The 144,179-nt window shown below is 41.2% G+C and overlaps 1 protein-coding gene across 1 annotated transcript; it reads left to right on the forward strand.

Annotated features, from left to right (window-relative positions):
* The first annotated feature begins 62,622 nt into the window (after positions 1–62,622).
* CHST15 (carbohydrate sulfotransferase 15) lies at positions 62,623–110,124 on the forward strand. The gene is made up of 8 exons (XM_035547884.2): positions 62,623–62,702; positions 90,140–91,215; positions 91,999–92,338; positions 96,074–96,220; positions 100,127–100,283; positions 104,340–104,496; positions 107,158–107,305; positions 108,563–110,124. The coding sequence occupies exons 2-8, from the start codon at positions 90,673–90,675 to the stop codon at positions 108,751–108,753; spliced, it is 1,683 nt and encodes a 560-aa protein (XP_035403777.1). The 5' UTR covers positions 62,623–62,702; positions 90,140–90,672; the 3' UTR covers positions 108,754–110,124.
* The last annotated feature ends 34,055 nt before the right edge of the window (positions 110,125–144,179 follow it).

Here is a 144,179-nt window from a genome sequence, read left to right on the forward strand (position 1 = left end):
ACTTCTGATGGAAAGGTATAGGAAATAGTAATGAAAACGGAGGGAAAAATGGAGCCATAGGTCAGCAGAGGAGGATGAAAAAAATATCTGTGTGGTTACTTGTATCATCTGATGCTATATTTGCTTTCCATCAGTTCTGCTGACTGCTTGACCCAGAAATAGGGAAATTGTATTTTTCATCAAAGAAAAGGAAAGACAGACATAGGCTGAGTAAGCTTCCAGGTTTTGGGTGTTTTTTCACTCATCTCCAGCAGAGAAAGGAGGACTCAAAAATCTTTTGAATGCTCTCTGAGACCCTGTAAGAGCACCTACAGCACAGCAGGTGCAGCCTTCACTGCATGTGGTGGTGCAGAGGAAGCTTCCAGCTGGCAGCCCGCAGAACTGGAGCCCTCCTCTTTCTGCCCGTAGTCCTGACTCTTTTCAGGGATTCATCTCAGGAGCTTCAGGTCCTGGTGAGCTGAGTTGCTCCATGGTGCCGCTGACTATGGAGGTAACCAAGACCTCCGTTAGGTTCCCAGAGGTGTTCATGCAGATACTCATGTGCTGCTAACCTGATCTGGCTGGGGAAACCTGACGTCACCTGGCACTGACCATGGCCCTGTGTCTCCTGCGCTGCTTAGGACAACACATTAGTGCTGTGCAGCAGCAGAGAGCTGTGAATGGCTTCAGAAACAAGTTTTTAGCCCTGAAATTATTATGTATTCTTCCTGGTTCTCTTTCTTTCTTTCTTTCTTTCTTTTTTTTTTTTTTTTTTTTAATAGAATTCCCTTGGGAATGAGTCCATTCCCAGTGGAAAGGAGGCTGGCTCCTTGCGACTGTTTAAAGCTGAGATTGCTTTTAATATTTCTTCCTCCAGAAGGATTTGAAATTTGAGTGTACTAAAAATGAACGTTTTCTCTTTTTAGAGAAGGGAGCTCTTTTCCTGTTGTCTTCTTGCACAGTAGTCCTTCTAAAATGATTGAAATGCCTCCCTTGGAGTGCTATTTCATCTCTGCTTTGCTTTTGTGCCTCCTGCTTATTTATGGAAGCAGCTTTGTTTCCTCAATAAACAAGGGCTACATTTTTTTTCTTGGTTTCATCAGCCGAACAGCATGAGCTGTTCAGAACCAGGTCTGCTTTGCTGCAGCCTCTACCAGAAATGGTGCTCATGTCAAAGGGATGAGGTGTAGATATAACTGCAATGTGGGCACGGGCATCTGTGAAGAGTTGTTACCAAGTATAAACAATTGTTGAAATATGATAAACTATCTGGGAATAAAAAGAAATGACAGGAAAGATTTTTGAAAGAAATAGAGGTATTTTGTTTTTCTTCCTCCCTGAATCCATCTGACTCTGACATCAACGTACTTCAAGCACAGAAGTATGGCAAACCTGACCACCATTGGGATAACTCTCTGGTTTTATAACAGTCAGGCCTTAATCCAAAAATATGTAGCCAAATATTTAGATTAAGAAACTTGTCCCTTCCCCACAATTGCCCATGCTGGAGAAGATGCTGCAGTTAAGATCTAAGATTGACCCATGGAATGATAATTTTAATCCCATTTGCAAAAGCAGTAGCAAACTCTTCATTCTCAAAGCAGGCTTAGTCACCACTGCGTTCACCAAAATTACAGACAACGTTGTTCTGCCTTTTATTTTTTTCCTGTGTGTTTTCCCAGGGCTGATCCTGTGCAAGTCTTTCCTCCTGATCCATAGCGAATGAACAACTGCAGCTCTCAGGAATGAAACCTGATGGCCAGGTGCAGGTAACCTCAAGTCCTCCTACCTAGAATTTACCTGTAGCTCACTCCTATTCAAAACATAAACCCAGCAGAAAACACACCAGGGATGTGGGTGAATCTTAGGCCACCTGAATTTGAGGTGGCCTTTTTTTTTTTTTTTTCTTTTGCTGCATATCTCCCAGTGCCAATAGAGAGATTTTCAGGAAACTCTAAGGAAAGGTGAAAACCAACACGCCGAGCCATGCTTTGGACTCTACCTTGTTACTTGAAGGGTAATTTTTGGGGACATTTGGCAGAAAATGCCAAATTTGTCCTGTAGAAAGCAGAGAGAAGCTATGAGCTTTTTCCATGTGTACACACTGCCAATCCATGCAAACATGCTGCCTTCAAATTCAAGAGACCATAAATGAATACCATCAGTTCTTTGCAAGCTTGCTCATGCCGTTTATTTCACTCTGCAAAAGAAGATTTACAAATAAGAGAAAGTGCATGTTTCCATGCATTTGTGCAAGCTTTGTCTCTCCCTTGTGCTTTTGGAAGGTGAGGGTGGCTGCAACACAGGGTGGGCTGGGAGAGCTGGTGGCAGGAGGTGCCTGCAGCCTGTCCAGGCAGGACGTGCCCACGCTCTGCCCCTTTGGTCCTGGCTGAGGACTTTGGCCAGGAGGGGACCTGGAGGTCACTTGTCAGAGAGACACGGGCAGTAATTTCCTTTGAATTACCCAATGAATCATACAAGGATCAGAACCCCACAATCCAATTTTTTCCTATACGATCTAAAAGAATTATCTTTCCCATCCTTCCTAGCAGTGGTATTTCACATCAGCCTGACTGTTGGCAGCCCCCCAAGATATGGGGCCAGATCAGCAGAACTCCATTTACTTCAGTGGAAGGATGCCAGGAAGTGCAGCTGAGGACCTGGCTCTTCTATCTGAGCTGTAATTATAATGCTTACCTAAGCTTATCTGCAAATTTTGCCTGAAGATTTTGAGAACCAGTTTTCTCGCATGATTCGGATATTTCTTGTGACAGGGCGGGCTGGAAATACCCCATAGCAGATGTTCTGGTGGCACAAGTTACTCTTGCATTCCAGGTCTGGCCTGACCCTGAAATAGCTGGGCATATGTGGAGAAGAGGAGGAGCAGAGACGCTTGATGGAAAATTCTCCATCTTCTCAATGGCTTGGTTCAGCGTCAGCAATGGCAGAGCCTAAATTTTCAGAAGAAGGAAGAGAGCTTGTTTCTCTGCCTTAGCTCCCTTGCTCTTTCAGGTGGTATTAACTCTCAAACTCTGCTGCTTTGGCTTATTTCCCCCTGCCACCATGGATGTTTGTGATGTCCTGAGATTACAGAGCTCCACTTTCCTTGTTTTCCTCCACATGGTAACGCTCTCCTGTGCTTAGTGATACCCCACATGGAAATCCTCGTTACTCTTGTTAATTACCATTGTCCTATTTAAAATCAGTTTATTTTATTATTATTATTATTTTTCAACCAACCAGAACAGACCTTTGTCATTAGGACTGACTAATTTACATCAAGTGGGTTTGCTGTGCCCGAGGTTCTGCTTGGCTGTGTCTGCTGATGCTTGGAGGAGTTTTGTAATCACAAAAATAATAAAAATAAAAAAGCAACATTTAATTCCAGACGTTAATGCACTTCCCATAATACTTATGTGAAGAGTGCTCCTAGCAATGGCTCTTTAGAGTAGGCATTATTGGGGATTTGGGAAGCGATGCTTGCTGTGGGAAGAATTTCCTTGTACAGATGTAATGTGATGCACGTGTACATTTGGGTCTGCTTATGTTTTAGCAATGTATTACCCAGTAATGGAAAACACACACATTCAACATGCAGTACAAATGATAATCCCACTGCTAAAACCCACAGCCGTGCAGTGGGAAAGGCCTGATTCGCTCTCTGTGCACATTACCCATTTTAATAAGATTTAAGGCTGAAAATGCACAAGGCCAAAGCTCAGCTGTTCCAGGGAGGTTTGTTTTTTACTGCTCAGGTGTTCTGCAATACTTTTCTTATGGACCAGCTTGTCTCTGTTTTACATGAGTTGTAAGTACTTCTTTGCATAATGTAGCAAATAAATGAGACAGATTCCAACAATAATATGACGATCAACTATCTACTTATAAAATATTCACTTTTAGGTATGAAAACACTTTATAAAAGAAAAAAAAAGTTAATTCTACTTTCTATATAGGGAAAGAAGCCGATAAGAGTTTGAATTATTTATGCAAAAGCCATTACCAGGTCACGGCAGCATCAGAAGCTAACTCCAGCTTTTCTGTGCTTCCATCCACGGTGTTTGCCAGCCCTGTGCAATGTTCAGGCTATGGCAGCTGAGGAACCAAAATGATGCACTATTAGTCAGCCCTGAGATTGCAGGGGGAGGAGAATCAGGCTGTTACTGTGAATTTTCTATGGCAGCTGCTGCATAACAGATGCTTTCAGTGAATACCTTGAAGTTTGATGTCCTGTCCTTATCACTGAAGCACAATTTATATAACGAGAAATCTCATGCCATTTGCAAGTAGTCCCTCAAACAATTTTACTCCTAAATTATTGCATTTATCTGTATTTTTTTGGTTGGTGTATTAATGCCTGTTCTCCAATTCTTCCTCTGGACTTGTGTGTGATCAAATAAATGGCCAAATTTGCACATGGTCCTGCCTTAAGCAGCAATGCAGACGCACGTGTGACATGCAGGGGTTGTTCCTGAGGGGGCATGTGCTCAGCAAAGGAAGCTCTGAGCATCTCTGCTGCAGTTAGAAGGGATGTTTTCCACTCCTGCCATCGGTATGTGTTCTTTACATTGCATGCAGCAACTCCTAGCTCGTAATTACAGGCAAGGAGTTATTTCAGGCAGTTCAGCCCATTTCTTGTTACCTAAAATAACTTCAAAGTGCATTTATGCTCTCAAAATGGGTGTGAGTGTGTTACAAGTATAGCTCTGAATAATCCCACTGCAAAGCATGCTATAGCAGTGCTGGGCCACTGTAATCGAAGAATAAAGTCTGTAACCCTCCCCTGTGACACCTCCCATGGTGGGTGCATGCTGTGACACACCAAGCCTGCTCTTTGCTCGTAGCCTCCATATAAAAGGAGAAAACCATTTGTGGCAATTTCATGCCACTGCAGTTATGAAAGGGCAGCAAATTTTGAATCTTGGTCATGGTTATTGCAACAAAGCAGTTGTTTCCACCACACCCATGATTGATTTTTTTTTTTTTTTTTAAAGTACAAATCCATGCCCTGGGTAATTCCAACCACATGCGAGTTTCTCCGTACAGCAATCTCTGCAAACATCCCTTGAAACACCCACAATGAGATTCATACCCACTTCTGAACTGGAAACTTAAAGCTTACAAAATGCCACTTTCATTTGCTTTAATGCCTGGAATTTGATTTGTGGCTAGAACATGAATCTCACATATGCATGTCTGGCCTGAAAACGATGGCATGTTTTTTCCTTGGGTTAATGTCAGGGAGCAAAGCCTTCCAGAGACCAACGTGGGAGGGAAGAAAAGAGAAGTATCTTATCTGTGCTCTTCTTTTGCACTTCTCCGGGACTCCCCACCACAGAGATGCGGTGGTTGGCCACTCTGCAAGTCCTTATCTTCCACAAATCCACAAGAATTCCCTTTATGGGCTGTGAAATCCTCCCACAGAGAATAAATTGCGAAGGCTGAGAAAATAAGCTTGGGTGGAAGGAAAAAACCCATGGTGCTGGCAGGGGGCAGGATCACCGCTGGCTTTCTGGGGCTGGAAGAGGATCTTTATGCAGATAGTGGAGCAGAGGGACTGTTGTGCCATGTGTGGATCATGCTGAGCTTTGTGGTGGTTCATCATTTTTCCTGAGTTCTGCCTTGCTGCATTTTGCCTTCTCGGTGAAGATTTTACAGCGCTCTGCTGGCTCGCCACCAGCTCCCGAAGGCCACCGAGAAGGCTGCTTTCCTCCTTCAGGATTTTCCACCTTGCTGCGGTGTGGGCAAGGAGGACAAATTGGCCATTTCACGCCGTGGTGCACCTCAAAGGCTGCTCAGCTGGGCACTCAGGTGTGCCAAAATGACTTGGCGAGCACCTCTGGCATCCTGTCCGCCAGGCTGTGCCTGTCCCGCGTGCCTTCAGGGATGCTGCAGGGCTGGAGGCCAGAAACCAGAGGAATGACACATTCCCAGAGGTGTCCTGGGACTGTGGGAGGACGCTAATAGAAAAATCCACCAATTCTGCCTCTTACTGTGCAGTCACTTGAGGTTAATTTTAGTCTGACTGACTCTAATCTCTAATAGAGTTTGTTTTTTTTTTTTCTCCCCCTGTAATTAAGATTTTACTTCTCCTTGATATGGACATAGATGGAAAAGTAGCAAAAAAAAAAAAAAATTAAATTCCCGTTATTTTTGTGTAATCCTTGCAAACCATCAGGATGGTGAGGACTTTGAGGACACGTCTCTGCTGTGAGTCTCACTGCATTTCAGTGCCCCAGCTGCACATGTCCTTCCTGCTAAGGCGGCTTCTTGCTCCTAGGGTATTATTTTAGCTCATTCAGTTGCAAAGTAGTGTGTTAAAAGAAAGGACTGCTGCATTGTCTTAGCTCATTTATGGCAGGTAACACAAAATTTGGAAGGGAAGTAAGGAAACAGTCAATTATAAAACCTTTTGCAATGGCACTTGTCATTCTGCAGGGTTAAATAGGCCAGGGATCACAGGGTGTTTCTTTTCTTAGCCAGCAGAAAAGCACCGGAAAGGAAAACCAAGCTCTTAGAAACTCTATTTTCATAACAGGGTATTCTGACTGCCACGTGAACTGTGCTGCTAAAAACAGGTTTTTTTTTAGAGGACACAAGCTAATGTGACACTGGATCTGGGCTTAAGGATATATAAGAATAACTTATTTAAGAATAACTTTTCTCCTTAGTAAAAGGAGATTTGTGACTCAAGACGTGTTCCCACAGAAACCAAAGGCCAGATCTTGCTAAATAGCAGCTCTGGGTTTTGCATCACCTACTTGGCCACAGAAGATAGCTTTGTTCAGTTGAGCAATATTTTGCAAGACCTAATCTTATAGGTGATAGGGTCAGAAGATAAAAGTGTAAGAAAAAGAGGAGGAACTCGTAGGGTATTTTTATCTGTGTGAGTAAGTTTGCATGTAAATAGTCCCAGTGAGCAATTAAAAAATAAGATTTGCAAGAGTGAGAATGAAGTTCAAGATTGGGCTCCCCTCTGTCCACCTTTGGACTCTATAAATTTTGTTGAATGGATTTATGAGGTGGTGGTCTTGTTGGAGCGGCCTGTTTGCTCACTTTATTTCAGCACTAAAGCTGTTGTAGCATTGGTCTTGGCAAAGAACATCACAGATTCGGATCATTTTGCAATTTTAAATAGTTGAAGGAGTCTGTGCAGCCAGATAATCAATGATCTGTGTAAATGCCAACACTAAAATTAAATGGTTAATTAAGTTTATTTTCCCTGGGCTGTTCCTTCTGCATTCTCCCAATGTGCTGCTGCAGGACAGACAACTGTTCTTCCAGGAACAAAGGGAGTTTTCGAGGTATAAAACGAAGCCAAGAGACAGCAGACTAGCATGAAAGCCATTAAAATGACTGGGAGCTGTTCCATGCTATTTAACGGGCTTTAGCTCATCCCTTTTATGAGCACTATGAAAGCAGTTGTTAGCCATTTCTGGAGAGGCCCCTCTCCGGGGTCAGCGTTGGCCAACCCCACTGGCAGAGCCTGAAGCTGGTGGGCAGCCCCATCTCACCCTAAATGCCTCACATGGGGGTGGTGAGGCACCTTCAGAAAGAATTACAGCATCCCCATCCAGCCAGGTGATTGTGTGCCTCCCGAGAGGCGTGTGTCAGGGAACTCTGATTTATTGCAAAAGAAGTTGGCACCGCATACAAAACACCCAACAATGTGTTAAAACAATTCTCCAAGTCTCTCTTAGGCAGTGTTGCTGTTTGCTGGCAGCTCGGGGTAATTCAGATGAAAAATTATCATGCACTCTACATGCTGAAATCTCCCCATACTCTGGCACAGCCTAGGGATAGCTGAGAAATACTAAAGTGTCCCGTGAGTAGAAGCAGCCCTGTCGGGAGCAGTGATTTATCACAAATCGCTGTAGCTCTAGAGGTGGAGGAAAGCTGCAGCGATGAGACTTCAGTGTAGGGATGTGATAGTAGTGTGTGATGCTTGTGCCCAGGGGTGCTTGGGGTTGGGACTTACCTGGAGGCTACTCCTGGAACCGGTGCCCTGAGGGGCAGAGGACATCACCCCCTGATAGAGGTGATGGTGGGGAGGTATAGCTATGGAGGCTGTGGATTTGGTGTTGCTAGTTCATTTGAACTTTTTCTACGTTTGCTTCCTTTTTGGACTTCACGTTTTGGGTAGTGGAGATTCCCACCTGGTTAGAAGTAATCTAAGCATTGTCTTTCCTTGCCCTTGCTTCCTCCATGGAGCTTTGCCTGTTCAATGGGTTTGAGGAGGAAAAACATCTCATCGTAAGAGCAGCAAGCCACGTCCAGGTCCTTCTTTGGCTTCTGTGTCCTCAGCTGCTTGTTCCCTCGCTGTTTCTGGTCACTCTGGTGATCCACATGCCACACTTCCCATCTCATTCACACGCTCTCTCTGTCTTTCTCTTCCTCACCCCTTCCCAGCCTCATTGGCTATCCATCACCACACTCACCCCAAACCCTTGGCTCCCTGGCAGTCATATAGCTTTGGTTATGGTTTCTCTCCTCTCTCAGACTGGCTTTTTGAAGTAGCCTCTTACATCAGGCTTGTAGTCAAAGAAAAACCCATTGCTTCACAATGATGTTGGGCTTCCAGGTCTACATGGACGTATTCAGATCTGGATTTCAATGATTCCCCAGCATCTGCACACTCCTCACAGCCCTGGGACATCTTTGTCATGCACGACATCCCCCAGCAGCACAGACCAATTAATAACATGTCTTCTGCTCCCTTCCCAGGTCTGTGTGAGTTTTGGTTGCTCTGAGAAAAGGCACGTCATCTCCATCCCCACGGCTGCTGCTGATGGCTCCTTCCAATTTAATTCAGGTGCTCTCGCTGCAGGTTGCACCCCCTGGTTCCCCTTCCAGAAGGGATGAGCTGTAATTGCTCCAGGTTCTTTGGAGATTCAGTATCTCAAAAGGCTGACCTGCAGCTTCGGCAGCCGTGAGCTCTCCATGGCTATCATGTATGCAAAATGCATTTCCTTTTGCTAGAGGCTTGAAAACTCCCATGCACCTGTTACAATATGACTCTGGTGCATCTTTTGTGGTGTTTTATGTAAGATCAGAGCTTTTCTACCCTATTTTTGCCTGAACTAGGAGGCTTAGTTCTCATTTTCTTCTTATATAAAATTTAACTTGATGATGTTTTGTGCTTTGAAAAGTTTCTCTGAAGATGCTAAGATAAAGTCTATTATTTAGGTGCTATTTGAAAAGTCTTTAAACTGTCTTGGCTCCATTTTCTTCCAGACTGGATGAGATTATCTGGGATCAGTCTTCTGTGCTGAAATCCAAAAAGCCCAAAGTTTTGCCTGGAGAAGTTACGACCAGGGGTGGACAGAGCAGTTTCCAGGATGCTGTGTCTGGGAGAAACAGACTGTATGTGACCTGTTTTAAGGTGGAACTGTGAAAAAAAGTACAATTGCAGGGTACATTATTTTTAAAGAAGCATTCTAATGCAGCATTTGTTTTGGTGTAACAGCAGCTGCACCGCAGCCCCAGTATGTGGGGATCCCTCAATATGGCTCTTTTCTAGCCTGCATCGTTTGGCAAATTTCGGGTATTTCAACAGTTCTATTCTGTTTCATAGAATCATATCATACAATCATCGAATGGCTTGGGTTGGAAGACCAGGCTGCCCAAAGGCTGGCCTTGGGCACTTCCAGGGGTGGGGCAGCCATGGCTTCTCTGGGCAGCCTGGGCCTGGGCCTCACGACCCACTGAGTGAAGAATTTCCTCCTTACATCTAATATAAATCTCCCCTCTTTTAGTTTAAAACCATTCCCCTTGTCCTGTCATTGTCTGCCTGAGTAAGAAGTTGCGCTCCATCTTTTTTATAAGCCCCCTTTAAGTATTGAAAAGTTGCAGTGAGGGAGTCTTCTCTTTGTACATTCATCTGAGAATGAGTCAGGCCAAGCTGACTGCTCTTATCACAAGGTCTGATCTGTTACCTCCTTGAGTGGCCTGACAGAAGATCTGGTAACCAATTTTCTATGCTTCAGCTTGCATTTCATTGCATGTCTTACAAAGAAAGTCCTCTGTAGGCTTTGTTTGAAACAGAGCACTTTTCATGCTAAATTTTCTATTTGGAGCCAGCTGGAAGTTACCATTCATTTCTCTGCTAAAATTAATTGAACTATTTTGGTGGAAAAAGCTGCACTGTGCAGGAGCCACCACTCCACGGCACATTGCATTGGTTTGAAAAATTGTTGTGTAAAGCCACGCGGATAATGGATGGTGCGTCATGTAGCTAAGTCTCTAACTCCAAGGTGCAACCTGTTTTGTATAAAACGCTCATACTCACATGCTGCTCTTATTTGTAATTTGTATTTATTCCGACTTCTAATGTGGAAGCTGCATTCTTCCACTGGGAGATGGATGCAACTGGAGCCCTGTGGTGTGTTAATAGAGTGAAGGCAATCTTCTCACCTCTCTTTGTTGATTCAAACTGCAAGCCTTTTCCACTTCGAAGAGTTACTATTAGTTTGGTTTTCCAGCCTTGCTAGGAAACGTCTTGTGTCCTTTGAAAACAGAAACATTTGAGTTGCAGTTGGCATGGGCTGAGGAAGCCTTTGTTAAGGCACCGTCCTGGGGTCCAGCAGTAACCTTCATGCCCTCGGAGCACGAGGCACTCGTGGGCATCACCCGGCCCATGCAGGGCTGAGGTGGAGCTCAGCTCCTCTAATACAGCCACCCTAATTCAAACCATCTGGCCACCAATGACATGACCATCGTGCCTAGCTGTGGCAAGACTGGGAGCCTGGAGCTCCAGCTAGTTTGTTTATTGATAGTGAGAATTGCTGTAAATTTGCCTCGGGGTTATTTTTTTTAATAAAGACGCATTTGTTCCGATAAGACACACTTCACTTCATGCAGCTGAAGCCAGAAGTAAAAAGGAATGGTGGAATTTGGTGCATGATGTTATTTACACAAATGTCTTTCACATTTCTGTGGTTTCTTTAACCTGGAAAAGCAAATTTGCCTGTGTTTTCGTTTCCTAAGAGGAGATAAGAACTCCCTGGAAAAAGCCCACTGAACTGCTGAGCCTTGATGTGTGCTAGCTTATAAAGCATGGCTATATGTAAACCACATAACTGGGATGTAATTGCCAGCTTCTGCTCCATCCTATATATACAGTGACCAGACAGTCTGCTCAGCTCTGGCCAAGCAGAGGGTTTGTCCTAGGGATGTGTAGCTGTCTGGGAGTCTGGTCACCTCTCTTTGCCCCTGCTCTGCCCATTCCCTGCCTCCTTCCTTAGCCGTGCCCCATGGTTAGGGTAGCCCTGGTGCCTTGGAAGGGGACGACAGCTGGGTGAGGGGTGGAGGCACAGAGGGTTTACTCTGCAAAACTGCTATTGTATTTTTGTTGCAGCCTTTCTCAGTCTAGCACTTGTGGGGTATCTGCAGACCGAGGGATGTGTGTGCTCGGGGTCTAGGGGAGCAGAAGAACCCTCCCTGTGTTTCACTCCCCCCCCCCCAGCCCTCCAGCTTTCTTCATGTTTCTCCACTCTGAATCTGAGTCCTCTTCCCCACACCAAATACTTGGTGGTGATCCTGGGCTTTGCCTTGAGGTCTCACCTTAGATCCCAGTTCCTCCATCACTGTTCCCAAACATTTTGAAGGTGTTAAAATGCTTACCTGGTCACTGTGCCCTGCACTTTGCACCAAGCCCCCGTGATGCTTCGTCTTCCTGTATTGCTTTGCCTTGCAATTGTTTGGCTTGTGATTATCAGGAGTTAACTCTTTCTTCTTTTTCTTTTTTTTTTTTCTTTGCCAAGTACAGATTTAGCTTTCTCTTTTGTCTCTGCTTGCAGCTTGCTGGAACGGCAATTTTGGAGAGCCCTGGCCCCTGCAGGAGCGTGGATTTAGCTGCCCTGCACAGCATGGCCGTGGCACTGCCAGGCCAACCTGAGGACGGAGCTGCAGCCGCCCCATTCCCGTGTTAAACCACATCCTCAGCTTTGTGTTTATTTAAACTTTGCAAACAGCACCTCGAGCTAAAACCTCGGGGAGGTGAAGCATGGTCAGGGTTTTGCGTTGTCGGCCCCTTCTCGCTCCCTCCCTGCCAGCCCCTGCCCATGGTGGCATTTGTGGGCTGGCAGTTCATGGAGTGGGCTGAGCTCATGCAGGCCGCAGCAAAAACCCTGGCTTTTAGCTCCTGAACTGGATTTGAACTGGGAAAGATCTATAAATAAAAGACCCTCCAGTCCATTACCAGTCCTCCGCAATCCAAGCCTCCCAGTCTAACTGTATTTATGAGGTAGCTACTTAAATAAACTGTGTTTTATGGACATGTACACTCAGACTTCCACGTCAACCATTTAGGATCATGTGAGCCTTTAAAAGCTTTCACAGGCTCAAGCTGCCCGAGCTGATTACACAAATCTGATTTGGGTGCTGGCTCCCACTCCTGATTGCTGCCATCCAGCCGTGTTTCAGCCCAGTCCCTTCCAGGTTAGAGAAACCAGATTAAAAGGGCTTTGCCAGGACACCCAAGAAAACCTGCCTTGCCGAAGCTATTAGCCATCTCCATATGAAATCTGATTCACAATAGTGATTAATCTTTCCAGCAGAGCTTCTTGCGTAAAAGTTGATCTTTCACTTCACCCAGCTGTCAATGTACATCTCGGTCACCTCAGTCCTTTCCTGCCCTGCTTTGTGCATGTCTTACAACATTGAAAATAACATCTGCTTCTGTATGCAAAAAAATAACAACTATATTTTACAACACAAGAGCACACAGTTCTAGCTGTATTTCAGTAAAAGAGACAAATAGAAGTTAATTTACATTTGGCAAACAGAGATAATGAAAGCGCAGAGATTTGCAGGACTATGAAAATCAGGTAGTGAATTTTAGGTTGTCAAGTAATGAATGTTTAATGGCAGAGGCTTTTTTAATGGGAGAAAATTTGCATATATTCCTTATATATACTGTACACCAGCTAGAGCTGTCAAAGTGTGGAAAAAAAGTGTTGGGTAAGCATTTTTTCCCCTTATCGACAAAAGACTGCTTACTCTTCCATTTTGTTTTAACTTCTAAATCTACCATAATCCCCAATTCGACACCACTCTTAGGATCATTTCTGAGCGGGATTTCTCCTGTCCTTTATTTTACCCACTTTCAGCCTCCCTTGTGCTCTGGTTTTGGGGACACAGTTGGGATGTTCTGGTGGGGTCCCCCCAGACCCAAGGATGGGAGAGCCACAGTCAGGCCTCCCCCACACCACGGCACCACGAGGCCATCTTCTGAAGGATGGTACATAAAGGAGCAGTAAAGGATGTAAACTTTATTTTATTTTTTTTCTCTGTAAACCTAGGGAGGTTTTAAAGTCATTGGGAAAATGTCCAAAAAGAAATGAAGTGTTTAATGGTGTTATTTTTGTCCTGGGCTCTCTGCAGTCCTCATGTCTTCTCCTCTCCTCCCTTCTTTTCTGCTGATTTGAACTTTGGGATTAATAAACTGATTCAAGTGCAGATTTTGAACCCAAATATTCTTTCTTTCAGATGTAAGAGCTCTGCTCCTGACTTTATAGCCTGAAGTCTTGTTGGTAGGAACTGCTGGGATGGTTCTTTTTGATGGGGATGAGACCAAGGCTGGCCTCCCTGCTTCCTTTCCTCCCTCTTGCCGAGCTACCGGGTCTTTCCCTGCACACCTCCTAACAGCCTTGCCATGGCTGATGGAGAAAGATTTTTCCTTCCTTCATCTCTTCTCATCTGGAACAACTTTTTAGTGTTTTCCTGCTTCACTGGTTCTTACATTTCAGATTTCAGCCACATGCATGTTTTCTCCTTTGTGCCGATACCATGTGTGTTAAACCCTTTCCCTTCCTGAGGGTATTAATTAAAAATATTAAAACTAAAAATATGAACTATGCTAATCTTACAATGAGTGATTTATTTATTTATTTATTTATTTATTTCCAATTGTCTGTGTGATCACTTTGGAGACAGAGCAAATCTGCAGACTGACCCTGAGATCTGCCTTGCCTGCTTTGCATTCAGGTTCTGCTGTGAAAAAAGCCTCTGCAGGCTGGGTACATCCCGCTCAGAAAAGGGGTGCATCCAGCCCCCAGACTGGGATGAGGAGGACGTGCTTCCTGCAGCCCAGCTCTTCCAGTTCTCCAGAGACAGCCCAGCCCTGGCTGCAGTCAGGTCCCTGCTTGTTTTATGCATTGCTCACATTGCTCAGCAAGTTCCTACCAACAAAAGCGGCTCAGTCACAAGCAGATTACATGGCTGTCATGGGCATGACTGGAAGCTCTCCTCTTGCCTGGCTTGTAGGGCCTGGCTAGGGTGAGAAAGTACAACTACTTTACACACGGATACTGGTAAAGGTACCTGGAGCATCCTGGTGTGCAAATTGTCACAGCGAGCTGGTTTTCATGGCAGAACACCTCTATTGCATTCCTTGGCGGAATTACCAACACGATTCCAGAGAGACAAAGAAAGGGTACCATAGTCCAGGAAGAGAAAGTTTCTCTTATTTAAATGAATCTCAAGGGATTCTGGGGATTTTATTTTCCTGAGGTCCCTCTTTCCCAAATGCCTGCTTTATGGCTGTTGCAGGCTCTGCCAGCAAACACGTCAGCATCCTATGTCCTCAGGACAAATCCAGGGCTCACAGTTATTTGTTCTGGCTCGTGGACAAGAGCCAGAACCTTTCTGCCACAGAGACCCCATGGAGCTGCACAAGAATATGAGGTTCTGCTTGTCCTTGGGGTCATTTGTGAGCTTGGACGATTAAAATAGCCCTCAGTGGGCATACCACCAGCTGCAAATGAACACTAATCCAGAGAGTACCTATGGGTGCTGGTCTCGGGGTGTTCATCCCATGCATGTGCCTGCTTGTTTGCTGCCAGTACTTTGCCCGTGCAACTACTCAAGAGCCAGTCTTCTGAGAGAAAAATGGAAGTAAATGGAAGTAAATTGAAGTAAATCCAGCAACAGCTCTGTTCATGGCACGAAGTAAGGAGCTGTTTTTCCCCTCTAAGCTTTCTATTTTTAAGGACTTTTCAAATAAATGTTTACAAATCCTATCACCTTTTGTCAGGAGGTTAGCGTGGGAAAACACAGAGCTCGTTTAGAGGCTGCAGCCTGATTTTGCTGTAAGTTACGCTATAGCTGGCATCAATTTCAAAGCCTTGCTGTAGCATTAAAGCTTCTAAAGGACCTAGGTAGATTTCTGATATATTTATAGCTGAGTATACTTTGTAAATTTGGAGTTTCGTCCTTTGCTTTTTACAGGTTAGACAAGAAGTCAATAAAGTAATTCCTTCAGTCCGCTTTTCTGCAGATGTGAGTATACAAGCTGATACAAATCAGCAGCTCATTCTTCATGTGAAGCTCATACTTCACATTCTGCTTAGAGCTAATTTGGGCTAGATTAAGATTCAGGATAAAGCTTAATGCAATGTAAGAAATTACAGAGTTAGGAGACATGGCGATGAGTATCCTGTCTTTGCGACTTTATTATGATCTACAGTACACTTCAAAATATTTCCATGACACCACTTTAACTGATGGATTTTCCAGCATTTATATTTAGAGATAATTTTCTAGTCTGGCACTGAGATTACCTGGATAGTTAAGTGTTTGGGAGAGGAATAAAAGTGTTTTAGATTCAGGGTAAAAACAGCATCCTCAAGTAATGCAGGTACTTTTTGCCAAGCTTGTTGCAAATTGCCTCAGGTGTTGAATATTTGAATATTCCTCTTTGAATATCGTTAGGAAACTAATTAACTCTCAAAGACACAAGTAGAGGTATAAAATATGCATGGAAAATCATGTTCTGAGCCAAAGTTTTAACAGGAGTTGCACAGTGTGTCACCATTCCAGTTTGTTATTGTCCCATGGAGCATTTTCTGTTGGCATCTCTTGGCCTTATCTTCACTTGGCTTCAGTTTTGAACTAGAAAACCCAAAGAAAATGTCTCCATGTTTGGGTAATGTTTTGAAACTTACTTATCTTAATGCCACAAAAATCAAATACATTTTCTCTGATTTTTTTTATATAACGTGGTGAAAAAAAGAGAAAAGGATATTCACTGCAGAGATATCGAATAACATCTATGTGACATTATTTATCCTTCCCTAAAATATGCTTTGGAGATTGAATGGATAGAAACCATGTTACAGCTCATCATGTGTGACAGTGGCTGTACCAGGGAGCCCTGAGGGACCGGTGGCTTCCTCTCTTCACCTCAGTGATGGTCGTGGGGGATCCAGCATCTCGCCTCGGCTGTCACAGCCTCAGAAGTCCTCCAAAACCTGCCAGCTACCATCCTGTGAGTCCTGCTAGCTGGGACATCTCTGGGGTTGAGGTCACATTTTCCCGTGTGGCCCATGCTTTGATCTCGTGCTTATTGTGGTCCGGAGCAGAATGGGAAAGCGAGAAATCCTGCAAAGCCTTCAGAGCTGAGAGCCCAGGAGGACAGTGTTGCACCACCAGGGCTGTTAACTTTGTTTTCTGCCTAAATGAGCTCTGATTTTTCTGAAACACGGTCTGTGGTGGATGGAGCAGGGTGAGGATGCCTTACAAGGTGCTTTCTTCTGTCCTTAAAGCAACATCTGATCTCCGGGGGTCACGTAGCTAAATAATCAGGATTTCCTGTATAGCTCGGGATCAAAGTCACTGGTGCTCTCCAGCTGCTTGGCACTGTGCTGGTAATGCAAAGCAGCCATAAAGTTGGCTTAACGCTGAGACGTTAGGTGTGCATGTGGCTTTGTATCGCTGGTGAGAGCGCGCCAGCGAAGCTGGCGCCATGGAGCACTCAGCGGGCTCGCATTGCCAAGAGAAAGAGTTGCCAAAACCACGTGAAGGTTTTCATTGCCCTGAGCAAAGCTCAGCACAAAGAATGATCATCATGATCTGATGTCTTCTGAGCTTTCTGAAACACAATGCAGGATACAAGGCCTGGGGAGTGAAAGCTCCTGTGGTAGGAGTCAAATACTGAAAACTCATTTAAATTTAGGCACGAGCACTGTACTTGAAGTGCGACCCCAGTGTGCATTTTTTGAAACAACTCACTTTGGCTCAGGTGTCTACGTGAATTGCATAGTTTACATTAATTCAGGTGACAATAAGAGCATTTAGGTGGTCAGCATCCACTTAAAATATCAGTTGTAATGACACATGATTCTTTTTTTTTTTTCAGATTAAATCATAAATCTAAATATATTTATTTTCTTTCCCAAATAAGTAAAATATAACATGTAGCATTTCTCAAGAAGTTGGGAGGAATTTGTTACATTTCACAGAGGAAGATTTATGTCATGAACAAAGTGGTTTCCAGTGAAATATGAATCAGTTATTTTCAGTTCTCTACATACAGCTTGGAAAAGCTTTAATTATATAAGTGAGGTACACTTATAGACTACATATGTGTTTTCAATGCTTGAACAATTTTTCTACCTTCAATGCAGCTGTAGATGTGGGACTGGGGTCCTCACGCTCTGGCCTGTGGAGCATTTGCAGCAGCACATGTTTGCACAAGTCTCGAGAAAACAGTTGCATAATGAGTTATTGAGTTTTCCTATAAAGAGAGGTTTTCCTCTCTGAGAAAAAAGTTTTTCATTGCTAAAGGTCCAAGTAAATACAATTGTGTTTTCAGAATTTATTACTTCTCAGGGAAAACATTTTATTAGGACTTCTAGTCTGTTACTTATGTTGAATGGGGATTCTAAAAGAGTTGTGTTTGTTTTCTGAAGCGTGCTTAATTTCAGCTTAACCATTGGCCACGACTTCTTCAGTACCATTCTCAGTAATGGGCTTGCATATATTAACATTCATTTCTACATCCCAAAGAAGATTTTCAGAAAAAAAATTAACATTGCATTAAATACCCCATTTTCTACAAGAAGAAAAAGTTATAGCCAATTAAGCACACAAGCTCCCTGTTCCCAGTGATGTCAGAGGGCTGGGGGAAAGGGAAAATGCTTTATTTGACATAAGTAACTTGCCATTTCTCAGTTTTGTTTCTCTCTGTGAATAACCTGAAAGTGCCTTAATTTTTTTAATTCAATTTGCAGTCAGCTAATTACCTCTGCAGAACAGCTAATGAATGTAAAGGAAGAGGTTTTGAAGCCTCTTGTGGGAAAGTTCAAGTATTACTGGTGAACTCTGGAGTGTGGAGCTCTGCTCTGTGCTGCAGCTGGGGTAAGCAACACTCACAGCTCTCCTTCCTCAAGAAAGCTTGGACACCAACGTAGAGTCATTGCCAAACCTGTATACATGTATGCAGAGCACACAGGACCACTGCAAGAGATTTTAGAGAATTTCTCTTTTAAGTAAGCATGTGCTACTATCTGGTGTGTGCTGATGCCCATACGAAGTGTCAAGGGTGAGCGTGAGCTGCGTGCAAGGTCCTGGACTCTGGAGAAGAGTTGGCCAAACCCCATCCTGTATGCCAAGGGGTACTTTCCTTGGAAACGGGAACAGGGCTTTTCCTATGTAAAAATGGAAGCCTGTATCTAGTGTAAATCAACATTGCTTCTATGACTTTTAATGGAAGTCCTGATTAACCCTGCTAGATGAGCCTCAAAACCTGGACACATAAATAGTCCTTGAGCTGTGTGCAGGGTGAGCTAGGGAGGAAGCTGTAAGACACACGAAAACATGGGGCTTTCAGTTCACCAGAGAAATTCACCCATGGGACTAATCTCACAGAATTTCATGGTCTCCTCCTACATCAATTCCTGGGGTTTTTCTACACCCAGCTAAAACATTCACCAGTTTGCAGTGTGCTTATCTGAGAGTGACGGCACCCTGATGTACCTCACAGGAGATGTGCTCTTCTTGGCATTATCTACTTGGAAAACATTCAGTTTTGCCATAAACGAGATTTTCCATCTTCCAGTTCAGTAGTCTTTGTTAACAAGAGTTAGAGAGCATTTAAGCAGAGAAAAAAGGCAAATTTTGATAGGCTCATTGTGACTCTGGTCGATGAGACTGGGATAGGGAACAGGGAATGGAAGAACAATGCTTTATTTCCACTTCCCCATTGATTCGATCTCACCGTGAGGTCTCAGCGTCTCATTTTCTTGACTTGTAAGATATGGGTCTGCTACATTGCAGGGTGCTTTGGCTTACAGGAGGCAAAAGTGAGTTTTCTGCTTGAAGCTGCATGGAAAACAGCCACACACATCAATAATGTACCTCCTGAGGTGTACCTCCCCTGTTGTCATCTGTATGCACATAAAGCTATACTAAAGCCAATGGGGAGGGCTGAGGAGGTGGATTTGCTTCAGAATTATGTTGTTCACACACATTTCACAGTGTTTAATTCTCTTTGTTTGTTTTCTTACCTGGGGTTACTATACCTCAAGTAGGCTGAGTCAAATAATCTCATCTGCAAGGGATGAAAGTCTATCAGGCTTCAGTAAAATAAGCTAGGAGATAATCAGCCTTTGGAAGAGAGCTTCAGCCTTCAGAGCCACCTGCAGGAGAGAGCATGGGGGTTCGTATGAGGGAATCCGATGTTGGGAGGCAAAATCACTGCTCAGCACAGAGAGCACTGAAGGGAGAGCAGGAGCAGGAGCTGCTGCTTTGGAGAGATTCAGAACCTCATTTGGAGTGGGGAGAGAGTGGAAACTCCATGTGTAAGGAGAACAGAAGGAGAAAATCATTGAATCTGATGCAAAGAGAGCAGGAGAGTGTGATGAAACCCCTGCGAGCTGCTCGCAGTCTCTTTCTGTACATGGTGGCAGAGCTGCGGGGTGGAGGGAGCGCTTTCCTGAGGACGGTGGGACATGTGGGAAGGGGAGAAAAGATGAATGTAAGAAATGCACTTGACATGAAGGAGAAAGCTTTGTTCAGTAGCTGAGAGGAGGGAAAAGGCTTAGATTACATGGACTCCTGCCTGGCTCAGTCATGCTGCGGAGCAGCCTCTGGTCCGTGAAGCTGCCGTCACATCCAAAATCCCTCTCCTCTTGAGCGACGCAGCAGAAAGCTGTCATCCGAGTTGTTTCCCAGAGAAGAGGCCAGTAAGGATACTCTCAGATTAAAAGTCCTTCTGTTGGAAGCCAGCAGTTTTCCAAAGTCTTGTAAGGCGCCTGCAGGAGCAGCGGGGAAAGGCCCAGCTGCTGCTGGGCGCATTTGGCACTAAACCCAGTGAATGTGTCCTCTTGAGTTTCTGGCTCAGCCCTGCAGATGCAAGGTGCTGCTGGGCTGGGGCTCGTGCACCGGTTCCAAAGCACTTCAATTTTTTAAGCTTTCTTATTGCTGCTCTTAAAACATGAAGAGCTGTTTTTGTTTTGTTCTGTTTTGTTTTGAATTTCAAATAAAACATGTCTGTAACATGCCCGGCCAGAGACAGCAAGCATCTGGCTCTCTTCAACACCTCAGACTTTTCTGAAGGGGAATTATACTCCACAAAGTGGGTCCTCATGTTACTAAAAGCACATAGATTTTGCTTTGAGTGCACATAGAAATAAAATGGATTGAGTAAAAAGATCCCCATGCCTGGGACCCCTGCGGCCATACAGCCTCCTCCAACATGGACACACCTGAATGGAGGTGGAAAGTCAGTCTGTGCTGGGGTTCCCTGTGCAAGCAGGCACAAGCTGAAGCCCAAAGTCTTAATGCAAGTTAATTTCTGAGCAGTGCTGCAATATCTGCGGTGCACATCTGGTTATGACAAACAGTTCTAACTCACTAGACAAGCAAAATAACTTGTCAGCTCTGTTTTCCTCTGGGGCAGCTTTTATTTAAGAGACATCATTTTTCTGTAATTAAAGTTCTACAGAGAGTTTTAGAGTGGCACGCTCGCAATTCACAAGAAGAGCTGAGGACACAGTCCTGCATGGGGAGCCACATCGTGCTTGCATGGCCGGGAGCTGCAACCAGCCCTGGGGAGCGAGGAAGGAGCAGGGAGGACAGAGGTAAAACATTTATGCACCTGGAGGTCACAAGAGCACTTCGAGGAAAACGGACAGACACTAGTGGTGTCTGGGAAATGTTGAGTTTGTCAGAAGAGGAATATTAAAGCAGTTTCCTCCATCTGTTACAGCACAGGAAACAGCAGCATTGGAGACTAGGCACCCACGAGGAGGGCAGCCAGAAGAAGGGCCATGATGTGATGGTTGGCATGCCAGAGCTGGGAGGTTCTGCTACAGCTCCACATGGCAGTTGTTCCCATCGTCCCAGTCACAGCAGCCCAGAAAGAGGTGCGAGTCTCTGCAAGCCCAGCGACTCCTGGTGCAGTGCCTTGTCCTGCCCTGCCTGGCCACATGGTTTTCCCAAGGGCACTTTTTCCGGTTTGTATGTGAATGATGCACTAGATTTTGCTCTCCCTTTTTCACAAAAATCACCCCAAATAGTAGAAATGTTCAGCTTCAAGATGATGAAGGTTTCATTTCATGACACGTGAATAACTGGGCTGCAATGAAACCTTAACTCATGCATGTTGTCCTGCAGAGTAATAAAGAATCATGTTAATCTTTATAAACCCGAACGAGAACTCTTCTAAGCATGACTTACAATCTGTTCTCTTTAAAGACAGCATGAAGTAACCTTTAGACATTTAAATTTTGTCTAAATCATACAGAAGCTGCAGCATGGCTTAGACATACGGCCACAGGTGATAAATTAAAGGTATTAAAATCTGACAGAATAGAAAGGCTTCCAGCTTTACTTTACTATCATGGATTTATTGGAAGAGGAAGGCTTTCCAACTCAGCTGAAAATAAGATTAAATAAAAATCCCCAGATGGAATGTGGAAGTCATTAGGAAATTAGCCTTCCATCTTTAAGTTGGTGTTTGCTCTCTTTCAGGCAGAGGAGGAAGATCCTCCATTGCCAGCCCCTCACAGGTGCTGGTGCTGGGAGCCATCCAAATCTTCTTGATGAAGGTGGTCCCAGCAACAACAGCCACCAGCAGCTCCTAGCCTGGTCCTTGATGTTATGATGCCGAGCACTGGTGGTAAAGCTGCATCAGCAGTGGTAACACTGCATCTTTCACAAATGAACTACAGGAGTTGTTAAGGATATAATCCCACAGTCTTGCCCAAATAATAACGTGGACCCACCAACAGTTTTGTAGTGCCTTAAATGAAATGCCAAGAGCTTTTGGGGTTTGGTCTGCGAAGATATCCGAATGAGTATCAGTTCCCCACTCTGTGTATCAGGCACTAACTCCAGCAAAGAGACACGTGCAGAAATAAATGTCAGGACAAAATCTGTAGCTCTGTGATATAAAACTTGGGAAAAAAGAAAAAAGAAAAAAAAAAAAAGAATGCATCTGATACAAGAAGGGAAACAGAGGATGGTATCTGAATCTGAGTGTTACTCCAGACCTCAGCCAAAGGCTAGTGTTTCTCATCCTCTTTGTGCTGCTTCTTGCAGGCACAAAACATTGCATTTTAAGCACTGATGTACACAAGGCTTTAGTCTATATAAGATCAGACTTGAGGCCAAAGTCACTGCCTGACTGCAGATTGCTTGCCCACATAAAAGTATTTCTGATCAAAATGTTACGTTTATTCCTGGCAGAATTTAAGTCAAATTTACTGAGCTGTTTGTTCGGAAACAAAACTGAGCCGATTTCAAAAACAAACAAAATGTGTTCATGTTTCAGCAAAAATTCTTGGTGTTTTTTTCTTCTGGAAGAATTTTCTTTTTATATATATAAAAAAAGAAGCCTGCATTGTTATTGAAAATAAACAAGAGAAACGTTTACAAGTGTTTGAAGTCCATATGCAGTTCTGGTTTGAACTGAACATTTCCATTCCACCCATCACAACAAAACCCAACTACAAAATCCGTTATTCTTCCACTCCTCTCTTTTAATGGCAGTAGAATTGAGTCAGAAGATTCTAGCCTGGCAACTGAAAAATAAAATGTAGGATAAAATTATATCCTTATATACATACACATAACAGTACTCAACTCCATCAGCATCCTAAGGTGTACATCAAAATGAAAATAATAATTTAATATTCACTAAGTCTGAGGACAAGATTTACACACAGCAGGAGAAGTGGAGAAATATTTCACATGCAGTCCACATTTCATTGAACTTGCAGGAACTACGTACTTAGGGAAGCAAGGTCAATATTTCCACTGCTGCCATCCCTCTCCAGTGCAAACTGGGTAGCTGCAACTCTTTTCTCAATGAGAAAAGCATGTTTCTGGAAAAATAATGGCATGGCAATTGAACGTTGTGTAGTGTTTGCCCATGGCATTGCAGTATTCTTCTGTGCATCGCTGTGGTGCGTGGTTAGTCCAAGCTGAGACACAAAGTGGTCCTTTCCAAGAAGGGCCAGCAGATCTAAGGTGGAAATTAATGAGTTTTCCTAATGAGTCTATGGGCTCACAGCTCCAAGCCTGAATTTCAGCCTTATGGTCTCCACTGTCTGGGTCCATGCATTGTTTTAGGGACATACTATTGTTCCCTAACGATGCTGAAGTTCTCCCTTGGTGAAGCACTTCATCTGCTGCCAGACTCATTAGATGATGCACATTCACCTGCGGTTGAACCTGTGTGGCTCCTTAAAGCTCAGCCTTTGCAGTGGGTTAACATTCCCCGAAGCTCAGGGAGAAACAGGAGAGCACGGGTGAGAGTGGAAGCTCTTCCCTCTACATCCTCCTCTGGCTGAGTAGTGCAGTGGGAGTCTCTGTTACCTTCCACACATCTCCAATATTCCACAGCAGGCATTTATTTTAATGTCTGAGGTAAACATATTGGAAGGAAAAAGAGAAATTTTGCCAATGTTTAGCCTTACTGACTGATATCCTGCAACTATTGTACAGGGATTTGCATTATGTGCCAAGACTTGATGAGAAAGATGTTTCACGAGCAACTCAGAGAGTGGGTGGATCCTGCCCCAAGACATACTTTTTTTTTCCTTCCTTGAACTAGAATTTACTTACTGGAAAGTCTCCTTGCATTGCTAGTAAATTTTGTGCTCTGAGGACAAGGTTAAAATAAAGGTTGTGAGGACTGCAAATGTGCCCAGATAACCACTTTAGTAACAGTGACATTTCTGGTGCAACTTTGGGGTAGATCAGAGCAATAAATAACTTCCTATCATTTATGCTAAAACCAAATATTTGTTGTGAGCACAACATGTAAGGCAGTTATGACTGGCAGCCTTCTGTTATCACAAGCTGAAAAAATATTTGTAAAGTCGTCAAGCATGAGATACTCAGTGTGCTGGATTTGTCAAGCTGATGTTGTCAGATACTGCTGATGTGTATTCAAATAACTGGGATTTGATGATTTTTTGTCATACAAAAGCCCTTTGGAAGCTCTTCTCCAGCCTGCAGGATAAGCTGAGTGCTGGTGGCTCAGTGCTGGCTGTTCCAGGGCAGCCTGCCTGTCCTGTGAGCTCTGGGGGAGCTGATCCCAAATTGGGATGGAGGAGCACAGGTAAATGCTGAGCCTTCTCCTGAACAGGATCCAGGCCCACTGAATTGAAACTCACTTTAAAAATACAACTCATGTTATGAATGTCTCAGTGACATTTTAATTAACTTGAAGATGTCCAGGGAGCAGAAAACATGCTGCAAAATTCCCATCCTTCTACCACATCTGTGATGAGTTAATGCCATGTGGTGTATGCATCATGCGTTCAGTCACAGCTTAGTTCTGCCGAGGTCAACCCACGACACAGCAGTTAGTTTTTGGAACTCATTCAACCATTTTAACTATTTGCCGAGGAGCCACCACAACCCCACCTACGTGGGTGAGCTCGGCAGCTGCACAGCTCTCATGTGGTGATGTAAGGGGGCACCCATGGCATGGGGTCTTCATGGGATTAGGAAGCCCCACTCTCAGTCATCCTACCCTGGCTACTGTCTCCTCTAGGGTTGGGAAAAAAGTCACAAGACTTTCTTTTTGGGTGCAGGATGAATGGACGTTCTATCCAGCACCTTTTCTGTGCTTGACATGCATGGATAAGAGTAATGGGAAAGTGGGAACCCACCCTGATAGAAACAATTGTTCTGGTGTGATTGTAAGTGATTGCTTTAAAAGCTGCGCACAATTTGTCTTTCCTTCTCCGGCAACTCCCCTGAGGTTAATTAGTGCAATATTTTTTGTTAATCTTGTGGCAGGGAGGAAATTTGGAAGAGATAGCCAGTAGTGACCTCAAGTTCATAGGTTCTCAAAAAAAAAATAAATAAAAAGAAAGAAACTGAAGAAAATAACTTCCTTTAAACCAAAACATACCGTTTTCCTCATTCTTTTTGCCTGAGTTGGAAAGTAACATTTGACAACTGTTGATCAAGACGACAAATCTTGGAAATAGTTTGTCATAAATATCACATTGAACCTGAAAAAAAGCCACCTTAGGATATCGATGCTAAAACATTTACATGGGAGGAGAACACAGACTGAATGAAGTGAGATTTTTCACGATTTCAAGGCTGATAAATAAGGAAAACACAGCACAATGAAGTATCTCCCAGCTAGCATCTGAGAAAAACAGGTTAAAAATAAATCATATGCAGATAAATACAGAGATGCTAACTACAGGAGGCTGTTACTGGGCCTTTGTAGCTGTTGGCTGCAACAGGAAAAATCACAACGTAGGGGCAACGTTTTAGCACCATGCTGTTTCAGCCCAACTACTGAAATTATCAAGTATTTTTAGAAGGTATTTTGCACCACAAGTAGCCCATTAGAAGTAAGGTATTTGCAGTGATGCCAGCTAACAAAGCCAGACTTGAGCCTATTCTTAGGGAGCTAAGTTATCAGATGTGCATCCAAGGGATGCTTTTGGGGAATGCCCTGGCTGAAGTTTGGGCAATGAGAAGTTGCGATGGTCACCTCTGATTCTAGACCCATATGCTCCACTTACCACAAAAGCTCATAAGAAACTATAAAATCTATAGAAATGACCCTCAAAGCATTTCAGAATGTCAGAGTTAAATGCTGAATTTTAACATCTTTGACTTAACCAGAATTGGATCTTTTCTCCCCAAAGAGCCTCTCTTGATATCTATCCCCATGCAGTTTTCATACAGATGGTGGGGAACTGTGCTGGCTCTGTCTATGGCTGGGGAGAAACCAAGACAAGAGATGCCCAGCATCTTGTTTAATGCAGCTTTTTTCACACCGGTGGTACCAGCAGTCTGGTAGCTCTGTTCATTTTCAGAAAAAAAAAAAAACAACACATTTTTTGCAGTGTTCCTTTTCTTGTTTTTCTACTGTCTGCAAATACATTTGTGTCTCAGTAGGGGTTAGTTCATACGCACTCACAACGTCGGGGTCTGCAGAGCCTACTCGGCTGATGATCAAAGGATGCAGTTTTGGAGACCAGCCACTCTTCTGCCTGTGGGCTTGTCCTCTCCAAGTCTTGCTGGTCATTTAAAGGCAATCATCCAAATTCACCACCTTTTTGTGATGAATTATGCACTTATTTATGCATAGACTGCTGCAAAGGTAAGACTGTGTGATAACACTTTAGTAAAATCTATTAGCTTGCTGGGATCCTACTGCAGACAGTAAGGGGTGATCATATGGGATGTTGTGAGTTAAAATCGGCAATTCTCTTGAAAATATCCTGTAGAAAACAGTCCTTCAGTCCCTGCAGAGGCAAGGAAAACCCCACTACTTCCAGCATATCACAAAAGACTTTCTGGTTATTACCAAAGATGCAAGAATTTTTAAATAGGTCAGCATGGTTCACATTCACAATGCCAAGTGATGGAGGCATGTAATTGACCTGAAGATTAAAGCTGAAAACCCGCATTCCCCCAGTGCCCAGAAGGTTACAGAGGGAGCACAAGAGTGCTTTCACCATTGGGAAGGCCAAGAGGGAATATTGAAAGTATTTGTTTTCCTCCATTGGTAACTACTGCCCTTGGAGTTTCCATTTAAGAAGGCAATTTCAGAATGGAGGATTTTGAATAGCACGTGGAACCATAACACTGGGTAACATTATTTAATTGCAGAGCTGTAACAATGCCCGGTGTTTCAGCAGCCTTAAAATGTAAGTCTTAGTTCAGTAACCTTTAAGATTTGTTATTCTTTGCCTTATCACTGAGTCGTAACATTGTTGAGGTGGTTATCTCTAAGAGGTTTAAATTTCTAATCTATTAAAGTAATTTTAACAATTTATTATTTCTAGGCCATTGAGGAAAGGTTAAAATGAAAATTACACTGGAGGGAATAAGTTCTGTTCCAAGTAGAGGTTGAAAACATCTCAGCTGTAGAAAGCAGTAAGGTTTCAGGGGAAGAAGCACTTATCAAGGGAAATGAAATGACTGATAACTATTGATTAAAGCAGCTTGAGTGAGGCAATGTGAAAGGATTTTTTCCCCCAGTAATGTAACAGGGAATTTGCAATGCATGATTTAGACAGCTTCTACCTTGGAGGTGCTTTTGCACATCCGAGTTAGACTTTTAGCACTATATTACAAGAACGGAAAATTTCATTTTCGGGAGTACACAGAAAGACCAGCATCCATCTCTGCACAGCCATCCACCCAATTTAAATAAATCTACATGGTGCAGGAGAAGCTATGAATACTGATGTTTGGGAGCAGGAGCGAGCCCAGAGATTCTCACATCCTAAGACCTTGTGGGTGTCAGCTGGACAAATCACCTTCACAATTTAAATTTGTGATGGGCAGAAGAGACAATGCTCTACCTTGGCCAAGTTGAGTGTCATTTGGTCATGGCTTAATGACTGCTCAATGCCTGTTGCAGCACTAGCATTTTGGTCATCGCTCATGTGTTTCTCTCCTCCTGCCTCACAGCCCATGGCCTTGCTCACTGCTGAGCTTTGAGGGATCCAAGTGCATCTGGGTTTCTGCCATGCCCTGCAAGTGAGACCAACTTGAGGGAACAAAAATCATTTGTCTCTATGTGCAGAAACAGCAGCAGCAGGAAAACCTTTAAAAAAAACCCTAGCCCTTAATGCTAGATGTGTTTGTTTTATTTTATTTTTGTACAATATTAGCAGTTGATTTTATTAATTTTTACAGCACTGTTGGGAAATTTAATAGTGCTATAAAATCTAGTATAAAAACCCTGTAATTGTCTTATCTCTTCAAATTAAATGCATACTCTGGGAATTTTAAAAATAGGGACTATCAACTGGATAGGCCCATTACTATGAATAATTTCCCTCTTAAACAAATACTGAGTCCTGACACAATAGACAATAGCCCTCCTGATTTGTTTGGGGGTGAATATGCCAAGGCTCGCTAAAAGGGGTGTTTTGTTCATTGACCCCCGTCTGCTGAGGGCTTCTTTTGAGCTGCCACGTGTGCAGAGCAAATTGCAAAGCACCATGGACTCTTGTCCGCTGTATGATTGCACAGCGAGTTGTTTGAAAACAAATAATTCAGCCATTTAATGTATTTTCACATAGTAAAACTGTGTAGTCCTTGGTACGGATGAATGGCACGTTCAGTAAAAGGAACAACCTGCCTGGGGCCACTGGAGGTAAGTCTCCAGGAGATGGTGGCACGGCAGGTTTTATGGGAGGGCACAGACTTTTAAGGCACAGAGTCACAATTTAAGCAGAGGAAAGAGGAAAATTGATGCTTTCCGTCAGCCCAGGACCAAACACTCAAAACTATGCTTTTCCCGATGGCTTCTAGAAAGTCATTGCTCTCCCCATCAGTTGGGCCCAGCTTTATCCCAGTGTGCCCCCAGCCCAATGCCCCAGCTCAGGGCTTGCAGCCACCATGGCATCCAGCTTCTTCAGCTCACCGAGGCTGGGTTTTCCTTGTTGATCATGTCCCCATTAAGGTCTTCTTACTCTTGATAATTTTTTTATTTTTTTTTTGGTAAGGAGAATGAGACTTTGCAGGCAGTGACTATAATGAGTTTTTGCCTCCAGGGATCATCTCTACCACTGACAGAAATTGCAGGATGGATATGTTTTATACTCCTCTGCATAAAGAAGAATGTAAAAAAGAATGAGAGCACCGAATCTGGCACGGAGTTTCCGCCTTCCTTCCTTGATCAGATGGCTTCCCAGGCTTCCCATGCAGGGCTGGTGCCAGGGTGCTGTGCTGTGGGCAGGAACTGCAATCCCTGTTCAAGGACGTGGAGCCAACAGGTGACACGTTGTGTATTCAAAGAGGACATCCAACACTCATCCCGTAGTCTCCAGGCATCATTCTAAAGCCCCTGCAAAATACCTTCTCCCAAACAAGCACCAGATGGAAATGGATTTTTTTTTTAACCTAATTGTGTGAATGGCAGGGGTGCTACTCATCGTCCTCCATCCCACCCGCGTGCTGAGGACCCGATGGCAGGCACACGCTGCATGTTTTATTTCCAGAACGAAAGACGCCATCTGCAGCGTATCCCCCTGTTTATGTCTGCTGTATCTCTGCAGACTGAAAACTGTTGTGTGTGTCAAAGCAGAGCCTCTCCAGTTGATGAACTTTTTCTTTTTATTTTTTTTTCTTATAGGGATGACTCACATAATAGTGCAGAGAGAAAGTCATTTCCAATCACAGGGCTATTTCTGAAAGTGTGCTTGGCACCACTGTGGAAATCTTGGCTAAAGGTGGTTGGTTGTAGTGGCATACACAATACCCAAAGGCAGAAGTCCTGATGAATTTCTGACAGAGGAGGCTGGGAGATAATTCATCCGGCAGCTTGAGAAGGACTCTGCACCTCTCTTCCAGATAATTGAACTTTAATTTATTTAAATTTAATGGGAAACCATATGGAGAGGAACAGAAAGCTAATTTAAAGCAGTGCTCAAAGCAATCAATATGTTAACAGATTCCTTCAACTTTTCACACTTGGTTGCTGAAAAATGCTTAAAATGTATGTTTTTTTATCTGGTATTATGAAAACACAGGGTTTCTGGCATGTTGTAATCAAAACTCAAGAGCCAAAATGAGCCTCTGTTGTGAAAATGAAAATAATTTGAAAGCACAGATCTTATTAGAAGTGAAAATAACAACTAAGATATCTTTTATCAAAAACCACACATCTCTGAAGTCTCCTAAGAAGACAAGTATAAATCCTAGAGGGTTCAAATTGCTGGCCTTCATATGACACAGAATAAAAGCAATAAAATAGTGTGAATTGCATTAACATACTGAAATTGGCAGCAAAAACCCAGCAAAGAACACTTGAATGTAAATGGAGTAAATACAGATTATGGCAGGAGAACACAAAATTACCAAGTATGCACAGTAAGGACGAAAGAAAAACTTTTATCAATTTTCATATTTTCCTTATACTTTTGGTCCACCTCAAGATCAATTCTTTTCATACTGAGTTTTGAAAAGCAACTTTCAACAGATTTTCAGGGGCAGGATATCTAATACTGTGCTTCTGCTCTTAGATGTTGATCTTGTAACACTGATCCTCTTGCGTCCCATGTTCAAATGATTATATTTTTTTGCTCACAGCAAGGTACTAATTGATTTAATTTTGTTATATATTAAACAAACTGTAGACATCTTAATATCTGAGAAAATAAGTAACATTCTCAGATTTTATCTAATAAAAATATAATGGTTTAGTAATGTCAGTGAGCTGTCAGTTTATATATGTAGTTTGTAATTTATGTTATGGCTTCATCTACGCAAGGCTTGAAGAGTACAAGCTGTACAGAGAAGCGAAGTCTGTACTTTCCTAAAGTTTATTAACTTGGGATTGTTAAGAAGGCTGGAAGCTGAAAAGAGCAGATACTCCCTGCAATGAACTTTCAGCAACCCTTACAAAGTCTTATGGAAATTCTATAAATAGTCTTCAGTCTAACCTCACTCAGGGCAGGTCTGACTTCTCTGTGGCTTTTAAAAAAAATATAAAAAAATCTAAGCAGCATTTTGGACATTACTTTTTGTAAGCAAATGTTCCTGCAGCCTTTTTCATTATCTGAGGCCTGGAATTCATTTCAGATTTGCCAAGTCCTCTCCCAGAAACTTAGTGAAGTGGTACAGCTCCGCAGAGATTAATAGCTCCAAAGGAAAAGGAGAAAATAATGTCTACAGTAGGTTTTTATTTTTATTTCTTAGATTTTATTTTATTTTTTATATTTTAATAATGTAAGACTATGTTCCTTCTATTTCTTTGCACCTTTTCTCCTTGGATTTTTTCTATGCTGGGATAGTCTTGACTATAGGGCAATGGATAATTAAAGTTCCTGAGTCCTGTAAATACTGTTTATTTCTTGCAAGATCAACATAATAGTAAAACTCCTGAATACCAAGTGAAAATGAAAGACTCTTTTAAATAAAATACATCATAAAACTGATGTAATTAAGATGTTTGTCTTCCAGTGGCTAGTCTGCTGGAAGCAATTCACCTACAGTGGAATGCAGAGGAGCTGGAAATTACACTTGCTGTGAGCTTCTTAAGGCTTTATGAAAAAAAAATTGTTATGATCAGTAAAAATTGTTATGGCCAGGCCTTAAAGCCAGCATCCTGAAGGAAGAGGATGAAGCCCGTGTCTGCGTCCCAGGATGCCCGCAGTAGTTGTGCAGTTGGGGTGTGAGATGCCCATTTGACAACCAGCATGGACCTCCCTCCCTCCCTGGCAGGGCTCTAGGGCAGTGCTGGAGGGGTGCACATTCCTGAGCTCAGGTCTGGTGGCTGGGATGACTTTGATCTTCTGCAAACTGCACCTTCTGCTTCCTGAAGAGATTTCTGAATACAAGTGGGGGTGGCATCTCACCACTCCCAGCATCCCAGCTCAAAGTGTGAGCAGCCTCTGCTGATTTGGAAGAAGTCAAGAAAAACCCCTCAAGTCAAAAAGTTCTTGTGGTCTGTCAGGCAATCACTGGGAGGTCAGAAGAACAGCATTAATTAATAGCATAAATATGGTGCAATCAAATTCATTAACAGTTACTCAGCAAATCTCCTTTCAACCTCTCACAGGGAAAACCACCCTTCAGGGCCTTTAATTACTAACTTGAGGATTCTTTCTGTTCTGCTACCAGCTGCCACCCAGAGAGCTGCCAAGATCCATCTTTAAACAGTTTAGGTTCCTTCCTCAACTATGGGGTCTGATGGAGGGTTTCAGAATTTCAGCACAGTGGTTAGAAACCCAATTCCACCCTCAAATGTATTCAAGACCTATATATATATCCATTTCATCTTGTCATACCCTTCCACTTAAAGAATTCTGGTTATCCCTAGACGATTTTTATAGAAAATTATTCTAGCCTTCTCAGTCTTTAATCTCCTGACTTTCTCTGTGATACCTGAGCAGATAAATTGGTTAAGCAACTGGCTTTGGCTGCAAGCTATAAACCACGCTGCTGATTTTCCTTTACACTCTTCCTTCCAGAAAGCGGTTCTGTTAGGCCAATGCCCACTTACACTACCCTCCTAAACTAGCTGGGATTATGGTTTCTGGGGAAAATGAAGGTAAGTGGTAAGGGATAATCGGTGAGAGGACATTGCTTTATTTGCTAGGCAGAAGCTCCATGGCAGTAATGGTGATGATTTCATTAAATTAATGTTGTAACTAGCTTAAATTATGAAATGCAGAGCTACAGAAAGGAGCAGGCAATAAGAGGATTTTAAACAATTAACATGGGATGTCCAGGGCTTGCTCATAGGGTAAATTGGTATTTGTATTTTTAATTGGTGAGTAGTGAGGTTGTTTCTTTTATTGACTTGAGGCTTTCTATTAGAGGCCTACATCCAAACAGTGGCCTGTCCAGTAATTTAAGACACTCATCTTTGGAAATTGTTTCACAGCAGGAACATCATTAAACATAATTTGTGATTGTCACTGAAGTGTTTTGAAATACTATAGGTCTCCTGCCTGTTATTTTTAGCCCTCCTCTCAGCTCAGCTTTGTAAGTGTGCCAGTGGCTGTGGCACTTGGCATGGAGAAAGTACCAGGGTAGGGCAGATGTGGAGCCACACATTGTCCTGAAGGCTAAACTCCCCTGGGAGATTCCTGCTTTCCTGTGAAGCAGCAGCTCCTGCGGGTGAGATGGGACTCAGCTGGAGATGGGCCACGTGTTACATCTCTGCTCTTCCCACCTTTCTTTCGAGCATCATGTTTGTGGGGGCTTGTGCTCCCTGCAGCCAGGGAAATAGCTGCCAGGCAACCCTCCTCACCCTCCTCTTCATCCTTGTCCTCATCCTCTGCAGGTGGGGTTTGATCACCCCTGCACTCCATTAAAGCAGGATTTGTTTTATCTGCAAAGCAAGATCACGTAATGACATGCAGACACTGCTATTTTGTACTTGAGACCTGATGAAGACAGCTTCTGGTTTAAAATATAATTTAGCAACTTCTCTCTAAAGATGAGCCCAAAAGATCATTGAAAAGAAAATCCCAAACCTCTAGTCCAAAGTATCATGGGGCTTGTCTATAATTACGTAGCTTAAAAGAAAATGCTAAACATAGCAATGTTAAACCACACACAGTATGGGATCTCCTTTCCCAAAATCACAACCAGGACTGTGGTTAGCTCTCCAGGCATTTGTTCAGAGGCAGGGCTAGCAGGATAGCCTGCATCTTGTACGTGTGATCATAGCATCATGATGTGAGCCCAAGGGAAGGATGTCCGAGACTGAAGCGATGTTTTGTGCAAACAGGAGGATGCCTGGGGATTCTGGGGGGACATGCTGGAGAGAGGAAGGGATAAAGAAGCTTTGACTCCTGCTTGCAGGCTGTGTGCAGCACCTGAGAACCACGCACCTAGAGGTATGGAGTTGTAGCGAAGCAGTCTGACCTGCCTGAGTGTCTCCAGCGGGGCCCCAAAATACTCTAAGTTTAGTAAAAACACTAAAGTCTCTCCAGACTCACTCAAAAGGTATGGATGACATCATGTAATGCTGCTAGTGACTTCCTTAAACCACACACGGGATTAGAAAAAGTTTATGTGTATGTACTCCTGCGTTATGTATCAGAAGTAGAGCATGTGCAAATCTCATTTACAAACTGAAAGCAACACGATGCCCTGACACACCAGGTCTCACCAGGGCTGTGCCATTTCTTTATGCTCAGGTCTGCTTTCCCATAAAGTACGTCTGACACAGGCTCTTTAATATCCTAAAGACCAGTGGTGCACATTATTAACGTATTGAAGATATGATACCAGAAATTTCCATTTATACAGCAGTGTCTGTAATTTACTTAATTAAAACAAAGAATGCAACATAAGAAGTATCACTAATGAATGGCTCCTCTCACCTTTTACAGCCAAGAACCATCCATCACTTACAGAGGAAGCTGGTTTTTCAGCTGACTTCACCCTTTATTAGAATTTATTATTTTTTCTTTCCATGGCAGAAAGTCTTTTCTGGTTCCCAAGACACAGTTCAGGATGTACAAATCAAGCAGTACAGAAAAACGTTAGTTGTCTGTTGACTGGAATAAGGAGTGTTGCTGCCATGTGCCTTCGCCTGAGAAATGCACTTATCTGGAAAATATTGCTGCAGTTTTGCAGAGCACAACACCTGGAAATCCCAGCCCTGACTGACCCTCCATCTACGACATTGGTTGGATTGCCTGCAAGGAGCAAATCCTTTTCTCCTGCAGGATTTCCCTCCCGTCTTCTGAACCTTCAGTCTCACCTGGTCCTCATCCACACCCCCCCCCCCCCCCCCCACCGTCTGCACTCCTTACCGAGCTGTCTGGAAATAGAAATAACAGCAGTCCCTCTAGACTTCTCCAATCTCTATGGAAAGATTGGTTGGTTCACTGTGATTCACTGTTGTTATTTTCTTTCTTTCTTTTTTTTTTTTTTTTCCTTCCTCAGCGTGGGTGTATGTGTTAGACATTACCTGGCACAGAGACAGGCGAGGAAGGAGAAGGGGTTGGGCTGTGGGTGTGAAGCTGGAGCAGGCTGGAACTCACTGTACGTGGTATAGGGACAGTGTCCGTTCCTGGGGCTTGCCCTACAGATACTTCTGGTCCTATGGGAGAAAAGTGAGAAAAAATAAAAAGCCTGTTGTCTCAGACTGACATGTTTTCAAACCATTCTCATTGAATTTTCTGGGGATAACCTTGCCAAGCAGAGCATCTGTCCTCAAAACAGGCAGCCAAAGTGAAGCAACGCTCTCTAACAAAGATGATAGGAGTGATGGGTTCATCGGCAGAGGAAACTGGAGATCATGGCATCCCCCTCCCTGTTTAACAAAGAAACCTCCTTCTACCTCCTTTTGTTAAACAGGGAGGGGGATCCCGTCACATAGCTCCTAGCCCTTGTTTTATGGATGGGGAGTGAATCACAGAGAGACAGAGATCCATCCTGTGAGACCTGTGGGGATCGCGCGTTGCAGACCTGGATGTGGGTGACATACTAAAGACAGAGAGCAGGGAATCAGACCTGGGCTTTCAAAGTCCCTGTGACTACTGCCACAGACGTGGCAGATCAGAAATATTCCATTCATCACGGGGCAGACTTTTACAGAATAAACATTCAGCTGCAGCTTTCTGCAGCACCAGGAGCTCCACGTCTCTCTGCTAGCATCTGCGTAACATTTTAATCTTTTTTCCATCGTCCATTGTGTATTTTGTTCCTACACCCTTTTGATCCTAAGTGTTAAAAATGGGCTGACACGGGTAGTCCTGTATCCCTTGCCTGTGTGGACTGGCTGCTTCCAAAGGTCTCCCTATGAGTGTAACTTTTCCATCGCTCTTCAAAATACCAGAGTCCTTCACAGCCCTTGGTTTCTGCAGAAAGAGGCTGGTTCTTGTAATACACAGCAAGAAATTCCTGTGGTGGTGTTTCAAAGTGCCAGCACATGTGGACTGCTCTCTGGGTACATATTTTTACTGTTTCCATTTCAGCATTATTTAAGGCTATGGGGAAAATAGTTACAAAGGGGCTAAAAACAAAACCCCAAGCTCTCCGAGATGGCTGAGGTCGGGCAGCTTAATTTTGTACTTAGCAATCACGATCTGCAGTGAGATAATTAGACTCAAAAGTCAAAAGAAAAGAGACAGATGTTTTCAAACCTGTTCAGCCGAGATTCTGCCTTTGATTATGACAATTTAGCATATGAAATAAAACTATCTATAGTTGGAACTGGAGTTTAATTTTTGAGGAAAAAAAAATCTGCTTCCTCAGAGGAAGCTATCTTGGAAAGGAACAAATAGCTTGTGAAAACTAGCAAGATAAAAGGCACAGTTAAGTCAAAAATTAATGAGTTTTGCCCTTTGTAGAGCTTAAGCCCCGGCTACAACAGAAAGGCCATTGGAGTATATGATAAACTATTACTGCACACAAAGATAAGAATAAAAACTGTCCTTTTGATCTGTTTCCATTACAGTAACTTTGAGAAACAAAAGAAGTGCATAGGACATCCCTGTCTACCAAAGACTTTAAAAGACTACATATGGAAAAATCATGATACTTGCAGTTTTTGAGTTGAATTTTCCAAATTTTTGTTTTAATACTGGGCTAGAATGAAGTTGACAATGACAGTTCAAGTTACATTGGCTGAAGATTTTCTCCCATTTGATTTTTTTTTTGTGGACCTCAGCTCTAGATTTCAGAAAGCAACCAAAAAGATTGCAGGAGGATCGAGGAAGAAAAAAGAAAATTATGAGAGAAGAAGCTAATTAGGATTCTAGAGTATTGGAAAGACCAAGTGCACACAGACTGTGAAAGGTCAGGTAACTAAGAAACAGTCCAATTACATTTACTTTCCCCTTCAGCTTTCCAAGGAAACCTCCACAGCCACAGAACATTTCAGACCCAAAGGAAAATGGAAATATTAGATTCATTTTAGAGAAAGTTTTTTTAAGTGTTTTCTCAAGAGCACTGGTATATGGCTGTAAACTACACATAACTTTGAACTGCAAGAGTAGAAATCAGTAGAAAAGCAGCACACATAGTAATTATCTGATTACCCATCCTTATGTGGACATGTAACAAAAACAGAGCTGCTCAGAGTCCACTCTGTGGCTGACCTTTCATACTGCAGAGCTGTAATCCAATAACTTCCAATATTTAATGTGAAACGTGTGGTCATGAATAAAATCTCTCTGGACTGGTCAGGAAGAGGAATGACTGTAACTCTGCCAAGAGGAAAGAAGTTACCATGTTCAGAAATCTTCACTACATTATCAGGCTGGCTCTGAGCAAACTGCTGAGGGAACCAGACGTGCCACAAGTGGTGGCTGTTGGTGTCAGAGCTCACCCTCTGGCCACCAGGCACTGGTGTGAATGATCTCCATGCATGTGAGCTGTATTAATCTCTTCCCAGTTGGGGTCATTGGCTGGGGAAACTTAATCCATTGGTTCACGGTAGAATCACATATTATGATATGATTTCCCTTCTAATAACATCTGTATTTCAGAGACAATTCATATTCAATATCTTTTTTTTCTTGATAAAATATTCTACTGAGCAGTTTCTGCATATGTTCAAAGTTACATAGAAGGATTTTTGTAATAAACTGTTGCACAATAACAGAAAAATTTATTAGAGCTACAATTAACCTGGATAGTTCAAAGTCCTCAAGCAATTGTTCCCAAATGGTTCATATTCTCCAGCTTCCCTTTCATAAAGTAACTGATTTCTATGTACAGGCTAGCAAAGTCCGTCTGAGGGCCAACTCATTCCCTAAGCAAAACTGATCCAAATCTTAATCTATATGCTTCTGTATATGTTATACTGCTGAAATTTGTCTTTTTGTGTATGTTTGTACCATCAAGGCTTTCAGTCACTCTTCTCATCTTTTTGTTCCTTTCTTCTCATGGTTTCCTACCAGCCACAACAATCTCCCTTGTGAATGTTCAGTGCACCCATGGTCTCATTGCCTGTGTACTCTCAGTTTCATCACTCTCAATGCCCCTTCTCATGAGCAGGCACAGGTGTCTTACCCTTGCCTTGGAATGTCTTTATTAGGAAATTGGCCTCAGTGCTTGGACAAGCTAAAAGTATTAACCTTTTGCTAATGTTATCTTGTTTAATGATAAACCCCCAGATCCCTAGCAAAACTGAGCATTGTTCCTACTACAGCGGAATGTAGGTGGCACACCCTATGGATCACTGCAGCTCCCAGATCAAAGATGGCCAAAAAAGATTGGTGGATGATAATTCTTTCTTCATATATAGCTGAATGAAACCATGCAAATAGAGCAAAGTTGTTCTTTAAGGCTTGCAAATAAGCCTTTTACAATGTGAATCATAGAACAAAACAAAACAAAACAAAAAAATCTGCAGAGGATGTTCTCTTTAGATCTTTGAAAAAAAGCATTTTATGAAAATATATTGCTACTGATGTTTATGCAGTTCTCTGCTTTTACAAACAAATTTCCCTTCTGCTTTTCTTGGATATTGAGATCAATACTGATTTTTTTCCAGAGTCTGAGGGATTGAATTTGGTCTTTTAAGGGTATTTCTTTGCTGTTCTTCAAACTGATATCTGCTCACCCTATTTGGTTGGAGGTTGTAACTGACCTGTGAGGTAGGAGGGAATTATCCTCATTTTTCAAGGAGGATGTCTGAGTTTCAGAGATTGACTTACCTAAGGTCACTCAGTGTGACAGAAACAGGCACAGAAGCAGATTCAGACCACTTGTTGTCCAAACCTATATTGAAACTGTTAGATGTCTTTCCTGGGAGCAGCAACTGGATTATATCTGCAGGATATCCTGCTTTATTATGGGCTAATTGACACAGAAAAATATTTTCAGAGAAAATTAATGTTTAATGACTTAGTAAAATGAAAAGTTGAATTAAAAAATGCTTCTGACTCTAATCATAGTAGGAGATGAAGAAGACACACTGGCTTCTTCTGAAAAATCTTGTTTTCCTGTAGTTCAAACCACAACAGAATTCAGATCTTGCAGGAATACAGCAAGAGATTAAGTATGTCTTATTTATATGTCATTTATTATAATAAATACTTTTTAAATGCTTGCAAAGTCCTGTCTTCCTAACCATCTGCTTTCAAACAGAATCCACACAGAATGCTACTTCAGTTATTTAGATAAATGTATGTAGGTGCTTTCTAGCCTTCGCTGGTCTTACAGGCAAAAAATAATTAGATGAAAAAGTGTCCCAATTTGATTAGGATGAAAATAAAATCTCTATATATTCTGTTATTTGGAAGAATGCATTGAAACGTGGCTCACCATCAGACACAGGAGAGTGTCATTTCTGATCGTCTGAATCTTTCAGTGAAATATAATAAATTTGCATTTACTTAATGCAAGGCTATACAGAAATATTCTTAGTAATACTACTGGGATGAAAGTTCTGATATTCCAAACTCTAGGGGACAAAGACATCCTTAACGTACACTTTGAGGCTTTGGTGTGTAGGGACAAAGCAAACACAATGGGTTGCACACAAGTGAAAACAACCCATGTCTAATTTAGCTTCGGATATGAAATATTTATTTGTATTTAAACTCATGCTTTAAGCTCTCCATACAATTGAAGGAGAGAAATTTCTCCCCTGGGCTATTTCCACCATCCTTATCTCCCACTGAAGCCTAAACCTGAACTCTTCGGTGAGTGTTGGTCACCTGAAGGAGGAGAGACATTTGTCCTTGCCAGGGGCAGAAGAGCATGAAGAGAGGCTGGACAGCCAGCACCAGGACCGTCTGGCCCAGTTTTTAATTTCCTGACCATTGACGCCATGGAATGTCACCGTGCTGTAGCAGGTGGCCTGGATGAGATCTCAAGGATTCACTAAGAACAAAAGCTGGCCCACTGGGGCATCGTGTATATAGAAAACGCAGAAGAGCAGAGGTGCTGAAAGCCTCAGGATCCCTGATACTGTCCTGTGAGGGCTCTGGTTTAGTGACAGAGAGCTGCAAGGAGGCCATCTCACCTCAGGCATGACTCACTTGGTGGGGATGGTGCCAGCAGTACCTTTGCTCAAAGTGGGGCCAGTGACTGCAGTGGCGGAGGTTGTGTGGGCGGTGGGTGCGTAGTCGATAAGATCCCCGGGTCACACGCAGCCAGGAGCGAGCAGCTGGACAAAAATGGCTTTTCCAGGGACTGGGTTACGCAATTTGTTCTTGTGATGATAAGAGTTCGGCTGTGACGTGGGGAAGCAGATGCAAGAGAAGGCTCATCACAGGAAGTCTGCGCAGTCCCCAGGGGATAAGCTATTACCGGGGGGGTTGTTATCGTGAGAGACGAACAAAAAGCCACAAATCCAAACCAATGCTCCTACGCTGCCTGGGTGCAGGGGGATATGTTGTGCTCATCTGCTTGGAGAACAGCAATCCCAAAGTTTAGCTCCTCTAGCACTCACCGCCTAGCAGGCAAACGAGAAGGAGCAGCATGAAATGTGAGCAGCCTCGCTCCTCTGCCCGTCTGTGTCTTCTCCTTTTTACGCTCATGCATATTAGCATCTAACATCTCTGAACTTAATTCTCACTGTACTTCTTCTCCAGCCCAGATTTGACCTCTTCTTGCATGGCAACAGTTTGTTCATAAAAATTGCTCTTCCTAGCCATCTAGCCAGTTCCTTATTCAGGCAGCTGCTCTTCTCTTTTCTTCTCCCCCCGCCCCCCCCCCCCCCCCAAAAAAAAAAAAAAAAACTCTCAGACTGTGTGTAATGGCAGAAAACTTTTCAGTTCCACATTTTACTTTCATATATATCAGTGCCTTCTCTAGGAAAAGGGGACATGGGGGACACTGCAGAGCCTCTAACCTTCATGGGATCACCCAGTCTATCCAACAGATAAGTGGGCTATCCAGTCCTTCCATTTGGAATTCAAACTGGACTCCTATTTTGAGAAACTTTGGTTCCTTCCTCCCCAGAATGATCCCCACATGGGGTCCCCAGTTTTGGGTACTACATTGCAAAGACACCACAGATCAGAGGCTGTGATTGCCTCTGGAGGTTGCAAATACCACAGGAGAGGCATAGCTGAAATGGGGTGTCGATTCAGGCAAGCAGGAAAGAAAAAAAAAAAAAGAAAACCAGTTAAAAACATAAAGTCCCTGGAAAACAGCTCAGATTTTTAGACATCATTGATTTGATTTTTTAATCTCTTTTTCCAGTCTGAAAAATCCCCCAAATGAGAAGTGTGTCTCAGGCAAACGCAGACATCACATAGCCCTCACAACCACTGTGCAGCAAGGTGCAGGACAGCTGAAGGCTGTGGACATGTGAGCTGTGCTTTGGCCAGGAATCACTCTCAGTCTCTTTCCAAATACCCTTTGCTACACCACAGACACCATGATCAGTGCAAACAGCATGTGTTTTGGCAAAAGTGGAGTAATTCCTGCAAAACAGATATTAAATATACTTCTCAGCTAACACAGAGTGCTGTCAGCACCCATCAAGGTAATGAGGAGGGAAGACGTAAGGAGATGGCACTGGGCTCCATAACATTATTCGCAGTTAATTGGGTAGCAGGAGTCCAAGCTCAAGGCTGGATCCTTAGTTTTTAAGAGGTGCATGGAGAATTAAGCATTAATAGGGATGGGAGTCATCACGAAGCAAAACAAAAAGCCTCGTGTCCCGCTATGAAAATGTAAGTTTAAGTACAGCAGCTGCCAGCAGAGAGATAATTGGGTGCACTCCTGGCCTTCTCTGAAGAGCCTACCCTGCAGCCAGCCCTTAAAAGCCATCTCCCAGTGAAGAAGAGTGCCTGCCTCATATCAAGCTGTTTAAATGGTGCACTGCAATTATGCTTACAGATGTTTTAAGAGTAGGTAAGTAGGAAACTGCAGGTCTTTAATTATAGGTCAGCCTGCAGACAGTGTGCTTGGCTCGACTGAAAGCAAAGCCTCTGCTGCCTGGGGTGACCTTGGAAAGTGCCTGGGCAGGAGCTGGAGCTGGTTCCCTCCTGGCTTTCAGCTTCCCATGGCAAACACAGCTTCCCACGGGCACATCCAGCTCCCAGAGCTTCCCACAGCAAACACAGGACACAACAGCAGTCCCTGCCTGATTGGGGGAGAGGCACTGAAATAAGGCTGGGTTTTCCCAGCCCAGCCCCAGAGCTCCCTGAACTGGGTGCCCCTCTTTTTGCATGCCGTGGGATGTGGCCACCTCATGCAGGTGCTGCTGATGGGTGCTGGGTCACAGTGGGTCTGAGCTGGACCCTGCCTGCCCTTTCCTTCCCCACTCTTGCTTTCCCACCTGCTGGACAAACCCAGGCTGCAGAACCGATGAGCACACCCAAGCGAGACGGAGCGCTGCTAATTACAGGGTACATGACATTACTGCTGTTTGCCTGATTCCACAAGGAAACACTTTCTCCGGCTCCTTGTCACCATCTTGCCTTCTTGCATCCTTTCCTGTGATGAGCACCACAGGGCAGTGTCCCTGTGTATGCGCGAACGTGCAAAACATTACAAGTGGAACTGAAATGCACTGGCAATAACAACAGTGCCAGCATGCTTGAAAAGCTGGTTAACCAGAAGCAGCAGCCGTGTAAGAGGTGGCAACCCTTTCTGCAGAGTGATGCGCCTCGTAAACATTCAGTGGCAGCTCAGCCATCAAATATCCCGCTGCCCTTTAATTAATTTTTACTTCTGTTAGCCTGGCAGGGCAGTGTTACCTGAGAAAGAAAACCAAGCTGAATGCCTCCTGGCGTGCTGCCTGGCAGCTTGTTCGTGAGCTGGGCACACTGCTGACCAGCGCTGTGCCAGCTGCGGTGATGGGAGCTCGGCTGCCCCTCGGTGCCTGGTAGTACCCCGCTTACATGCCTGCAGCATGGGAGGGGACAGGACAAGACTTTCTCTTCACTATCTTCTTGTTTTCCAGTTGTAAACTTAGGGTCTCAGCAAGTAATGACTTCATTAAGAAGATTAAGCACTTTTGTATTAAAAGGTTTAAAGACTGCAAATACCAGTCAAGCGTCAAAAATGTACTGCTCATATTAAAATATTTTTTTTCACTTGGGAAGTGCTCTGAAATCATTCCCTCTCCTGGGTTAGCTGTGTGTCTCACAGATGTACCAGCTCCTCTTTTATTTTACCCGTACTCGGGTACCTCTCTTGATCTTACCGCTGGTTTCCCCATCAACACTGCAGGGAGAAATCTGCGATTATTGGGGTGTTTTTAGAATCATGCTCACCATTGCTGTGATGCTGCAAAGCAGGAGAGGAAAAACCATTTCAGGGCATTTCAGAGAAATGGGCAAACAGAGCAGACAGGTTGAAGGTGGCGTTGGCACCGCTGGGTGTAGGGACACCCTGGGGACCTGCCAGTGCTCGTCACCTCTGTCCCACTGCAGACCTGTCCCCTGCCCTGGAGGATCAATACTGCTCTAAAAACAGCTTCCTTCCCCACTTTTAAGGCTGGAATTGAAATTGCATGAGGGACCAAAAGCTGAGACTTTATGAAGGCTTTATGAAGACAGAAGGTTTTGTCAGTTTTGTGTTTTTATTGTTCTGAGGCAATAGGAGTCCTGGTCGAGGCTGCGCAGGGAGAGAGGAGGCAAAGAGAGGATCCTGCTCCCGGGGCAGCAGGTATAGGCAATAAGCAATAACTAATATAGGCAGTAAGCGTGACATGAGAGGATTTCACACCTACTGAGAAATGTGTAACAGGTTCCCATGTCAATAGGAGCAGTACCAGTGGCAGCTAGCAGCGATGTGCTCGTGCTCATAGCAAATCCTTTATCAAGTGACTGAGGCCGGGGGAAGGCATCACAGCCATCCCCGACTTTTATTAAAAGAAAGAAAACCAATAAACAGGAAGGAGTTGCATGTGGAGAGACCACAGTCGATGGAATGAAATGGGAATAAAGGTTAAAGGATGGTTAGCAAATTTAAATGTGAGTGTTTCCAGACTCTCTTGGAAGCGGATGAAAGACTCTGATCTCCTCCAGGCTATTCTGAGAGGTTTTGGTTCAGGGCTGAGAAAAGCATTATGTAAAATATGCTTTCCTGCAACAGTTCCACTGTTTCACCATTTCCTGACCTTGAAAATCAGAATAATTTAACTATTTCAATTGGTTTGCTGTAGTGATGTCTACTGATAACTTGGAGCTAAGAGCTTGCCCACACTTAAAGCTTTTCAGCATGGCTCTCTCACTAGTAATTCTAGCTTTTACCAGCAAATGCTTTTAATGGCAGAGATATGTCAGACATGTAGTAGTACATCGAGTCATTTGACATGTAGTAGTACATCGAGTCATTTGTGTGAACAGAACTGCTGTCTCAGTGCTTGAGGTATTGCAGAGGAAGGTACGCTCGTACAGGACAGAGAAAAATCCCATGCCTCTGTTCCTCATACACTCAGAAATACAATATCAGTGTCTAAACACCTGTGATCCAGGCCTTTTTTTTTTTTGTTGTTGTTGTTCATGTTGCCAAAATTTCAATCTTTTTTCTTTTTAAATACTTGACTTGAGAGAAAGACGTCGCTGTCGTGTGACTCCAGCACCAGAACACACCTTTCTGTGTGAAACTTCTGTATTCTGTGTCACCTCAATCCACCACGAGTGTCAAGTTTTACCAGTCAGTGATGGAGAATGTGCCTACAGAGGATGGTGAGGAGCAAGTCTAAATGGCAAAGCCATTGATGGGAGACAGAAGTGCTTGGATTAGGCACAGGACTCAGATCTCAAACTGGCTTTTATATTCTTACTCATCCTAGTCTATTGTACATGGATAAGAGATTTCCACTTAGTACAGACTTTACTTACAGCTCATTTTAACCTGAGAAAAGTTAACTCCTTTAACCTGACAGTTCTTATTTCCCCCAACTGCAGCTGACATCAGAAAATTATACATGTGAATCGTGGAAGTGATTGTGGGATGAGCCTTGTGTATGCTCTCCTGCTATTGCAGAAATCAGTGACTACCACAGAAAACAAGTTCAAGGACAATAGCTATGAAACCTTCCTTCCTGGCTTCTGGGGAGTGATTCTTTGGGATATCACAGAACTCACGAGTGAGACTGTGTTGCATATGAAATCAAATAAATAGACGGACATTTTACCTACCATACCTTGTCTTTTAAGATATTTTCTCTTGTAAGTACAGATATCCTGTGGGCTACAGATTTCCTGAGAGCTAGAAATAGTTCTCTCTCTCCCCTCTTTGTCTCCCTGTTTTAGTTTTGACTACAAGAATTTATAGATAACTCAGGAGTATTTCATCTAGTGTTACAGTGAGCCATAACAGTTTTTTCCTCTGTTTTTCCTTTTTTTTTTTTTTTCCCTGTAGCTGGACAATAGAGATTTGGAAAAGAACAAAACAAAACAAAACAAAAACAAACAAGCAAAACAAAAACAAACAAAAACAAAACAACACATCATTACATGCCTACAGACTTTTCTATGCAGGAGGATGCAGTAATGCCAACTCTCCTCATTAAAATATCTATTGATTTATTTAACAGATATACTAAAAGCACTGGCTATAACAGAGCATCTACAGATTCCTTGGCAGACAGTGCTCCCAAGCATTTACCTTCCTTGGCACCAGAAGGCATGTTCAGAAACTCCCTATGTTCAAGATTTCATGATCACAAAACCCTCTGCAGATATCTCTAAGAGTGATGAACTGCTTGCATGTATCTCCTGTACAAAAGCATGCTTTTAAATGTAATGGTAAGCTGGAGAACTGTCCAAGCCATACACTGCATACTCAGGAGCCCCACTTAGAAGATATTTTTGCTTTATTGGAGACTTCTCCTTGGCCTGCTGATGTGTACAAGAAAGTAGTTCTCCTGCTTGGGAAAATAGGTAGTTCTTTGGCAGTTCACCCTTTGTATAGCTTTCCAAATTTTAGATTAGAGTGTAACTAAACATTAGCTTGAAATGGAAAGTCTCATCTGGGCTCATACTTCATCAAAAACAAGGAGCTAGTCCAATGGGATTTTTAATTTCAACTCCACCTGTAATTTTATCTGCAAATCTAAAGCTCATGAGTAATGAAATGGGAAAATCATAAAATGCCTACAGCTTTTCAAGCTTCAGCCTGTGATTTTCCAGCACCATCTGACTTTCATTTATTCTCACATCACTTTTCATGAGAGCTACTTGAACCCTCACTTAAAGAATTTCCAGAAGCATCAGAAAAAGCCTTGTGCCTATGAGTGAAGGTTCATATTGAATGAGATACAAGGGCTAGAGCTCTAATGGAAACTTCAAAGTTGAGACAACTCCTACAGATACCACCTCCAACTGGACTTTTCCTGTAGCTTCTGTCCCTCTACCACTTGAATGCAGGCTGCAGCCAACTGGAAATGAAGACTACAGCCGGGTTATATGATAGAGCTATGGCATTTCTCATCATTCTGTATAAAGTTAGTCCTCTTCAGTTAAACACATTCCCTTCTTGTCTTGGTCATCAACTTTGCAGTTAGCTATGGTATTTTATAACCATGATCATCTAGGGTTTAAGTGAGGCAATAGCTTTTAGAAGGAGAAAGTTTATCTCCTATTGGATCACTGTAAAAGAACAGATAAGCACCCAGGCACGCAAGGCCAAATGTTCAGAAAGGAATTGCTCATTTGAAAGCTTGTCTTTTCTCTCCAGCTTGGTCAATTTGTCTAAGGAAAGTACTTTTCCTTGCCAGACTTGCCTTAGCCACCCCTGAAATGCTACACAGAAGTCAGGGAACAGCAGTTTGGATTCCCTGTCAGGAAGTGCTCATAGACAATTTTTGAAGAGCTGGAATGCCAGCCATAAACATGAATTATCTGTAGGTCTTGTGGACTTAGATGGGAGCTGGTCTGGGTTTTTTGGCTGCAGATGCTCAAGGCCATTCCTTGGCAGTGTTACAGCAAAAATATTTATACAACGATGAAGCACAACTTTGTCAAAGCATTTGCACAAATTAAAAACTTTGTTTTTCCTTGCTCTTATTTATAATAGTACTCTAAAACAAAACAGAACAAAAACAAACAAACAAACAAACAAAAAAAACAAAGCAAAGCCACAACAACCCAAAGTTGTTTTCCCAATGAAGGAATTTTAATTGGTTTTCATGACAGGACTCGGTGACACTGTAGGTCCTTTCTCATGAGCACTGGGCCTGCGTTTCCTTCATCTTTAGACCCAGGGGAAGTAACCTGTTGCAAGTTTTATCAGAGGAAAAGCAGCACTAAAGAGAGGTCAATCTTGAGACCTAGAATACTTCATTGCCTTGCTCTAGCTACTTAGACAGACAGCTTCCTTTTCATCTCGGTGTTAGTGCAGTCCCTTGTACAATTTTTCAGACCCATGGCTGAAGATACTCCATGGATATATACCAATGATAAGCTCTTTGGCATCACCCTCTCAGTGGCTAGGTCAACTCACTGAAGATCTTACTCAAATATTTATACAGCTCTGATGGGCAGGATGTGAATCTATCCAAGTGTAATTAAGCAGAGCGGTTCTAGTTCAGCCTTTTCACCACTACAGAAACCTGCTGCAATAGCTATTCATTTAATCTTTCCTTTTGAATATTGAAATAGAAATGCTTTTAAATGCTTAGGCATCATCTCGTGTGAAATGTGGGAATGAGGAGGAAGAGGAAAGAATATTTTCCTCTTATTGAGAATTCTGTACCAGTAGCAAGAAACAGAGGCTTTAATATAGGGAATTTATGCTGAGCAATCTGTCTTAGCTGAGCTGTAGAACAAGCAGTTTTTCACCCATAATATGAAACAAATTCATTTTTGGCTTCAGGCTGCTTCTTGAATGCATGATAATGCAGACAAGGGTTTCTTGAATTTTAACTTCAACTTTAAAAGAAAAAGGAAATGTCTGTATTTAAAATCTGTGGTCACATATGGACCCCGGTAAGGTCTGTTGATGTTGAATACTTCGCTGGCAGCTGCGCAATACCTGGGAGATACACTCTATGCACCGAAGAACAGAAGGATAACAATGAACTGCTAAGTTAACTCTCGTGATTGTGCTAGGTATAAGCACAAGAGAGAGATATTACATAACCTCTCTGAAATGAATGATCTCAAAGATCTCTCACTCTGAGAAATGGATTTGTGTACCTGCATAGACTCACAATGGGTGAAAATAAGATTTTATTTTCAGATGTCTTGGTAGCCAATTAGAGCTATTCAGAAAATAGCAGTTTCATTTTTTAGGCAAATATTGGAATTCCTTTATTTTTTCTCACTTCAAACTGGAATAAAAAGTTAACATTTGCTGATGCAATAATCATCAAGAAAACTGTACTATAGTACTGTAGTAAAAAAAAAAAAAAAAAAAAAAAAGAAACAATGAGGCTAACGTCTTATTAAAATAAAATATTGAAATATTGACAGTTTCATTAGGAAACTAGCAAGTATAGTAAAAATTGATATGCCATCTCAGCTTGCTGCTGCAAAACTGCAGTTCTCCAGGTCCTGCTCCATGCCTGTCTTAGCAAGGGCTGTAATAACTGCATTACACACAGCTGTGACTGTGTCCTGCAGCTTGCTTTTCTCATGCATTAACAGCATTTTAAGAGAATTTTCTATGAATACTGTTGGGTCTGCTGGTATTTAAAGCCCTTGTGCCACGGTATCCCGTGCAAGAACAAGCTGTTTGGTAGAGCAGGCAGAGGTTCCTTGTTTCTGCCCCAGCAGTGTCTGCGGGATATGATACACAGTCAGCTTCATGCTGATGTTCTATTAGAGAAAAAGCATATTTCTGGGAGCCTAGGGTGTCTACTTTCTAATCTAGCCTCACTCCGTTGTTCAAAATACAGCTCTCTCTGCATTGGCAAGCAAGTGATCTCGCCGCTTAAATTCTACCTTGCTCTTGCAATGAAGCAGTAGTAGAAATGGCGAGAAACATTAGGGAATAATGTCTGATAAAGACAAGGGTGAAACAGGTCCCAGAAAGCCCATTTTGCTTCGGAGCTCTTTTACGTGAAAGCTTCATGCATTTGTTCTTGCTGACAGAGTTAGAAATGTATGAGGCTGTCAAAAACAAACTCAGAAGCAATGTTATGTCTGTCACCATGTTGGTGGAGTTTAGATATGACTGAGAAAAAGAATTTGTTTCCTTGGTAGCAGAAAATTGCTTATTTTACAAGGTGCCATGGAGAGTGTTATCTACTTGGGATTTATGGAGGTAGAGGCTTTAATAATGCATTTCAGCAGGAAAGGAATATTTGTTTTAGGACATACTTTCCAGTGTGGTGGTTGGCTTTTAGACACACTGTGTCTTGAAAATTGATAATGCACATATCAGAGAGCTTGGAAGTCACTTGCCACAAGGGCAGGCAGGATTCGTGGAGCTGAAGCTCAAACTGACTGGGTAGATCCCAAGGCTCAGGGCACCCTGGCTGGCGGACATCCTGGTGGGACAACATCAGAAGAGGAGCATGAGCACATGCATCAAATGAAGTTCATTATTTTGGACAGCGTCTCCTGGTGTGGAAATGCCATTAGCAAGAGCGGTGGTGTTTAAGCCATTAAAAGCTATTCCTATATGGTAGTATCGGGATTTGGTCCTGTGGAACATTGCTTGTTGACATCTGAAAATAATGATGAGATAGCACAAGACTTTGAACCAAATTCAACGAGGATAAGAACAGTGCTGTTGCTTTCATATTAAAGTCAGAGGATTGGAAAACATGATATAATTTACAGTTATTTGGCACGCAGCAGCTCTGTCAGCTGAGTGGAACTGACACACCAGGCTGGGTAGGGAGGAAGGCACATCGCGTGACAAACAGCTAACAGGAGGATAATATCAAGTGGGTGCCGAGAGTTATTTGTTGCTTAATGAAGAGCCTCTTGAGATTGAAAATTTACAGTCCTTTCACAGTTCAATTTTGTCGGAGTACAGAATAAAAATAACCATTGACTAGACCGTGGAGATGTTTCAATGCACAGAGGAAGTAGCGCAGACCTTGCAGACCCAAGGCACAAAATTATATTGACAAGGGAAGGCAGACCCAGAGAACGAGCCAGCAAAGGCCAGCTAGGGCATAAAATGGGGGTGGTAATTAGGCCACTAATTAGATTCTTAAGGAAGGAAGGATGCTTTCGAGTAGAAAAAGGAAGAAAAAATTCCCAGCACACTGTCAGACAGGCATGCCGTTTTCCCCCCGGACCAATCTGCCTCATGATTTCTACCACAAGCCAAGTGCTGGTGGAGATGAGAAGAGGTCTGAGCAGCTGGCGCTGAGATGTGAGGACCTTGTGCCAGAAATAGGCACATATTCGCTGCAGAAAAAATGAAGTTCAGATCAGAAACTGCCGTGACTCCTCCACCCACCTTGAGGGAAGGGGCCTGGTCAAAAAGTTGGGAACAAAACTGGGTTTTGGTGAGCAACGGCTATGGATGGAGGTGTTCAAGGCAGGAATTGCCCTTTGCAAGCCAGAATGCAGTGCCATCTTGTAGGTGATCTCAGTGAGGTAAATTACAAATGCTGAGAATGTTCCCTGTAGAAAAACATGTCTCCAGTGAGTTCAAGAAGCTGAATTTATGTCCTACAAATGCCTGAACTTGATTTTCTGAGATGGTTGGAGTCCCTGCAGAATCACATACATTTTTGACCTGTGCTTGGCGTCATCCTGACCCCCCTTCCACTTGGTCAAGTTTATAAATCACACTCATTTCATTATATTTTTCGTTTTCTAGGCTGGGAGTTCAATAGTCTAGTCACACACAAATATAATCCAAATCCTCTCTCCATACCATTTTAGTTCTTATCACAAAAATGGCTCACTCTGAAAAGAACTTTTACAAAAAATTGTTGATTCTGCCAGAATGGATGAAAGCTAAATCTGTAATATGAAGAGAAGAGAGAATTCAAATAGTAAGGAAAAAGTGAAGGCACCTGGGACACAAAATAAATGTGTCATTTTAGCTGTGGCTCTTTCACCTCTGTTTTATTGTGTTCATGTTCTTATTATTTGAAATAACATCTCAGATTTAAAATAAGCATAATACCTGAAATGGCAAAAAGGCCAGAAAAGCTATTCAGAACCTTAAAAGTACAGTTAATATAATTTAGAAAATATTTAGTGGAGCAACGTTTTCAAGGTACATATGCAAATGGTGTGGATGGCAGTGCTGGAAATGCAGTTATGATCAACCGGTTGGGCTGAGCCTCTCCCTGTGTCTGGGACCATCTCATTGTGTGCCATATCAAGTGCAGCCTTAGGAGTGTTTACCGTCCCATCTCCTCCCAGCTCTATATCCCACCCACGAGGTGTCACTGGGGACTGCTCGTCTCAGGGCAGGAAGTGGCAGAAAGGAGTATTTTGGTGAACACTTGCCAAAATACCCTCTGTGAACAATGGGAGCAATGATATTATGGATGTCCACTGGAGAGTGGACACAGCCTTCAACTCCACTGAAAAAGGTTCCCTACAGAAAAGTTATGCTCCAAAAAAGTTGAAGACTGGTCAGTGGAGCTTGCATCTTCCTGACAATTCAGCTACTTTGGTCAGAGATTGTATCCAAATAATCTAAGATCATATTAAGGCCAAGTAGGGCCACTAATACTTGTCCTCATGCTTTTTTTTTTATTTTTTATTTTTTTTAATTTTTAAATTTTTTTATTTATTTTTTTATTTTTTCTAGCATTGGGCCAGAAAAGGGGAGACTTTGAGAGAGAGAGGTGACATCTGGAGCAGCTAATAACCAAGCTGCGTCCCCCAGCTGCATCCCCCAGTTGCAGCATGTGTAAGACGGTGTTGGCCCCAAAAGTTGACCAGAGGTCACCTTTATATCTTTCCTACAGCAGAAAGCACCAGGAGCCGTGGCTCAGCCGGTGGCCAGTTGGAGATGAAACCAGCTCACCGCGTGTCCTGCAGCAGCAGCTGCTGGGGCCGGCGGCAGCCCGGTGGTGGGAAGTCTCCAGCCATGCCGTGGGGACACGGTGTGCGCTCACTGCTGTGGACAGTCCCGGCGGAAAGGACAGGACAGCTCTTTGTGTTCCTTTGTGTTGGCAACGCCGTGCTTTTGTATGGCTGCAGGCTCTGGAGGCTGGGTAAACAGCTGAGCACACAGCTAGCCACTTCTGAGAAAAAAAAAAAACAAACAGGGATAAACCCAGATTTTGCTGCAAAACTGGAAATGAGGAAGAGGAGCGTCTGATCTTGGCAGGACATGCCCGGGGCGCTGCTCCAGCCGTGGGTGGAAGTCCCCATCGCCGGCAGCCCAGTGCAAGCAGGAAGCATCCTGCTGCAGCCCCGGAGGAAGCCCTCGCTATGACAACAGGAAACGGCTGACAAACATGAAATGTTGGAGAGGAAAGCAAATATTGCAACTCGGGACGGAAATGGCGATATTTCAATCAATGTTGTCACATCAGCTACGGATCGTTATTGTTTCCTTGAAAGAAGTGGAAGATGGAGAGGAGCAGAGAGTTTTATCTTGCAGCACAACTCCTACCTTCAATAAATGTGCACAGAGTGCAGAGCGAATTCGCAATGCCCTGGTGACTGCAGAGTGCCCCGCGAAGTTCAGCATCAATACTTCTCCGCTACTTGCAGGTCGTAATTGACAGTGGCAGTTTAATTAAACAAAAACAGCGAGGCACTTTCTTGCTAAAAGGGCAGACCATAATCATTTTCTAGAAATGGACTCCTCAAGCTCTCGATGAGGATAAACAGTTGCAGCATAAACAGTTGCAGCACTTGCAAATTCTGCTAAGTGAGTTCAAGCCTTCATTGTTATCTTGCCTTTTTTATACTGCAGAATTGTTGGGAGGAATAAAAAGATTCAGAATATTTATTACTCTTCTTAAGGGATTCATTGCATTCTACTTTGCAGTGCTTTTTCATATTACCAGTTGTCACTGTACACACATTTAAAAAATACTTAGTGTTATAAAGATAACACTCTCATCACTTTAATGACTTTGCACTAGTGCAAATGAAAATGAATATTAATAAAGTTAGCAGTAACCATGGTACAGTAAAAAAATGGTTATTTTCTTTTACAGATCAGCGTAGTCTGTTTTACTAAAAATGTCTACTCAGCCCCAATTCTTCCCTGAGGTGGTTCTGCTGCCTATCAGCACTGCCGTGACTGAATGAAGACACCATATGTGCATTTCTCTGCCAGCAGGTATACAGGTCTTTGGGGGTTCTGCAGGAATCCCAGCATACGGGTCAGACTGACATTTCTTTTTCGATCCAGAAGAGAAATAGCAATGGTGCTACAGCAGCCTTTCTAGACAGTTCTGCATTGTCTCATCCAAGCAGCTTTCCATATCCTTTCTGATCGTTCTTCCCTACCGTTTGTATGCCAGCAGAGCTGCCTTACCTACCTGAGCTGCTGCCAGGACGTGCCAGAGCAGCTTCATCACGGCTTGGCCAGGGCTGCACACGATTTCGGTCTTGCACTGTAAGATAGAGCAAAGCCGGGGTCATGTCTGGGGACAGCCCCACACCCAGGGAGCCGCGAGCTTCCAGGAAGGCTCAGACATCCTGTCTGTGGGTGATCTGCGAGAGCGCAGCCGGTTCAGGCGGCGTGGGATGTGTCCGACTGGTCACAAGTCTCCGGCCCAGCTGCACAAGGCATGAGCAGTTGGTCTGGCATGGCCCAGAGGCACTGGGCTGGCTCTAAAGGGTCTGTTCATTTGATCTCTGTTACTGCAGGAGACATAGCTATGGTTTTTAGAGGCCTCCTTGCTTGGTATGAATCACTGGAAGTTGTGGACAAGGGGAAAAAATCCTGCAGTTGCAACCTACCAGAAAAGAAATCTTTGTGGAAGCAAATGCGTTGTAGTATTCATTTATTAAATGAGTCAAATGAAAGTTTGCTCCCTCTTACATTAGGTCATTTCACTTTTATTTTTATTTTTTAATAGTCACCACCAAACGATCAAATACAGAGATTTTTCCATCCCTGTACATTTCCTAAACATTTTTCTTTGTTTATATGAAGGTTGAATTTGAGATTCAGAGCACATGGAACTGAGAACCAAATCTTTTTGCATGATTTTTCTCCAGTATACTCTGTGCTGACCTAAAAACAGCTATAGAAGCAATTAATACCAAGTAGTAGTATCTTCCACAACAGAGAGAATAATCTATTCTGAACAACGAGCTCTCAAACACATGGTGCTTTCTTAGTCTAAAATGAGAGTTAAGCCAAAGTTCTGAAAGTGCAGTCAGAAGAAATAAAGATATTGCAAGATTTCAAATACTAAGCATGAATATCTTAAATTCAAAAACCAAGAGTTTATGTAAGTTTAAGCCTTGAGATTTTTACGTCTACAAAATCTGATAATTTTAAAGTTATTGTCCTTACTACACAGAACTCTCACATTGCTCATTTGCTTTTATGGTTGGTGGACATTTTTACACACTAAGGCATAAATTTAATAGAGTAAACAGTAGTGTAAAATACTACAGATAGCAACTGTACAGCAGCCAAGCACTGGATCTTATAGTGAACTTAACATTAGGGTTTCCTGGTTGAACAGATGGCAAATGTCAAGCCTGATGATGCATTAATGTAGCTCTCTTCAGTGCAATCTTTTGATGGAAGGAAGCTTGAGGTCAAATTCACAGAAAATCTGCATTAACTGCACCAGTACATTATCCAAAACACTCACTGTGATGATAATACCTTGACAAAGACTATATTCATGTGGATATGCAAGTCATCTCAGATATTTGCGCTTGGCTTTCCAGTTTGGTGAAGGTATCTGGGATTTACAATGGGATGGAGACCATCAGCAAACCGCTGGTGGCAGAAGTTATGAGAGATTCAAAATGAAGGAGAATTGATTCAATCCGATAGCCTAGAATAATATATTTCTCTATTTTTGACTCATAGATATAAAGAATTTAGTAAGAAAATGCGGTGTGTCATTGTGGGATCTTGTGCTAATTCAATGACCTCTGAAGCACTTAATGAATAGTGCAGGAGTTTGACCTAGCTCTAAACATAGCCCTGTTTTCTGCACCATTATGACAGTGTTACTAGCCTTGGGTATAAAGGAAATGTAGTTGTATTTTACAGGACAATGTAGGTTCCAGAATGTTCGTTCACCTCTCTACATTGGCATTACTAATCTGTCTTTCTGCACCACTCTGATTTACCACAGTCCATAAAATGCACACTAAGACCTCTCACTACTATTTATGTCACTGTCATTTTTCTTTATTTTGTCCTGCTGTTATGCTTTCAAGCAGTGAGAAGCTGGCAGCCACTGTCTTAAGGATAAAAATGAATTGACTAAATTAATAATGGCCACAGGGTACTGAGACAACCAGAGGTGTGGAGAAAGGTGGCCAGGTTCCCAAACAGTGTTATTAAATATAGCAATATAACCTTGGTGAGTCAATACAACATCAATTGCCCACAACTAACACAATAATTTTACCATCCAGAAACACTCCAGGGAAATAAACATATCTCAAGATTGCCAGGAAAGCCAAATCATTAATGAACAGAATGATGATGAAATGCAGAAAGTCTTGGTTCTTGAGCAAAGAACATTAGTTTCAGGGACATGAAGCTCATTTGTAATGTGAATTTAATTCATATAATCAACACAAAGACTCTGAACAGCAAAGAGGAGATTTTCTGAAATGAAGATTGATTTCTTTGCCAGTACTTTTATGTGAAACACACTCACAAATTGTATTTCTGTGGCCAGGAGTGGATATTTAGATGCCTAAATATCCATTTGTGTATACCAATGGGCAGTTTGCCTCCGCAACTAGAAGAATAGCAGTAGAGCTGCAGGTTTTCCAAGTCTGAGTTCCCAGTGGTACTTCTCGACTCTCACTTTGAGGAGAACTGGCTCGCTGTGCTTTTCTGCCCTCAGTACTTCTGGATAAGATTCAGAGGACATTGAAGTGCTCCATAGCACTGGTCCTAGCTCTTTGTACAGGGGTGAGACTGTCCCTCGGTCTCATCTGCTGTGTAGTTATGCTTCCCATTAATATTTCACTTCTCACTAGAAGTTCTCAAAGCTCTTTTCAAACCTAATTAAGGTTCACGTTACGTTTAAGAATGAGGCAGATATCCTTATGACAGGAAAAGTGAGGACAAGAGAAATGAAGTGACTTATTCAATATCACACAGTTGCAGTCTTGAGACTGAAACACAAAGATCTCGATTCTTGTTAGTTTGCTCTAACCACTAATGAATAATAATGACTGACCATATTGAAAATTAATAGCACTTTCACCGTGCTTAGCACGTTTAAAGTGCTGTTGAAATACTAATTCATTCATCCTCGCTGATCACTGGGGGTTATGCAAGAGTTTCTTCCTGCAACTTGATCAGCTTTGCACTCGTGGAAAACCACTGAGTTAATCAGATTGCTCACCAGTGGAAAGCAGAGCATGGAGAGGATTGCAGGATGAGGAATGAGAGAGGATGCTCACACTGTCTGGCTTTGTGTGTAAAACTGAAGTGTCTGATGTAGGGGTGCTTGAGCTGAGAACTTGTCTCCCTTACCATCAGCAAAGAGAAGCAGGCTCCATTAGAAGGCATTCAAAGCATCTGAGTTAGAAGCTATTTCTCTGTGCTGAGCCTCTGGAGAGCCTAACATTAGAGGTCTCAAGCTAGACATGTGAATCCTCTCCCTTAAGTGCTTATTATTATTCCCATTTTGCAGGTGGGTGAACTGGAAAAGACAGGACTGTGCTAAATTAGGTGAGCTGCCTGCAGAGGAAAGGCTCCCTCCCTGCTCCGCCCCCCCCCCCCCCCCCCCCCCCGTAAAACCTAAAACCCCCTGAAGTGTGTATGTGAAAAGGAATGTAAATATGAATAAATCTCTGGAGAATATGTTTAGGCTGTAAAATACAGAGACAGTATCAAGATATCTGAAAGTGCTCTTAGAATATATGGTGAGTCACGGGCATGGCACTGTGTATTAAATGGTCAACACTTATTCAACAAAAGTAATTTCTCATGCGAGACCACAGGAGTCACAGAAATTGGCTTTGCACCAAAGTGCCTGATTCAGCAAGATATTACCAGTGTGCAGAAGCTCTGCTGCTATGTTTCAGCTTTTAGGCACTGGGAGACAAGAAGTAACCAGTGTGAGGAGAAACCAAGAGACTCCTTACAGATTTGAGCATGGCAGTGTTTTAACTATGTGAATAGAAACTTATCGTTGAAAAATATGTAATAAGAATAGATAATATATGTATGAAATTCAGCCCTCCCATGCTATTTCTTTAGCTTGTATGAGGCAGATTGAATTTTACTTCTCTGTCTTCTGCTACCTCTACCATTCCTCTTGAAGTCAGAATTCAGTTGCAACTATGGCAGACATTAAAAATGATAACATAAGAAAGTGTTTACCAGTTCTACCACTGCAGGTGTCCTGGAAGAATGACTACAAATTGAAATGACTCCATTACAAAGCCTGACAAAGGGTAAAAAAAAAAAAAAAAAAAAAAAAAACAATATTCATTTTTTCCCCTGAAATTAACATAAAGACTAGCACTTGAAGAAAACATTTATCAGTATGTCAGCAAGGAGGTATGTGATTTATCTTTGTAATAATGGTTTTTGTAACTTAGAAGGTAAAGAGTTGATCCAGCTTGTTATTTTTCATATGACATCTAGGAAGTTTAATGACTTTATTTGTGTTTCTAAAATGAAAGCTAATCTAGCATAAGTGTGCCTGGCAATGCATCACCCACAGCTGGACAGGGTCAGGGCCCATCGTCTGGTCCTGAGGGAAAGAAGCCTGGCAAGAGCCATCATTGCACAACTAAACTCTCTTCTCCTAAAGAGGGCTGATCTCATGTGTTGACCTCATCAGTGACTTCATGCCTATGGGAACAGCCCCTGACCATGCTGTTCCCTGAAGCAGGCACCCTCTGGGAATGCTAGCTGCCCGAGGCTAAAAGCAGAGCCTGCAAAAGCTTGAGTGCAAGTCTGGCTTCAGATTTTGGCCCCTCTACCCTCAGAGTGGCCAGGTAACAACTCCTCACCAGGTCAGAAGGACCCCTGGAGAACCCCTTGGATCCTCTCTTATACAGGTATGTGGTTTTCTCCTCATACGTAGGATTTCTGTTGCAGCAAAAGGCCAGTCCACACAGAGAACATTCACCCCATGTACTTTATATTAACAAACCAGCATTGGTAATTCAAATATTTACACATTATGGCTAAAAGAAACAGCCCTTCCCTTCCCTTCCCTTCCCTTCCCTTCCCTTCCCTTCCCTTCCCTTCCCTTCCCTTCCCTTCCCTTCCCTTCCCTTCCCTTCCCTTCCCTTCCCTTCCCTGTGCTTGTTAGAACACATTCTTGATCAATTTTTAAATGCTTCTTTTTGAATTTAAAAGCTAAAGGAAGAAGAATAAATGACATGAAAAAAGAAACCCTGGGCAGGGGAGTGCACACAAAATGTCCCAGTGACCTACAATTCCTTACCACAGGCACAGTGGTGAAATATGCGACCATACAGCATATATCTGGAGAGTGACATTTTAAATGTATGACACAGAGGGGTAAAGATTGCTCAGTAGCAGAAATTAAAAACCTCCAAGGGCAACACTCTTCCCTCCTCCTTCACAGGAGCAGAGCTGCCATTAACTTCAGAGGCAGCAGTGTGTGCTTTGAACCAGGAGCTACATGCAACTGGTGCCAGAGAAGCCACTGGAGAGTTTTAGCAGAGATCTGTGGCATCTTGGAGCATCTTTTCCTATTTAGTCTGCCTTAACCACCCAAACTCCTTCTATAATCAAAGCTCATGATGTGTTACAGATTACCAAAGACTTTTTTTCTGCGTTAATACAAATAATTCAAATAAGAGACTGAACTAACCTAACGCCAAGCCCCTTGGTTGCTGGCTCACATAGTTGTTCCACAGCTGCAAAGAGCCCTTGGTTGGTGTCGAGAGTTACTGGAAACCAGTGTGAAACCCCCTGGCCGTCAGCACATGTGAGCTATTTCTGCTGCCAGTCTGAACCCATCTTCATGTGTCTTCTAAATCATAACCCCTCATTCAGATTCCTTTAGGGAATCGCAGAGCTGTGCATGCACCAGGCTGAAAAGTGTTGCCTGCCCTAGGAGTTAAACACACATTTTTCCAAAAGCAGCAGGCTTCAGTCGGCTCCGAGCCTTCTTGTTGCATGTGGTGCCACAAAAGCATTATGGTAATTCTGAGCACTGAACCATTTAAAATCTATTTTAATCGATTCCTGGCTATTTTGTGATTCCAGCATATTGTTAAATGGGTGGTAGATAAAAGTAGCAGGAGGTAACATCTTCTTTTGTATTGCTGCAGGGAGATCATGCCTAAAATACAGCATTAAATTCTGGGTACCTCATTGCCAGAGAGATGCAGACAAATTGGAAGGAATTCATAGAAGAGCAATAAAAGTGATTAAGGGTCTGAAGAGACTGAGTTACGAGCGAAGATTAAAGGGACTTAATATGTATCACTTGGCTAAATGATGACTAAGAGGGAAATGATACCCTTCAACAAGTACTTGGAGGGCATAAATATCACAAATAAAAAGGAATAATTTAGGGTGCTGAAGGACATACAACTTGGGATAAAAGGATGGTGTTAGGCAAAGGGAAACTGGCTCTGAGTACACATCATTAAATCTAACAGACCATTTGTGGGAAAACGAATCCTGACACATTTATCTAATCCTGTTTCAGTATCAATTATTGCCTGTTCTTGGAAAAATCCTGTTGTCTTCAATTAAAGACTGAGAAAGGACTCCCAGATGCAATCCAGGGATTTATGAGCCAAGAAGCAGTGGCAAATTGGGAAAAGTGCAAGAAAAAAAATGTTTGGAGTATTTGAAGGTTGATATACCCTTTTCCCAGCACCAAAGGATGTATAAAGACATGAAATCAGTGATCTGAATTTTAAGAATGTGTCTGTTGCCAGGATACCACAGGGAAAATAAAAGTAATAATGCATTTCTTTACAACGTACACATTCCATTAATTCCAGTGAGAACTGTACCAACACTTTAATGGGAAAACAGTCCATGAAGAAGAATAAATCTTCCTCTAATTTTCTCATAGCACCACTTAGAGCTACGAACCCGGCCTCAGAGCTGGAAGAAGTGCTGAAATGTTCTCCACAAGCCTGACAGCGCTGCAGCCCTAACCCCAGTCTGTCTTAGAAAGCAGCCGTGCATTCAACAGGATTGAATGTCTGCGTGAAATTAGGTTTTGCCGTGCCTGTGCCCAGCAAAGCGGATCAGCGGCATAGCAGTGTAATGCCTAAAACTGCTACACACGCCGTATGTAGCACCTTGTGGTTTTTTGGACCTACTGCATGGAAACTCCCTGACACCATTCAGAAGTCCCCACGCAGGACATGATTTTGCTCCCAGCTCCAGCTCCCCCTTTGCTTCCGTGTGCTGAACCTGCTGCCTCGGGGGGAGTTGGCTTTTCTGTTTGCTCCTCGCAGCTCACAGCACAAGGGGGACAGAAGCTCTTTGGGGACGTTATTCGCTTTTCCTGTCATAACCCACATCAGGTTCTGGTGAGATAAGAATTTAATGTGAGGGCATGAGTTTATGCTGGTACCCTGTGGAAAAATCCCTTGAGAAAGCCTTTGGAAAGCTGGGCCTGGGGATGGGAGGTCGTTGGAGAAGAGCACCCCAAAAGCAGCAGGAGTGGGAAGCAAAAGTCTCCGGGGTTGTTGTGGGGAATGGACTTCCTCCAGTGTTTGAGGGTGGGAGAGAGCAAGCGCCAAGCAGACACATCAGCATTCCTGCCCTCTTTGTGAGAATAGCCTAAAGATGCTGATGCTGTAGCAGGCACACAGAGGAAGAGCAGTCCATTTCCCCGGATTAGCATCCCATTACAGCTGTGCTCTGAGGACACAATCTGATTTGTTTATCCCGGAGTTAACTCTGGCTGTAAATGTGCAGTTCTGCTCCTGTCAAACCCAGCCACCAGACCTCTTCACCAGGGGTCTGCCCCTAACTGCGATCAGTAGCAATGAGGTAGGAATCTCCTGCATTAAAAAATCACCTTTTATATTCATGCATCTGTGCTCCCAGCTTTCTTTTTTTTCTTTTTTTTTTTTTTTCCACTTGATGACTTGATAAGCCTGCTTAGAGCTTGCAAATATGTTCAAACATGTTTTAAAAGCGAGATGATCCTTTCTACGTTGCACAGTGAGCATGACAAGCAAGAGAAATCATATCTACAGAATTGGGGGTCAGGAGCTTTTGTTTTCTGAAAGCCAGTATAGTCAGGAACAGTTTTCCTATGATTTCTCTGTTTAATCTCTTCATTTCTTCCCTCTTTAAACATCTTGAATCATGAGAATTAAAGCCCAACCTTAGTTTTAAAGATTATTTATTTTGACTGCTCTTTTTTTCTGACTATAATTGTCCGCGATAACACAATTCATTGCTGGAGAGTGATTTAATACGTCAAAACATTTTGGATTTCCCTCCCCATCTCACTGGGTAATGTTGAAGATAGTCTGCAAGTGCCCATGAGATGGGTAGACAGAAACTTTATGGACTGTCTGGAAGCTGCTGCTTGTGGGTACTGCATGAAGGTATTTGCTCCAGCTGATGGTTGGTGGGGAGTGGGGTGAGCAGATCATTTCCCAGGGAATGAAGATCGTGTTTTCATGACAGTTTCTTTGATTTTTTTCTTAAATATATAGAAAGGAAGGAAGGGAGTGCAGAAATCTGGCTAAGCGTAATTGCTATTCAGAGCATCCCATGAGGCCTAAAAAGGCTTTGGAGGGCAGCATATTTAACCCAGAGCAGAAACACTGAATATGTGTGAATATTTCAGAAGTACCAGGTTTTACCCAGTCAGCTGTTTTATTCCGAGGGGATTTTAAGGTGAGAAATTGGTGAGACTCATATATGACCTTAGCTGAGACTCTCTGATCCATCCAGAGCTCACATATACCATGAAGTAGGAAACTTGTGGATGTGTGTTTTTAAGTCAGTCTCTTAGTTATCTGTATGTGATCTTACAGGTGTATTTGAATTCTGTTTGGCTCCCACTCACAGCTGTAGTTTGGAAGCTGTTTTGCAGTCTACTTTTAAGTTATATATGGTTTCACTTCAAAGGGGATTCCTGTGATTTTTTTTTCTTTGAGATGTTTCTGATTGCTATAACCAAAGTTGGATTTAGGAATGGAAAATCTCCTAAAACCCAGTATTTTCATACTTAGCTCATGCTTTGTTACCTCGACATGTTAGCAATGAAGTCGCTGAGCACTACCCATGCAGATTGAAACCCGACAGTGGCTTCCCTTAGTGGTAGGAGACGGGTACAGAGAGCTTTCCTCCTGCGGTGTGCTAACACCCAGACCTTGGCCAGGGCAGGCACAGCTGCACAACTTCAGATAAGGCAAGCCCTGTGAGCGTGGCACACAGCCCTGCCGTGACACCGCACGCTGAGCACCGCAGGAGCGTGCAGACGTTGTGTGGACGGTTTAATGAGCAGACTGCACGTTCAGATAAACACATCTACTTATGTCTACACGGTGGGGTCCTCTTGACGGAGGATGAACCGTGCGCTTTCGGAGCAGTGGATTGTGCCTCCCTAGCCAGCGTTTGTGCTGTTGCTGATACAAACCTGAAGCAGGGCTGTGGGACCCGCTCGGGATCTTCGGGTCTCCCTCCTCCTGCCCCCACTCGGCGACTGGGGCCGCCGCCTTCCTCCGGCACCGTCCCGGTGGGACAGCCGGGATCCCCGCAGCATCCCTCGGGAGAGGCCTTGCCGGGAGCACCCAGCGAGCCGAGGCTGCAGCCGATGCTGCGCCGCTCCCGGCGGGGGCGATGCCCGGCGGGACCCGGAGCCGGCTGGGTGCGGGTGCGTGCGGGTGTGTACGGGTGTGTGCGGTGTTTCTGGGGGGGGTGTGCGCTGGGGGGGGGCGCACGGCGGGAGTCCCCCCCACCCCAGCGGAGCCGAGCACGCCTCCTCCCGGGCTGCGCAGCGCGGCCGGGGAGCGGCGCGGGGCTGCTCCCTCCCTCCCTTCCCCTTCCTCCTCCTCCTCCTCCTCCTCCTCCTCCTCCTTCCCCTCGCAGGGGCGCGGATGGGAGGACGAGCAGAGCGGCGGGCGCGCCTCCCGGCGCGGTGCGGAGCCGAGGTAAGCCTGAGCCGGCTCTGGGGGGGCTCCCGAGCCGCCTGCTCCCCAAGTTTGGAGGCTGCAGCACTTTGCGGGAAGTTGGGCGGCACCGCGGGGCTTCCACGGGGACACCTCGGGCTGCCCCGCTTTGCTCCGAGGGGAAGGCTGGCGAGCCCCCACCCTCCCGGGTTTTTTTTGGAGGGACGAGGGGCTGCACCCCCGCGGCTCGGCCGGTGGGGAGAGGTGTCCCCCCTAAGCGTGTCCCCGCGGTGACAAAGAGAGAGCCGCTCGCTGTCACCCCGCAGGGAGCTGCGCCCTGGAGAGGGAGCAGGCGCCCGGCGAGCGGCTCGCCCGGGAAGCTGCACCCAATTCCCGCACCGCATCCTCCCTAGAATTAAGCCCCGGAGGGATGTTGCCACTCACCGCTGCTTATTTTTCGGTGAAAAGGGGTATTTCTTCAACGCGAGCCGTTGGCCGGTAAAAATAGCTTCGTGGCATGCGTTTGCTGAGAATGCAGTCAAGGTTCAGTGGCGGGTTATTATGGTTAGGCTCTTAAGCAACAGTCCCCTCTCTGAACTTTGGTGGTGTCGTACATGGTGAGTTGGTGGCTTTTTGTTGTTGTTGTTTCTTCCTGTGCTGCTTCATTGTGACACTACAGCCGTACCCTGAGGTGAAGTCCCTTACTTGGTCACAGCCAGGTTTGCAGGTTAACGGGATAGACGGCAACATTGCTAGGGTGCTGCATCTCAACACTCACCAAACTGTCCGATATGGAAATGTATTTCTGTCTTATTCCATGGTTTTGGGCCTAAGGACGTCTTTGTATTGATTTGCTTGCATATGACATAAGAAAGGTTTCATTTTTTGAATTGCGTTAGCTGGAAAAAACACCCAGAAAACATTCTCATCTGAAGAACAAACATGTGCCTTTTGTGTTTGGTGACCAAGGAAAGAGCAGAGCAGTCAGCTGAGCAGATTACAGGTTAAACCCCAAAGTTTGCTGGAGCTAGTCATGAAGGGTAAATATTTTTAAGGTTTGAACGAAAATTACATGCGCTCATTTGTGTAAACAAATGCTTTATTGAACAGCATCATACTTGATACTAACTGGGGACTACTAGGTCTCTGGCAAAAAGGAAGCTTATCTTAATGAGAGGTCACAGCATCTATAGGATTTATATGTATTCTATAGGATTTATACGTATATACTTATGCTATTTATATAAAGTGATGTAAGTATTTGATTTATAAAGAAACACACACACACACACATATATATATATATATACTCATAAACAGTAAATAGTAATGGAATAGATATCTTAAGGTTTTCTTTGTCACTGATCACTTTGTCACTGATATGTTGTCACATATCTCTTGGCCTGAGAGCTTCTCTGCTGCTGGTGCCATTTCACTCTTGGGCATTGAGTCAAAGTATTCATCTGGCTCTTCACATGCCAAAAGGAAGAAAATCAGTTTGAATGCAGAAAAGAAGAAACTACTTCTATGAAGACTTAGTAGTGAAACTAATCTTTTTCTTATTTTATTTTTTTTCTTTTAAATGGCATTTATATCCTATGTCTGTAAGTGCAGTCAACATACAGTTCTGAAATCAATAACAAAATAGTTTCATGGTTCAAATTTTGTAACAGGAAGCCTAATCTCAAATTCAGAGTGCTTTATTTGAGGGTTTGGAACAGGAACATGATGAAACAGCGGAGATTTGCATGACAAAACACTTAATTCCACTAATGCAGTGGAAGACAGTAATGGATTTTATCTTCTTTGCTAAACAAAAAGTAGTTATCTGGAAACTACAAATGAGCAGGTTGAAGCAGACTCTCATATTTGGGTTATTTCATGTAGTTGAAGTGGAAGGATAAGTTATATAATCCACTAGCAGTATTAGTAAGGATGGGATTATAAAGGCATAATCAAAGAGAGGTAAATGAGATACTGCTTATATTTTAACACTATATTAACAGCACAGCCATTGAGCTATTTGTGTCCAGAAGTAACATAAGTTTGGAGTTGTCTTCTTTTTTTTTTTTTTTTTTTTAATACAAAATATTGCTATATAGTTACTGTCTAGAATTGATGTATTTGTTAGAAGCAGACTGGTAACTATAAAATTAAAATAGTCTGAAATACATAGAAAATTTTTATGGTGAGAAAAACAATGAAAGTAGTTAGAAATCATAGACCTTCTGGACGAACTAAATACACTTGTGCAAAAATAATCATGAACTGTGATGAACAATTTTAATAATAGAGATTGACAAGTCATTCTTTTGCTATTTATCTTCTGTGCTAAAGTCCTCTGAGTGCGTACAAGCACCTGATACCAGTCTTGAAACTTGAAGTGTCACCGAGAGTGTTTTTTTCTTTTTGTGGCCTGATAACATGCAACCCATGGCAGGAGCTCTATGAGAACTGGGACTTCCAGTGGACAGAGATGATGTTTGTAGCCCAGGTGATTTCAGTGGGTATTGTATGTGTTCTTAAACATGGACTGTGTACTAAAATCTCCAAGTGTTTATTTATACTTAAGGTCAAGTTGCTAGGTGGTTGACAGCAAACTTCCAAAGTTCATGGGGCTATTGTTAAACATGATGCTACACCTCCCATCACCCAATAGGGATCTTTTTCTCAAAATTCCTCTGCTGCCTGGCAAGGGGATCCTTCACATTATTAAATACTTTTCCACTGCTGAGTACTTCCCCACATGCTCAAAGGAACAAAATTTTAAGAAACTGTAGCTCAGCATTGTGTTACTTTTACATTTTGTGTTCTAAAAGTTGTTCAGATGCTTTCTCTAGAGATAAACAAGCAGCAGCAGGCCAATCTTGCCTAAATTACAACAATTTAGGAAGTTGGAACATCCAGCTGTGCTCTTTCAGTACAGATACATCATTCAGGTGAAGAGAGACATGACTTAAATAGGTATCAATATACTCCCTCTGTCTCCGAAGTTTTAAATACTCTTGCAGTTACTATGTCCTTAAAGGCTGTGTATCCTGCCATTAGAAACTGCAAGGAGATGTGCTGTTAAATCATTCAGTGCTGCTCTGGAAACTCAGGTGATGTGAATTGCTCTGTTTCCAACATCTTGGAGAGCTTTTAGGAGCCTCCCCTGGTTTGAGCTGAGCTCCTTAATTGCTTTCTTGAGGCTTCAGCTCCTCCCCTGCCCCACCTATTTTTCTCCTTACCTCGCACAGGGAGGGATAACTGAGTTTCCACCACGCTCCTTGGCTGGACTTATTTTGCTCAGCTGGAAGAACCCAAAGTGCGGTGGAAAAACAAGGTAGATTTCCAATAAGAGAGCTTTTTTTTTAGTGCTTTTCCCCACAAATTAGTTTTTCTTATTTATTTATGTTTCTAGCAGAAGGCACTGTTTTTCTTACTGAAGAACTGCGGAGCCAGATTTGAGTCTAAATACAGCTATTCACATGAGGGGATGGGATCTGTGAGTTCCTACAAGCTCTTATCTCAGAGCAGCCTGAATTACACTGATCTTTCCACTTTTACTGAAATTTCACTAAAATTGACTGGCTATGTATAGCATTGTTGACCCACTCTCTTAAAGATAGGTTGGGCTGTACGTGTATTTAACAGAAAGTGTGTTGTACAGTCGGTCACACTGGCTGTTTGTCTGTACGACCTTTTCATTTGTGCTTCCCTGTCCGAAGGACACGATTACAATTCTGCCCCGGTTGCTCGATTTAGTTTTTACATGCGAGGGAGACAGGAAAGCTACCGAGGAGCTGGAGTGCAGCAGACGCGCTGCAAAGGGAGCTCTGTAATCCTTTGATTACACAGCTGTGCCCGACATGCCACTAAACAGCACTTTAGGGGCAAGCAGTTAATGTAGCTTTTCCATGGAATATTTATTAATTTATGTTACACCTGGCTTCCAGCAGCTGTTGGACGTGGCTTGCAAGCACTGGTTTTAAGGATCGTGGAACCCTCCCTAAGAGGATGTAACCAGGTGAAGTGCTTGATGCCTAGCGAGAAGAAACAAAATAAACCCAAGTCCAGTTGGGTAGCGGTGGCTGATGGCAATGATGGGGCAGCTGTGACTGTGATGAGAGACGAGATGTGATGGTGGATGTGAACAGGAGCCCGTGTCAGGCTCTGGCTGAATGACCTCTCTGTGTCCTCCCATGGCAGTGCACTGAGGTCATGGACTTGCCAACGCCAACCCACTGCCCTGCTGCTTCCCATTCCCAGATCCAGCTTCTCAGTGTTCCCACAGTGGCTTGGATTACCTGAAATGCATGCGCTCCAAGACTCTGAAGTGGCAAGTCTGCTGGTTTCCTAGCGAGCTTGCTAGAACTCAGGTAGTACCCATAAGCTAACCCAGATCCAGAAGATTTTTTGGAGCTCCTGGTGCAGCAGCCCTTCCTCGCTTGGGCTCCAGAAAGTGACTAAGGCCACCACAGTGCTACAGAGGGTGGGAGGAACTTGGCTGCCAAGGTGCCTGCTCCCTTTGTAATAGGTTTCCTTTTAAATGAAGTCATTCACGTGATGAAATGTGGTTTTGGGTAGTAGGGAAATGACAAAGGCCTTGGAATTTCACCCTAAGATGGAAGTGAAAGATAGAAAGGCATCATATCTAATAGGATGTCCACAGTTGGATTTAAAACAAGGCCCTTGCCCTTCTCCAGGCTGAAATTGCTCCACAGAGATTGCTTTTGACAGTCCTGATCCTAGTGCAGCTTTGGGCTTTCAATCCAACCCCTACAAGCAATCTAAAATGCAGGAGCCAGTGTATGTCCTAGATTACAGACCCCTAAACTGTGCATTTTGAGTGTAATTCTTGCTGTTTTTTTATACAGCAGTAAATCCATTTTGGGGCTTTACTTGATAGGATTGAAGAATAGGTAGTACTGAATCATGAGATCCCTAAAATTTAGTTATAAATGTTCTTTTTTATACCAAGAACTACTAAATTCACACTTTTTAATTTATAACTTAATGTGCTATTATTTAGACTCACCAAATATGCATGTCACTTTATATATGCTTGTGTTTTGTGATGCCAACTTTATATCTAGGGTAGCTGTTCCTTACTCTGAGGTGCACAGTGTACAAAACAGATCTGTACTTAAATAGTAAAATATTAAAACTGACTGCTTTTCATTTGCTTCATGTCTTCCAGGATGGAGAAATGTGCTTCATAAGGAGATATTTTTCCTGTATAAAACAGTGTTCAGTGTGGGTGAAGGTATCTTGTTATCTTACCATAAAATTAGAAAAGCTGATGAGATTGAAAAAGACTTCTGCATTATTATTTTTTAGTATGAATGCAAGTAAAGCTTAAACCTGCCTGGTTTAAGTCGGGCATGTCAACTTCTCATGGAATATCAGGAAGTGCTTTCCTTTCATATAATGGCAGTCATAGTTCTACAAATGGCTTTTAACTGGGAAGAACCATGATATCAAAAAAAAGGGAAAAGAAAAAATGAAAGGTTTCTAGAAGTACGAAGAAAACAAAATAAGACTGCTTTGAAAAATGGCAAACTTCTGTAAGATACATAGAAAAAATAATGATTTATATGCAATGTGTCCGTATAAGGGATGGAAGAAGCCTGGTAAACTGTAGTGTCAAATGAGTGCTACAAAAGTGAGCAGCCCAATAGATGCGAGTTTGAAACACTGGATGACTTCAGATGAAGATGACAATGTCCTTATGTGCTCTATGTGTCCAGTTAAAATTCAGATCTTGGAGCTAGATGGAAAAAAGTGCTTAATTAAAGTGCTTTAGATCTGGCATGAAATTAGTTGTGAGATACCAAGAAATGGGAGAGACATTTTGAAAAAAAGTAATAGAAATCAGGACCCTGGAAGGTTTTGCACATGATTTGAAGAAAATGTGAGCTCAGTGTAGTGCCTAAGATTGGATATAATGGCCTATGGACAGTAGAATTTATTAATTAATTTATTAATCCAAAAAAGGAGGAGGAGTATGTTTGGTACAGCCAGGAGGTTTAACATTAAAAAGCTGGAAATAGGAGAAAATCAAGAAGGATAGTTTAAAAGGTTATTTAATAGGTTTATCATGCAGTGAGATGGGTTTGCCTGTGAGTCCAGCTCTTTCTTTGGAAGCTTCATCCCTTGAGAATTCTATATCTAATTTTTATCTAATACTCCTTTCCAAACTCTTGTATTTTGGCTACTTGTTAGATCAGAAATTTGTCTTCTAACTGAGCTGTGTAGATATTAAATAGATAATGTTAAGTAGACATTGTTAATATTAAATAAGTTAAATTGAAATCTGAAATTTGTAGTACTTCCCAGGAACATTGAAAGCTCAGTAGTTCATAGACCTGTTTCACAGTGTGATGCCAAAGGTTGTGCTCTTCTTCCTTCTGTGATCATGATTAGTGCATCTGTAGGGCTACGGCCATAGAGTTCATCCTTCTGGCTTGATTGCCAGGGCCTGAGAAAATTGCCTGGATCCATTCCTCTAAAGGATTTTGGATGCTATTTTGTTGAAGTGGAAGAGGGGCAGGTTGCACGTGTACATCAGGTCTGATAGGAGGTCAGCTTCATGAAGGCATATGGGTTCATGCTGTGCAATTGTGCTTCAGGATTAGGTATTCTTCACTTGTTTTGTGGCTCTCTGGATTTCTAACCACGGTATCTAGATCATAGTTTTGCATCTATTGTGAGTGCAAAAGTCATATAAAGTGACTGAATTTTGCTGGGTGAAAGCTCCACTGTGTGAAAGGCTACCAATAACAGTTACTGCATTAGTTAGTTACTACATTACTGCTAAAATTGTGGTCTCTTCATTTAAAAAGACAAAAACTCATTCTTGAACGTTTTGGCATTGAGTATTACAGCTTTAGGCTGTGAGCAACTTGTTGGACTCATTCATAAAGTAAATAATTTAGATGAAAAAAATCATAAATTATAGTGCTATAAAAACAGTATCTCAGGTTGAGGATTAACTTGCCTGAGGAACAGATAAGGATAGATCATAATGAAACCAGTATTGCTTTTGACATTCAGTATTAGAATTACTTTGCAAAGCTATTTATGCCAGCTTTAAAACAGTTTCAACAAGAAATGAGATGTGAGAGGTGAACATAAGGGAACAGTGGAACCTAAGCTCATCACTCCCGTTATAGGAAGGAGGAAGAATTGATTTCTTTAATATCAGGCTATTTAAATACTGAAGCATTTAACTCTTCAGAGTAGGTTTTTAAACACTGCTAACGAAAGCAGTCAAATTAAAAATACACAACATAGTAAAATGCAATATATATTGGTAACCACAGAAATCCCACGTGGATTTCTCTTCCATTAGGGTAGGTCAGGAGCAGCCCAGCTCTCGGTTTTCACTGATGTAAGGGGGACAAGAATTTGGCACCTCAAACATGTGAGCACAGAAAATGTTCTCCAGTTGTTTTGGAGAATTTCAGCATTGACTATGTGTGTGTAAGGAGTCATGTCCCAGCTGTGCACTCCTTTCTGCAAGGGAGGGCACCTTGCTGGGAGCCTGCATCAGGGAGCGCGTTGGCCAGACAAGCTTTTGCCTTGTGTCCTCACTAGAAGGCAATGCCACCCTCTACTTCCCTGCATCACAGGTGGGAAAACTCCATCTTGTTGGACACATCGTTCTGCTTGCACTGGGACAGACCACACAGCTGAGTTGTCCCATTGGATGAAAGCTGTCTCTCTTGCTGATGACTGGAGCTGATCACTGTTTACATGCTGTACCTGGTCCAGCAGTAGAATCATAGAACCCTAGAACCATTAAGGTTGGAAAAGTCCCCCAAGCTCATCTGGTCCAACCATCCCCCTACTACCAATGTCACCCACTGAACCATGTCCCTAAGCACTATGTCCAACCTTTCCTTGAACACCCCCAGGGATGGCGATGCCACCACCTCCCTGGGCAACCCGTCCCAATGCCTGACTGCTCTGTCCCTACGTGTCCTCTCCTGCCCCTGCCCTGCAGAGCAAGTGTCCTGGGGCACGTGGGGAGTTTCTTTGTACCCTTCCTGAACCTTGAAGGGATGGATTGGGGGGTTCTCTGGTGCCTTTAACACTGCAATATCATGACAATGAGGAGCTTTTAGCTTAAGTCTCCACTGCTTTTTTTTTTTTTTTTTTTTTTTGTAAACAGGTTTCAGTAACTCTGGGTAAAACGCACTTCATAGATGGTTTCAAGTCATCTGATGCTTATTTCTGCATGCAGCTTTAAGAATTTAGTATTCTTGTTGTTTGATATCATGGTTACAATGTTGCAATAACTCATTTTGGTTTAATACTGCAGAATGCATAAAAAGCTTCTGCTGAGATTTAATAGCTTTGTCTTTTAATGGTACCCATTATGTGGGTGTAATCTCTCCAGTTGTCTAGGTTTTCATCTCACTATACTAGTACACTGGATAATAATTGACAAAGGCAGTAAAAAAAACTACTGTGAAAATACATGTAACAATGTAAATACCAACAAGGTTTTTTGTTGGACTATTATAATTCTAGATATTTTGTCAATATACTTTTCTAAGGCTTTTCACTATTAGAAAATAAAGTGAAACTTTATGACAATATATAATAGTGCATTAAAAATATGCGCTTGCTACTAAAACAAGATTCTCCCAAACATAATCACTAAAAATGTTACATTGCAGTATTTTAACTTTCTTTGTGTATCTTTAAAGATAACAAATAATTCTGAAATAACAAGTATCATTCAGTCGCATTTAACAACAAATTTCAGGGTTTCAAATTAGGTAGTATAAATGCTGCACTCATTCCAAACAGCAATTCTCAGGATGAACTTCTGGCTTCATTGAAGTCAATGAAAACTCTTCCTGCTGACTTAAGCATGCCAGGAGTTAAAAAAAAAAAAAAAAATAAAAAATAAATTGAAAGGGGATTTTAAAAAGTTTTCTTCTTAATGGTTGCTGGAGTTATTCAGATGTAGTTTTATGTCCTTTAGCTCAGCTGGGAAATTCTAAGGTGAAGATGATGTCTGGTGGGGAAGAGAGCATATGAAAAGAAAATAACATTTCCAGTTGAAATAATATAGCAGTGGTTGTGTTATCCCATAGAATCATAGAATATTCTGAGTTGGAAGGGACCCCCAGGGATCACTGAGTCCAACTCCTGGCTCCACACAGGCCTACCCAAAAATCAGACCAGGTGTCTGAGCGTTGTCCAAATGCTCCTTGGACTCCAGCAGGCTTGGTGCCATGACCACTGCCCTGGGCAGCCTGTCCCAGTGCCTGACCACTTCTGGGTGCAGAACCTTTTTCTAACACTCAGTCTGAACCGCCCTTGTTGCAGCTTCGTGCCAGAGGTCCCCTTTCTGGGGACCCGCTTTGGTGCTAAGGAAAGCTGAGCGTGCAGGTGGATGTTCCTGTTGCAGATATTTTGTCCTTTAAAGTGATGGAAACCCCCAAAGCCCAACTCTTAGAGTATTGCATTGTTGCATTGTGTGGATAGGAGTTATGGCAGGTGATTTTTTAATTTTTAATTTTTATTTATTTTTTATTTTTTTTTCATCAAGCACAGTATTCAGGAATAGTGTTAGGGACATTTTTAGCGTTGTTCTTCTGGCACCAAGGATTTTTAAGTAGCAATTGAATAGGAGGAAGGAATTAATGTGATTTAGTGTTGTCAAACTGAAAATGAAGTTCCTCCTAACACATCCTTCGAAGAACACTCAATGGCTCTGGATTTAGCCTGCCATCCGCTTTATTTCCCAGCGATATTTTTGAACTTCCTCTGCTGATAAATATTTAGAGTCTGTTTATATTTCATCTTATTTTTTGCTAGATAGCGCTTACAGATTCTTTCTGTAAACACTTATTACTGAAGAAATTGGTATCACAGGCCTTGAAATTGCAGTGATGGCAATTTTGTAATTTTAACTGTAGCTGACCATATATTTGTTAATTATCCAAGAGAGGCTTATTGTTTATAAAAGGGAACTTTATTTCTGGCTGCAGAAGCTAGAAAGGTAGCTGTAATTGCTTTGCCTGGAGTGCAGGTTTAGTTGCAGAGGACTTGGATTAGATGTGACCGTCACTGAGGATCAAGAAGGGATGAAAAGAGGAAAGACTTTCGTGTTTGTTAAAGTTTTAGTCACCAGCATGTTGTTAAACTCAGAATAAAAATCACATTTTTTTTTTTTTTTAAAGTTAAAATCTAATGAAAAACAATTTGGAGAAAGCCAAACCTATGTTAATTTATTTGAGTCCTTGAAGGATTTCCTTCTCAAAATTTTGTGTAGTCTTTCCTTACAGCATGGCTCTGCAATTTTAACTGGGGTTGCCTGGCTATATCTTAGTGCTGTTTTGCTATGCCTTGCTAATTCCTTTTTGGAGTAATGTTTTTTCCTGATGTGAATATGACAACCCCGCTTTAATTAGCTAACAGCAGTTGCCAGGGATCACAGTGCCTGAGAGTCTCAGAAGTGTCTGTGTCAAAATAAATAAATAAAACATCTAAAAAGCTTTACAGCTTTACTAAGAAGCAATAAACTTAATTGAAATGGTTAACAGCATTGAAATGACTTGCCTACTTATATTACAGCATGTAGCCACCAGATGTCACTTATTTTGTGCACTGTGCTGGGAGAAATATGCCCTTGTGTATAAAAGATTTTTTTTTTAAAAAAAAAGCAACTTGCTCTGAATGGGTTTGTTTCTGTTTGTATTCCTAATTGGCAAGTTCCTTCCTTTATAAATATTTTCATCTTAAAATAGGTTGTATAGATTTGTTTCTCACAGACAAGATAGACTTGCATTTTATATGAGCCTTAAATGTCAGCAGTGACATTCTGAGATTCAGTCTTTAAAAATATAATTAATAGTCTTACTTAATTTTCAGAAGGATGAATGTACATTTCTGTACAAAGGACAGTCTTTTTATTATGAACTGTACGATCATTAAAGATACTTTAACCTGTGATTTACATATACATGCATCTCCAGCCAAGCTAAAAGCAGTGAGATGAGTCAAAAACTCATGCAGGACTGAAATCATGGTGGAAGGATGTTCAGACAGGAGAAGGACCGCTTCTAAAAGTAGAAAACGGCATCCACTCACAAAACTCCACAATTAATCGTCAGGTTTTAAAGTCTTCAAAGCAAAGTGTAAATATGGATAGATACATGGGGATATCTCTCTGAACTGGAAAAGGAACACTTGGTGCCCAGTGTAAAACTCTTTCTCCAGAATCGAATGAGCACAAGCCGTCTTGATGAGCAAAACATAATGGCTAATTGCTCAGCAGTGAGAGCAAGCAGAGAGCTCATGATCAGGGTTGTGGTATTTAGCAGTGTTTCTTCTCTCCATCACCAGAGATGCTCAACTGACTGATGCACGCTTTTTGGTCTGTATGTAAAAGCAATGCTGTTAAAAAATAGAAACTGAATTTTCTGTACTTGAGATAGAAAGACTGAGTTGTGTTGGTGTCATAGTATCTCTGTGGGTCTTATGCAGATTGGAGGGCATAAATCCATATCTTGGAGTGAATGATGTGGTGGTTGTTCTCCCAAGTCTTTTTAGTTTGGATCCTCAGGAGCAGCAGTTTTGAAAGACTACTTACCTTCATTTTTCATCTGTGGTGAAAAATGTGCTGTAGCATGGCATTCAGTAAATGGAGGCAGAGTATAAGACACTGTTTTTACTTCCCTTTTCTGTGCTTGAGCAAAACCAGAGGCAAAGCGTTGTTTAACTGCTAGAAATGGTGCTGACTAATAAACGGAGCAAATTGGCGTTTTAGCAGTTAATACGAAACCAATCATATGAATGAGGGTCTTAACTGAGCATTGTTTATGAGCCTGAGAGTTTCACTTCCTCACTCCAGGTCTCGCAGCAGCGCTTCCGAAAACGCCACCTGGGGCTGCTGCTGTGGCAGGGGCTGGCTCAGCCCTGCCGAGGACCCCATTGCACAACCTGTCCGTCATCTTCCAGAAATGAGCTGCTCCACCCTGCGAGCTCGTGGAGAGGCTGACATTTGTCTGGTTTAATGCAGTTACTGGGGAGAATTGAGATTCAGTGCTGCCTGTCTTCGGTTGTTTCTCTAGAGATTGGATTGCCAGTGGCATTGCATCCTGTGCAACACATATCTGAATTTTGGCCAAAGTCCATCAATCCCCAACTCATGGAATTCGAGGTGGTGAGTTAGACCTGAGTTGTTCTTGGCCTTCTACCATTTTATGCCATGGTATCACAGGTAACACACATCAGGATGCACATTGCTTTGTCAGTCACAGACTGCAAAGCACGCTGACATCTGCCACTGGGAGTTACTCCAAGAAAGGGAATGGTGTCCATGCCCTGAGGGGCTGATCCCCATGGACCTTTACAAAGCTCTGAGTACCTTTGAATGCACTGCAGCATCCTCCCAAGTCTGCTGCATGTACGTGGTATTTGCAACAGAGACTAATGCCTTTGCTCATTTAATATTTTTATTTTTTTCAGGTTGGACAGAAACTTCTATGTAAAAGATTAATAAAATAATTCATGTGTCTTATTTAAATGTTCATGTTTGGACAATAACTTATTGTCTGTTCTACGTCAGTCTGGCTGGCCTAGCTTAGCCCTGAGCAAGCATTCTTTATGAGAAAAAGGTAAGGATAACTTCAAAGCCCAGTTTCCACATGTAAAGGAAGAAAAAACCACAATTGTATGGCTTTATTCTGATTTGCTTTTATTACTGAAGTCTAATTTCAATAATGAGCCATGCAATAAGGAAATTAAAATATATTATCACTGTATAATTCATTTTTTCACTTAGTGAGAAGAACTGTGAAATTGTCTGGGTTTATAGATTATTTAGAACCTGTGAGGGCACTTACTTTGATTATAAACATTTTGGATACTGAAGGCATTTTTCAGGATTTAAACAAGTGAGAAAGTTATAAATTGTATTGAACAGAGTAGTGAGGCTGTCATTTCTCCTATAATCCTAGGATGGCTGGTTTTCTAGCTTGCCTAATTTCTACATACACTGGTGAAGAAAGTGTTGTAAAAGCAGCAGGTGAGTGACTTAGAGTGGTTTACACAGTAGGCTTCATTTTTGCCCTCTAGAAAGACTTTGTCCATTAGAGCCACCACCAATGACAGTACCAAAAGGTGGAGGGTTCATGGGGAGAGCACCAAAGCAATTAATGATTAAAAATAATAATCAATCAGTCAATTCGGCTGACAACCTCACAGCCTGGATTCACAGAGACCCCCATGTGTGGATTACAAGGCTGCTGGCTGTCCCGGTGTTGGAGGCGTCTGCTGGAGCCAGGCACAGAGGGCAGCGGGAGTGGCTTTGCTCTTCTGTCCCCTCTGCTACAGAGGCAGTGCCATGGGGCTACGGTGTCTGAGACTGTTCCTGCCAGCTGCTGAGTCACGATCCTGAGGCTGTGATGAAAGATGTGGCATTTAGTGGCACTTGATTACATGTTGCTGGCTTTGGATGTGGGCGTGGAGTGATCTTTGCAGAAGACAATGATTGATACGGCCTTCTGCAGCACACGCTGTGTTTTGTTAACAGCGTTCTTGAGGGTGGAAAGCATAAAGGAAACTGAGCACAGACTGAATTGTACAATGCTGTATTTTTGAAACCATAAAACTCTTTCGATACCCTTAAGAAAAAAAAAAAAAGTAGGCATAACTCAATAGCATTATTTATACAGCAGGTCAGTATGGAGCCCATTTCTCCCATTTCTCTGGACTTGAGGCATTGAAACAAGTGCCATCTCTGGAGCTGCAGTTTGATCCATCAGCTGCACCTCATGCTCCCACTGACAAGTGCACCATAACTGAAGTGTATTTCTACACCTTTATCTGCACAACACTTATGTATTCTATTTATCCTTGTTTTGTAGTAATTGGGTGTCACTTTTGAGAAATGAACTCTGCTTTCATAGAATTCTTGTGTTGTCACTTACTGACAGTGTTTTATTTTTTTCATGGTGATATTATTTATATAATGTAGTAGTGCTTAGAAACCATAAATGGGCTTGGAAGCCATTTCTTCTAGTCCTAAGACACCCTAATAAGCTCTTATTTTGGTGTAGTCTCTGCAGCAGACATATATTAAGGAATTCATTGTTTACTTCACATTACAATATCTGCTCCTAAACGCATCTGTATGCTCTTGATGCCATTTGAGTCTCCTGGGTGTCTGAAGGCCTTGAATGCATTAACAGCCTGAATCAAGTTATTGCATTAAGCTCATGAAATTAAAGAACCATATCCTTGACTCTAGGTAGAGTAAACACTAGTGTAAAAAGAGAAACCTAACAGATGGAAATGCATTTCAATACTTGGGAGGTATTTTTTGCTGGAGATGGTTTTAATTAGATATGTTAATTTGGCTAAAGTTGGGGTTTATAGTTCCTCACAAAGCTTTTAGTGGTGTGTATTCCGGAGGTGCTTCTCGTTCTTTATGGAGTTTTATAATGTCAATACCCTATCTTTTTTTTTCTGCCATTAGAAACTAAGTTTTTTGGGTTCTCATTAACAGTCATGAATCTTTTTGAAAAGCTGAATGCCCAACTGTAGTTGTTTGAATTTGTGTTGCTTTAGATTTATCTTTGAATTGCTTCAGTAAATGATTCATTTCAAGAAGTGTAACCAGCATTCCAGAACTTCTGTGGGTCTGATTTCAGCTGGGATTTCCTAAAGAGAGACTGTGGTCTTCTGTTTTGAGATAATGTTGCAGAAAAGGTTGGGGAGAGGGGGGGGAGAGTATATACCAGGTTCTTCTTGGTACATTCATCTTTATGCAGAGTTCCTCCCCTCAGTTTCTTTCTGTTGAAAATCAGTAAAGAAAGTTCTCAGATTTGTATCTTGTTTGTTTACAATCTACAGTCTGGCTAAGTGCAACATAAAGAATGCAAAGATGCCTGTGATTGTGTTATTTCCAAGTGGAAAGCAAGTACCCTGAAACCAAACACAGGCAAAATTTGTAGGAATACATGGCCACGTCCAGGGAGCCAGTGACCTAGGGGATGAAGAACAGGCTTCTATTAGCCTGGATTATGTATATCTGGATACTACAGCATTTACTTACTGGGAATTGGTCAGTCCCATACACAGCATGACTTTATCTTCACTGTTTCTGTTACAAACTAGGGTTTTTGTGCAGTTACTAGGCTAGAGTTTACTGGGTTATGAAAACTGTATCAAGAGCTGGGATTTTTTTGGGAGGATGGTGAAAGAATGAAACGTTTTCCTTCTTTTAAGTGGAAATCAGCAAATGAAGATATTTGAATTTCTTCTTAAGTTTATGGTTTAAGTAATAACCTAAAGATATGAGAGGATGATAACACGTGTTTAAGCCATGATCAAATGGCATTAGGTTTCACATCAAGCATGTGCTATGCCTACAAAGATAAGTGTTACTATCAGCAGAAAACAGAGTGTAGTGGTGCAGTAATGTCTTCAGAAAGATGGTATCTTGTAAGCTGATTAGTAAAAATTTGTTTCACTTTTGTGTAGTTAAAGAGCACGTGATATGGGTGAGCAGTACAGGCTAAGCCCTTGAAATGCTTATGAATAGCATTAGAAGACTTTGGAAGTGAGTACTGCTTGAGTAAATAATAAGTAAAAGTAAATAAATAATAAGGTGTTTATTCTTACGTAAGATGCAGTAAGTTATTGCTTAATTAGCTGTAGCCAGAAGTTACCTGTACGAATGTCATCTAGTGATACCATGTTATGCTTAGAGTTTATTTAATTAGCAATTACTTGAGAATATTTAGGCTTAGTGGGGTTCTGCTCTCGGACTGTGAGCTCTGAATTGACTTCACTTTGGAAAAAGTGTGTACCTTCTTGGTACTTTAATAGGCTGAGATTTATCTGCTGTGTTGTCACTTAAAGAATGCAAGTTGTTGAACATTTATAAAAGTTATTGCTATGCTTTTTTTTTTGTACTGAAACAAAGTCGCAGTTGTGATTTGGTTTCAATGAATAATATTTGTTAACTAATTTTTGTTTGAATTTACAAGACACTTTAATGACAAACTCCAATACTTAGTTTGTCTCTTCAGGATGCAGCTGTGTATGTTTCCTTTCACCCACTCAGTTCTAGATGAAAGATGAAATGCCCTATTCATGAAAAAGTACTTACACAGTAGTTATGTACAGATGAGATATGTTTTTCCATCCATTTTAATGTATGTCTCATGGAGAAGGTACCATATATGAGTCATAATGGTAAATTTCAGATGACAGGGTTAAGATAACAAAGCTTACAGAGAAAATTTAGTTTGGAGGTGGAGGAAAATCCCTTTCCAGTCATTAAAAATCAGAGGAAAGGCTGCTAGCATATACTCTAAAATTGTCAAAACAACACTGTTTAAAGCAATATTAAGTTTCACATCAACAAATTCCCTTCAGAAAGACTGCTTATTTATTGAAGTGTGAGGTGTGAACAAATGAATTCTAGTGGATGCCATTTTGTTGTGTCATTGCAAACAAAAATATTTTACCAAACCATAAGATAAACAGGCACTGGAGGCGTTATATTATGCATATTCTATTTATTCCATATAATAATATTCATCCCTCAAAAGCATCCTTAAATTAGCAGCTGATCTCTTACAACCCACGAGATTTAGCAATTCATACTGTATACCATTTGCAAAGTGGCAGAAAGTATTAGGGAAAGAAAGTATTTCAGCTGGTGGGAAGAATATGTTTCTCACTTTAAATCAACTTGAGGTAGCAGCTGCTAAAATTAAGTAAAATCAAACGTGTAAAAAGAACAAGACGGTAATCAGAGTAACATAGCTGTGAATGCCCACTATTTTGCAGCATGTCGAGGCTGAAAATGCTTGGCAAGACTGTTGGAAATACTCTCAGAACATTTTTCTCCCATGTGTTGGTCCTGGCCCAGTAATCAATACAAGAGACAAAGACCCATGCTGAAAATAACTCTACATCACTGAAAGATCTCTTCTTGCAGAGTCAGCTGTGCTACATTCACCCTGCATCTCTTTCTTTAATAAGAGCTATCTGGCGCTCTGAATAGGAAGATATATTTGTCTTCAACACAGTGAAGCTTTGGTGTTCATCTCACCTTAGAGGTGTGCAGATGTCTAAGTCTGAAGCAAGTCACTCAAAGCTCACGTTGCAGCCAAGTAAACATATAGGATCTCCAAGGACATGGGTCATATTTAGACTGCTTCCTCTGGATGATTTCTCTCCAGTGTCCAATGTGATCATATTGTGTGTAGATCTCTGGCATCTACTTTTCTTCTGATGAATTTCATCTCTTCTGACTTGTGCTTTTCTGAAGCGGATCGTTATGCATGAGTTTCAGCCGAAGGGCAGCATTGTTTTTTTGAGGAAGACAGAACTGGGGAATTGCCAAATGGATACTCAATAATAATCTTCCTCCCAATATAAATTTATAAAACTGCTAGATTAAATTTAGATTGATTAAACACACCTAGGAAGGTGAATTCTCCAAGAACCTGCACTTCAAAGATCTTATTTTTACAAGAGCTTTGAGAACATACTTTTTACTTGCTTTACTACGTTAATTGTACTCTTGTTTATAAGCAAAGTCTGGTAAATGGCATGAGACTTGTACTGTAATCTATATTTATATTTTTATATCTCTGCTCTTATATTTAACTTGTTAAACCCTGAAAAGAATTAGCAGTGTTTAGTTGACATAGGTACACAATTACACGGTGATCTGAGGACAAGAATAGGCTTACCAATCAGCTCCTAATAAAATAATAGAAATCAAAGGGGAAATCACATTTTCTTGTCTCAGGAATGGCAGTGTTTGGTAAATAATGTCTTCTCTTTCCAGGTTATTTTTGTAGTCGTTTCTGTGTATTGCTGTTTTAGGATCAGTACTTGGCCAAGGTATAAGTGTGTGAACACAAACAGGAGAGCTGTGCTGTCTGCTCAGGCTCTTGCTGCATGCTGTCTGACTGCCTTGAGAGCTGGACAACCTTGCAGTCTGCTTCTCTTAATGCAAGAAAGTGCTCGAGCCAAGCTCAGCTTGCTGAACTTCCCCCCACCCCCCACCCCCTCCATTGTTAATGGCTTGGTAGCACTCACTACTGCAGTATCTGCTAGTACTGTACTTGCTACATCAGGACTGTTTGGTGTCCTGATGTGAGCTTGGAGAGGACCCATGGTCTCTAAATCCGTTTGATCTCCATGGCTGGGCAGGCTGCTTTGCTGCAGAGCTGGGCAGCTTGAGCACACAGAGGATTTCTCTGTGTTCAGATAAGGTGATGGAAACAAGCATGCTGTCCTCACCAAACCCAGTTTTACATGAAAGGAAAAGCTGTATCTCCACTGAGCAAGTTGCTTCAGAAGAGCTATTTGAGTAAATTATGGCAGTGTCAGTCCAGAGACTCAACCAAGGAAGCGGGCTTGGAAGGCTGAAACTAAAGTGGGATGGGCAGCTGTCAGAAAGAAGTGCATAATGAAAAATAGCCTGCCTTTGATAAGTGAACTCTGTCAATACTGGAGCAATTCTTTGCCTCCAGAGTTTTCTAAAGATAAGTACTTATTTGTTTTTTGATTACAGCCTGCCTGTGGGGCGTGTGGGAGCTGTTTTCCCACCTGCCAATCCCTCAACCCCCTGCATTTTGTTGATTAGAAAAACTACCTGGAGTGGAAGAGCTCCATCACAGATTCACCCTTCACGTTACGTGTTTCCCTGTTGCATTAGTTCTTTTAATGGGAATGTTACCAATTTGCAGAGTGATAGTGTGGTTTTTTGCTTGAAAGTGCCTGTAAGCAAGAATTTTCATTGTTGTAAAGTATTGTGATATCCTGTGTTGAAAATGAAACTTCAACATATGTTTGAACCTATTTAATACCTAATAAAATAATTTGTGCAAGGCCAGACTAATTGCTTCTACTGTACCTGATGCTGTATTTCAGGTGGTCCCTTAATCTTTACCAGGAGCTCTTTCTTTCATTTGTTTCATAACAAAAAGAAAATAAATATAGGTAATTCAACCTGAAGAATTTTCAGTGACATTAAATCACCGAACGAGTGATTTAACCTCCTATGTCTGTTTTGATCACATTGTTGACGATGGGTGTCTTTCTGGAGATTTAAGAGTGTTTTTTTTTTTTTAGCAGGGGATAAAAGTTAACTGCCATTAACATCAATATTTTATATCTGTTCTGGCTTTTAGTGATTCAGTTGTTTTCAGTGAGGGCCTGACTGTTTTGATAGCCATTAAATAGATGTGATTTCTGCTTGCATTCTGAATACCACAACTTTCAAATCTGGTTCCAGATTTGTGGGAAAGGAATCTGTGAGCCACACAGAGTGGACACATCAATTTATCTCTGTTTTTGTGGGATGACCTCAGTGACTGTGTAGGATACGTTGGGAGATTGCTCATGGTAACTATGTGAGTAATAATAATCATAATAATAAAATAAAGATACTGAACTTTGACCCTGCATAATGCTTTTTGACTCTGGCTTAAAATGGCTTTTCTGTGAGAAGACAGACACTAGTATAATTTAGGTAAAGGTGAAGTTTTTCTACAGTGTGCTTTTTTTTTTTAATGTTCAGTATAAATCTGTCAGTACTTCTCTAGCAAGCCGCTATGTGAGATGAATAGAAACTAAGTGAAGCAAAAAGATGAATTACTGGAGATGTTGCACACTGTAATCAACAAGCTTTGATCAAGAGTTGAGAAGCTAGTTGAGTCCTAGCAAAATTCTGCTCTGAGTTACCCTTATCAATATGTGAGAACAATGTTTTGTTCCATGGTTGGAGAGGAGGAATGCCTTAAAAATATCAGTGTGAGCTCCATCCTGATGCAAGGTGAAGGATTCACCATGCCTGGGGTGCCTGGTGTCACAGGTCAGGTGGCTGGCAGCGGTGGTTTTTCTTTCAGGGCTTTTGGAACTGCTTTTCTGGAGAAGTCATTGCAGTAATGATGCTCCAGGTCCCTAAGCTTCGCTTCTGCTCTCATCTTTGACATAAATCTTGCACTGGAATTGTTTTGGAAAATGACTTTGTGTGGATCTGAGGCAGGTATCACTATGGAGGAATTACTGGCTAGACCTCATCCCCTATGTTAAATGCAGAACTACCAGCCCATTGCCTTCTAAACCTTTATGCTAGTTTAGATCTAACAGGGTCACCATGTTATGCTTTGGTATTTATCAGTAAGATGGAGGCTGGCTCTCTTTGGTTCTGTTTTATTTTCCTGTCTGGACATTTTATTCTGCATTTAACATGGAGAAATGATGGGTCTGATTCTAGATCAATTTAAGTCAGGTGAAATGCAAAGATAAAAATAACTCAGAAGTGATTAAATTTATTTATTTATTTATTTTTCACATTGAAAAATAACTTAATCTAAAAATGGACAATATCAGGCTTAATTAGCATTTTCACATTTTCAAGGTAAAACAAAAAATAACACATCAGAACATGCTGACATACAAGCAAGAAGCTATGCCTAGATCATTTCTAGGAACACACATGGACTTCAGACATAACAGGCTCCTGGGGAAGGCATTGCCCTGCTGCAGCTGGTCTAGGACAGTCTGTTGCTCCCTTTCCCACCTCCCCTCCTTTTTCCTTGCTTCTGATAATCTGTTTATTCAGGCAGTGTTCATGCCCTAATTAAGTGGTGATTCAAGCTCAGTAACTATTTCCTGAGCTCTTCAGGACAAATAAGAAGAGTAGCTCCTTATTTGATTGAAAATACTGCTGTCAATCTGATTTTAGGGGAGTTTGCTGATTTTTGCAAATAGAGGCTATCATTTGTCCCATTTTTGCATTTTCTCTGGAAGTATAGTATATTGATGAGTAAGGAATAGAGTGTGTTTGGATTAACTCTTGAGAAAGAAACCAGCTGTGTTAAGGAATGAGCCACAGTTAGTATTTGGGCAAGACTGGTGATTCAGTGGTGATTCAGGAGGTTTGTTTTGGCTTTAAAAGGCTTCAGAACTGGGTTCTTTAAAGAATATTGTATGCTTGAAAAGTCTTCAGCTGTTGTTCAACAGGTTGAATGTATGACCATGGGTTATGACCACATATTCTGGATTTTAAAATGAAACTGTTTCTCAAGTGATTGCCTTACATATGTTTGTGGTGGCTTAATATCACTTCTTGGGAGTTGCACTTTTCTTTTTTTTTTTTTTATTAGCATTTTCAAGCAAGTAGAAGAGCTATACTACAGTCTGTGATTTTCATTTATTTTCACTTTATTTATTTATCTTGCAAGGAGGTTGCAGAGAGCAATGAATCATGATTCTCATTTTTTTTGGCAGCTCTTTGATTTCTTTGAGGTAAGTAGATGTGAATTCAGGCAAAGTTTATTTCCTAAAGCGCTAACTTGAGCGGCCAAATGAGTACAATAAGCAGGATAGAGCAAATATACAATTATTCCTTTCTTTTCATGAGCAGTTTTTTTATGTCCAGTTTTTATGGCTTCCACTGTTTTGTTTATTGAACCAGTACTGCCTACTCACCAGCAGGATGAACTTCCTCACGTTGCTTGAACAAATACCTTGGCTTGCTCTGAAAACACCATGTTCGAGAGCAAAACCTTTGTGCAGCCTGCAATCTTGCTCAGTCCTTATCCTGTCCAGTAAGGATAGAACAGGGAAGCAACAGAGCAAGAACATGAACTTCTCTTGTGTTTCTGTATATTAATAGTTCTAGGTTTTGGCTTTTATTGAGAACTATGAAGATTTCTTGTGAAAAAAATGCCCTTCTTTCTCAGGTGTAATAAACGCATCAGCAGACAAAACCTTAATGGGATGCCAGACATGGGTGGCAACAGGAAAATGGACAGAGAAAAAAAAGAAAGTGTCATTTTGTGAGACTGGAGAGCCTGTCTGTGGGAACTATATCTGAGAGATGTGCTTTGGCTGGGCTTCACCACTTCCACCCTGAGACTCTGTGGATTATTTTGTAACTTGTCCTAGACATTCACATTTTCAGGCTGTGACCTTCCCAACAGGACAATCTTCCTGGGTCAGATCTTCAAATGGCACATACATCTCTGTCCCTGTCTCTGGTCATGACCAGTAATAAATGCCCAGTGAAAGAGTGTAAAGCAGGTATTTATAGATTTCTCCCAGCCCCATATTTCTATCTTGTGGGAACTGGAAAAAGCAACCGCTGATAGATTTATTCTCCATTAATTGTCTAATGTCTTTTAAATGCATTCAAACTTTTGGCCCTGATGAGTTCCACATTTTAATTATATTGTGTGAAGAGAGGAAACAAAGTGATGTAGCTCCACTGACATCAAACAGAGAAACACTGTTATACATCAAGCTGGGAAGCGTGTTACCGGTCTACCTGAAGTGTGTTTATAATAGGTTCACAGCATGCCACTCTTTCATGTGGTAGCAGGAAAAGCTGAGCATGTCTAAAAGTAACAAGGCTAGTATAAAATTTAGACTTAAGCGTACTACCAAAAGTTCACTTTGTCTTCATTTTAAAGAATTATGGAAAAAGGAAAGCACATTAAAAATTGAAGCTTGTGACCTGAAAAATAGAAGTCATATGCTGAGACGTCCAGAAGATGTGTGCGCACCTGTAAAATCTATTCCATCTGGTTTATCTTATTCATTGAGGAGGAGAATTTTAGTTATACGACTGAGCATATGAAAGTAATGTATTTTCATAGTCATTTTGATTACAGTATTCCCTTACAGTTCTTTAAGAGAACGTAGAAGGATTATATTAAATCTTTATTTAAAAGAAATATAACAAATTTTGAATTATGTAGGTATGTATGAAAATATGTGAGCAATAAAAAATATTGCATGTTTTATTCTTCATGGGATTTATCTTTTTAGCTGTCCTTAGGACAATAAATAAGGCATAGTGGGTACTCCATTTTCAGTAGGTTTATTGCTAGGCTGTAGTGGGCAGCTCTGCCTTGTGCTGATTTTGATGTACCTGTAGGTGTACCTGTCAGTACTCTGGTCTTCTGCAGCCTGCACGGGGCAAGCAGGAGTCCTCTGACCATTCAGCCTGGGCAATACTGGGCAGTTTTATGTGAAGTGGGAGTTGCACAGGGAAACTAGAAAGGAAAAAGTCGTTTTTTTGCCTGTTAAAAACTTTATTTGCCTATTAAATCCTCTGTTGTCTGTAAATATATTTGTTAGGTTAAGTCTTCCTCAGTTGAAATCTGTAGTGTAGGTCCTGTTGGCTTCAGTGGGAGTTTGCTGAAATCTGAGGTAGCTATTTGAAGAGTTTTTGTTTGTTTTTTTTCCCCCCTCCTCATTCTGATGTGTCATCTCTTATGTTCATTCTTATGTCCCCGTTTCCTACTTAGGAGATTCCCCCAAACCCTCATTTTTATGAGGAGGATTACTTTTGGCCAAGGTGCTTGAAAAGGTTTATGTTGATTCCTGCTTTGTAAGCTGGTATATATTTATGTACAGCAGAAAAATACCGCATAGACATGATCATAAATAATTCACCATTCATCTCAACAAGAGGAAATTACATGCTACATTATTCAAGAATGTACAAAGATACTGCTTGTTGTGTAAAGAGAGTAATATTCTGCCAGTGAGCTGACAGCAGTTTTGCAACTAAAATAAAAAGACATAAATGGTTTTATTACCAACTCAAGTCTCACAGCTTTTCTTCTGTCTGCAATTCACTTTCTTCTACTGTCAGTATTGAAATACAAAAAAGGTAAAGTATATCTGTGATTATGACTGCTGGAAATGCTGAGTGGAAGAAACAACGAAGAGATACTTTAGATTGCTTGATTTTGTGGGATGAATGAGGAAAACATGGGCTTCTTGCACTGAGGAAGATCCTGGCCTTCTGGGTGTGCATTCTTCATTGCACAGTGAAAGACTGGGGAATGTATTTAATTAAAACTTCTTGGTAAAGAGAAGGGAGTGGCTGTAGGGAATTATATCCTGGCTTTTGTGTGTTTATTACAGTAGTTTTTTAGTTTTTTTTTTAATTTTTATATTGCATGACCATGACAGTGGGAAGTCATATAGAATGGTACGTCTGCAACTAACAGTTTTTTTTAAAAAAAAAAAAAATCAACAAAACAAAAGCCCTCTCTCTATTCTATTAGCTGAGTAATATATCATATTGCCCAGTGATAGATCTTCAAAGAGATCATCTAATAAAACAACCTGTTGTAGTGCATATGCATAAGCTGGCAGAATTATGGTTACTTGTGGAACTTTAAATTTTTTCTCCTGACTGGTGTGATTAAGATCTCAGTTTTACTGGGGCCTAAGCATATTTTTTTTTCCTTCCCTTGTATCACCTTCCCAATAAAGCATTTTCCTCAGCTTTCAAAAGTGCAGTTAGTAAGATTTTTCCTTGACTTTGTAATATGTATACTGCAGTTTCATGAGAAGTGTCTGCACCTATTAAGAGTTCAATAAATTTTGGTCCATTTTATTAACATGCAAATGGACAGAATAAGACTGAGAAGCTTATGCAATGTTTCTAAGATCCTGTGATCTGAATCCATCAATGTATCTCTGATAGTTCTTTTTAAAAATTTGAGAAATAATGTCAAATACACAAGTTTTGAATTGATTCTGCAAGAGTGTATGGGATAAATTTGTTCAATCCATAACACTGTGAAAGTTTCAGGTGTTTGTTAGAAGAGGACTGGAAAATAAAATGGATTTTCTGTTAATAGTGCACAGTAACTGGTCCCTCTAAAAATACATAGCATGGGGCTGGGAGGAGACTGAGATACTCGTTGGGTATCGTTGACTTTGGGGTGGAAGGACTGCACAAAGATATAAAAGTAGCACCTAAAATGCTTAATTGTACTGATGCTGTAGAGTTCCTTTTGGTTACCCAGGTTTTTTTATAGTTACCGCTGTAACCTGCTGCTTGTTCTTTGTGCATCTTTCTAAAAAGGTGCCTCTTTCAGCTCCCTTTTCTTTTCAGGGCCCTTGTTTCCATCCCGTCTTTTTGCAGTCTTTTCTGGGGGAAGGAACTCTCTCGGAAACTCTGTTCTAGCCCCAATGGATAATACCCAACTCTGCCCTTCCTGAGTCTCCTCCTGACTCCATTTCTTTCCCAGTGAAAATCTTTGCTCAGGTGCCTTATTACCTTGCATTTTGACTTGCAAAGTGGAAACTTTTTCACTTGTCAGAACCTCCCTTTCTCATCCTCCCTTTCTCTGGCAATTTTGACTGTCCATGTCATTTGGAGAACTGCTGAGCTCTTCTTACTTTAAATCTTGGATCCTTCTCTCCCCATTATGGTGCTGTCGAGGAAGTGGAGGCGTTGGGGGGAGTGGATCGCTGCTCTCACGGAGTCCACGTGAGGATGGACAAGGAGTATCACAGAGACAGAGCCTCACAGCACCTTCATTCCCAGGGACTAAAGGGAAGTTGTGTCTTTACTGGGTGACAGAAGCCAAAATAAATGTTGACCTTCAGAGGCATAACTGCTTCTTTATTTTTCAGCATCTTTTTCTTTACCTTCTCATTCTGTCCAAGTTTACTGCTTTGTTTCTGACTTTTCAAAATTGTTTTAAAATATTTCCTGTCGTAGAATGGCTCGGTTTGGAAGGGACCTTAAAGATCATCCAACTCCAACTCCCCTGCCCCCATAGGCAGGGGTGCCACCCACTAGAGCAGGTTGGCCAAGGCCCCTCCAGCCTGGCCTTGAACACCTCCAGGGATGGGCCATCCACAGCTTCTCTGGGCAGCCTGTTCCAGTGCCTCACTACCCTTACAGTGAAGAATTTCTTGTAATGTCTAATCTATATCTATGTTCTTTTAATTTAATGCTGTTTCCCACTTCATCATTATCTATCTGAGTAAACAGTCCCTCTCCATCCTTTTTATAAGACCCCTTCAAGTATTGAAAGGCTACAAAGAAGTCTCCCCAGAGCCTTCTCTTCTCAAGGCTGAACATCCCCAACTCTCTTAGCCTTTCTTCATAGGAGAGGTGCTCCAGCCCTCTGATCATCTTTGTGGCCCTTCTCTAGACTCACTGTAACAGATTCACATCTTTCTTGTGATGGGGGCCACAAACCTGGATGCACTATTCTAGGTGGGGCCTCACAAGGGCAGAGTAGAGGGGGACAATCAGCTCCCTCGACCTAGTGATCACGACTCTTTTGATGCAGCCTTAGGATGAGTTGGGCTTCTGGGCTGTCATTAGTTCCCAAACGAAAGTAATTCTTGGAATTTTTAAAAATAGGTAATATAAGTATTATCTAGTATATGGAAGCACATGTATTATCTGTGAATTTTGTATTTGATAATCTCTGTTTTGAGAAACTGGATTTGTTTTTGACTTTAAAATGTGGGTAGTTCCAGGAAGTTATTTAATAAGCTACAAAAACAGAAAGTCTAGAGGAACTATGCATAAATATGCTGTAATTCAGACCATCCTTTTGAAAGCTGATGACTTGTTTGTGAATTTGTACATCTCTGCTCTGAATTCTGTCTGGAAAGCCAGGCATGAATGCTGTCAAAGGCAGACACAAATACTTCTAACCAACTCTAGTCACTTTTTGGCTATGAGCGAGCAACTGTGCTAATGAAGTGGTTAGAGGAGGATAGCACATGTCCTGTGCAGCAGGGTCCTTTAACCTGCGTGGATGTGGAGGCCTCCGTGAGACCCATGAGTGCTCAAGTCCTTGGAGCAAGGGGGCATCCACTCATGTGGTCGTTTCTGCACAACCTCTCCTGTACTGAAGTGCAATCATTTAAGAGGATTTTCTGGATCAGGGCCTTGTCTTGAAATTGCAGTACTGATTGTACATTTCATTTAACTAACACATCTTGCCATTTTTATTGAGTGATATCTTGTCAAAATGTATTTGAAAGGTAATGCTGAAAGCATCTTAGTGCCTTTGCAGTGCATCGCTGGTGGTTGCTCTTGTCCCAGAACCACTTGTTCCAGAAAACAAAGATCCTGATAGGAGTTTTTGCTTATGTCTATTATTTAATCTCTTAAATTTACTGAATGTTTTATTTGTGGCTTTTTTTATTTGTTGTTTGGCTGTCTTCCCAACGTGCTTGAAAGCATACTGTTGTCTTATCTCTACCTTGTCCTCTTACCTGGGTTCCTGCCCCACTTCAGGAAAGTTAATTTAAGGTCCCTGTGCACAGATACAGGGTGAACATTTAAACCTGTGTTATTGGCTACTGTCCAAAAATGCTTTCAGACTTAAAGAGCAGATTAAAAGCTGTTATAGAGGTTAGTGAGCAGGTGATGTAGGTAGAGTAGTGTTACCTGTGTCAACAACTGTTTGCTGATGTGAGTAGGTGGGTGACTGAAAATAAATGGCAACTCACTGCGGGCTTGAAGCCAAGCGTTTCCTGGGCTTAATATCATGAGTGCTGCAATTAATATACTTAACAAACAGAAGGCATCTTTCAAACGGTAGTGTGAAATTACTTGTGATGGATTGCAGTTTTGCTATGACCTTGAATGAAGGTGAATATAGATATTACTCAGTTTGCTCTTCTGTGTGTGTCAACACACTTTTTTTTTTCTTTAGGTTGCACAATGCACATCTTTGAGAACATCTCTGGGACAATGATGCTTCCAGGAGCAGAAGTCTGATTTGGAACCTGCTTGTTTTAAGAATATCTGGGAATTTCTATGCATATTTGCTTATTCCAACGTAAATCAGAGGACAATGAATTCTTTTTATTTTTTGCATATTTTCATGCCAAGTAACAAATTTTCTTCTTTCCCGTTCTGTTCAATGGGAAAAACTTGAGCCAGTTGTGTAGCTGATTTTTATTTTGCCACATTCCTCCTCCTGAGCCAAATTCTTGGAAAACGCGTCTACAATACATCTATTTTTGTAGTTGGATTTATTTTTTTTTCCTCCTGTATATGTCATATTTCGTTTCTGGAGTTCTTTTAACTGTTCTGGTTTGAACCTGCCCTTTTGTGTCACTGAGAATTCATAGAATCACTCAAGGAATTAAATAATTTCAGACTTGCAGAAGATGACTCATATGCTTCAGAAACATTTTTGTGGCTGTGCTTGGCTCATTAATACAGGAGTTTAACAGTACTAATATGAAGCATTGCATTAATTGTTGCATACATTTATTACCAAATGACTTGCACAGACAGTGTTTCAGATGCCGTGGACCTAGCCATAATAACCAGAAGTGTCCCGTTTGCAAAGGAGAAAATAAAAACCATTTGTACGCTGATAGCAAGCAGATGAAGTTGCTTGCAGTTTTGGAAGTAAGGACTGATCACAGTGAAAGCTGGCATGGATTTCCCTGCTTGAAGAAGGGGAAGCTATGCAGCTTAATATTTGGGTTGATTATAATGACTCTAGTGATGGCATCCTATGTACTGACTGGAGCCAAACATGGCCTGTTGTTAATACCGTCTCCCTTCCATTACGGAGCTTTTACTAGCAATCCGAGCTTAATGGACAATGAAAGCCTTAGTGACATGAAAGACCATTACCAGTCTTCTAAAATTAATATTTCATATGTAAAGGATTATCCAAGCATTAAATTAATTATTGACACTATTTCTTCAAAGATAGAGTTTATAACAAGACAGCGCCCTGATTTAGAAGAGCTGAGGAAACAAGAGCCACATGTAAGTATGAGTTAAAGTGTGTCTGAAATTAATGCGTGCTGGTTTATTTCAAGAATTTGGCGTCAATCTTTTGCTAAGATAAAAACAGTGCAGATGCTCTGATGTTCGTATTGTGATTTATACCACCTGGAGCCTCCTTATTTATACCAGTTGAAGAGCTGATGTTATAGATCAAGTCCTTCAGAGTCAGAGGCAAAATGGATGGGCTATATAAATGGTCTTGACACCTGAAACAAAAAATCAGGCAGTCTTCCGGCAGCTGTACACTCTCATTGAATTGAGAACCTTGTCTCACCCAAAATCATTCTGAGTTAGTCAGATTTGCCAGTCACCTAAAGTGATAAATAAGAAGGGAGACTTTCTAACTACCTGTGTGCATTCCTGAAAAACTGGTTATTGCAAACCTTGTGTTTCAGAATTAACAACTGGAAGTTAATTTGTATATTACAACTTTGACTTTAAAAATTAATTCCTGGGGTGGTGGGGGATGTTGGGTTTTGTTAATCTGCCTTCTGGCCTTAAATTCAAAGGATTTTTAAACGTGCTTCTCTCCCAGTCCAACTGTTTGCACTGGAGTTTTTTCCAGTGCCATCAGAAGTAAGTTAAGTCAATTTCTTAGTTTAAATACTTTTTTTTTTTTTTAAATATATGTAAAACAAGGTGGGGGGGCAGGGGATGTTAATGATAATGTTTCTATTGTGTTGTATCATTGTGCTAAGTTAGAAAAATATAACTGCCACTTTTTTTCTGCCTTGACTGAAATTATTGTTCTTTATGTTGCAGATGTTTTCTGTAATTCCTAATAAATTCCTTCCAAATAGCAAGAACCCTTGTTGGTATGAAGAGTACAGAGGAAACACAACCACAGATCCTTATACAACGAACTCCTATGCACTGTATTCAAAGCGTTTTCGAACCATATTTGATTACCTCAGGAAGGTATTTTGGAACCACTTGTACCATTACAAGGACAAGCACTACCGGCTGCGCTGCCTCCCCCACTTCTACATCATCGGCCAGCCCAAATGTGGGACAACAGACTTGTACGATAGGCTCAGACTGCACCCTGACGTTCGGTTCTCAGCAATCAAAGAGCCACACTGGTGGACAAGAAAGCGGTTTGGTGAGTAAACGTGCCCTCTGGTATTCAGGAGGGTGGTCTATGAAGCTTTGATGTTACTTGTATGTATCTGGGGTGAATTATATGGATTTGGTCCATATTGGTTTACCTTGAAACAACTGAAGGTGATGGATATTCAATAGGTTCTAGCCTGCTTCTGCTTAATATTGTTTTGGGTTAAACCTTTCAAGATGATGCACATTAAATTTGGTTTCATTGCAGTGGATTGGAAAAGTCTAGAAAAATATAAAAACACTGGATAAAACCAACTATGTTTTGTAAAAGCAAGAAAAGGAACAGTTAGGTTGTGATAAGAGGTTTAAAGAATAGTGGTAATAATTTTACCATGCAAAATTTTTCTGTGAAGCATGAATAAACGATGGGTCATTATTTGATACATGAGTGTCTTCTGTCCTTGTGATTCAGTAAATACAACTGTGTATTATAGTCGCAGCTTCACTAGTGTTACAGTTCTAGTCAAATGCTCTGTGTGAGACATCTCGCTCCCACGGAGGAACGTGGATGTATTCCTAATGCTCTTTTCCTGAGTGACATCAGTATTTTAGGAAATGGTTCTTCATCTCTGAAGGCAGAATGGAACAGCTGAGGTTGTGGCTGCTTCTTCAAAGCGTGTCTGAAAACCATGGGCCTGAATGCATTGTTTTATCCAACTGAAGTGTTTATATCTTTCTTGTTCTCTCTTCTGTGGGTACCAAGGCAGGTCAATCTTGTGGCTAAAGACTGGATGAGACTCAGAAGGTCCAAGTTCAGTTCTTGACTTTACTGTGTGCTTACTGCTTTCCTCTAAATGCAGGCATATATAGTACTTGCTTTATTTCACCCAGGCTTTGTGTTTTCTCACAGTAATGGTGGTTGGGTCTAGCTGCTAAGTTCTAGGATGTTGATATCAAAGTTCACAGGCTTTTCAGTGGTATTATTGTTTCCCAGAAGATGCTGGTTATTTTACGACGTTATCTTTCCTTCCGTATGTGATTTGCTGTGCTTTAATGCAGCCATTGCCTTTGGAGCAAGGGAAAACCTAGCATTGTAGGGTAGATCAGTTGATGAAGCCTTTACATCACTACTTCCCTGTGGTGCTTTTCCTGAGCTTCCTTGAAATCAGAAACTCTCTCTCCTAATGAACTGCCATGGCTAACATTAGGCTGATTTCTGAGGGACTGGGACACCTGCAGTGCTGCCTCTGTGCTTTATTTTGGGGTTGTACCTTCAATTCATTCCCATACACATGGTGTTACCATTTCCATCTCCCTTCTTTTTGTCTTGAAGCCCTGAAAAACCCTTGAGCTCCTGCAGATGGGGGGGTTTGATCGTTGCTGTTTGGCTCAGTCACAGATCTGGGATTCTTAATTTCTTATACAGAAATGGCTTAGCTGTGTTCTTGGGGTTTGTTTTCTTCCTTTGAAAGTGCCGTGAGAAAGTGGCTCGTACCAAACCCACAGTGGTGTTTCATATGTAGTGCACCACAAAGCTAGTGCAGAAACAGCGAGCTTGGCTTCTTTTGTCTCTAATACAATTAACCCTCTTCAATGTATTGTAGACATTTAGAAAATGTTTCATATAAATTAAGAGTTAAAGCAATATGATGAAATACAGTTTTGCTTTCAAGATAATTGTCTCCAGTACTGGAGATACAGGAGGTACTAGTGTGAATGAAAGAGCTGGGCTAGTTGCAAAGTCAAAGAAAAGAAGCATTGTGGTGCCTCCTGAAGTCCCCTGAGAAGGAGTTCATTCATCACAGTCAGTGGCTGACTGAAAATGAATGATAAGAATTGCCTCATGACCTGCAGGTGGAAAGTCAGATCAATGAGGAAAGTGGATTTGAGACTTGGACACCTTCCAGTGCGAATGCCGTGCTGCTTGTTTCTGGGTGTCTGGATGCAGGGACCATCAGCAAAACCATCTGTGGAAGATTGTCTTCCAGAAGAGTGCTGGCAGGAAAGGCAGAAGCAAACTCTCAAGTGATACACTAAGCTAAAATCCTTGATGCTAAATGTGTATCTACACTTACTGTAGTCTTAACAGCAATGTTTGCAATTCATGGTGGAGGAGGCTGTGCACTCAGTCTCACTAAAGCTAAGACAGTTGCTCAGAAGTGGACCAACTGAACAGGCAACCATAAGAAGTCAGTTTGGAATGAGTGTAATTTGAGAACAAGGATGAATTCCAGACTCAGTGCTGGCACTCACAAACCTTCCACATGCATGACCTTGTGGACAGTCACTGGGGGGCCTGCAGCAGATCCACAAAGAGAATTTTCTTTCCATAATCACTTTGTTTGTTTGTTTGTTTGTTTTTAAAGCTGAAGAATGAGGAAAGTTTGCAGAGCTTGGCATCTTATGGAAGTAAGATCTATAGAGATGACCTTCCAGCCATCTCAGGCAGTCTGCCATACAGAAAAAATAAATTTTAATTCTTTCTGCCCCCAAAGTACTTTAGATAATGGTTGCTATTCAGCAAAATGAGAAAAAAAAAAAAAAAAAAAAAAAAAAAAAACAAGTAGGCTAACGAATGAAATTGAGACAGCCCTCTTTAAAAGCCAGCTTGTGGATATGACTTCTATGCTGCTGGTTATTATCTTGTTTAGTTTGTAACACTTATCTGGAGAAGAAAGTCTTTGTTCTATGGCATTCCCTGATTCAGGGATTTTTATAAGACAGACTAGTTTCAGCTGAAGCTAAACAACCCTCCTGGGAAGGTCCCTTTTCACAAATCACAACTTTCCCGTTCTGCTGGGATGGTTGATGCTCTACAGGACTTTGTCCCAGCTTGACTGTCTCTCTTTCCTGGCTCTTAGCCACAGCTGCTGCTCGCATGAGCGGGGTGGCAACAAATCAAGGCAGTCTGTAGCACCATGCATTTTTGAGCCTTTTTTTTTTTTTTTCCTCCTTTAAAAACAAAACAAAATACACTGCTAAGCTTTTCTCCAACTTTGTTAAATCTAACTTTCCTAAAGGGGAAAATCAGAGGAAATAAGCAAAAGGACCCTCTTGTTGAGCTTTTCTCTCACATAAATGATAATTACCTGCCTTGCAGGAACAGAAAATGAGAGCCAAGGAGTCCTGCTCTATGCCCTTAGTTTTGTTCCCACTTGGTTGTTTTCCTTGACCTCTGTCTGGCTGAGAAATGTGGCTCACAATGTTGAGAAATGCAGGGAAAAGGCTGATGATATTGAATGCACCCTACAGCACATGGAGGGATAGGAAAAAAAGTTACTGTCGTGGAGCCTTGCTTTCTTACTTCTGAAAGATAAAGACATGAATAATTTCCCTGTTTTCTGACTTTGATAAGTGCACATCAATTTACATATTTGGCATCAGAGTCTGTTCTTAGTCTCAATACAGTAAATCTAGTTGGAGTCCATATTACTCCAGTTTATACCAGTGAAAATGAAAGCAGAATTTTGTCTTTTATATTCATTCATTCTAAATGCTAAATTTTGAAGAAAATAAATGCAAGCTATTCATGCAGAAACAATAAAAAAAATACTTAAGATATTCATATCACTATGAATTTATGGCTTAATCGTGTAATATCTTGAATCTCAGTTACTCCATTATTGACTCTTTTATCTGAGTGCTACATTTCATGGCTCTAATTCTGTGCCAATGTTAGCTGGCTCAGATCCAGCAATGTCAAGGAAGCTGTCTTGATGTACACCAACAGTTAATCTTGCTTTGCTATTATTTTTTTAAACTTCTCTCTTTTCACTGTTTTTAGGAATCATTCGTCTGAGGGATGGATTTCACGATCGCTACCCAGTGGAAGATTACCTTGATCTGTTTGACTTAGCAGCACATCAAATTCAGGGCGTACTCCAGAGTGAAGCAGCAAAAGAGCACAGCAAGACGAATAACATCATAATTGGTAGGGCAAATACAGCTTCTGAAATGTGTTTTCATCTCTGTGTTTGTAGCATCCGTACTGTAGGCATGAAAAGGGCATTTTCTCAGGGGTGACTGGTTCACTGCATGGGGCCACTGATGCCTGTTTCCCCTGCTGTGCATGGATAGTGCAGAAGTTCTTATCTTGAGAAAGATGCCTGAGAAAGCAAGAAATGCCTGATGAACATCAGCATTTAATTAAATAATAAAATAAAAAGAAAGCGAGGGAACTTGGTTACTCCTTCAAATGTTTTAATTTTGTTTTCATTACAAAGGGTTTGTCTGTACCCACAGGATTGTAGCTTCAGGTTCAAATGCTGTAATATTGTGAGTTTCTTCCCAGGCATAGCAAACAAATTGTGGTATTACTACTTACAAAATGACACTGTAGAAATCCTGTAGCTGACTGGAGACAGTTTCCATTATAGTGACACAAGAGGCTCTTCTCAAGCTCCATCATAAGACACACATAGGAAGAAAGACCACCATGTTTTGTGTCATCATCCTTATGTAGCCATTCTGGCTTCAGCTGGGCTACAACAGTAGCCTGTGGTGGACTGACATAAACACGATGAAACCCTGAGCTGCTTCATTAACAGCAAAGATAACACAAGTTCAAGAGCAGGAGTATACAGAGTCAAGCTGAAGCTATCTTGCACTGCATTATTTTTCAGGTGTGGAACTGAGAGGCATAGTACAGGATCAAATTTGAAGACAATTTTATGGTTCCGCTTGATATTAAGTTACTCAATTAGCATTAAAAATAGAAATATCCAGTTTAGAAAAGCTGTTGTGTTGCACATTATGGAGGCCTATGATCAGGTCCAGGCTCCACGGAAGGATGCGTGGGTTGCTTTCCATGACACATGGTATTCAGTAGACCATGCTCATCCACCATGGTGCAAACGGATTGCAGTGCCTGTGAAGAACATCAGCAGAAATTCTTAGATTCTGTTTTTGCTTTCTGCTAGAAGCAGAAAGCCAAGGGGAAGAAACTTTTGCTGATCTTACTCTGTCACCTCCAAATCTTCCAGGGAAACCTGACACCACCATGAAAATATTAGTTGGGCAAGAGGTAGTTCCTTGTTGAAAAGAGGCTTTTGAAATAAGCCAAGGTTATTATCCTACAGAAATTACAGACAAGGGTTTTGCTGCCTGCTCATGAAGAGAATACCCTCAGAATCCTCTTTTTCATTTAATTTTAACCAAAAATAAATTAACCTATTGTTGGCTTGATGGAATGGTGACATTGTGTTACATTTCTTAAGCCAGAGACTTGGCTATAGTCACATTTGTTCAATACTTCCTTAGCCTTTAATTCTACCATATGGTTTATTAAATATTCAGTGCTGAGCAAAAGTTGCAAGACTGGGTCTTTAGAAATGTTGCCATAAAGGACATCTGCAGATTTTCCTCCTACTTACAATAGTATCTCCTGTCCTTTCATGGGTGAATTGTTTATACTAATTAAATACACTAATCTAATTGGCTGTGTACATCTTTGATTACTTACCTCCTGTTACAGCTTTTTCTAGAGTTCAGTTTGTGTTTCTTTTTCCTGTAGTCTCATTTCTTGTTTCATTAAGGTTCTGTTCACTTTTCTTATTAAGTTTACAGGAAAAGTCCTGAATGATTATGCTCATTAACTTTTTTTTATTACCTTGGTGAAACAAAACAAAGCTAGCTACGATAAAATGAATCTGTATGAATGTCAGGTTTGCTTAGAATCCTGCGTTTTCCTCTTTCAGGTTATTAGAAAGAAAAATCTAATTAAACCTGTAAACATTTCAGTAGTTCATCATGCTATGTTATTTTGAAAACGTAAACTTCATTGGGTATTATACTTAGTGGGTAATAATTGCATTTTTCCAAATAAAATTATGTCTGCTTAGAGAGAATTAAAGTGGACAATGCTGAACTAGCTTGAGGCAGCTTGAGCAGGACTTGTTTATCTATGATCATTAATATCATTAATTCACAAGAATGTCTTTTGAAAGCACAATATGATTATAATCCATTAATGACTGAATATAGAAGTTATACATTTATTCTTTGAGCAGCTTAGAAATTCATATGTTCTTTAAGTCCTTGAGAAAAAAATAATACGTTTTTGGTTGCACTGCAGTGATTTCATAGAATTACTATAGCAGCGATTAATTTCTCTCATGTTTGGTATGGCTGACTCTCTTTGCAGATATTAAATCTGTATTATAACTCAGAAAAGAGCACTATCAAATTATCAGAAGTTTTTTGGGCTACTTCAGGAAATTAAAATTATAATTAGCAGGGACCAGAATGATTTTTTTTTTTTTTCCTTTTTAATTCTTGATGGCCATCTTGTTTGAGACTTGCCTTCTGGAACCCAACCTAACCTGGACTATTAGAACATTTATCTGCATTAGATGGTGTGACATTGGTCTTCCCTTGCTCCTGCACTGCCTGAAGATTTTGGTGGTGGCAGCTGATCCAGTTGAAGTGATTTCTATGGAGTATTTTGATCTGTGGTATTAAGAAAATCTGCCCATTTATGTCTAAATGTATTGACTTTGTTTAGTTCAAATAGCACGTTTGTATGCAGATGTTCTTATGTTCAGGTTTAGTCACCCTATGTGAGCTAATTAGGGAAATGCTCCGTCCAATAGAGAGCATGAAATAAAATCAGAAGTCTGTGGAGCACAGGTGTATGAAAGAAGATCAGAAGAACTGTATTGAGAGAGGAAGAGGCTGTGTATAAAACAGCATGGAGTTGAAGAGCTTACACTGCAGTAAGAAATATAGGAAAATGTGCCATCTTCTGCTAGCGCTGGAATAGCTGCGTGACGCTTCTGTGGCCCAGCTATCTCACCACTTGTCCCATATTTAGTCTTTTGTGCTTCTGCTTCAACCATCACGGGAGCCAGGCTAAGTGAGTTTTAATTGACAAGTCAAAGCCCACCAATGATTAGGCAGTGCCTTGGTTGATTAATTTAGAATGAAAAAACAGAGCTGTTGTGGACACCCAGCTTTAACCAATGGACCTGATCCCCTCCTTTTGAAATGAGGCAAAATGAACATGACAGAAGATTAATATGTTTTCTAATAACTCCCAGACTTTATTAATGAATCACATTATATTAAGCTAGAGTTTGGAGCAAATAACTATTTCATGTTGTGTTTTGGCAGTCTTTTAAAATCTTTATTGGTCTTTCCCAAGAGAGAAAACAAAAACAGAAAATCATGTGCAGGTCTACAAGCCTGCAAGTGTTATTTTTTTCATCTCATTCCTTTTGATTCAAAAAAACTCATTAACGAGAGTTAGCTCTCATTAGGCTGTCAAAGAGTAGAAGTTTCCAAAAGACTTCTATATCACATATGCTTTATTAAGCAGCAGTGTGCCACATAAATGCCACTATTAGTTAAAAATACAGGGAAGACTGAGCAATTCAAAACATCATATCAGATCATATATTTAGCAGCTGAAGCATCATATACCTTGTTCTGGTGGAGGTGTTACCTATTGTGTTTCTCCCTGTAGCATTGCCTTAAGAGTATGCCTCTTCAGAATCTAAGTATGTAAGAATTTGACATTTAATGAAATGTTAATCTTTAGTAAATACTTACATTTCACTTGTTCTATAATAATTGCAGTTATATATTAAAAAAAAAAAAGGCAGTGGGGACATTAATAGTTCATGTCTAATTGCATAAAACCTGCCATAGCCATCACCAGCTTCATAAAGGTTGAGCCAGCGTGACTGCTCTAGCTCTGGCGTGCATCAGCCAGATCCATCTGGAAGAACCCACAAGGTGTGTTGAAGTCAGCTTTTAAATGGTCTACGCCAGCTATTGTATTTCCACACTGATACAAAGAATGAAATGAGTTACTAGCAGCGATGTTTTTCATTTCCAGGGGAGGCCAGTGCCTCGACAATGTGGGACAACAACGCATGGATTTTCTTTTATGACAACAGTACTGAAGGAGAACCTCCTTTCTTAATCCAGGACTTTATCCATGCCTTCCAACCGAATGCCAAACTTATCATCATGCTGAGAGATCCTGTTGAAAGGTGAGCAAAAATTGCATTGCAAAAGCATGCAAGAACATTTTCTTACTATAACAACTTGATTCAGTCTTGCTCTGGGGCACAAATAAATGCTCGTGTGGTATTTGGTCAGTTACTTAGTTTATCATATCATGTTCTTGGTCTGTAATTTTTGGAATATGTAATTGTGATAGTGTTTTAAAGAGAGGTGTGTGAGTGTAATGCCACAGTGAGTGCCATGCACAGACACCAGAGCTACTCAGAACAAAGTAATTTGTACGTTGCCCAGTACAATGGAAGTCTATTACCTGAGCTGACATGCCCTGGTTCTCAGCAGGGCTCACTAGACTGAGCATGGCATGGCATTTACATGTCTCAGCATAAGTGGCCCTGAGAAGGGCTTCCATCCATATTAAATAATAAGCTTTATGTCTTCAAGGGCATACGGTTCCAAATAATCAAAAGATTGTAAAGAGCTCCAGAGTCAATAAACATTACTTTTTTTTTTTTTTAATATGAAAAATGCTTGGTGCAACACCCATAAAACTTCTTAATGCAATTTTAGCTTGCAGAGCTAACAGCTACTTAGGAGTTCACCCTTTGTCTTCCTGACTTTGTCTGCAAAGGAAGGGCTCTACTTGTGCAAAAGTATGAGCTGCTTTTGATAGGTTTTCCACTGTTTTAGCCACAAATGTCCTTCTTTCCATCTGCATTTCAATCTCTCTCTCTCCAGTTTTGTTTGAGAGTTTTAGGGGATTTCTTTCCAGTGTCCTCTGAAGGAGGAGGGTAATGGGGGTGTGGGGGTGAAGGAGACAAAGGCAGAGACCTTTTCAGGTACCTATTCAGGTTACGTGGGGCTGGGTCAGAGCTCAGGGGCACCCAGGAGCACCCAGGAAAGAGGAGAGAAGGATGCAGATGTTGATGGGGACCTACTCATGAAGCGCAGAGCTGTGTGAGCCTCCCATCTCCCATGTCAGCAAATACAGCTCTCAACCTTTAACGGCTTCTCCTGACCTCAGGATTTAACAGATGGTAATTTTATGAGAAAGAGCTGGCCGATGTGAATTCCTCATGTAAACTACCAACAAATTCCCTGATTGCTTTAACCACCCTCTGTAATGTGGGTGTAGCTCTTTGCCAGCTGCAATGAGGGTGAGATGAAAAGTGAGTTTCTCCTCCCTTACTGTATGTATGGTAAATTGGTTTCTTGTTTGTGATGCCCTTGCAGCTTTACAGCTCCTCTGAATGGAGGAAGGGGCACCAGGGGACAGTTGCCTTACAGTAGCAAGGAAGGTGAGGGGGCAGTGTGCAGGTGCTGCACGGGGTCTGAGAGCAACTGCCCAGTGCCCCCCAGTGAGAGGCCCCCCCCAAAATGGGGTGTGTTTGAAGGACATCAAGGTTGGTGACAGCGGGTATTGATGGTGTCCTTATTTCATTGTAATGGATGGGGTTTGAGGGTAATGACTTCAAGTAGCTCGAACAGCTGAAATCCTAATCAGCAAAGGTTTTATTTCCACACAGATGTCCCCAGAATTAAAAACAGATGGGAAGAAATATAGAAAATCTCAGCTGCCCTGCAGAGAGAGAAAGCTTGTCTTCAAGATCATAGTTTTCCATAAGATGTCAGCAAGTCTTTAAAACTATGGGTTTATTTTAATGCATGATTAGAAATACTAAGCGCTCGTATTAAGCCTTTTAAACAAACAGCAGCCAGCCCATGCTGTACGTGATGCCTGCTGGCTGATTTCCTCAGGCAGGAACCTTTCCACCTCTAGGAGCAGCTGGCTGTGCCCTACCCAGGATGAGTCTTGTTCATGTTGTTGTTTGCTCGCTGTTAAGCGGCACTCTTCACAGGCACACACTTTTCTGCACGCAGGAGAGGCTGTTGTGTGTCTAATGTAGCTGAAGTTGGCTGGCTCTGCCCCATAGCTTTGCTTCATCTCATCCTTGTCCTCTTTGGTGGGTCCAGCAGAAGGACTCCCAGAGGAAAAGGACGGGCATGGTGCTGTGGTCATAGTCCTCAAGCACAATTGGGCATTGCTGTCCTCAAGTACTGGTTAGTCTGGTCCATGCCTGGTACCCTTCCTCCTTTCCTGTGCTCTGAGACGGAGCTTTTTCATTTAAATATATATATATTTATACATATATTGCTTCCAAATTGTTCATAAAACAGGACTGAGATGAATTCTTCTTAACTTTCATGGTAATTTTTCCAAAATGAAAAACAAGTCACCAGTAATATATTTAATTTTATTTTTTTTAAAGTCTATCAGCACTAAATTAATAACTATGGGACATAACTAATACAGACACCCTCTGCTGAGATTTGTATTTTTTAAGCAGTTTTCAAAGCACCTAGATCAAATACATTTACAGTGGGCAGTGCGTAGTATGGCAGAATATTGTTAAATTAGTAAATTGAGCAACCTTGGCAAAATTCTCTGCTTTCACTACAAAGAGCAAGGGAAGGACACAGCAGCTGGGGCTGCGTGCTGCCTGTGCAGCTGGGTCTCCTGTGGACATGGGAAGTGATGCCAGGCAGCAGCACGTCAGCATTTGCCAGACTGGAAAGAACTGGGCAAAAGTAATGATTTTCAATCTTTCTTAATGGATGATGCATTGGTTGCTGCTGCCTCATTTTCTATGCTTTGCTGTGATTTCTATTTTAAAGGGTGTAAAAACTGAATTAAAAACAGTCTGCAACATACGCATCCCTTCTCTTCCTTTTTAAATGAACAGGGAATTTTTGTCTGTCATATGGGAATAAAAATCTTGTTCTTGCAAAACACTAACATAAATAATGAGTGCAGAGGGGCTATTCCTGGGCTTAAGTGCTTTGCTGGATTAGGGCCTAAACTTTCCAAATTAAATGATGAATTTTAAAGTACCTGTGGCAACCTAGGGAAGTAAAAATATAAAACGAGTGCAATACAAAAGACTACCGCAGCAATAAAATGAGCCCTTTTTTTTTTTTTTTTTGAAAGAGGCTGAAAGATACCTTGTGTTGGGAGGTGGTGCCATGGAGTCGTAATATGGGTAATACGAGAACACTGGGAAAGCAAATCCCTCTCAAGTGTTACAAAACTGGCTAAATAAGAAAGAAAATTAAAATACCATGTTCAGCAGATGATTCACAAATTAATATTTGTCATGCTACAGCATCTCCTTTGTCTCTTTGGACCATGCATTGTTGCAGAGTTTAATCAAGGTCTTCAGGATTAATGCAAAGGTAGATTTGTTACTTGCTTCTAGGTTTGGGGCTGTTTTCCCACCACCACCCCCCAAAGGGACTTGATTTTAGATAATCTTTCTTGAGAGATGTTAAGCAACTGTAAAACTTGTGCTAAAAATGTGCAATGAGGGGAAACCTCCTGTGCAGCAGCTTAGAGGAATTCCTGCTGCTGGTGGTTAGTGCAAGGCTCTGCTCTCCTGCAAACACAGGGAAGAAAAGTGGAATGATGTAAATTGGGGAGTTTTCAACGGGCAGTTGACATAGAAACAATTTTGGATTTGGAGGTGGAGCTTCCTGGAAAAACTAGGAAATCTGGATTTTATTTTTTTATTATTTCTGATGATGACCAGCTTGGTAATCAGAGAAAAAATGTTGTTTCTAACTCATCCCATTCCTCTGTTGGTTTTGGTTTCAACTGTAAGTTGTTGAAATAAGGACTGTTTCTATCTTTTCTACCTATGGCAGCGTGGAGCACCTAGTACAGGGGGGTACCAATATCTGCCCAGACCAGTTCTACCATTTACAGATAACACAATTTTAAAGTATATATGTTCAAAAAGTTTGCCTTTATGATAAATTACTGGCTCATGCGATTACTAGGGTCTAGATCTCACAAGATGCTGACCTAGCAAGTGGAGAAGATTTTGAGCAGCTCCGTGGAGTAGCTGTCATTCTGAGCCAAAGCCCATCAAATTGAACAGAAAATGTGTCATGGCTGAATAGGGCTGGTGGGGCAATGTTACACACGCGTGCCACTGCTCTCAATTCATGTAAGTGATTGCCGTTGTCATGTAAATAGATCCTCTTTCATTTCCTCTGTCATTTACTTGCACGTATTTCATCCACAGATTGTACTCTGATTATCTGTACTTTGCAAGTGCTAATAAATCTGCAGAAGATTTTCATGAGAAAGTGGCAGAATCACTGCAGCTGTTTGAGAATTGCATGCTGGATTACTCACTGAGAGCCTGCGTCTACAACAACACCCTTAACAATGCCATGCCCGTACGTATTTCCAATAACGTTGGATTCCTCGCTTGGGTAATGACACACTGTGTCAAGGTTGTTAAAATGCCAAAATGCTGTGCCTATAAACGTCAAGAAATAAAACTTTCTTCCTTTTCATTTGTAAAGCGGATGACATAAATATATATGTAAGCATGTAAAAGCTGATGTACTGGCTCAGCTGTCTCCTCAGTCTGTTCCCTGATGAATGCCAACAGCAATAATACAGTCTTTCTATTGTGCAGGCGTATGGAGAGCACATTTAGGGAAGATTACAGTTTAATGTGTAAGCTTTTTGCAGATCTCTCCAAAAAGTAGCTCTGGCAAGGACCTTTGTGGTAGGAAATTGCCTCAAAATCAGAATAAATTATGTATTCTTTCACAAGAGAAGTCTACCAATAACTAGATAAATCCTCCTTTTTAAAAATTGTACACATCTAAAAAAGATAAAGAGAAATACAGAAACTGCTGGCAGAGGATTGATGTTACAGGCTCAGTATTCCAAAATTCACATTTTTAGTGTAGAACTGACTTTGAATTTTCCTTGAGAGGGAGATGAAAGCCTATGCAGAATAATATCGAGGAGACTGACTTGAAGTATCAAGTCTGGCCAATTTGCCATCCAATCCTATTTTATTTGCTAAGGCTTTAACGGCCTCAGAGGGAATACTTCCCTTCTTTGTCCCCAGGGTGAAGTTATTGTCTCCTTCAGTCAATAAAATGCCCATAAATGAGTGCATCACACAGGCCTGAGCCCCATAGCAGCAGGGAAAATGGGATATTCCTCTTCCTTACCTTGGCAGTAGAATGGAGCCATAAGGCTTGGATGGTAGCCTCCAGGACCTCCAAGGACACGAGTTGCTGCCAGGTGGTGCTACAATACTTCCCAGGCATCTGCTTGCATAAACGGATTTCTTCCAGTGTGGGGAGAGAAAGGCAGGGAGAGAACCAGAAGGAAAGATTTTTTTCCTCTCTATTCTTCCTCAGGGTGCAGAAACACTCTTCATTTGTTGTCTTAGGCAGCCCTCAGAAGATGCAAACCCAAGCAGATGTTCATAAGAAAACACAGATGCTAACTGTGTTCCTCTGGATTTCTTCAGCCCCTTCTTCAGACAAGTTGATAATCTCTGTTATGTACATGGTTTGCTATAGATTGAAAAAGTTGGGATCATTTTCCCCTGTGAGCTTATTAGATTGCCAATTATGTTTTGCTATTAGTTAGCATGTTCCTGAAAGAAGAGAGGTGAATGTCATAGGTGTTGTCACTGCTGCTGGATGCCAACCTGTAAGGAATGAAGCGTTTGTCAGTTTATCCTCGTTGAGAATCAGTGAAAAACATTATCTAGATGTAGGCATGCTAAGCCAAGGGAATCAAACCAAGCCTGCAGATGTGGACGTTATGGAAGGGAGAATATCTTGGGAAACCCCACTGGTGCCCTTTGATGTGCAGGACAAAGCACTGAATCTTATGGAAGATGATGATGTGTTTTGGAAGTACAACATGCTATGTAGGGTAGGAAATCAAGGTTGCTCTTGATATAAAGAAAACTGAAAATTAATGGGACAGATTAGTTAAAATTCCTGTTTCTGGTGAAAAGCTTTAAAAAAAGATTCTAGGCCTGTGTGAGGAAAGCACTGCACTGCCAACATGTACTGTGCAGCCGAGACTGGACTTTCACTCGCCTTTATCTGTCAGAAGAAAAAAGTGAAACCCAGTGCTGAGCTACGTGTTTCCCCAGAGTTCAGTGAAACAGGATACTAGCTAAGATTGATAAGGTTAATCAAATGTTTTAATCAAATAAGAGTTCAAATTCTTGTGCAGCATATATATAAAAAGTCTGCTAAATATGGAGGCTTATTGTAAAAAGTAGCCAAAGACACATCAGAATCGCACATTGTGATAACAATCACTTAGCAATAATCCAAAATTTGGCTTATTTGGGGGGAATTTAGGTAGTTTAGGTACATGAGTCTGAGTAAGAAACGAAAGACTCATTATGTGTCTTCATCAGCTCTGTGGTAATGAGACTAAAGTTGTTAAGTCTCTTTTATGAAAGACGCTTATGACTTGGGATTCGTGTTTCTGTCTTTTGAGCCTGAACAGTTTTAGAAAAATAATTATAAGCACAGTCAAAGGCTGGACTTTTAATTTTTGTATTGCAACTTATCTAAAATTGGGAGGGTTGGAGGGAAACAGATTAGGTCAGGACAAGCTTTTCCCACCCATCCTCCTCCTCTCTGGTTTGCACAACCTGATGCTTTCAGCGTGTGCTCAGCCGACACACCACAAATGCTGACTAGCAGCCACTGTTGCAGCCTAGATCTAGATCTGGAGATCATAATCAGAAGCCACCAAGCTCCTAGGAGGCAACGTTGTTACGCAGAGCTGCGGCTGATGCAGCAAGTGCTGCAGGCAGGAGTGCGAGGTCAGGTCCTTCATAAAACGTTTCCTCTCATAGATAGGCCATTCAAAAAGATTTCCATAAGCTTCACTGAAAGCAAGACTAAGATTAATTTTTTTTTCATACATTGTCTTTTCATGGTCCTTCCAGAGAACATATCTGGGATTTGTGCCCAGAAGACATAAATGAATGTTGGTTTGTTTTTGCTCAAAGTGATGTAAATTAATTAGTTTTTCATATTTTTTTTTTATGCTTATAGGTAAGGTTGCAGGTTGGGCTTTATGTTGTCTATCTTTTGGACTGGCTGACTGTTTTTGACAAAGATCAGATACTTGTTCTTCGCTTAGAGGATCATGCATCAAATGTGAAATACACCATGCACATGGTGTTCCAGTTTCTGGATCTGGGTAGGTGTCCTCTGGCTGTTCTGAGATAAGTACAAAAAATCATTTTTATCCTTCTTAGGTCATTTTTGCTTTATTAGCAGACAAAACAATAGCATGTGAATCAGTCTTGAAGGATTCATTAATCTTGTTGCCTTGAGTCAAGCAAAATTAAAATTCCCTAATTCCCATAGAAGGGTTGGTGTTAGAAGAACTTAATAAAACTACATTAAAAAAAAAATATTAAACCCTTTCACATTGTAGGGATATATCTTATCAGACAGAAGCCGGTCCTGCTTCTGAAGGCAGTCAGGGCTTGTTTGTCATGGGCTTACATAGGTGCAAGAGCTATCCCACGCAATTTAAACAGCTTCAAGTGTTACCAGGTTGTGAATGCTGTTGCCAGCTAAAACTGATCCAGCATCTAAATGCGGGTATGTTGAAAGGTTGTGTTTTTAGCTGGGGAGAAGGGGAAAATTGTGTTTTTGCTGTGTTGACTGAGACATCTGTTGCTAATCCTCGGAGAAATGCTGGCAGACAAACTGTTGCCCAATGTTGATTTGACAGTAGCAAGAGGATGAAAACGTGGCTGCAAAATAGTCTGACTGGTCCAAACACTGGTCTAGATGATGAGAAAGTTTGAATGTGGCAGATTGAACAGATGAAGAGCTTGGCATCTTCTTCTTGAAGATGGTTTATGCTGGAGAAGTCTGTGGGTTATTATCTTTCTGAAGTACATTGTCAAGGGCTAAGATTTACTCCTGCGATATCTGTATTATGTGTATATATATTACTATACCTGTGCATCACTTTGATCCCACTGACAACCTTAGAAACAGCAATAAAAAATAAAAGGGGGGGGGGCTTTTACAATCCATGAGTGAGTCTAATGGAGTTTCTACTACGGATTAGACAGCTCACATCATAAAATGAAATAACAGTTTAAAAAATAAATAAATATGAATTTTGATTCCAAAAAGGACAGGGAGTATATTCAGTGTCAGAGTTATTTTCTGAAAACAAATCTTTCCCTCTAGAAGTGAATTACGCTGCTTGTTTTACAGATGATTAATTAATATGAGAGAAAAACATATTTCCATATTTACTAAAAATGATTCATTTTACTAATCTAAACCTGTATTCAATATTCTGAAACACTGTCTCTGCTAACACAAATTCCATTTGTCTTCACTTGGCAAACCTTCCGACTTAGTCATTTTTCTTCTTTAGCAAGGGCATTTTTGGGGAAGAATACTAAGATAATATTCTATTTTACCACAGGACCTCTGAGTGAGAAACAAGAAGCTCTGATTACAAAGAGTCCTGCATCAAACACTAGACGACCTGAAGACAGAAGCCTGGGACCTATGCTACCAACAACAAAGGCAATTTTAAGAGATTTCTACAGGCCTTTTAATACAAAACTGGCACAAGTTCTTTTTGACGATGCTTTTTTATGGAAAAGGACATAATATGTAAATTTAGTGCCACAAATACAGTGCTTAAAGGAGTTTTTATTTTTTTAAATTCTATTTTTGTGCGTGGATATTTACATTTTTCCCATTCCAAAGAGAAGCCGATTGATGAGATGAGACTCTCACCTTCAGTCAGCACACTTCATGACAGTTATATCACATTTTCCTTGTGAGAATGTAAAGCATCTTGCTTATGAGTTTCTTGCAACTTCTTTTACCCCAGCAGAAGTGTAGGATGGAAAAGCGTTAGGCAATGTCTTACACTCTCGGCTGGGATGCAGAAGTTTAACCTTCTCTAAGATGCTGCAACACGGAATTAGCATCGATTTCTTACAATTACACTTATAATCTCATTTTCAATATATATTATTCATTCATTTTTTCAAACTATCAATGTCATGTAGTCATTAAATTTTTTAAGTGAATTCAACCAAAAATTTTGTTTCTTTTTGTCAGCATGTTCACAAATAGTCTTCTCTCACACTAAGGTTTCTATGTCTCCTTAATTCTGAAAGTAACTTTAATAGATAATTGCATTTACATAAATTTCCAAGTCTAATTTATATCTTCAGTATAAATAGGCTTTCCTAGCCCCAAAATTAAAAGAAATTTTACATTCACATAAGAATGGATGACTGAAATTTAAACAACAGTCCACATTCAATGCTTAGTGTAACAAATCCGTTTGCCTTCCATATTTTGTTCATGTAAACACAAACATGTATCATCTATTCATATCATTCACATTTTCCTAGGAAACCACTATTGGGCTTGATGTAAAGTCAATGCTGGCCATGGAGAGCTTTTATGGAGTTTTCTCTTAGGTCCTACACAAGTGCTCTACTCCATTGCAAAGAAGTATGCATTTTTAAAATCATTATGAAATCTGGTCATTAAATGCATTAATGGACAGGATACACCACATCATGCATCGTTATAGAAAGGATATGTTAACTAATGAATGAGTTGTACACTATGTACATCTAGTTTAAAAAAGGCTTGAAAATAAAGACTTGAGGAAAAGCTATTTTAAGGGTGGTGGAGAAACTTTGGATTCAGTTTGTAGTCTGGAATGCCTAAAATAAGAAATTTAGGTAAGCTGTTCTGGACAACCAGAACTGTTTAGCTCTGGTTCAGAAATGTTTATAGATCAAAAATTCTTAGAGGAGTGAGAATGGATTTTTTTTACCTGTCTAAAAAAAGTAGTATGGCAGCATGGATCAGAAAGTCAGAACGAATTCAGCGCTAAAATTTTCACTCAGTATTTTATTTACACTACACATTTCTGCTAGCTGTTCTCTGAATTAGAATCAACATTGTATGGCCAGGAAAACTATATGGAAATTTTATTAAACATAACTGCCATGGACACATTTCTGTATTTCTGTTTAGTTGCCAGCTACAGCCATGATCTGATACTATCTTACCAACCCTAAATGCTAATGAGTGTCATTTTCATTTAGTGTGAACATCAATTCCCTGAACAAATCATATGCACTAGTTTGGGCGTGGTGCTGAACTTTAATTTCACCAATGGCCAGAGAGACTCTCAATGACCATTGCCTACTTGTACAATCTAAATTAGAACATGCTTCAAGGCCAAAATTTCTGCCCCAGGTTGAATCAGCCTCAGCACACTGTTAGATCACAATCTTGCCTAGTTATGACTCACAGGAAGGGAAAGGTTGAGGGTTCCCTGTGCAAAGGAGAACAGTGATGGCCTCTCAAGTGTGGGTAAGTTCAACATAGAGCCACTGGTGCTCTGAGTGTCACCACAGTGTGTATAGAACAGTAACACGGGGGAAGCAGATATAGTTATTGATAATCTGTAAGGAGCCTATGGTTCTTCCAAAAGTGAAGTTTCCAGTGAGGTTGCTTTTATGTCTTCATCTCTTTCATAAGCTTCAGCACATGATCTTGTGATTTAAGGAACCACAACCTTATGACACTGTGTTATTGAAAGACTAAATATTTAAAAAGTAGAAAATTAAAGAGGGCATCTCTTGGGAAGTTTAGGGGGTGGGGATAGGGGTGGTGGTGGTAATTTGCTCTCTAGTACAGACTGTAAAAAAATATTGAACTGGTGACTCAGAATAAAATAACATTTGATTTTCTTGAGTAATGGTGGGTGTCAGACCCCTCCTCTGCAGCAAGAGCAAAGTACCACTGCCATTCCGTGGCTTCACTCTGGCCTCACAGCAAATCTCTACATATGACAAGGCTCATCCAAAATTTTTCCAGTGTCTTTACCTTCTTGTTGACAGTTCTAGATGTGAAAGAATATGATATTGTTATGCACTGTAGCCCTGACTTGTCCTACATCCCAAGAGCAGTAATTTGCCGAGAAATTGGACTTACCATCAAGACAATACGTTTTCATGTTTGCCAAAGTGTAGTAGTGGCTCTTTGCACAGAGCTCAGAAAATGTGTGCTTCGTTCCCTATTTACTCTTATCTCTGCTGAACTAAAGTAATCAGGCGAGGATGCAGCTTTCCTGAGCCCAAAGGCACTGAGGAAAGGGTCGTTTCCAAATGTTCTTGCTGCTACTGCAGAAGAATGCGAAATGTGCTTTCTGTAAGACCTTGCATGCTCGGGCCAAGCACGTTGGCTGGCTGGAAGACGCGCAGTGAAAACAAAGGCTCTCCTGCTAAGAAAAACAGGCACTGATTTACAAAGAAAATGATACGCTGTTATCTCCTGAGCCCAGTGCACAGGCTTGTATGCTTCAGCTAAACAAACTGAAGCGAAGCAATGGGGTTGTCACCCTTCTGAATACAACTTTCTGCTAAGAAATTAATCCATCTTCCAACCAACGCTCTTTTATTATAGACGAGGCACAAATGTGGAGCAAAAAGGTAATAGATATCTCCCAATAGATAGCCCTGCCATAGGCAAACCCAATCATGCTCGTCTGAGCAGCTGTAGTTTTCTAACAGAAAGGCTTGTGTTGCAGTACCATCTTGTGGCCAACGTGTGCAATATGTTGTGCATTTGAAACGCGTGTGTTTTTTTTCCTTTTTTTTTTTTTTTACATTGAAAAAAGAAAAGGCAGGTTAAAAAAAAATAAATCCAGTTCTTTTCATATGTCTACAGGGCATCAAATGCCCAGATTTGCTGGTTGCAGTTATTGTAGCAGTGCTTCTAGGTATTAATAAATGCATATCATTGCCATTAATACAGTTGCCAGACTGCTGTCCTGGGAATCCTGGCTTACAGAGGTACTGCTACAGACTTTGATCCACACTTCTCTCTGGACCAGCTCTCTGGCACGGCCTCCATAAAGGGAATGATGTCAGCAGCAGCAGAGGCTTGAGAGACTTCGGCAGCGTCATGCTGGGGACCCCTGCTTTTAAGTCACAGCTCCCGTAGAAACTCTGCCTGCTCTCTGTGCTGCCTCCATCAACTGAAAGGCCCTTAAAATGATTGCCAGAGTGGCAGGGGCTTAATGGAGTTCCAGGCTGAAATCTGCCATTGAAAATTAGAGTCCTGCTGTGTACACACTAAGCCCCAATTAACAGAAAATAATGTTTTAAAGAGGCACAAACAGTAATCAACATATCGCATTTCACAGGAAGGAAACGCTTCCTGTCCCTCACCCTCCTAGCTTCTGAGCATCCACACACTGAGTGAAAAAACTGCCTGCATAGAGCAGTGAGCTGGGTTAGTGCCTCTGGGGCTGGGGCACTGCCTAGCACAGGATGCTCTCACTGGGGCAGAGGGACCATGGGAACAGCGGGGGCCCCCAGATCCTCCTGCTCCCCAGGTAGGTCCCTCTGACATGCATGACCTAGAGGAATAATGCTGAAAATATAACTAAGAGCTTTAAAATTGACATTTAGTCACTGAAGTAGCAGTTGCTGGGGGTAACAACTCATTGCATGGCAGTGGTGGCATTGCAAGTAGCATCTTCCCCGAGGAAAACACAGGCAAGCTATCATTAAGCACGGCCATTCGCTATTTAAAGGGAGTGCAGACTAATTCACAGTTATTTCCTCCGTCTGGCTATAGCTCACACACTTAGAAAATGATCTCTTCCTCTACTTTAATAATGAATGGGAATGAGCAAAGAGAAAGTTGTGCTTGCACTCCGAGTATTGCAGTAGAAGGACAAACCCATCCTGAGAGTAGCTCCTAAAATTTTCTTTATTTCAGGCTACAGGGGCCTAAACCACAGATGACTTGCAAATAATGTGAGCTTTAGCTTTTGATGAATCTAAGACCAGTGCATCCCAATTATCAAATATTTTACGTTTTCCAGAGGCCAAAGGCTGTCTGTATCGTGTGTAGCAAGGCCTCATTCACCAGCGATGCTCACAGCTTAGCCAAGCAAAATGGGTCTTTTCCCCCAGTTTTTGAACCAAGGACCAAAGGATGCAACACAACAGCTGCAGGAAGGTAGAGGAGGGGGGAGACATAGGAAAGGGGTCCTGCAGTTGAGTCAAATGAAATCCTGGAGTGGTGAGAGAAATCGATTGGGCAAAATTGCACTGAAGAAAATAAAACCAAGCAAGGTAGCCAAAAAATAGAAGAAATTGGACAGAGAAATAAGCAGAAAGAGGAGAGACACGCAGCTGTCAGATGGAAAGAAAGGATTGATTTTTTGATCAGCTGAAAAGGCTTAGGACAAGAAAATAATGATATAACTTGGGGAAACCATGTTGCCTTGGCTGGAAAGGTATCAGCTGAGCTCACCACGGACTGGGCTTTTTGTTTCGTGTGGTACTGGGAGATATCATCTCAAGGTAAGGAGGGGTGGGATGGGATCTGCAGAAAGGCTCTCACCTGCCTCTGTCTGCCTCGTACAACAGTCACTCACTGCATTAATGCTTGGGAAGGAGCACACTATATTAAGGGGAATAAAACTAGATTATTGCAGGGAACGGGCTAACAAAAACAGGAGTTATATGACTGGGTTAAAAATCTGAAAGAAGGGCTAAATGTTGCATTTATAGCTAAGAAGAGGAAAGTGCTGGCACTATGAGATTTTTTCTGTAATTTTCCCCTGACCGTTTCACTAAGGCTTAGAGCAGTACAGCTCTGTACCCACAGCATCCCTGCGGATGGGGCTCAGGGGGGTTCCCCGGCACTTATTTTGGGGGGCTGTGGGAGCTGCAAGGAGCGGTGAGGCCGGCAGGACACCGCAAGAGGGCAGGGCGTAGCTGGAAATTCAGCCGGCGTGCCGGGGACAGCTGCGGCTTACAGCCTGCAGAAAGGGTTTAGCGGAGATTTCCCCACGATTGCACCGAGGGGCAGAGGGAAAGTGGATTTCCCCACCGAGGGGCAGAGGGAAAGTGGCTCTCAGCGCCACACAACACAAATGCGTGTATAACGCAACATAACTCGTAGTAACAGAGCTCACCATAATCAGCATAACACAAAGAGCACCTGGAGAATTAAGCAAAGGAAAAAAAAAAAGTGCACACCTGGGCCATTTACACCCTGGGGTGTATTAACTGAGCATGCCAATGATGCTGTTTGTATCGTGGCCTTGGCATTGCAATCTCCTTTCACCCTTCTGCGGGAGCCGACCAGCACTGGGGTACCCAGCACATCTTCCAGGTCGCTCTGATCCAAGCTGCCAAACACAAATCCCTTCTCAGAGCTCAACATGACCAATAAGGATTTTAAAGGTAATAAAGAAAAATCCTCTTTCTTATTGTGATGGGCAAACCTAAGCCCAGTTTCTGTGAATTTATTATTTTGGTGCATTATTTACATACCCTACAGGATAATATATCAGGAAAAAGACAGAAGAAAAATTCTTCACCACTAAAAAATACTTTTGTGGCAGTTGCATGCTAAACTGTCAGTTCAGTATGTATTGAATCATTTAAAAATATTTGTTAAGTGCTGTGTTTCCTTACACTAATATTACCAAACTGAGGGGGGATGAAATATCTTCTGCCACAGCAGTACTACCGAAACATTAAAAAAAGTTTCTTAGACTGAAAAGAAAACCCTGCATTTAAGTTACACCTCTTACACAGGCACACATGAGCCAATCGTTGAATCCCTGTGCAGCAGTGCTGCGTCATCTGGCCCAAGGTAAATCCTATAACACTTGTTCCCAACCCAAATCCACAGGAGCATGATGTGTGGCTTGATTCAACAGTTACGTTTCTCGAGCTCGATGGCAAACCAAGCATATTTCTTTGCAGCAGGTGGTGCTGCAGAGCAGACCTGTTCTTGTATCTGTGCCTGAGCTTTTTATAAACTGTATTTGGAAAGTACTGAATATATACATTTACATTAAGCTGATTTTCAATAGTTTTCCATTCTCCTCTGTGTGTTACAGAAGTTTATATTATTCAGTGAACATGCCAGTGGGTACGTGTTGCTGTGTAATTAAAGGCTAGGGGGTCTGAGGCAGTGCAGCATGAGCTAACACAGGTATTTGAGGCAGAACAATTCGGCAAGCAATCAAAATCCTAAGCTTTTGAGGCCAGAAGGTTCAAAGCACTTGGACTAGGCTACATCTACTAGCATGAGCATGATAAAACCTCAGGAGGCAGAAGTCGTAGGTGTCTGGCACTGCAGGAGGCAGCCTTTGCTGCTGTTAAACTCCTGGCAGAGACAGGGAATTGGGAATTTTAGTACTGTGAAGTCCAGGAACTGAAGTGCTGGAGGACTGGAGGACTCGGGATAGTGAGAAATGAAAGGTTCCAAGGGCAGTCCCAAGGGGGTGGTGGAGAAACTGGGGCTGGTGCCAGCACGGTTTGGTCCCTTGACTGTAAAGGAGCTGAATAGTGAGAAATACTTGCTGGACACTGCTCTTGTGGAAGGGATCTAAGAAATTTTACACATTAATTATTTAAAATTTGAAGTGCAGTCACCTGTGGGTGCTTAAAATCTGTTCTTGCTCTTACGATCATGTTTTTGAAGGGTTGCATGACCCTCACTGTTTACATTTTCTTTACTTTCATGAATTCTGTACTGCACCAAGGATTGGCTCCAGGTAATAAAATATCCAGCTCAGGGTTGTAGTCACCAAACCTAAAGGAAGATGGTCTTACAGCTAATGCACCTACCTGAGACTCAGACAATTTTAATGACTGTACCTGCCTGTGGATGTGCAGGAGACCACACGTAACTCCAGATGGGAAGGACAAAGGACAGACTTGGAGAATTTGGCAGGACCTGTGTACAGACATAGGGAGGAATTCACCTGCTGCAAAGTACCAGCCTGTTACTTGCTTGACCACTTACTTTAAAAAAAACAAGGCAAAGGGGAATATGAGGAGCCTAATTGATTAATATCCTGATATTTTTAAATACACAGAGTTTTTTACAAAGCTTTGTGAAGGCAGCAAAAAGCTGGTGGTTTCTAAAGCCAAGAACCAAGAAAATATTGGATTTTTATTTATTTATTTTTTTAAAAATCATTTTCTGTCATTAGAACTTGCACATAGTTAAAACAGATCGACACTGCCTTTCAAAAATAGATGTCTGCCATCTCACTGGGGCTCTGGAAAAAAAAAAGAAAAAAAAAGAAAAGAAAAGAAAAAAAAAGGTGATTTTCTATATTAATAGTTCAGAAGACCAGAGAGCAATAAAGAGTGCAAAGCTGTGAAACAGTTTCCATAGCAAATACTAAGTGCTAGGCTTCTACATAGTATAGGCAGTGCTGTGATTAACAGCATCAGTTACCAGTACAGCACTTCAAGTTCTCTCTGTGACATATTAACATAGATGTAGGAGCTTTGAAAATCAGGTTACGTAGCATTTTAGGAGGTCTGCTGATTGACATGATGTTATGATATCTACCGTATGCTTAAGGAAAAAAAAAATTATCACAGGACTTCATAGTATATTGCTAGTCTGTTCTATTTGCACCATATTTTTATTTAGCTATTCAGGCCTGGTCCTCCTAACACATTTGTCCTACTTTTCCCCAGTGCAACTGATTTCTAGACACATGTTGCAGATTTTCTGCTCTGCAGCTCACGCAAGTCCCAGAATAAGCTGAGCTGGTTCCTGGTTGTCCTCGATGCTTTGTAATACTAGCCCAGTTTTAATGTGCAGATGTAACACAACTCAAGCTCAGGTTTGCATGTTAAGCTGGTACACAAAATCGTAGATGCCACCTGAAGAAATCTTCAGCATAATGAATGTCTCCTAAATAAAGTGTAAATTGTCTTTAAATACATATCATGATTACTGGGACCAAAGGAGAGAGTGAACACTTGTGACAGCATCAGCACAGCTGCAGGACAGCCAAGCTGGACACCTGGATGGTGACCTGGAATTGCTACCTCACAGCACATTTTGATGCCAAAATCTTCTCCTGCACTCTGACACAGCAGGATGAATGTTAAAGTATAAATATTTTCCCTTTGAATTATAATTTTTCAAATTTATTCCATGTTTAGAATATGGAAAGTGTATACATTGAGATACAAGCCCAGACAAGAAAAATATCTTCTCTGAATAAGTCACAAGAGGATACTTAGATGTACATGTAGTTATGTTCACTGAAGTTTAGAAATCATTTCACATGCTCCAAAGTCAATTTGAATAGGACTGTAAGTGGCAGCAACACCTATTTCCAGTGTCTACTATCTTGTATTTATGATTTATTGAATATAGTTGGGAAAAGATGTTTTCAGGTTGTACCACCACTGTGTATTGTTTGTGGAGCTGAAGCGCTGTGCTTCTCCTCTGCATTGAAGCAATCTGGTTTGTATGTGGGAACTCTTCACCTTCTTGAGGTGTGCAAGGCAGCCTAAGAGAGGTGCAAAACCACCTTGCATCCTTCTGTGTGATTGGCACTGCATTCCTCTGAGGGAGATGGAGATGACAGAAGAGGCATCAATTGCAGGCTGCTCCTCTGCCTCAGTCTTTTCTGTGCATTTTTTTCTTGGTTGTTATGCTGCATGTTTTATGGCAGCCATGTAATGGTCAGCTAGGTTTCAAGGTACTCTTTCAAGAGGCAGCAGCATGTCACTGATCAATCCCACCCTGGATCATGACCATGTCAGCTGCCACCGCACAGCCACAGCCTGGACTTACACACCCCAAGCTGTTTTTTTTCCTTCTCTGCACGCACCACAGATGAACTCCACAGCATAACCATGAGCTGATTTTTTTCTCTGGTGGTCCCAGCCTGGAGCTTTGTTGTGGGGCTGCCCTGCAAGCTGCGGCCATGCCATGGAGCAGGGCTCTGTGCAGTGGAAGACCAGCAGGGCTGCTCAGCAGGAGCAAGGCAGACCCTGCAGCAAGGGTTGTGTCACTTGGTCTTAGGCCAGCAGCAGGGGGGACTGAAGGGCTTAATGGGTGAGGTCCTCACACTGTTGCTCCTCTCTTTGGAGCAAGGGGAAAGTATGCAAAACTAAAGCCAAAACCTGAGGAGAGTATCTACCCGGAGCTGTCAGGGATCTAGCATCAAACCTGTGATTTCTGCTCCAAAGTACATTTGCCTGCTGTCTCTCTCTGATTATTGTCTGTCCAGATCAACCCACGGAGAAGCATAGCTTTGTTACTTCAAAAGATGTCTTACTGGCTAGGGATTAAACAAAAATTCAGTCAGAATCACAAGACTATTTCAACTGCAACTGCTTGAACTCCACTCTGGAAATAAAGACCACACAAAATAACATTGCAGACTTTGCAATGAAAAATGAAAAGGTGTAATCCAGTCACAATAAAACAAGTAAAAGGGAAATGCATCTATGTGCTGCCCCTATAGACACAAGCAGTGGCAAAGTGCTGGGATCTGCAGAGCCTGTTCCTGCCCTCTCATAGATTTGTGCACACTGGGATGTGCTTTGTGGGGCTGCATCTTCTTACCCCTGTAATTATGGCTCAGGAAATAATTCTACTGGAAATCTAGTGAAAGGAATAAAATCCACTTAGCTCCCTTATGAGTGCAGGTTGGCAAAATGCTGCAGGCAGAGCCGGAGGGTGGATTTCTAAGGACTTGAAGCAGGATCTATGGTGTTCCCCCATTATCATCAACCTGGACCTTATATATGCACAAGTCCTGTGTTGGGTGAGAGGTTGTGCTGTTGCATTGCTTCCCATTAGCATGTGCATCCTTCCTGGGGATAAACCCCAAATCTGCACCACAAGTTATATGGGATGGTCGCACAGGGAGAGCAGGAGCAGGAGAAGGTGAGGCCTTGCCAAAGTCATCTATGGAGGGACCAACAAAAGCTCCTGGGAAGCTCTCCAAAGCTCTAGTCTGGGCCTCCTCTGTGTACATCTTTTGGTAAAAAGCCCTTTTCTTTAATCCCTGCCAATGTTCAGGGTCAGAATGGCACAAAGCCCGATGTGTTGGCCTGTAGGGCCTAGTGCTTTGCAGGAGCAGGAAGTCCCAGCTGTGGGAGGTGCTGGTCCCACCAGGTGCTGGGAGAAGGTTGCAGCTGAGCAGGCCCTGAGCAAACAGATGTGCATCCAAAACATCTAATGGGGGCTGTTTGTGAGGGCGGAGGTACTGGGCCACATCTGGAGCAGAATCCTGTTATTCTGAGCCAGCAAGGCCGAGCAGAAAGCATCTGCTTCTGTCTCAGCCATGTGAATAGGCTGACTGACGTGGCCTGGTTTTAATCGGAGAGGCACTTTCAGGTGAAATGTTGAATCCTCCTTAGCCCTGCGAGAACACATCTGATCCAAATTTTATATGGCCTTGGGATCTTGGCGTTTTATAAACAAAGCTTTTCCAGAAGTGTAAATGAGAAAAGACTGGAATATAAGAAATTGTACATCAAGTGAAAAATATAAAGGAAGAAAGAAAAGCACAGGAACTTACTTAAAATAAAATGAAAATTATATTTACATTTGGGAGTTTTATGCAACAGCAATACTGTTGCTCTTGTAGGGAACTAGGGCACAAGGACTTTCCTATATCTTTCCTTCTCTCTTCCAGGGGTACTTTATAACGTGACCTTTGAGTTGAGGTCCTGAAGTGTTGATGGGATAGGTGCTATAATCTGTGGGGTGTGGGTCAACTCAGATGGGGTTTTAGAGACCCTTTTGAACTGACACTTCCAAGCCATTTGTATGGCTTCCTGGCATTACATAGAACTAGACTTGCTGCCCCCCGCAGTCCCTTCCAGCTTTGTCTGAAAGAAAACTAGTGAAAGGAATGTTTCTTCTTTTACAACACTTTTTGATTGCCATAAGGACATTCTCAAAGGTTTTTAAAGTAACAGTTATTATTGGTCATAACACTAACGTTAAAAGAAAATGTGATCTCTTTGTACTTATCATTTGCTTCCCTGGTGAAAATAACATGTCTTTCCTTAATATGAAAAATAAAACAAAGCAGTAATTACTATTTGTGCTCTTTGCTTGTTTGTTTGTTTTTCAATTTGCCTATACATAAAATCATTTTCAAAAATGACAAAATGTGTTTCAAGTCTTTAAGAAAAAAATAAGATCTTTGGGCTGGTGTTCCCAAGGTACTCCATTGTCTTTTAAAATGGTTGGACGAGATGATCTCAGAGGTCTTTTCCAACCTTAATGATTCTATGATTCTGTGAAAATGCTGAATTAATTCTTATTAATTCTATCCTTCCTGGGCATCCTGTAATAGTTCAGATTATTGTCTCTGCTGTTTATTTTGCCTGCATTCACAGCTAGGGATGCTAGTGAAGAAGCAAGGCCTTGCAGCACCAGTTGTGTTAACATGGAGTGGTAGAGGCAGCCCTGCCTAGGTATCCCACAGCCTCTGCACACACACATAGGCTGATAATGGCATTTCCTAGCTTCTGAGGCTTTTTAATCACAGTGCTGTTTCAGTATGGGTTTGGGGTATCATATAGCCATATTTTCCTTGGCAGGCAGTGATCCTGATCAGAATATCATTGCCAGTTTTGGAAGAAAATGTCTTTGTTTTAAAAGAATGAGATCCTTAATTCATTGGATAATCCACTGCTAACATCTAGTGGAGAGAGGCTGCTCCCCTCTGTTTTTGGTCTCATAATATTTAACAGGTACAGTTGCTCTTGCTGCATCAGTATTACAGTTCCTGGCAATATTCAGAGCCCCTGATATTCTGTTACCCACTCAGCTACTTGGTGATCCTGGAAGTTATGGAGTGCTGAAAACTGGACCACTGCTTGGAAGTGTGCTTGCTTGAAAAGCCTGTGTGATTTCCATGTCCTGTTCCCTCCAAATCCCGCTTGCTATTTGAAATACATCTGATTAGGGTGTTAAATCACTCTGATGTTAATGCGCTCCAGGTGGTCCTATGCTGTTGGGAGCTGATGTGTTTCATCACAGAGAGACACTGCAGTAAGTGCTTACGAAATGGAAATACTGCAAAGGCTGCCAGTTGTCATTTGTTCAACAAGCAGAACGGTCAGCACTGATTACAATGCTCCAGCGCACCTCCTGCAATCCCTGAACCACAAGCAGAGCCTCTGCAATAAATATAAATACAGCTGAGCAAGGGCTGCTGAGACATAGATAAAACCATCTGGTAAAAATTGACCTCACCTCCCTTACAAGAGCCCTTCTTAAAACTGAGGGTGGCTGCCAAATGCATGCTTGCTGCTTGTTCCTGTGCTTGTCCTGTCCTTGTGATGGACAATGAATGGCATTTACCAACTGGAAGTGGATCCTTCTTGGTTCAGGGTTTGAGCATCAGTCATACCACACTTTTTGTGGTACGGTGGATCTCTGGCAAAAGTCTGGAAGCCAAAAAAGGGCTGTGTGATACACAGGCTGGCCACAGGCTGAAAGCTGTACCTGTTGCAATAGAAAGGCTGATGTTTTAACTTCTCACTGAAGATGCCTGGTGGCCACCCCCAGTCTCTAGTCACTTTGCAGAAGACTGTTTTATGTAGCCATAGTGGCTGGAGTGTTACTCATACCTGTGTTAAAATATATATATCTATATATTTGAATAAGATTTTCAAAGACATTTAGGTACCAAGGAGGATACTTGGGATTTCTAAGATGTCCCAGGCGGGATAAAGAAATGAGTTTCCTATGAGCGGAGACCTAAGCAGCTATCAGATCTGACAGAGAGTAAAAAAGGTTTTCATGTGAAAAGTGTGGAGCATTTCAGCCTTTCTCCTGGCTGAGAGTTGGACCTGGAGAAGGTCTACCTGGTAGAACATTAGCTGGAGGATAAGGAGACAGAAACAGGCAATAAAAGACTGAAGGACTCAGCACCTTAGGGCTGAAAGATGGGGTTAAGTAAAGCCTTTCAACTCTGCATCCCTTTTCTTTTTTTAATGGTAGATTAAAAATGAATGAATTGAACTGCTTTTTTTGGGGTGTGTGGGGGAGGTGGGGGTGTGGGGGTGGTGTGGGGGATTGGGGGGGGAAAGCTCTTCTCTTATAAAAGCAATTCCTATTGTAAACTTCTGGATGACAGAAGGTGTTATACCAATATGCCCAATATCACTTCCCTTTAATGGACAGTGCACAGCATAATTTTAATGGCAAATTTATTATAATGGTACTCTTCTCTACTAAATCTCATTCCATAATCCTAAATACCGATCTATGTTTTCAGCCTCTAAAATAATCCTTTCCTTTCTCAAAGTACTAAAAACGTCTGTTTGAGAGAATAAGTGTCCAAACATTTTCAAACTGTTTTGCTGAATTGCTCAACTTGAAGATAATATTTGCCGGAGTCTCACTGGAAGTTCATTTTTCATCATTTCCTTTATGCTTACTTCTGACATTTTGTCTACTAAATTTAAACTTCATTCCTCTGTTTGTTTTTAAGATACCCTTTTTTTTGGCTTCAAACTGTTATATTAGCTAACTACCACAGCTAACTGCTATATAAACTATTGTGCTAAAACTAAAAATGAACTAATAATGTTTATGCAACTGACCTCAGAATTGGGAAAACTTTCAAACAAAGATGTGTTTCTACTCAAATTTCGCCATTTGGATAAATTTGTCACTGTTTCTGTCTTTGTAAAAATTACAGACAGGTTTAGTTTTCTTTTCACAAGGAAGCAACTTTTTCAGGTTAATATTGCCCCATTTAGATTTGGGCTTGTTTGTGTTCAACTCTGAATTATCAGGTTTTAAAACCCACCAAGTTTTTATCTTAATTGTGATTGAGAACTGTTTGATATCATTTCCAAATATTGTTTTCATTGCCATAATTATGCCTATCATTCTCATTGTAGTAGTAGGAATTACACGTATTTATTATACCAAACAAATGTTTTTCAGATGTCAGACCACAACAGCAATAGGTCTGTGCACATCCTGCACCTTGAGATAAGTATAGATTCAACTTTTGCTGTTAAGAATATATATATATATTTTTTCCATCTATTGAGTGTTGTGCCTTTTCAGCTAAGAAAAAGACATGTTCTGCATCTGTTCTTTTTTTTTGTATGTTACCATTAATAAGAGACTTGCACTTTCATTTACAAAGACAATTTATTGTACAGTATCTACACGCTAAGTGGTTGCTAGGAAATCCAGTTTAATCCGTTGCTTGTGAAAGAGAATCCATCTAGAATTTTAAATAGATAAAGCAAATGTGAATTATTTCTTTGTTTCTAAGTGCACTGCACACAGGTCCAAATTAAAAAATGACTTTGAAATGTTTTTTGGGACTGTTGATTCTAGATTGATTTCATCTATCCATTCAAATTACTGCATTTTATTAATGCTGTCAAGTAGAAGGCTGTTGTCTGTTACTAATCCCCTGCTCCTAGCAGTCTTTACTATCATGTACCACATCCAGGTTTGTATGTGAAAATCCAGGAAGGTATTTTAACTTTCACAAGAGATGTGTTTCAGCCGGACATCTCATTTGGCAAAAATACTGCTTCAGACCTCTGAAAGACATCAGTTTTAGTGATTGCTCCGGAGATCTCTGCTCTTGGGCCATGGTGTGTCTCACACCCATGCAAGAAAACAAGATTTCAAAAAATAAAAATAAATCAGTCACACAAGAAATCCTATACTTTTGGTTAATTCAGGTTTAATTAAAAGAATAAATACTGTATATTGCATGTGCACTGCTGCTAATCCCATGTATTGAAAAATGCGAATCCAATCCCATGAAATGTGAGATTAATTAAAATAAAACATTTGGGCTTTTTCTGAGGCTTGCATTTTGATCCACAGGTTTCCTGTTTCATTTTTATGTTTGCCTTCCCAGCCATGTGGGCTAGAAACTAACTTTTTAAGGGAAAGTTGAGACTCTTGCACACTACATAAGTTTAGCTGGTGGGCCTCTAAAGAAAATATTCATTACCAGCTGACTCGTAATAACATCTTTCAGCAGCTGCATGGCATGTGCGGTGTTGTTCTCCATGTGCTGGCTCAAGTGCTGGGCGCACGTTGCTCTCAGGCAGCTGGCTGATCTCCAGCCCTCTGCCAGGGTCAAGGCAAACACTGAAAGCCTGCACAGGGATTGCAAGTGAGTGCATGGACCCTATTAGAGCTGCAGGTGAGTTGGTTGCTCTACGAGTAGTGTTCCCATAGTGTTGGGAACTCATGTTTTTCAAAAGTCAAGAATTTGCATTCATCTGTTGTGACAAGAGATTTTGTTTATGCTTTTGACCTTAAAATAATGCCTTTCTATGCTTTTGCCATGACAAACACTATATAAATAAAAATGCGTTCTTCTTCTAACACCTGAGACTGTTAGGAAATACCAAATCTATGGTGACTTACACAAGGAGGAACTGCCTACATAAGAAAACAAAGCAGGCCTTGAACCAATTAGCACAGCATGAATTCATTTAATATATTTATTATGGTTTCTATTAAAGAGCCATTGCTTGCCTAGTTACATAATGCTATCATTTTGATAGAGTGTAACGGTCTTTATAAAATATGATATTATTTTGGCTCGTGATTCCAAGAACAAATTTTTCACTTCACTTCACTTCTGTTAAGTTTAAAGAAGCAGAATGAAGCTGATACTGACAGTCTAGAAGGAAACGGGTCAAAATTTTGTAAAACAGTACTCGTGTACTAGCTGTCCAGGTGAAGTGAAGTGTATGGGGAAGACACAGGCACATTTCCAGTTGCCATCACATTGTCTTGGACACCACTAAAAGAAGAAATGGAACAAATAGACAAGTCAAACAACTTTCCTGCTGCTCAGGGTCTGCCATGGAGCCCAGGAGGGGTCCTGCAGTTGGTTTCTCTTCACACTTTGTGTCCCACTCCATGGGGAACAAGCTCTTTACCTCTCAGCAAGTGTGGATTTCAGTGAAGGATGGATATTTTCCAACACTAGCTGATTTCATTGAGGAAAAATTCCCTTTGTTGTGGTTGGATCTTGCAACGAGGCAATTTTCTCCAGGCTGCAAAGGTGACTGTAGTGCATTGTCCTGAAATGATAGGCTAGGTTTTCTGCAGACTCTTACATTAACTTCCCAGACCCTCAGACGATCAAAATGAAGCACCATCCAGGGAGTTTAAAACCATTAAAACCCAAACGTTACCTTTCATCACCTCATGTTGCTGTCACAGCTCCTTTGCTAGTGCCCTGAGGCAGTTTCCTGAAGGATGCAGGAGCTGAGGAGTGACTTGCTGAGAGTCTGAGAGCAGAATGCTTGGTTATCTAAATTGGCATTGCTGAAGTGATATCAGTGTACATGCACAGTTTTATGTCATCTGGAGATCAAGGCTTGGAAATGCTTCCATGTCTTAAAAAAAAACAACACATAGCTTATTGTGCTCTTTCCCTTCTCTTCCTCTTTCCTCCCACTCTTCTTTATTTAGCCCAATGTTTTTTTCCACCTTCCCCTCCTTTTGACACTATTTTCCATACAAATTCTATTTTTTTGTTTTTGTTTTGTACTGCCACTTATAATCTCACCATACACATTTCCATATATGCTTCTGGATGACATACCACATACATCTCTAAATCCTGGCTTTAGAACACAAAAGCACAAAGTCATAAGTTTGGTTAAAACTTCCAAAATTTGATATAAAACTTACAGGAGGAGATCAAAAATTAAACAAACAAATAAAAACAACAAGAGTGTAAGAAATTGCATTTCAACATATCATTCTGAAATCTCTTGTCTCTTTGCCATGCATCATGGTTGAACCTTTTGCCAAGACCTTATTCAAAATGGTCTTCTGTGGATCTCACCTCTGTGCAGATCAATCTGAAAACAAGAGCAGGCATTAAACTTTGTGTTCCTGTTGAATGTAGGACCAATGCCACTGATTTCAATGGTATTACTTGAGCAATAAGCTACTGCTTCATATAAATGAAGCAAACAAACAAAAAGGAAAATTCAGATCTACAATCTGAAGTCTATTTTCCAATGAAAAATACTTTTAATGTCTGATGTCATTCTCCATGATACCTGACAGTGCTATATAGTCCTTATTACTGAGAAATAGTTCATTTAAATCACCACAAAATCATGAATGTCTGCAAATTTGAGATTTTTTATTGTTCAGGACAAGGACTATACCCGCAAGCTCCCGAGTTTTGAATACACAAGTTCTTGCCCGTCTCAATCTAAGTTAGTTAAAAAGAACCATGGACTTTTCAAGATATTGCCTCTGGAAATTCCTGTGATAGTTACTGCACATGACATTATCACAGTCTTGTAACTGTTAATTGTTTTTAAAAGTAGGATAAAGACTATATTCCTGACACACAGCCAACTAGAAAATTACCCTTTTGTTAATGTTCTAACCTGAGAAGAAAAAACTTTGACTCAAGACTCATTAGAACATTAAGAAATATAATGGGATCTTTCCTTCTTTTTAATTTTCTCTTTCCTTCAATAATAATAATAATAATAATAACATAAGGTTAGCCATTTATAAGCCTGAATATATTTTCTTGATTGTAATATAATGACTTTGCTTAGATTGCCTGGAGTCAACGTGGCATCCATTCCTCAAGTTTTTTTATTAGCAAAGAGCTTTTTTTTTTCTTTTTTTTTTTCTTCCTGTTAATCTGAAAAATTGATTCATTTTTCTTCTTTTCAAATGAAAGCCCTATCCAAGTTAAGTCAATGAGATGTTCTACTTAGTGCAGCACTACCATATGCACACCATGTCCAATGTGCTTGATGTGTATCATGTGCTACACAGCAGTTACAGTATCGTGCTACACAGCAGTTCCAGCATGCGGAAATGGCAACTGAGATGTCAGAACCCAAACTGTCACAGATCCTGCATCCTTGGTGACACATGAGCTTAGTGCTGAATGAAATCACGGACTTATTCTTCGGCAGACAGCTGCTTCTGCCAGGGACCACATGACAATGGGCATGGGTTCCAAATGAAGGAAGGCTTTGGGGTAGGTCATCACCTCTGCTCCACAAAAGTTGAGCTCTGTGGGCACCACCATGAACTCTTCCCAAGAAACCTTCACAAAGGCCAAGTATGCATTTCCTCAGCAAGATAGTCAAAGCTGTACAGATTGATGAGTGCCACTGAAGTCTTTGCTGGGCTGATCTTGCTTGTTTTTCTTTATTTCACTTAAAGAATGTATTTGGATGTGCTCTTGTTTCTGGAACAACTTCTGGAAAGCATCTGATGACTGCAAACAGTAAAACATATTTTATTGATATACCATGGGTGATTACCAAGACTTGGTTGGAAATTTGGAAAAATCTGTTCTTAGTTAAATATAATAAACAACACAGGCTTGAGATTTGCAAAAATTGTTGAATAATATTTCTTTCTCTGAGTATGCATTTGTTCATGTTGATAGATATGAAGAATAACCTCATGCAAGTTGCACTGGAGAAGAATGAGCGTAGGAGGAAAATTAAGGAAAGGAATTTGAAGCAGAAACCACAGCTTCATGGTATGGGAAAAAAAGGAAGTATTGTTGCAACTTTTAAGGGAAATGTATTTATCACACTGACATTTTAAGGCTCTAGTTGGGGGTGCTTTGAGAATAAATATTATTATACAAAGAAAAAGAATTTGTAAGGTCCTGACGAAAGTAGATGCCAGAGACTTGATTCATTGCCTCAAGCAATTATTTCATGTAAACAGAAGCCCCCAAACCCGCTCCTACATACTACTGAATATGTTCACTGTTTTGTTTTGTCAGTTGTTGAAAGTCATCTCGCAGTTTGTTTAAAGAAAAAGCTTTTTGTTTCAGAAAACATATTTACCAGGAAATCACAAGAGACCAGTCTGTATAGCAGAACGTACAACAAACAGATCTAGGGTAATCCTTACCCTGAGAATATGAGGATAAAAAAAAAAATACATTTTCTGACATATGAAGTTTCTGGGTTCCTTGGATATACTGTGTGAGGAAGCCACAATGGTTTTAGTTTCTAAAATTAGAACAGAGTTCCTTAAGGAAAGAAAGGTTTCTATTAATTTTGGTTCTTTTGGGTGTCTCCTGGGGGTGTTATTTATTCTTTCTGTTGCTGGATCCACACCAACAGTGTTTGAATTCACTGATATTTGCACACAAAATGTACCTAACATTTCTGAGAACTCTAAATATGTCACAAATATACTAGTGATTTTTTCTTGGGACTTGAGATATTTTGTCTCTCTACCCTTAATATTTAAATTCACCTGCTCTGTGAGATGCCATATACATTTCAGACCTGCTGTTTACTGCTCAGTGGTGATGATAAAGAAGGTTAATCAGCCAGAGACGTCCAACTCCTCAAAAAGAACAGTAAATAGGACAACTCAGCTTCGATTACCCTGTTCTATCTTGGCAACAGTTTGAATACTTCTGGTTTGGTATTTTTCCAAAAAGTCAAAATTGTCCAGACACACTAATAAAAAGTTGAGAACAATATATTTCATTTCTAGCTAGAGCAGATCAGGAAATAGTTTTGCATTTATTTTACTTGTCCAAGTCCCAAACAGCTCTGTATTTTGCTTGTGTGAGACTGAAGTCAGACAAAGAATGAAAAGCAGCCAAATATTGAATAAATATTTCTCAGGGAAGGTGACCATGATAGTCCATCCATGATAACTCACTGGATTACTCTCCTTCTACACTAAGGGGAATACTTTTTGTTCCACAATACTTTTCTAGAGATTTTCAAAAAAATAATTAGTCAGTGAATGTTAGCTTTTTACAACTCTATCAAAATTCTGTAATTGTTAAAGGAGTCTTAGATACATTCTGTTCAGCTGAAAATAGAGTTGTTTGAATAATCTTTTTTTTTTTCTTTTTTTGTTGTTCCCAGTTAAGATGTGATTTTTGCTAATAAGTGGATGCTTCCATCAAAATATTTCAGCAGCTTTCTCTCTTTCTTTAAGATTGGCTCAACATCCAAAAAGACAACTCTGTGCCATGGGCTGCGTGGTATACAGCCTGGGACTGCATTCTGCCAGTTTATCATACCACTAAAGCACTTTTATAAGAGTATAAGGTACAGTCAGGCAAAAAGAACTTTATATTGATGTTAAAAAAAAAAAGCAAAAAAAAAAAAGCCCACTGCAACTGGGACAGGTAACCCAGATTAGGAGACAATGACCTAATTGAAAACATTAAAACTAGACATTTTTTCACCCATGCAGCAAAATGACTAAGTTGGCCAGGACTTTTTTTCATCAGTTGGCATTCAAAGCATGCTCCTTGCTTTATATATTTATTTATTTATTTTTCAGTAAGACTGAATGTTTTGCAGATAGCAGATTGAAGGTGGTGTCTTGCTAAGTCATTTTCAACAGCAGTTTTTGCCACCATGTACTGAGATGATTTTCAGTGCCAGAGACAGCAGGAGATTTCTGTTCGAACCTGGCAGTTTGAAAACGTCCTCAATCAACAATTTTTTCCTTTGTGTCTGAACCTGAAATTTACTTATTATCCCCTTATTTTGGAAAATTCCCACCTGTGGGAAAAATTTTGTGAATTCCATAGTTAAAGCATTTTAACAGGAAGATGGGAGAGAGAAGATACTGGAAGCAGAGGGGCAAAAATCCTTCATCTAATCCTTATTCACCAAGATAAATGCTTATTGCCTCACATGCTTACACTTTCATGCCACATGGCTTGGCAAGATCACAGTCTTTCTCCCCAGCCACATCAAACATCAAAGAGCATACATGATGCCAGCACACATGGCCTCCCTCTCCATCATTGCCATCTCCATGATGCTCATGCACTTGGATGTGTGATGGGAGACCCTGCTTCGTTACACTTCGGGGTCACAAGTGAACATGCCACTAGTCTGAGAATTGCTGAGTGGTAAAACCATCTGGTCTTAGCTGAATCCCTGTCCTGTCCTGCGGGTGGGAGAGGTGAGACGTGGTGTGGCATAGTGGGATGCTGCTGCAGTCCCACATTTCCCCCAGCTGCCAATAGCTTTGGTGTTGCTCTCTATTGCTCATCAGCTGAGCAGGAATGAAAATTGCACCTTGGAAACCTGGGGAATTTTCACAAATCATGAGGAAGGAGGAATAAAGATAGTGGGCAAAAACTAAGGTGGCTGATGACGACAACCGCAGCAGCACAAGGCTGGTAGTAGCTATGAAGGGAGATTCCCTGCACACTGCAAAACCTACGCCACTTTGACAGAGGTTGCTATTTTATTTCACACTGGCTGATGCTAGATGGTCCCTGGGGCCCGCTAGGTCTCCAAGTTGGTGAGCTCATGATACTTTCAATAATCAGAAGGTGGCTGCACTGATAGACAGACTAACAGGATCTACCTGCAGGGTAGAAATTGCTCTGAAACCGTAACAGCAGCATTGAGGGATTGATGTGGTGATGTGCTGGGTTTTCACAGTTCCCTGTGGGTAGGATTGCTCTGTGCTGGTGCAGGAGGATCAGTGGGCAGAGAAACTGAGCTAGAAACAAACCTGTCTTTTCTGGTTTTTATTTTATTTTATTTTATTTTATTTATTTATTTTTTTCCCTGGAAGCCTTGTTAGATTAGAGTTTGTTTCTATTAGTCCATGTATTTTGGGTGTTTTAAGTCACCTTTTCCAGATCTCTGTCATTACAGCTATCACAGTGCCGCTGTCAGGAGATAGCTCAGCAGTGACAGCCACCCTGTGGGTGCTGCCAGTGTCCTTTGGGGGTTTTTCAAATTACCACGAGTTTCTTCTAGGGAGGCAGGACAGCTATCAACCCAATCTACCTATTGGGTTCCATTTCAGACACTGCAAGAAGGGGAAGCCTGTGCTGTGCAGCCAGTGCTGCTCATGGATGCAGATTAATAGGGGGGACATTGCTCTCTTCCCCTTCTTCTCTGCCTTTGTGCTCAGTCCTGGATGCTGGAAGGAAAAACTTTCCTTTTTTTCCATGTATTCCTCCTAATTTTTACCATATTTGAGATGTGGAAACTACTGTTCATCTTGTTAATTCTTCAACCATGCTCTTTTCTTCTTATCCCTTGAATTTCCAATGCTTTGTATCCTAGAGAGGTGGCTGTACGCTTTGTTTGTGCTGGTAAACCTAAATTATATTCCTAACCCCATTTGTATGGAAGATTAGTAGCAAAGCAAGCTGAAGAGAAGCGGTAAGTCAATCAATGAATTAACCTCCTGGTTAAATGCCATAGTATGTGACAGGACAAATGCATCATGATCCCTCTTTGGTTTAGAAATGCAAATTTCAACAAGGGAGATTAGTGCAGTTTATAATGACCCAGAATGTTTGCCTTAAAAAATGATATCCCAGATGTTGGCTGGCAGACAAGGATTCAGCCTCTAGAGTTTCAGCAATATGCTTGCAACATGAAAAATGTGCTCTTATCAAGGAGTGGAGACTCCAGGCTCAGTATTGATTTAAATTTATGAGCATATTTCAAAGGCAGCACAGGGTTTATTTAGTGCAGGCAACTGGCTGAAAACAATATTTACCTTGCTTACCAGGGCCAGCAGAGGTACTACTGTATGTGCCAGGTTTCCAGCCTTCCCTGGTGTATGTGCAAAACTACATCTTCCATGCTGTACAAGGGGGAAACCCAAATCTGCCCACCCAAGTGAGAAAGCAGACAGATCACCCCTCAGCCTTGAAGGATCAGATCTGGCACAGGAGCTTCACTTCAAGTGCACCTGAAGTGTTGGGGAATTATCTGAGGTGACAACTATTGTCTGGACAATTTCAGTTTTACATCTGGAAGGAGAGAAGACAGCTGTTCCCTAGGGACACCTAGATGAGCTTCTTGCTCATTAACGAAGGCTGAAGAGGACCCCATCTCTTCCCTTGCATTCTTGCAGAAGAGGCGCTTTATGAGAATGACTAGTCAGGACTGGAGATTTACTGTAAATGTCCTAGTTTTCCTGTGGGCTGGCCAACTGTGGAACTCTTTCTGAAGATGTATTCTTCCATAAGTGTCCATCATGGATTGTTTTATGATATCCTCTTCATCCGGCCAATTCTGTTTACTTTAGCTGCATATAAACTATCTCACAGGTCAATGTGGCAAGAAATTAAGCTGACAAAACATTTAGCTTAAAAAAAAATCCCTTATATTTTACTGTTCAGTGACCATCACAGGCTTCTTATTTCTATTTTAAGACAAGCTTTATGTATTTTTAATGAAGGAATATCAATTATTTGAAGCTTGCACATAGTTATATACATTTTTAAAGCTTAAGAGAATTATTCGATTTTTCTTTAAAAATTAGAACTTTACCTTTCACTTTTCAAGCTCTTCAGTTATTGCTTTCCCCAAGCTCTTCAGCTTTCTAGATGTGCCTCATTTGATGTGCAGCTTATCTAGATGTGACTCCATTAGATGATATGCAGGTTTATCTGTGATAAAATACTGGAGATGAGTTCTCAAGGATTAATCTGACAGAATTTTCTTTCTTTGATTTACATTTTAATGAATTTATATAACCTTAGGGTACTTTTTAAGCATCAGCAGCATTGTAAATGATTTTAAAATGTACAAAGATGTGCATTTTGTTAAATACAATGACTAAAAGTTCAGATTTCTTTAACTCTGTAGTTTGTTCATAATCCACACTGAACAACATTTAGAAAGGTGACCTTGATGTCTGAGCATATCCAGGACAAACAAGTCTAGATGCAGTTTAGTCATAAAGTCTTAAATAAAGCCTCACAAGTCTTCCTCCTTCACCAAGATAACAATAAGGGAAAAGGAGAAACAAAAGATGGAAGCTATAGGAGACAACGAATATAACTCCGGGGGGAAAAAAAAAAAAAAGAGGGAGAGAAACTCCATATAAACAAATTATTAACAGAACAACCTTGAAAAAATGTATGAACTTTTAAAACCATATGATGGTTTTAAGGAACAGAATATTACAGAATCACAGAGTAAGTGAGGTTGGAAGAGACCTCCAGAGATCATCTAGTCCAACCCCACTGCTCAAGCAGGGTTGTCAGCATTTAAATGAGATTGAATTAGTCATGCTATAAAACTGGAGATCTGTAAAAAGAGGTAATTATTTAAAGGAATTCAGTTCCTAATGGAAACTTCCTGGAGAAACAAATCCCAGTTTGGCTATGGTCAGAGCCCTGATCCATGCAGCCAAAATTGCCTGAAGGAGTCCAAAGCCAGAGCATAACCGCTTCTGTAGGTCTGCCATTGATATTCTTCAATATCCAAAAAAAAAAAGACATACAACCCAAACCATGGTAAGTAACTATATTTAGTTGAATTAAAATCAGAACAATAATAAAAAAGCAGTAGAGTTAGAATTAAAAAAAAAAAAAAAACATTTAGGGAGAAACTTGAAGGCACAGTGATTTGGTGTGCAAGAGTCACTTGCCAGGTAGCAAGGTCAAGAAGGAAACAGTAGTGAGAAGTAATACGGTAACAAAATGAGGTGGATGACACTGTTCATACAGAACTAAGTGGAGGGTTCCTCACTCCATGTCTTCTGTGAGACCTCAAAAGGTGAAGCTGTTATTTTGCAATCAATTCATCTGTATGTACATTGCAGCACATATTGTTACAAAGTTCTGCCTGAAGTTTTGTAGATTAAATATTTATGAGTTCTTTTGCAACTCAGGAAGCACTGAATAAAATTGGACTCCTGATCGGAATGGAAATACATTGCTACTTAAAAGACTCAAGATTTGCTGGAGAAGTTTCTTGTAAGTTTTGTTTTGAAGACTTGTACCTGTACTATGTGTGAAAAAAATTCCAGCCATCTTTATTTACATCAGAGGCAATTATTGCAAGAAAACACAGGAGGAGACTCATGGTTTGGATCTGAACTTATATTCAACATCTGGTACCATAATCTAAATAAAAGTTTTTGGAAAAACATAGCCATTAGGTTGTTCTAGATTATTTAAAAAGTTTTAGAAGTATTTGTTTCCATGACTTAAAATTAGGAAAAAAGATCTGACATTTTTTTAAAGACTTTTTTTGTTGTTGTTGCAGATGCATTTGTAGTTAATACAAACCAAAACAAACGAAACAAAGATTCTTCATGGCAGTGTAGCAGAGATTTAGAGGAATTGACAAACTGAGATTAAAAACCTTGCATAAAACATTAATCTTCTTATTTAACTATTTCATAATAAAAGTCTTTGCTACTCATGAACTTGATGGGAAAATACAACAGTTCTGTGCAGGAGTAAGTGCAAAGTGTCTGTCATTAAGCTGGGACCATTCTCTGAACCTGAGAAGTGTTATGTGATAAGGACACTCCAAACTGACCTATGCAGAGATGTGTGTATTACATGCTACACTATATTTTACATATGGACTCTGAAGAAAGAATTTCTCACTTAAGGAGAGACTAATTATATGCCCTTTGTATTTTGAGGATCCATCTGGAGAATTTTAATCACTCAGACAGCATGAACGATTCAAGTCAGCTCTACTTACAATCAATTACGTGTAAGCAGATTTATCATCAGAACAAGCCATCAAAAAAGGCACCTTGATAGAAATAGTGCTGCTTACATTGCATGCTAGAATGCATGTTATGATTTCATATTTTCCTGATATTAATCAGGAAATCAGGATACCAATCCTGATGAATTTATAGCAGCAGGGACATTGCTAGGACAGGATGTGATTGAAGCAATGCAACATATTTTCCAGTTTAAAAACACAGGCTTTTATTTATTTATTCATTCATTTATTTATTTTATATTTTGTGGGACAAGTTGTGATCTTTTATGCTGCAGTTCAGTGCCATAAAGATCTTCAGCAGCTCTAGTGAAATCATCCTGTTACTCAGGCCATAAAAGCCAAAATTGCCCAGAGGAGCCAGCAATGGTAGCACACCTTGCAAGTGAGGCAAATGTACTCTTTGAGGTTTGCTCAGAAGGAGCTAGAATAGGTGTTGTAACATCATCTGTCAGCTACAGAAGTTCTAGGCATCTTCCAGGCTCTATATTACACAGAAGCATTGCCTTTTAGTCCCTTTTGGACAGAGAAACATAGTAAGATGAGAAAGGCAAAGAAAAAGATGATATGTATAGAAGAGGGGCATTGAATGGAGAAATTGTACTTTGGATAGAAATAGAAAAGGAAGATGAAGACAAATATGTTAGTGAGTGCATTATTAAACACTTCTGTCTTAACTCTATGTATGTAGCTGTACATTTCTCATTTATATGTACATTTATATGTAGCTGTACATTTCTCATAGTTATTAATAATCACCAGATTCAGAAAAAAGCTTTATATGTCTTTTCATAGGCTTGCCAGCTCAAGAGGACAGTAAGATCACCTATCTCCTTTCCAAAGGTAGAATAGATTAGGGATAACTTGATTACCTCTGTAACTTGCAAAGATGGTTTCACTACAAACAAGCGACTTTCAGTGTTTATTGTGTTTAGCTGAACAAACATGAAGTTTCTCATTATAAAGCATCTCCTCTTATTTATTTATCACTTTCAGATATTTGATATTCTTTTTAAGAAGTTTTACTTCTTTTGTTTCTCTTCCTTATTGTCTTCCTCCTTTCCATTTTCTGTGGAGCAGCTGATTCCCAATTCCCATAAAAATTAGGGCATCAAACCAATTTGAAGATCCTCATCTAAAAGCTTACATGTTTTACCAGTGTCCTGTGTGTTCTTCCTGATTAATCTTTCTTTTCTGATACCTCATTTGTAAGAGAGTGATAACATCTGGATACCTCAGCCAGGTGCTCAGAGATTCACTGAACTGTCACTGTTTACCTTATGGAAACCTGTAACAGATATTGTTATAGCTACTGTTGATGGTAGGCTATTACGGGTTTTCTACTCTTCTCAAGAGTTTTTTACTAAACACACCAAAAGTGGTGATCTGTACTGGGCAAAGAGCCTTTTTCACCATCAGAAATGTAAATTTGATGCATTCCTATGTTCTGGAGCACTTCTGGAATTTTCCCTAAAAGACTAACTTCCCCATATTTATAAAGATGAAAAGACCTCAATGTGATGTTCATTATCAGAGAAGCAAACACTGACTCAATACTGACTATCAGATGTAAGAAAACACCACAAAAGGACAGTTAAAATTTTTGACATGGGGGGCTTCAGACATAGAACCTATTGCATTGGTATTGCTGTACGGATGAATACAGATTTTAAGAAGCACAAGATGGGCAGGGCTGTATCTCCAGCCTGAGCAGACTGCATATTGAAATACTGAAATTGAGGTCAGCTCATCATCATCATCAATTATCTCACCTTCCAGACACAACAGATTCTTAGACCTGAGCTCATTTGATGCCTTTTCTTCCAGGGTTAATCTGGAATAACCAGAGAGAATGTATTATTCTGCTTGCACCATGGGTCAAGAATCAAATGAATAAGTCACCCCTGAGCTTTTAGTAAAATATTACTTACACAACATATATTACCAGATGATTTTGCAAGAAGGCCTTTGGTTTTTTTCTTAGTTTGTCCTGAAGAAACAACAAAACATTTTGGAGACACTATCATCATTAGAATCATAGAATCATTCAAGACTTAATTTTGATTCTGGTATCTTGAGCTGAGCAGAAACATTTCCCTTAATTATAACTCTCATGTGAAGATATTTTATCATTCTGTAGGTAAAGTAAACTGACACAGAACCAACGAGCCTCTACCTCTGCACGTCTCTCCTGTTTTCTGCTTTTCTGCTGAGAAGATGATGAGAAAGTACATACATTAAGAAATACAAATACCTACAGATGGTCTCTGGAAATTCACATGAAGTTGATCTAAAATCATTTCTATATCTGTCTGCCCAGCAACCCCTTTTCTCTAAGACATTTCTATAGCATGTTACAAGGTTTTTGCCAGCTCTGCTATGATGATGGTGCTTTTTTTTTGGCTGTGGACCCAGAACATCTTGGTTCATGCAGAATCCATAGGCTGGAAGTCTCTTGGAATCTGCTGGTACCAGGTACCTGCATAAGTGCCACCAGTAAAAACAAATTTGAACATTTCATTGTTGTAGAACATCAAAACTATTCAAATACAAAGTGATGAAAACTTCCACTTGCTGAAGGAGTGACTATGATTTGATCTGCTTCTGTATCCAGAAATACTTGTTATGGGCTTAGAGATATGTATAGAAGTAATAAAAATAGTAACACATTGCTAATTTGAAATACATTCTGATTTCCTTTCTGGAGACAGACTCTGCTGTCTGATGGCAAAAGACATGAGTGAAGCTGGTGGGGGGTTAAAAGCAACATTTGTAAGATAAGCATTACCCAGGCCTTATGCCCCTATAATGTTGAAAAACATGCTGGTATAGCTGGAAGCCTTGTAGAGATTTGAGTCTTATATTCCTATAGGGGAAATTTAAATAAATAATTTTCTCTTTCAACAGCTGTAGGAAATGTTTAGATGTACCCTTTAATTTCTCTCATCAATCAGTTCAGATTGTTTTTAAATGGGGATCATAGGGAAGCCATATGCTCAGAGATATTCTTAACACATTGTTCAGCCTAACAAAACTGAGCTTGCTCCTTAGGAGGTTAATTTTTCACTGTAATGTTGTATTCTGACCAAATTTCCTAGCAGTAGGTGGTTGGTTGCATTGTACAATGGCCATTTCAATGAACTCCAAAGAAACGTGGCAGAACAGCTCTCATCTCGCTTTCTTCTAATTGCTTAAAACATCTCCACATGTGAGTGGCAGCACAAAGGCTTTGCAGCAAGCAGTGATCAAGGTAGCTGCTCAAATCAAAGCAGAATATTGTTGTGAGATACTCTATTCATTATGTGAAGAAAGTCTTTCCTTTTTTACACAGACTCAGAAACATGGCTTGACCTGCCTTTTGCTCTTAGAGGGACAATTGGTCCCTTTGGTTCTCACCCCTCCAAGCACCCACCAAAGTCAGTGAGCTCTTTCCCTTTAATCCGTAAGTTCCTTTTCTATGGAGTGCAAGCTCTGAAAAATTAATGATTTGAAGGAGATCATATGCACAGGTCCTGTCTCAGATCCTTTTCTGTGTGAAAAACTGCATGTTTCCAAAAGGAGCATTAGCTCTGAAAAGTTCCTCCTATTAGAATGGCAGAAATATACACTGACATCCATATATATATATCTAACTATTATTTTTCCCCCCTACCTGTTATTGTTTATGAAAGAGGCCTTCCGAAATAAAAGGGGAAGAATCACCATTCAAGTCAACTGCAAAGTGTCCAGCTCTGTACCTGAAAGCTGCTGCTTTGTCCTGGGAAGGCTGAAGACCTCCAGCCACCTCCTGGCTCAGCAGCTGAGGATGTGGACATGGCACAAAGGCAGCAGCTCTGCAGTACATCGTGAATGTGCAAATTGTGGAGTCAGGTCATCTGTGGTAAAATGCCCTGAAATGGAAGATTTTCATTTTTCCTGATGTAATTTCTTTGTGTGAAAACAGAAAAAAATGAGCTCAAGAATATATATTGAATGGATAAGTAGCAAAGTTTGTGTCCCAACTTAAGGCCAATAACTTGTTCATCTGTGGAGACAAGCATTTGCACCGTGTTGCCTGGGCAGGGTATTTTGGGAGACAGGGACAGCAGTTCACTTGCTCTTGCTCTTGCAAGGAAACAGCTTTCTGCATGGGCCTCAGCCCAATGGCTGGGAGCTAAAAGGTCACATTACCTCTAAGGAAGACGAGAACGAGCAGTCTTCAAGGCTAATGGAAATGCTGGCACTGGGTGTTGCATAAGTAGAGCTTGGTTCTTCTTTCAAGCGTGTGTAAATCAATCTGAGTAAGAGATAATGCATTATAAACTGTTGCACATAGAAAGAAAAAAAAAAAGAAAAAAACACCAAGAACGCTGTTTCTTTTGCTAATGGCATGTGCTCTTTGCAGCCTCTAGTAACAGCTCTCAGCATGGGAGATATTTTATATAACAACATCTGCTTACATAGTGCAAACAAAACAACAATTTACACAAGGGCATGTGAGAAGGTTTGACATATGGTATTTATTTATGAGTTTCAAAGAGTTGCCTCTATTTAGTTTCCATTCGCATATTCCATATATCCCATGAAGAGACCCCATCTGGGTTGTATACATGATCAGATCATTTTGGTGTATTTAGGCATGATCCTGAGTTAAGGGAACCTCCAATTGGCAGACTCAGGTTAAGCAGAGATTAATCACAATTACTGCACACTACTGAGAGATATGGCAGTTTTCTACCAGAAATATTAGTGAGAAATTCAGAACTGAGAAAAAAAATCACAATTCATCGATAAGGATTAGGCACCAAATATATGTCATCTGATTTATAGTAAGAAACTTCCTGTAATGACATTGAGCACCAGCCATTAATACCAAGTTTTGATCCTAAAGTGTTGTGGAGTCTCCTGTTAAGTAGGGATACTTTTTATTGTTTAGATGGAACATATATCAGAACATTTTAATGCTTTTTCTGCTTAGAGAAGAAAAAGTGTACTTAATAATATAGAAGTCGTATCTGTGCCAGTCATTTGGTTCAGATCATGATGAACTCAGCCATGACAAGCATATAAACTCTCTGCGTCTACATGCACATCTGCTAATCTTCCGAGATCCTGAGTGCACAAAGTGGCCTCAGGACTAAAAGATACATGACTAGATTACTATATTACAGATCTGTAATGTCAACTTCATGTCCGTATAGGAAAAAAGTATCATTTTCCAGTGACCAAGAACAGTAAGCTAGCAATTTCAACTACTTTACACTGATTTATTTCCAAATCTTATATCCAAGCCTCAGATGGAATTTCCAAATACTTTGTAAACATATCAAGCCGGTAAACTTGCATAGCTAAAACCCAACCAAATGTGAAAAATCTGTGGACAACATTTCAATCAAAACAAATTTCTAGAATACCAACATATAAATCCTAAAAATTAGAGTCATGTTAGTGTCACATCCTCAGGTCACGACATTTTCCAGAGAGGAATGAGAAGATGTAAATTTGGGAGGGATTTTTATGGTTACCCAGTTTGACCTACCACATGGTTCAGACTAGAAAGAGAGATTTTTTAGCTTATTTCTGCACCCAAATTCATAACTTTTGAAGACATTCTAAATTCTCTATTACATCTGTCACCAGTTAAGTTCCAATTAAGTTTAGCCTTGCCATTAAAAATTTGCAGCTCATTCCTGTTCTGATTTTTTTTTATTAGTCAGCTTCAGCTACTAGAGCTGATAATTCTGGCATTTGCTGAGCCAAAAGAGCCCTCTGCTGTTGGAAACCTACTTCCACCCAGGGGACTTTTAGCCCACAGTGAAGTGTTCTATTGCACAGTGTAGAAAAACAGATTTTTTTAGTTTTTCGAAGGCAGTATTTCTTATGCTGGCATCCTTCTTGCAGTTCTGTTCTGAAATGTTTCTAAAATTGCCAACAGTTTTTGTGGGTTGGCATTGCAAACATTGGCATCTCGATTGTGGTGAAATTAAAAAAAATACTTTCTCCCTCTCTCAAGTTTTTAAGTCTCAGATTTCACCTTCAGATGGTTATTTTTCAAAACAACATATAGAAAAATGGCTCAAGTTAGACCTTGTCTTTGGTGTGAGCTAGGCAACCACAAGTAAAGAGGGGTGTGTGACACTGGTCAGTCTTATAGGGAAGGCGCCTGTCTGCAGTCTTGTTTTGGACTATGTCTCATGGCACAACCACTTCATCCAGTGTAGAAGAAACATTTTTATAAGGCAAGATGATAGTGCCTGCAAACACAGTCAAGGCTAGCAATGGTCCAAAGACTGAAGTTTTCTACAAATGCAATTTATTTTCATGGCTCTCCTAAAAATATGGCTCTCATTAGAGGTATGGAAGTAGACCTTTTAAAAAAGCTCTGTCTCTGCAAAGTGAAAGCAGTTGGCTTGTCGAAACGCCAGGTTTATGTCCTTTGAATGTTAGTTGTGAGAGTTATTTTTATTTGGCTGCTTCTCCCTTGATCCTGACACAGAGCTGGGTCCCCTCTGGGCTCTCCCTTGCATCTGGAGGATGAACGTGCTGTGTATAGCAGATGCACTGCAGCTTGCGTGGAAGGAGTGAGGACCCTTTCTGACCAGCAGAAGATAGGTCACAGCATGTTATGTTCTTCTACCCACCGCAAGCATAAGGGGACATCAAGGAAGAGAAAGGAAGAGAGGACAGGGCATGCAGGCTGCCACAGTGGTGGCTGCAGACACATCGTTATGGACAGGTTTTCTTCCTTGTGACAGCACAGACTAAAATTACTCCATGGAAGCCAGGACTGGGTCATCTACTCCAGAAAACCTAGGCTGGCAGGATGAAATACTAATTTTCTCTGCACCAGATTTTCACCAGTTCATCGCTTGTATGAGCAGTTTAAGCCAGCGTGCCCGGTGTGCGGAGCTGTGGCAGTGCTGATGGGACCCAGCATGAGCTGTGCTGGAGGCTGGGTAAATGAACCTGTGCGGCTCTCGCAGCTGCTTTCATTATTAATTATAATGGGCACTTATGTACAATCTCATTTAAATACATCCATCACATATGAGATGATTTCAAGGAAATATTCAAGAAGCTAAAAATAAATAGGGTCCCTCGAGCTGTATGAGCTGACCCTGGCTCATTCACTGGCACTCCAGATGTCTCTGTGGATCTTACCTTATAGTGTCCCCTGCATTAATTAATGCCCAAGAGTTCAATGGCCTGGTCACAAGATCTTCCTCACCTTTGCTTGACAGTCAAAGGATGCCCCAAAGTTACAAATTATTGGCCCAAATCTTCACAGCATATTAATTGTGTACACATGATTAATTTTATTAGTGCTCTGGATATTGTTACCAAATCCCAGTTTGATTCTCTAATTAGCCTGCTTTGTTAATTAATTAGGCTTTTATATCCACACTGTGAGAATGTTGCCTCCAATAGTTTTTGTTCTTTTTGGACACACTCCTTTGATTTTGACAGAGAACTTGGAGTATGTAGAGATTTAGAGTTACTACTGACTTCCTTTCCCACATTCTTATTTTTATGAAATACAGATTGCTGATGCTCTGGGTGAGGAACAGGCCATAACCTGAACTGACTCGTTAACAGACAACAGAAGCTATCTGGGGAGGCACGTGATAAGTAGCTCACCCCCTTCCCTCCCCAAATAAATATTTATTTAATTTTTATTGCAATGGCTTATTATGTAGTGTGAACTGCCATTGCTTCTGTTCTAGTTTTGAAACAGATTTTTGGCCTGATCTTGCACTGCAGCTACTTCCTTTTCTTTGCAGCTCTGTTCATTGTGGCCCATGGAACCCCAGGGAAATCAGCAAAGCTCATGCACCTGGAGAGCTCCACGCCATTGAGGGCCACATGGTGAATCCCCAGAGACCAGAGGGTTTTACACAATAACATACCAATAGAAGAGAAGGGGAAAAAAAAGAAAAAAAAAAGAAAAAAAAAAGGAAAAAAAAAGTATCAGAACTCACCATTCCAGCAACATGATGGAAATGATGGAAACCAAGTGTGTTTACCAATACAGACCTTAAACTGTCATGTTAATTGCTCTGGAAATAGTCAGGAATAGTGATGTGGTCTGAAACACCTGACAGTGACTGTTCATAGCACACTCTACCCCCAGAATCCCATTTACTGTTTAAATGAATCTGTCAGTCCTGGACTTGTCACAGCATCCAGGCTGGGGGCAACCAGGGACTCAGGCAGGTCTGGGCAGGAGGGGTTATTTTTAGGACAGGAATCAACATGATCCAGAAGCAAGAATTATAACAATATTTACCTTCCAGATCATGAGCTTATTCTTCAGAATTAGCTGAAATTAATGATAAGTCTGGAAAAAGGAGAAGTTGCATATCATTATCAGCTCCATGTTTTTCTGGACAAAAAATAAGTAAATAAATAAATAAAAATCCCTGACCCCATTTTGAAGCCCTCATTAGCAGTACCTGTAAACCAGGACAACCTGCTCGATGCCCAGCCACAGAGCTGGCCCAACATACCAAGGGCACAGCGTGGTATCCATCAGGCTCTCAGTGCAGCACCTTTTGCTGATGCTGGGCAGAGCACCAGCTATCTATCTCAAGTCTAAAGTGAGAGTGATTTATGACAGGTACCTCTAAGAAATCAGCGCTGAGAGAGCCAACTGCTTCTGAGAAGTTCAATTTATATGAATGTGGCCCTCTTATATTAATCTTAAATTCTGGAACTATGAAGCTCTCTTGAAAACTCCTAAGCTTTCCTTTCCCATCCCTTTCTTGTATCCACCCCATCCTGATTTTGAGGTCAAACAGCCTGTCTTATGGCAGCTCTAATGTGTTGCGTTGGTAAGCACAGTCTACCTGTGTATCCAGCTTCACCCATACTATTTAGCACAGAATTGTTTCCTAATAGCTTGTATTATCTAATTGTATATAGTTGCATACAACATACATTACAATTATAAATTTACACATATGTGAAATACAACCACCATTATAAAATTAAATAACACTACATTTTAACAGCTTTATAGCATCCTTATAAAGGTACCAACTAATCCTATACATTTCTATAAATTATATATATATACATAACATAATTGCTATACACAGACCATTGTATGTTGAGTGTTACTCAAAAATTTTCATGCTAAATTTCCCTATTAGGGAAATATTTTAATTTCAGTGAAAACTATTAAAAAATGAGCTTTGCCTGATTTGCTTTGGAAAGTGTCTTTTGTAGGAAGAAATTGTTAATATAATTCATATATTACCTCTTGTTTTTTCCTTTTGTGGCAAAGAAAACCCATGATTATGCTTTATCACCTTTTTAGCCAGGACATCTGCTTTGAAATGAGACCTTAAAAGTCTTACTCACAGAAGGGAGACTCTTATAGTCCCTTTTATAAACAGTTCAGTTGAAAAACTGGTAGCTTACAAGCTGTAGGTTCTTTAAGAAATAGTTTGGAGAACTGACTGCAACCAAGTAACACTTTATAAATAGACGCCAAGGCTTTTCCATCATCCTGCCTCCTCCTTGTTAGGATGGTGGAGCACTGTTCACAGTCAACCTATTAATGAATCTTCCCTGCACGAATTTCCAAACAAAGTTATGCAGTCCTATTGAACGTGTGTGTTCAATACACACAAGCACATGTAAGTACAAGAGAATTAAACTTGCAGCTCTTATCAGCTGCAGAAGAGTTTTTCCAGAGAAGAATAAATGGAGAAAGTGAGTCACAGAAAGCTGGAGCAGCATGGTCAGGTT

The sequence above is a fragment of the Cygnus atratus genome, chromosome 7 (assembly GCF_013377495.2).
Source record: "Cygnus atratus isolate AKBS03 ecotype Queensland, Australia chromosome 7, CAtr_DNAZoo_HiC_assembly, whole genome shotgun sequence".
Taxonomy (NCBI): Eukaryota; Metazoa; Chordata; class Aves; order Anseriformes; family Anatidae; genus Cygnus; species Cygnus atratus.

Excerpts from the sequence above, each read along its gene's own strand:
- CHST15 (XM_035547884.2), top strand. The coding sequence starts at position 90,673 with ATGAAGCATTGCATTAATTGTTGCATACATTTATTACCAAATGACTTG. Across the intron at positions 91,216-91,998 it reads TGAGGAAACAAGAGCCACAT|ATGTTTTCTGTAATTCCTAA; the intron begins GTAAGTATGAGT and ends TTTATGTTGCAG. Across the intron at positions 100,284-104,339 it reads CTGAGAGATCCTGTTGAAAG|ATTGTACTCTGATTATCTGT; the intron begins GTGAGCAAAAAT and ends TTTCATCCACAG.